This window comes from Adiantum capillus-veneris, chromosome 25, assembly GCF_014529385.1.
Source record: "Adiantum capillus-veneris isolate H3 chromosome 25, ASM1452938v2, whole genome shotgun sequence".
NCBI classification, from domain to species: domain Eukaryota; kingdom Viridiplantae; phylum Streptophyta; class Polypodiopsida; order Polypodiales; family Pteridaceae; genus Adiantum; species Adiantum capillus-veneris.
Genome location: NC_140955.1, coordinates 20,078,985 through 20,223,163, shown reverse-complemented (window position 1 = coordinate 20,223,163; position 144,179 = coordinate 20,078,985). Strand labels below are relative to the sequence as shown.

The 144,179-nt window shown below is 41.6% G+C and overlaps 1 protein-coding gene, 1 long non-coding RNA gene and 1 pseudogene across 2 annotated transcripts; 1 reads left to right on the top strand and 2 right to left on the bottom strand.

The window, feature by feature from the left end:
• Window positions 1-80,354: 80,354 nt before the first annotated feature.
• LOC147424540 (uncharacterized) lies at window positions 80,355-80,848 on the bottom strand (annotated as a pseudogene).
• Window positions 80,849-83,601: 2,753 nt separating this feature from the next.
• LOC147424539 (VAN3-binding protein-like) lies at window positions 83,602-88,216 on the top strand. The gene is made up of 7 exons (XM_086500253.1): window positions 83,602-84,294; window positions 84,412-84,513; window positions 85,455-85,824; window positions 86,370-86,570; window positions 86,651-86,700; window positions 86,830-86,887; window positions 87,560-88,216. Exons 1-7 carry the CDS (start codon window positions 83,923-83,925, stop codon window positions 87,796-87,798), a joined length of 1,392 nt encoding a protein of 463 aa, XP_086356379.1. The 5' UTR covers window positions 83,602-83,922; the 3' UTR covers window positions 87,799-88,216.
• Window positions 88,217-88,637: 421 nt separating this feature from the next.
• LOC147424538 (uncharacterized) lies at window positions 88,638-140,645 on the bottom strand. The gene is made up of 2 exons (XR_015186432.1): window positions 140,240-140,645; window positions 88,638-89,443 (listed from the first exon to the last, which is right to left on the bottom strand). It is a non-coding gene; the product is annotated as an uncharacterized LOC147424538 (long non-coding RNA).
• Between the last annotated feature and the right edge of the window lie 3,534 nt (window positions 140,646-144,179).

Below are 144,179 nucleotides of genomic sequence, written 5' to 3'. Positions count from 1 at the left end.
CTGTGGCGGTGGATTTACAAGAAATCCGACTCGAACTTACATATCCCTTGATCAAAATATAGAAGTCTCAAAATGAGTCAAAAAGATACATAATTTGCTTAGTCTTAATAAACCTAGCCTACACTTCTTATTCCACAACTTTAGGAATAGGATCACAAGCTTCAAAATCAAGCATAGGTACCTTAACCTAACCAAAATTAGCCACCATCGATATTGTAGGCTCAGTTAGCATTGTTTTAGCTACCTACACAATTGGCTCTAAATTCATCTTTGATCCCTCCTCCTACTCTTCCTTGTCTTGCACTGGTCTCTTTGAAGATTCCCCTTTTTCTAGAGCATGCTGCCCCTGATCTGCACTCTAATTTTTTTCCTCAAGTACTTTCTTCTCTATCTCCTTTGCTTTATATTATTGCACCTGTGTTATCCAATACTATCTTTTCTTCTTGATTTGCTCAACTTCCTACACCATACTAGCTTCATGACTACTGACAAAACCAGTTTTAACCAATTCATATGTATGCTTTAACAAACTTTCTCCATACATTTCTATGTCTCTTGCATACCATCCATCATCTATTGTTTAAGTACCCGCACATTTCCTTTAGACATCAGCATCCCATTGACATCTACCTCTTCTTGACCTAGCACTTGCTTCTCCAGATCCAACAATGGCTTCAATCTCTAATCATACATAAGATTTTGAACCTTCAATTCTACATTCTTGCTAGCCAACTACTCCATTTCATTTTTTACCTTCTACTCCAATGTTAAGGTCCACACTTTGAACATTCCCAAAGACATTTTAACTCTGTCTAGCTCACTCTGATGTTGCCCCAACAATTGTTGAACTTCTTCTTTGTGTTTTCTCTTCACTCCTTCCAACTCCAGTTTCAGACCCTGCACCACTTTCTTTTGTTCTTGTAATAACACTTATGCTACTCCTTCTTCTGCCATTGAATGCATCTGATTCTCAAACTGTATCTGCTGCTTATTGAGAAAATTTTGAACCTCTACTAACATCTTCACAGCCATGCCTATATCCTCAATGACCATACTCTCTTCAAACCCTTTAGTTGATGTACCTTCAAAATTCAACTGCTTTGCCACATTCAAGACTTCAGTGCTCATCTTTCTCTTTTTTGACAAAGTAGACACTTTACCCAATGTAGTTGGTGTTTGTTCCTTCACTTCTGGTTTAGGAACATAAATATCTAGTTTTTTTTCATGGAATGCACCATTTTTGGAGTCTGTACACACTTAAAAGCTTCTTCTTTTGTGTATCCTGCCTCCACCGTTTTTTACTGACAGTCCTCCAAAATAACTGCTAAACAAGGATCACAATTCTTTGCATTATTGCTGATTAATTAATAATTTTAGGAACAACCATCTTGGTTAATTTTAGTGAGTTGATCTACAAGCACCCAAACCGAGCCATGACCTATATTGGTGATTGGTAGACCCACACTAAATCTCATAGAGATATTACACATACAACATGAAATGCTTTAGAAGCTACTAATGTCATGAATGTACATGCCGCTCCAAATTAGACTTTGCTAAACACTAGGGGCCATAACACCTAGTGTGCATGCATTTAGCAAAAAACAAATGTGTACCTGCATATCGATTATCGTTCTTGCCAATGCTTATGGCTAATGTTATGCTCATGGCTCATCAGAAAGGGACTGAATGCTTTCCCCTACAACTACATGAAAACCATGGAAGCTTAGTTGGACCATACTAGAATGTGAAAATTAATCACATCTAGGTGCCAACAACACAACATGTTCATGAGCAAAACATAACTTAACCACATGTATAAGCAACCATCCGTTAAAATTGTTTAACAACACTTGTAAACTTAACAAGTCATACTAGGTATTTGACAATTTTTGGCCACTAAAATTGTTCTTGATATACGACATGCTTAGAATGGTCTAATAAACGGATTTGATCAGCACCAGGGGACTTTGTCACAACACATAATTGAAATAATAGGCGCCAATGTTAGTCCTAGAGAATTATATTCTCCACGTGTGGAATATGTCTCAGATGAAGCTGTCCTAAAAAAAGAACATCCTTCACAACAAGATATACTTGTGTGTGGAGGTAACTTTAAACACTCAATGCCATGAGTGAGAGAGACTCTCGTAAACATTGCTCCACACTGGCTAAACCAAACTCCATGAGTTCTTAGACCATGTTTCTCCTCTTATGAGAGCATGTGCCAAACAAAACTCTACCATGTAGGTTCTTAACTACATAATGCAAAAATGTATCTAGGACACTACAACCCAAAATTCTCTGCTCCTACATGACCTTGTCATATCTTTGAAGAGAAAAGAGGATGAAAGCATGAAAGCTTATACATCCTACTTGGAAAAATCAATCAAAGCATATTAAAAAATGCAATAAAATCAAATTAGATGTATATCTAGAGGTTAAACATAGCGTTCACTTACCCGTAGTCAAATGCACATGACCAAATCTCCTACTTGAAAAGGCCTAGTAACACTACTTAAATGATTAGTGACATCAAGCAGTATAAACTGGTAACATTGGGTGTTGCCTTTGCAATCCAAGCCCCTTGGTTAGAATCTACATTGTCAAACCCCGTGGTTAGACTCTGTATGGAAACTGCTCAAAATAGTAGGTGACGGTGACCATCACTGTCTACCATATCTAAAAGTGATTGGAATCAACTTGGAAAGTTGAACTTATCTACTATCCCTTGATGGATTACAAAATTCTTTCCTTGAAAGTACAACTATATTGATGAGATCAAACTGTGACCCTCAACAATGATGGAGTGATTGTATATTAGCTCAGTCATACCCTTGAAAATACCACTCCTAGAGACATAATCAGTGCTACAACTAAGCAGTAGCTCTACTTAAGTTGGAATCTTATTCACATTTAAAATCTCAAAATAGTCATATCACTTCATGAATAGAAGAGAATGATTCCTAACACCCCAAAGAAAGTAGTCATACTATACTTTCTTGGTTTTGCAACAAGAGATTGGAGGATCTGTTAATCTATTCATGTCATCCCATGAATTATTTTCTTGATAGCGAGGCCATGCCTACTTGTTATCCACAAAAAGCATCATTTATATTACCAGCACCTTGTGCACAAAAATTGCCCACCGCTATAGTCATATACAATGATGACAAGCAAATATACTAGCCTCAACTCTTTCTAAACAGAGTGGCTGATGTTATAACGGAATTGTAAACCATGCTTTAGTGGAATTCGTCCACAATACTAGCATTCTATACATGCATATCAGAAAAATAGTGTGATAAGCCCTTGGCTTCAATGATGGTCTCCACAATGTGAGTAGATGCCATACGTGCCTTGCATGATGTGTACTGCCATGGATACATCATAGGTGGTCATTGACAACCATAATTGTGCTCTTGTAACCTCTTATTGCCAAACCTGTATGACATTATCCCTTGATCCTAAATCAATGGATAGTATTGTGGCACGGAATAGAAGCCTTGCTTCACAGTAAGTCTATCAAAGAACTTTGCTTTGCACAACTTAGAATACCATTTTACCTTTTCTTTTCTACCCTTTATTTGACTAACATCACATGCAAAAGCCGCTAGTCTCCCAAGACAATCTATACATTATATCTATACAAAAAATAGAGATAAATTTTACTCTAGTTAATTTTAAGGCAATAAAGAGCTTATAAATCAAGGCTCTTTATTGATCTATTATGCCCAAGGATCTTAATGTATATAATTGAGAATTAAATATACTTAATATTTCACAAGGACCTATATAGTGTAGCTAAATCTCAACAAAATATTGCTAAAAAACATATCCTTATCAAGTTCAATACATAGGTTGTACGTGCTAGTCATGATGTGTTTTGAAAACATGAAGGTCATGATTGAGGGAAAGGATTTGAGTGAAAATATGGAGTACATGACAACACAATTACATTATACAATCTTTGATATGAAATGATAACAATAAAATATAGCTCACTCATTTTCTAATGCTCTCTTTTTCTTACTTGCTTGCTTTTCATCGCTCAATGTTTTGACTACCTCCTCTCTAGTCTAGTCATTAACCTACATGGTACTTTCCATGTGATCTTCATGTGATTTGTATGAGGTGTGCATACATAAAAATGAGTTGTACAAACTGCCAAAACACTTTCCCTAAGTTCATGAGGCAGACCCACCGTTGTAGGCGTTTATTTGGGGTGATTCTTAGAGCCTCTTGAAGCCATGTGCATTGTACTACACCGCACTACCTCTACTTAAGTAGGTTACTATTTTACACACTTCTATTGTAAGATTCATTATCAATAATTTAGCTCATTTCATCTTGGTTACGTCTTGTGTTTTGTGCCATTGGTTAGTACTCTAATAATCATGGATGCTTCACTAATTAGGCCTCCATAGGAATATTAGTCTATCCACAAAGATGATTGTCCCATAGTATGGTTGAACTTTACATGCTTGGGTCTTTTGGACATTTGTGATCAACATATAAAATCCTATGTTCTGATTCTTGATTGCATTGGCCGTGTAGAACTTTGTATGCAATCCAAGATGGCTTCTAGAAATAATATATAATCAATCACACCATCTCCATTGTGTTTCTTCTACATGTAAATTCCTTGTTCCCATTCCATTGTGTGGAGAGAGAGAGAGAGAGAGAGAGAGAGAGAGAGAGAGAGAGAGAGAGAGAGAACACACAAACAATATTGCTATAAATAGAGAACTACTTTTTATGTTTTTCTTTGTATGAAGGCTCACAAAATGGTCATATTTTGTTGAGTAATTATCATTATTTTTAAGCATAGGTGTTGCACATTTTCATGATAGCTCACTAGCCTCAAGATGTATGGATGTGAGTCTACAACTAGTGATATCTTTCAAGTTGAAGTAAAAGAGACATATGTGAGAATGACCTAATTAATTATGTTCTTTGTATTGAGCCATTACATACATACATACATACATATACAAATATCAATACACATTGACACACACACACACATGAGAACTCTTCAAATTATACAAATAAAATATTTTACTTCTTATACAATCCCATGCATGAAACTTGTTTATTGAACGCACATAGATTAATCTAATTGAGTACAACATCAAAACGTTTTTTGTTCAATAAAACATAGACAAACAAGTGAGGATTGTACATACAAGCTAAGCTAAGCTTGGGCTTTTTAAAAAAAAAGCTTATTGTACTTATCATTTATATTCATTGTCCATGAGGTGTACCTTGTAAGTATATAGTTGTATCATGTGCACCAAGAGGATATATTATAGGTCATATGAGTTATAGATTTACACTTAGAGGAGGGGCATTTTAATTCAATTAATACAAAAAAAACACAAGGAGTAGTTTTATTTCAATCCACACATTTTAGAGGAGGTTTCTAATTAGGCTTTAATCGCATGTGATAATATATTTTGTAAGATGCATCCCCCCCTTCATAAGATTCATGGCATGCATTATTATTTATAAAAGCCCTCAAAAGGAATGTTTGGCTTACTTTTATAGATAGAGATGGCATTTTATTTAAAACCTTTGAAGAAAAAACAATTAAGTGTTTTATTTTGGTACCAAACTAGTACTAGCTATAAGCTCCTTGTAACTTTTGAGTTTAGAGTGGTTTCAATGTTCAACCCTCCAACCATAGTCAATTTATCTCCAAAAAAATATTTACATGAAGGTCATTTAGTTCTCAGAAGAAAGTCAAATTTGAGCATTGTGGGAAATTGAAGGAAAAAAAAAAGGACACCAAAATGTTGCTTGTCGACACTTATCTATTTTTATGTGTGAGGCATTGTGTATCTCCCTTAGATTAAACTATCATTTTATTTTGGGTTTTCTTTTTCTATCTTTATTTGACTAATGCCACATGCAAAAGTCGTCAATATGCATTATCTCTATACAAAAAATAGAGATAAATTATTATGGCAAGAGAATATAAATAAGAGCTATCTACTGATCTATTATGACCAAGTCTTCTAATATATTTAATTGATAGTAGCTAATCCTATTTATTATATACATAAGGACCTACAATGTAATGTGTGGCTTCATGTATTTAATAATCTATTATGACCAAGGCTTCTAATATATTTAATTGACAACTAATCCTATTTATTGTATACATAAAAACCAATAACTATGTTGTGCATGCTTGTCATAATGTGTTTTGAAAATATAACGGTATTTAGGCTAAGATTTCTAGTAATAATCTAGAGAAAAATATGGAGTACTAGCTCATAGATTTTTCTTAAACAACAAAAATGACTATACTGTAGTATCTTGGATTTGAAATGATAACCATAATTAAATATCACTTATTTTTTGATGATAGCTTTTTCTTACTTGCTCAATTCTCATCACTCGATGTTTTGACTACCTTCTCTATAGTCTAGTCATTAGCCTGTGGCACTTTCCATGTGACCTTCATGTGAGTTGTATGAGGTGTGTATACAGCCCAACGAGTTGTACATACTTCCAAAACACTTTTCTAACTTTGAATGGATTGACCCACCATCGAAGGAACTTATTTGGGGTGGTTTGTGGAGCCTCTTAGAGCCATGTGCATTGTACTTCAAATTACTACTTCTACTGAAGTAGCCTACTATTATGAACACTTTTTGTGTGAGTTTCATTATCAATATTCTAGCTCCTTTCATCTTGTTTACCTCTTTTTTATTGTGCCATTTTTTATCACTCTAATCATCAAGAGACCTCCATAGGAATACTTAGTCGCACATGCTTGGTTGTCCCACACTATGGTTGGACTTTATATGCTTGGGTCTCTCTATACATTTGTGATCATTACATAAAATTCTATGATCCAATTCTAGATTCCATTCGCCATGTAGAACTTTGTATGGAATCCAAATGGCCTTTGAAACAACATACAGTCAATGACACTATCCCCATTGTGTTTTTTGTATGTAAAATCTGTAGGTGCCATTCCGTAGTGCAGAGAGAGAGAGAGAGAGAGAGAGAGAGAGAGAGAGAGAGAGAGAGAGAGAGAGAGAGAACAATTGAGGCACAAAAAATGGACACCAAAATGGGTTCTTGCCTGAGGTGAGGTGTGGGAAAACTAAAAATAGTCAAATTTTCAACTCTATGTGTTCCAAATAAAACCTTTTCTGTACTCACAACTATTGAAAAGATAATAATAATCTCTCCTGTCACTAACTACCCTCGAGTATTGGCTAAAGCTACCCTTCACGGTTGATAAACTTGTTTCAAGGTCGGTTAAGTGGAACTACTGATATTCTTTAATAATGTAACCATCAAATAAACTCAAGAAAAAATCAATCTCAATAAAATCCATTTTGTTTAATGTTTCAAAATCTATGTTGTCCAATTTTTTGATGTAGTAATCAATGGTCGTTCACTACGATGTAGAGGTGTTATAAGCCCAGGTTCTTGCAGATTATCAAAACAAATGAGTTGACACTTCTCCATGTTTGTGTGTGCAGTGGTGTTGTCTATCTCCCTTGAATTAAAATTTCATTTTGGCTTTTTTCTTCTATCTTTATATGACTAATACCACATGCAAAAGCCATCAATCTATGCATTATCTCTATACAAAAAAAGAGCTTTTTTTTTCTAAGCAATTGTATGGAGAGAGCATATAACTCAAAGCTATTAATTGATCTATAATGAACAAGGTTCTTAAGATATTTAATTCAAAATTCATTCTACTTATTACGTGCATAAGGACCTTTGAGGTGTGGGTAAATCTCACGGAAATATTGCTAAAAAAGATACCCTTATTATTGTGCAAACACATGCTCTAGCATCAGGGTCAAAGTGCAGCATTGAAAAGTCAAGGTTGATCTCTCTATTTGAAAATGACTCATTCCACCCTTCAATGTGGAGAGGGGAGATTGTAACAAAAGGGAACATATTTTGGCACCTGGGAGCCCCTTTGGGGGTTGATGTAACCCACAAGCAAAGATTCTTGTGGGTGATGGAGAAGGTGAAGACCAAGATGCGAAGGTGGGAGTATGTGCTCGTCCCCTTTTCGAGAAGAATTAAGGTTATCAATTCCTTCTTACTCCCTTATTTAGCCTTCAATGGGCCATTGCTTAAGCTGTCCAAGTGCAACTGGAAAGAAGGCTCAACACCCTAGCAGTTGACTAAATGGGAGATTGTTTCCAGAACAGTGGAGCAAGGCGGTCTTGGGATTCTTAAGCCTAGCATTCATGCAAAAGCCCTATGTGCCAAGCTGGTGGTTGTGCTCGCAAAACAGGACCATGTATAGGCTATTATGTCTAAGGAAATTATGGATAACTCTAAGATACGCTCAGAAGGTGGTATGTGGAAAGGGCTTGAAGTGCACGACAAGTTTCTTGCCCCTCGATGGGCCGTTCTTAAACTTGGGGGTATGACAAATGAACTGGTTCAAAAATGCAATAGGGCCACGGAGTCCTTCGAATGGGGAGAGTTGTTTAGGTACTTCCATAATTCTCAACTCATTTGTCCCCTTGGCTCTCCAAGGCCAGAAGCATCTTGCTAACCCCTTTCTAAAGAGAAGTTGCTAGGAAAATTAACAACAAACGTATTAAACATCTTGGGAAACTTTGGGATTATAGGGGGTGAAATTGGAAAGGAACAGACCAGTTGGCTTTCAATTTTAATATGAATGGAACATAAAGGATATTGATCAATAGAGCTCTAGAACGGATTAACAAGGTGTGTTTATCGAACGGTGAATCCAAGTTTGAGTGGAAAGCTTGGCAATGACCTAAGAATAGAAACTTCCTTAAAACTCAAACTAAGGAAGTCTATTGTACACTTATGTATTCAAAGGATTGGTTCTCACCGTTTAATAAGAAATGGGGCAAAGATTGGTCAAAGTCAAGATGGGAGACATTTGTGAACATTATTTGGCACCCGCCATGGCCACATAGAATGAAGGTTTTTGTGTGGAAGGTGATTTGGGGAGCCATGTAATTGGTCCAGACAGATGCTTACAATGCAGATTAGTTAGGGAAGACCTCACTCACCTATTCAAGGAGTGCCCACCAATTTGTGGCCTAGCAGGGAAAATTTGCAAATGTGTCTAGAAAACCTAGAAAATAGGATTCTTCAAGAATGACCTATGCTTGGGAGGAAAGGTATTCAAGATTCAAGTGCTACTCATAGTCATGCAAATTGTGAGATACTGATATTTTTGTCATGTTTGGAAGGCAAGGAATGGTCGAATATTCAAGAACACATTGGAAACAACTAAGTTCGTGAAGACAGTTTAAGAAAGTAGGGAGGCAGTCATTGCCTTCGAAAAACAGATTATCTCTAATGAATGGAGCAAGGTCGTTGGTGTTGTTATGACTGATTCTCTTGGGTGAAAGGGTGGGTTGTTCACTTGCCATGGGGTGGCTCCCCTTTTAGATGATGTAATTATGGCCCAGGGAAGTTGTCAAGGCTCAGCTTGAGCATGGCAAGAACTTGTAATGTTTTTGCTATATCAATATAATCTACTCACAATTGTGAGCTTTTCCACACAAAAAAAGTTCAATACCTAAGTTGTATATGCTCATCGTAGTGTCTTTTGAAAATAGAAGGGTGATATTTGATGATAAAATTTTATTTATGGCCAAGGTGCTTAAGGTATTCCATTCAAAATTCATTCTACTTATGTGCGTAAGGACTTTGAGGTGTGGCTAAATCTCAAGGAAAATTTTCTCAAAGATATGGCCTATATTGGTCTATTATGTCCAAGGCTCTTAAGATATTTAATTCAAAATTCATACCCTTATTGATCTATTATGTCCAAGGCTCTTAAGATATTTAATTCAAAATTCATACCCTTATTGATCTATTATGTCCAAAGCTCTTAGGTTTGTAATTCAAAATTCATTCTACTTATTATGTGCATAAGTATGTTCAAATCTCTTAAGATATGTAATTCAAAATTCATTCTACTTATTATGCTAAATCTCAGGGAAATATTTATAAAAAAGATACCCATATTAAGTTCAATACCTATGTTATATATGTTCATCATAATGTGTATTGAGAATATAAGGGTCATGTTTGAGGATAAAATTTTAATTATGGCCAAGGCTCTTAAGATATCTAACTCAAAGTTCATTCTATTTATTATTGTATAAGGACCTTTGAGGTGTGACTAAATCTTAAGGAAAATTTTCTCAACAAGATACCCTTATTGATCTACTATGGCCAAGGCTCTTAAGATATTTAATTCAAAATTTATTCTACTCATTATGTGTAAGGATCCTTGAGGTGTGGCTGAATCTCAAGGAAAGATTGCTTGAAGAGATCTTGAGGGATCTACCATGGAAAAATTATTGTACCAAGTAAGTGTAAGGGAAGGGGGTTCTTTGGGAGTTTAGATATGATTATAAGTTAGGAGTAGACCCCTCATTTATTCTTCATTACTAAAACATAAGGGAGGGGGGTTGTGATATATACATCAAGGGAGAAATAAAGGGTGTTTGTGGGTAGTGGAAGAGATTGATAACATACATGTAGATATACAAATCAAGGCTTCTTAATAATAAATAAGCCAACTATTGCTACTGAATTACACATGTAATTACCCCATTACATAACCCTATAAAAAGAATATAAGCCAATATGATTAAGGTATTGAACTTAAAAATGTAAATTATATGGCATCAAGTATCGTTTAAACTATACCAAACCTTATATATAAGTTAGGGACATAATAATTTTAGTAACTACATGTCGTATAAGTGTAGAAAAGGGGGTCATTTTTACTTCACATATCGTAAATGGGGGGTTTTTCTAAAACTCCATTCGCAAGTGGAAAGTCCTTTTCTATAGAGAGTGAATCCCCAGGGAAGAGATACCCGTATCAAGTTCAATGCCTATGTTGTATATGCTCATCAAAATGTGTTTTAAAAATATAAGGGTCAAGACTAAGGCTAAAATTTTGAGCAATAATTAAGAAAACAAATATAGACTACTAGTTTATAGATTTTTCTTACACAATAAGACAAATATATTATATGATTTTTGATATGAAATGATAACCATAACATATTTCTCTCATTTTTCAATGCTCGTTGTTCATACTTGCTCACTTTTCATCTCTTGATGTTTTGACTACCTCCTCTCTAGTTTAGTCATTAGCCTATGGGACACTTTCCATGTGACCTTCATGTGGGTTGTATGAGGTGTGTATACATCCAAACAAGTTGTACAAACTTTCAAAACACTTCTCTAACTTCATGGGCCAACCCACTATTTTAGGAGCTTATTTGGGGTGATTCGTGGAGCTTCTTGGAGCCATGTTCATTGTACTACACCTTGCTACTTCCACTTAAGTAGCCTACTCTTGTACACAATTTTAGTGTGAGTTTCTTGGATCCATGTACATTGTACTACACCTTTCTACTTCTACTTAAGTAGCATACTCTTGTACATAGTTGTAGTGTGAGTTTCATTATCACTAATCTAGCTCATTTCATTTTGGTTACCTCTTTTGTATTGTGCCATTGTTAGTACTCTACTCATCATGTATGCTTCACTAATTTGACTTGCATAGGAATATTAATTGATGCATGTTTGAATTCTATGCACAAAGAGGATTGTCCCACACTATGGTTGGACTTTACATGCTTGGGTCTCTCTATACATTTGTGATCAATACATAAAATCTTGTGATCGGATTTTGGATTTCATTAGCATTTGACCTAGCCATGAAAGACACTTCAAATGAAAAAAACTCCAGGTCATGAAAGATTAACTCTAGAAAAAATCCAAGATCAACTCAAAACTCGTGAGTGTGTGTAATGACAAAAATACAATGCTTGTTTTCCCTGGTAAACCATATCTTCCTCCTTCAATTCTTCGTCAAGGCCATTTCATGGAATCTTGTGCACTTCCATAGACAAGCCCAGACACATTTTTGAAGAGAGAAAACCCTAACTGGAACCTTCACACACTCTAATACTAGGTAGGAATAACACTAGACTGTAGCACACCATAGGAGAAACATGTGTATCCCTCTTCAAAGAGGCTTAAAGTATTGATATTATTATTCAAAAAAGCTTTTTCCTTGCTTAGAGTTATGGAACCATGAGTGATGTGGAGCTATGAGCCATATTTTTGTAAGGCCAAGGGCAAAACCAGGGGGGTCACGAACCTAGATCAAGGGCCAAAGGGCCGGCTACTAGATGTGGACAAGAGATTTTGGATATGGAAGGCCAATGGCTTATATAATGGGCCGTAGGGCGAAGAATCCTTAAAGGTAGTTCCTTGGGTTCTCACACTAGTATAGGGGCTCAGAGCCTTTTGAAAAAACAAGGGGCGTGGTCCCTCAATCTTGCAGGATTTGCATGCATGCAAACCATGGAGGGAAAGGGAACTAGGGCCGTGTGCGGGGTGGCTAAGAAAGGGAAAAATGAATCTCAGAAAGGAGTTCCCCGTGCAAGAGCCCTTGTTTGCTTAAGGGCAAGGTCGAAGATAAACCTTCATGAAATCAACCAAGCCCACCACCGTTGGGGTTACAGAGACCTACAGATGATTTTTTGTCATAGCAATGACAATTGGCTCGCAACAGATCTCTCTCTCTCTCTCTCTCTCTCTCTCTCTCTCTCTCTCTCTCTCTCTCTCTCTCTCTCTCTCTCTCTCTCCCCTTGCTTGCACACACTCTGTTCATGCCATGGCTCTTTATTGTTGACCTTTGTTTCTTACTTGGATTCCCACTTTAGGTTTATTTTCAAAGTCAATCTCCAAGGGAGGGTGCCCACGGTCCCCCCCCCCCCCCCCCCCCCCCCTCCCCCCCTCCTCTTGCTTGCAGTTCAACAAGGCTCTTGAGGTAATCCAAGCAATGATGCCATAGATGACACTTGTTTTTTTGTAGTTTCAAAAAATTATGGAGCAAAGTACAAGTGTTCAAGAGGTCTAGGTCTCAAATCTAAGTATTTATCAAAATTACCAAAGAACTACGAGAAATTGGAGGAATTCAAGCAACGGTATGTGGGACAACCAATGGCAAGCACAAGTTGAAGCATGACACAATCATGAAGGTGGAAAAATCTAGCAAAAACTTCACGATTTTTTGTAGTCAAATTAGACACAATATTCTCCAATGACCAATCAAGGATTGGCAAAGTTAGAGATTGGACGGTACTTTACAAAAAATTCACAGTCATGGTTGTTATTTAGGAAGGCTTTTTTTTTTTGCAAGGAGGCAAAGTGTAGACTGGAGTCCAACAATGGCAATGGTTTTGTTGAAATTGTCGGCAAGTATCGAACGGCAAGGTGTGGTAAGCAACTCTCTTTATTTTTAACAGGATCTTTGGTTTATTTTGCAGAGGTATAACATGACTTGCCAATAATAGCAAGGCATGTATAGTCAACAACAGGGCAAGGTATAACATGACTTGCCAATCATAGCAAGGCAATGTATAGTCAACAACAGGGCAAGGCTCTGTACGAGGCTACTCACAAGCAAGTTTATGTAGCTTGACCAGAACATTAAAGCTTTCACAAGTTTCACTTGGGTTGTGAATTCATTAAGGCCCTCGTGGAAGGAAGTAGAAAATCTATTGAAAAACAATAGATCTATTATATGAACTAAGCAAAGGTATCTAACAAATAATTTATGGGTTCTTCTTGATTGAACTTCATTCAAGTTTTACGACAACAAGGCCAGTCAACACAAATAACTCATCACGTACGCTGTTGATTTTTACTTTTATTGAGAATGTATTCGATAGATATGGCATGCAGCGAACGTGTGTGCTGCCACGGATGTTTTAACATCATTGTGCATTTTAGGCACTTAAATATATGGTTAGAAAAAACCAAAGATTGGTTTGACGAACACAATCAAGCAAGGCATGAATCAAAAACGGTCTCAATAAGAAGCACGGCTTCTCCCCATGCAAGGCATCGCAGATAGATTGTCACCTCGACTAAGTACAATTATCAGGTTTGAGATTTCCTATTTTCATGAGTTTTTTAGCTTTATGTATGATTTCATATTGTCAAATTTTTCAAAGAGGTTAACTTTTGCTACAAAATAAAGGTCAACTGGCAACGCTTCAGTATCTCAAGGAGATAGCTCTTGATCCAGGGAGGTCACAAAAACTTGACAAATATTAGTACATCAAGGCTTGTTACTAGACTTTCTACTAGGTACAAAGGTATTCGGCATGGCCATCTCTTTGCACTCCAAGAAAGCGGGTACAACAACCATTTTAAGGGGAAACGAACTCCAATGGTGCCAATGATAGAGATTATGGAAAATTGGTAAGTATGTAAAATTAAGGTTTTAAATTTTGGAGAATTACTTTACCATGCCAACTTGACAAGTAAATGTTGCTTTGGTCAAGTAGAGTTTGGCAGTAAGATGAAATTTGATAGCTAAGCTTCTTGAGCTATCTATCTCCAGATTGGGAAATCTAAGGATTCTCAATAAGATGTATACTTCGCCAACACCAATTCTCTATGAAAGCTCAGCAAGGTTGAGTCTCTTCTTCTTTGATATGTGGGTGCTAGCATAGCCACCTATTAGCTATGAGCACTCAGGCTCCATTCTGTCTTATCTTTATGATGGACTTTTGTGAAGAAAGGTTTCACTTTTTGGGCATCTTCCATAGAAGTTTCCAAAGTTTGGAATATGCAATTAGCATAAGAAATTGGAAACTTGGCAACATGTCTACATGATTTTTCTTATAGGTGAAACTGAACCAAGCCACAAGAGCATGCAAGGTACTTCTAACATCCCAAAATTTCTCACCATGTATGGCTACAAGCCAGCTCCAAATGAAGGCAACTACTAGTCTAAATCAGATAGACAACCGCACATAGACAAACATGGAGAAGTGTCAATAAGAAACCAATTTGGTGTCCATTTTTTGTGCTTCAATCCCCCAAAATATTCATATTGATCTTTCTCAAAACTAAAAGACCTTGACATAAAACAATTTAGAAGTACATTGATTACAATTGGAGGGTTGAACACCAAAACCCCTTTGACCTCAAAATTTATAGGGAACTTTTCTATAGCTAGTACTAGTTTGGTATGAACATAGGACAAGTGTCTTTTTTTCAAGATTTTGAATAAAATACCATGTCCATATATAACTAGTATGTGACCCGCACGTTGCTGCATTGAAGGAAACATGGCATGTATTCTTGGAGGGCTATCTTATGTCCCAATTAGAAAACTATCAATACTCTCTTTCTACATGCATAGTCTATTGTATTTCAAAAAATGATGCATGACAACCTCTTCATTGATTTTACCAACCATGAATAAATGTAAGATGTTGCAAAGCATTCTTAAAACCAATCTTGGGAGCTTCTCATAAACATTATCTTTCATGAGGTGCTAACCTTTGTTCAATAAACTTAGGAGTGCTCTTCTTCTATTGGGGTGGGTAGAGAGAGAGAGAGAGAGAGAGAGAGAGAGAGAGATAGAGAGAGAGAGTCCTCCTTTTGGTCTTTATGTAAGATGATTCAAAGCATACTTTAAAACCAAGCTTGGATATTCTCATAAACATTATCTTTCATGAGGTGCTAGCCTTTGTTCAACAAACTTAGGAGTGCTCTCCTTCTATTGGGGTGGATAGAGAGAGAGTGAGTCCTCCTTTTGGTCTATATGTAAGATGATTCAAAGCATACTTTAAAACCAAGCTTAGGAGCTTCTCATAAACATTATCTTTCATGAGTGCTAGCCTTTGTTCAGCAAACTTAGGAGTGATCTCCTTCTATTGGGTGGATATATATATATATATATATATATATATATATATAGAGAGAGAGAGAGAGAGAGAGAGAGAGAGAGAGGGGAAGAGTCCTCCTTTTGTTCTATCTTGATCTAGCATTGCTATTCAACTTGATGATAGAGATTAGACAAGCTAGCATGGTGTGAAGAGATGAATTCTAAGAGAAGTCAATGTGAATAAGACTTTTTTTGAAAACAGAGTGGGTTCTGGAATTGGTTTCAATGATAGAAAAACAATTGGATTCAATGTCTCTATTCCACTGCCTTACTTGCTTCTATCCTTGCATCTTTCTTATGAGCAAGACACGATAGTAGTGCACATCATAATAGCCTATATAATAAGAAGGATGTCTTTTCCTTGGTCTTCCTAGGGTTGACAAAAGTGCTACCAAGTCAAGAAGTACAAACTGGGTAAGCTAGCAAGTTGTTAAAGATGAAGTCCAGCAACTGCTACATTGTGTAAGAAAAGATTAGGGCTCATAGTTTCCAATGTACCAACTGCTACATTGTGTAAGAAAAGATTAGGGCTCGTAGTTTCCAATGTACCAAGAAAGTTTCAAGTTTCAAAGAGATGTTTTGTCTTTCTATTAATATTGAGAATGTGATTGACCCTTCCATCTATGTTTCTCTCTAGATGACTCGCTTGCATCTCTATCTATGTTTCCTGCACAAGCATAGTAATGTTTTAAATCATCACCTAATCACAATAATGCATAAGCAGCTTAATACAATAAGGTTCACACTATTTGTTCATTTACACTTTCACGTCATTTGCATTGTTAAATGTGAGAATTGAAAGTAGAATAAGATTGCTTAGTTGTTTATTTTTGTAAGAGTTTTGGCCATTATGTTAAACTGAAGGATGTGGTGCAAAATGAAGTCGATGACTTGAAATCATGCATGACATTGATCTTTCTCTCCCTCTCTCCCCGAATGACAAAAGCATGTTCCCTTTGTGAGAGCATATTGTATTCAACCATTTACATGCTTGAGACTATTCCTTATGCACAATATATATCATACCAACCATTTGGCTTAGCTCCTTAGCTCATGCCCCCTTATATATGAGACCGAACATTGAGACAATGTAGGAGAGCATCTTTTTGTATGCACATTATATCCTTTGAAAATTTGAGAGTACGAATATCATATCCTACTTTACTATTCAGCTTTTGATCACGTCAAATTTATTTCTTCAATTTTAGCCTAGATCACGACCTACATTTCTTTCTCTCCTAGAAACTTTATGGACTCAATTTGTTAGTTGCCACCATTATATCCATAGTAGGGGAGCATCTTCTTTATGGAAACTTTAAAGATGCCACCAATAAAGAAGATGCCACCATTGATATCAATAAAGAAGTTATAAAATATTCTAGAATCATAGAAAAAACCTCAAACTATTTCAAAGATTTGAAGCATCTAATAAAATTGGGATGATATAGAAATGATACACATTAGTCTCTCTCTCTCTCTCTCTCTCTCTCTCTCTCTCTCTCTCTCTCTCTCACACACACACACACACACACACACACACACACACACACACATATATACATATGCATGTGTCTATGTATAAAAATAAATAAATAAAATTGGAATGATATAAAAATGATACACATAAGTCTCTCTCTCTCTCTCTCTCTCTCTCTCTCTCATACACACACACACAATGTGTGCTTGAGTTCAAGACTCTATGAATAGATATTTCATTGAAATTATGGTTGGTTTTAAGATGTAAAGCTCTCTCTCTGTATATATATATATATATATATATATGTGTGTGTGTGTGTGTGTGTGTGTGTGTGTGTACACACACACACACACACATATATATATATATATATATATATATATATATATATATATATATATATATATATATATGTATATGTATATACATATATATATATATATATATATATATATATATATATATATATATATATATGTGTGTGTGTGTGTGTGTGTGTGTGTGTGTGTGTGTGTGTGTGTGTGTGTGTAATATATACATATATACATATATATATATATATATATATATATATATATATATATATATATATATATATAATATATATATATATATATATATATATATATATATATATATATGTATGTGTGTGTGTGTGTGTGTGTGTGTGTGTGTGTGTGTGTACATACATACATACATATGTATACATATACATATTATGTCTAAAATTAATAAAGCAATTTATCTCCAAAACCTACATAGCCAACTCAAATTCTAGTTTTAGCTTCTTGTATTCAAAGATAATCAGTCTTCTTCTACAAAAAAAATTATCGTTGGAGAACATTAATCTCTTAACCGAGGGTATTTTGGGAATTTTGAAAAATTTGAAGGAAATTTTGGAAATTTATGACAAAATATTTGGGATATTTTTGGGCTTTTTTAAAAATTGAGGGATATTTTGGAAATTTTCACAAATTAGAGGGGTATGTGGGTAGTTTTTCCTATATATATATACACATACATATATACATATGCATGTGTCTATGTGTGTATATATATATATGTATGTGTGTGTGTGTACATATGAATGTATGTATCTGTGTGTGTAAATAAATAAATAAATAAATATATGTATGTGTGTGTGTGTATTATGCTTGAATCAAAGTTTCCCACATAAGTCTTGCAGCCTCCTGCTATTGTTAGAGTACAGTAATTATGACATTCAAAATTTCTATGCTCCCCCCTTCCACGCAGCAAAACCTGTCTCTCTCTCTCTCTCTCCCCCATAGACACACACACACACACACATGTTGTTTGGATAGTAGTTTGCATAGAATATAATTGGTCGGTCTCTCTCTCTCTCTCTCTCTCTCTCTCTCTCTCTCTCTCTCTCTCTCTCTCTCTCTCCCCCATAGATATTCGCTTTTGTTGAAGATTTGTGCAACTTTTAGTGTCTTGTTGAATTGTTCCTACACCTTTGAACATTTTGCTATGTCTTTCTCTCTCCCTACTTCTCCTTAATGCATCATTCATTGGGCGCTCAAAAATTACTCTCTCTCTCTCTCTCTCTCTCTCTCTCTCTCTCTCTCTGGGGTTCATTTTTAATAGACACCCTTGCGTGTCAAAATTTGGAGAATTTATAGGTTTTTAAGCGTGGCCCACATTTTAACTCTTAAAACTAAAAAGGACAAAATATCCGAGAAATGGTAAAAGGTCAGCCAACTGGGCAATCTCTCTCCTCATTTACGGTGCCAATGTGAGGATTGGTTTTTATTAGGCATTTCATCCATTTTCTACCAATGAAAACCGTTACCTATACTTTTAAAATTACACTATAATGCAAAGAAAACCATAAAATCTTGAAAATTGGAAGGGCTTGAAGGATGCCCTTGGTGAGATATAGTGCATATAAGCTCAAAGATAAAATATATTTTCTTCTCTATCTCTCTCTCTCTCATGCATGTGAATGGGTGCATACACATGCAAACCCCTCTCTCTCTCTCTCTCTCTCTCTCTCTCTCTCTCTCTCTCACAGGACGATAATAAAATTTATCTATCTATCTATCTCTCATAGCCAATAACGTGGATTGACCTCTTTATTTGTATGCATGGCCTCAAAACAAGACATCACCAAGTCGGTGTGAGGCAAGTTTTTTTCTCTCAATCTCTTCAAAAAAGACAACTTTTAGAAATCTCTAAAAAATATCAATATTGGTCTTGAAAAGATAAAGGCAAATATATATATTCAAAAATTAAATTCTTATTAAATAATAAAATTTTCATTAAAATTATCCTTTTTTTGTTATGTACATTTATTCTATGCAAAGTAGAAAGTAGAAAGTCTATTGACTTTACATTCTGAAAATCCTGTCACTTCAAACAATGTTACCCTTTACTTTTGCATTTTAAATATAACCCTTTACTTTTGTTTTGCAAGGTTTTCTCTTAAGTGAAGAAGTGAGTGACACATGGAGGGTCTCTCTTTCCTTGCAAAATTTAAGCTGCTTCATATATAGTATAGAAAGTATCTCCAAATGTCCTTTTGAGGGCCTTCTATACTATAATCATGATGTTTTACAAAATTTTCTCCTTGTATATTTGAGTTTATCATTATAGACAATGGGGCCCATAAAGAGTGTTTCCACAAAATTTTATGCAATGAATATATAGGATAGGTACAATCAGCTTAGAGAAAAATAGCAAGGCGTAGGAAAGATTGCACGTAAGTTTGTCTACATTTTATTCAATAAAAAATAGTTTTAATGTTGTTTTAAATTATAGTATCTGGGTCCAATAAACAAGTTTCATGCATGGGAAGTAGATATTTTATTTGTATATTTGAAGAGTCTTCATGTTATGTAGACATGTACACTATCCAAGCAGTACTTTAGCCAAAAGTTTTAAATATTTATGTAAGCTATAAGCAGGATATATTCTTGTATGTCAAAACTATGCTCATTAAAATTTTTCATTTTTCACCTCATATAAATATACTATAAAATGAACATAGCTTTCAAACGTTTTTGTTAATTTGAATAAAGCATAGTTAATTTCTTAACTAAAACATAGGAAGAGCATATATACTCTCACAATAAGAGAACTGGTGAAGGTTGTTTGTCTCGCGATACAGAGTAGACATATACATCTATACTATATATGAAGCACCTTAAATTTTTTCAAGGAAGGAAAGACCCTCCATGTGTCACTCACTGCTTCACTTAACAGAAAACCTCTCTAAAATGAAAAATGGAGAGTAAGATTGTAAGAAATAACAAGCAGCTTTTCAACTTCTTTTGTCAGAATGATGTAAAATCAAAAGAAATTTCTTTTCTTTAGTAGTAGAAAGTGTTTTAGTAATAGAAAGTTAAATTTTTTCTACTCTATATAGAATAAATGCATTGGTTTAAATGCACATAACAAAATGAGATAAATTAGTGGAGATTTTATTATTTAATGAGAATTTAATTTTTGAAGATATATTTGGCTTTATCTTTTCAAGAGGTTTTTTCAAAACCAATATTGATATTTAAAAAAAAAATTAAAAGTTTTTGTTTCTTTAAAGAGATTGAAAAAAAAAAACCTTGTGTGATGTCGACTTGGGGTAGTTTCTCTTTGAGAAAATACATGCAAATGAAGTAGTTATCCATGTTATTAACACACACACACACACACACACACACACACACACGCACACAGATTTTCTTTTTGAGCTCATAGGGCTCCTTCTCACCAAGGATACCCTTTAAATTTCCTGGGGGGGAGGGGGTCACTTAATGTTTATGTAGCTAGCACGTGAGTACAACAGAAGGGGTTATTATTTTTTTTTCTCACATTTTCACATATATAAGGGTGCCATAAAATGTGATTGGAGAAAAAATTTAAAGATTAAATTATTTGTCAGAAATTCATATAAGGAGTTTAAAAATAGTCTTTAAATGCATGAACAAATTTTTTATATATAGTTACCCCCCAATCAAACTTTTGAGATAATATGGGTTTCTTTTACTAATAGTGTATTTTCAAAAGGGTAGCTAACTTTTCTTGCCCATAGAAAATAAATAGAATACCCAACAAAAATCAACCCTCACATTGACACCCCAAATAGGAAGAGAGATTGCCCAATTAACGTATCTTTTACTACTTCTTGGATATTTTTTCCTTTTTATTTTTAAGAGTTAAACTCTAGGCCATGCTTAAAACTCAATAACTTCTCTAAATTTTGATTGGCAAAGGTGCCTATCAAAAATCAATCCCACACACACACACACACACACACACACACACACACAAAAATGTTTTAGCATCCAATGAATGATACAACAAGCAGAAGGGAGAAGAGGAGAAAGAGAGAATAAAATGTTTAAGGGTGTAAGAACAATCTAAATAGACGTTAAAGCTACACAACAAGTTTATAACACTTGAATATCTATGGGACGGAAGGGGAGAGAGAGAGAGAGAGAGAGAGAGAGAGAAGAAGAAGAAGAAGAAGAAGAAGAAGAAATTTTTAAATCCCACAGGAAAAATCCCAGAAGATATATCTGGTAACTTGGGTGCGAATAAGTTATTTTTGTTTCATCTTCTCTCTCTCTCTCTCTCTCTCTCTCTCTCTCTCTCTCTCTCTCTCTCTCTCTCTCGTGTGCACACACACACACACACACACACACACACACACACACACACATCTTGAAAAAAGAAGAATTTAAAATGTTGTAGAAGCGATCCAATGAGAGCTCAAAGATCTATTCAATGGTCTCATGGTCAAGACCTTAGAGAGAGAGAGAGAGAGAGAGAGAGAGAGAGAGAGAGCAATCATAGCCATCTATACTTTTCTTTACAGAGATTGAGAAAAAGGAGTTTGCTCATCCTTTTCATGCATTGGCTTGAGGTCATCACTTCGACCACAGTGCCGATTTGTCAACTACTATACCACGATGACAATTCATATGTGTATGCACACATGAGCTCCATGCAAACTGCTTTCCATCTAATATGTTGTGTGTGTGTGTGTGTGTGTGTGTGTGCGTGTGTGTGTGTGTGTGTGTGTGTGTGAGAGAGAGAGAGAGAGAGAGAGAGACATAAGTTTTTTTTTTTTTTTTGGGAAGAGGGGGGGGGGGGGCACGAATGGAGCATTAAAGTTTTGAGTGTCATAGTTATTGTACTATAACAACAATCAGAGGCTTCAAGACCTATGATCTTTGATATAACACTATAAGAGGTCGCGCAAAAGTTGGCGCAGGTACCGACGAAATATTACTAAATTTTAAACTAAAAAGCGTTGAAATAAGGTTCGGAAGAGACGTCGGTATCGTAGCGTCAGTATAACTATCGGTGTGACAAGCATCGGAATAGGGCTATAAATAGTCGTCAGAATAATCAACGGAATAAGCAACGATATTAATATATTAAATTTCGATGCCTATTCCGTGACACCTACCGACGGTGATACCGTAACCTGTACCGACGACCAAAACATGCAATTTTTTTTTGGACAGAGAGGTTGGGAACTAATGTTGCATGTACTGCAGCAAAAGAAAATAGTCCTCTCTGCCCAAAGGAAGAGTGCACAAGCAACCGCACTCCACCTACAAGCTGACGCTAAAGAGCGAGTGTATGGCAATTAGCAAAATTGTAAGAATAACATAACTTGTTAACATGATTAAAACATGAGTCAAAAATTGTAAAACCGTAAACATAACCAGTGTGCCATACCATAACCATTACCATTACCATAACTTGCTTGTTATACCATAACCATAACCATAACCATCACACGATTGCTATACCATCATAGCAAAACCATAACCATAACCTTGCACAACCATAATCTTGCACAACCATAACCTTGCAAAACCATAACCATAACCATAACCATAGCAAAACCATAACCATAGCACGATTGCTATACCATCATAGCAAAACGATAACCATCACATGAACCAAAACCATAACCATAACCTTGCACAACCATAACCATAACCATAACCATAGCAAAACTTTAACCATAACCATAACCTTGCACAACCATAACCATAACCATAAACCATAAACATAAACATAAACCATAAATATAAGTTGATTGTCAAACCTTAACCATACCATAAACATAAGTATTACAAAACTGTACATATGCAAGAGAGGTCACTGAGTGAGAAGCCCTCATGGTAATGCCTCCCAATTGACGTCCTCTCCCTCCTCCTGTAGCTGGGTCAAAAGAGCCACAAGTCCATGCTTGTACCCATACTTCTCCTTTTGGCGTGTCGGAAGGCGCTTCACGGCAACTTCCTGCAAAATTATGGTTTATCATTAGATAAATCTTTAAATAACATGTATACTATCAGTAACTTAAAGCATACGTATAATACTTACAAACTCATGTCGAGCGTATGGTAGCCTCCACTCCCAAGATGTGACGCTCCAGCAGACTCCAAACGTGCTCTGGCTGCATCTCTCTGTTGCTAAAATCTATTGGGATTGTCTTGTGTCTCTTGTGCAATCCCAATCCACTCCTCTGCATCCAACCATGCCGGCATGGGATCGCCGTCATTGAAACTATCTTTGGCCTCTGACCAACGGTGTGACATTGTGGACCTTGCCACGCTCAAAATCCAGGCGTTCAAGACCTGGTCATACTCCTCTGCCAGCCTATACTCTCTCTAAATGGCGTCAACAATGTAATTCTTTCTCTCAAGATCGAGATTTTCCCAAATTTGCATCACAGTATGACCAAACTGAATCGTACATAGCTATTAAATCCTCCATTGCATTTCCTTTCCCACCCTATCTACCACAACAGCCCCATCCCTGCTCCTGTATACCTTGCTAGGATCATGCTCGTGTGATCCCCAAGGTGTACGTGGTGTACCCATCGATGAACTCTACTGAAGAGAGTGGTGGGCGCTCTTTCGATGGTGTGGACGCATTGGTAGAACCGCTATCATAGCAACCACCACCTCCAGAACGATGGCGACCTCGTCTCGAGGATGAACCACCCGTTGGTGTAGAGGGAAGACGAGTCCTAGGCGTAGGGGGCATACTAGACAGAGGTGTGGGGCCACTCGGTGTAGGGACCACACTAGTCCCGGATGTGGGTCGGTCGTAGTAGGTCTAGAGGTACGTGCACCTGCACCCCAAATGTGTTGTGTTATCGTGATCTGCTCAGGTGTGAACTGAGTCAAAAACGAGCCCATCTGCTCGGGTGACATGCCAACCGGAGTGACTGGAAAACTAAAACTAGGAGAGTAGGCTCATCGTCATCGGCCATGGCTAATCATACACAAACAACACCCACAAAATACATTAGTTTACGTAAGAAATGTTTAATCAATACAAACAACAAATCAATGAAATTGCTACACAAATGAAACAAATCAACAAAACTGCTACATAAATGACCAAAATCTAAAGTGTTTTGTAGACTAATAAAAAGATCCATGCAAAAGGTTTCCTAGAAAAATTCATTAGTTAATTTCTCATCCTCTATGAGATCTGATGCACCAAAGATGTCTATATCAATCTGTACTTTTGCATCTTCATCATCGAACTCTACTTCTTTGTCGCTCTCCGCATCACCTTCACTATTTGACACCTCATCTCTAGGTTCAGACAATTGCTCAATGCTGACATCCACCTCAAAATCTAAACTTAAAGTTGGAGTCGGTCCTGCGCTTTGTTCATGAATCGCCTCTTTGAGCTCAACATACAATCCTTCACACACTTTCTTGCTACGTGGAGCAACTTGAACGACATAGAGCCAGCAAGGTTTAGATAGATCATTCTCATCATTTTCTGTCCATAGTGGATCGTGTATGAACACAACTTGTTCACAATGCTACAAAAGTATGAATGTATCCCGCACATCTGTCCACACCCGCCTAGAGTTCACTTGAATCAATCCACTCTTGTCTTTGCGCACAATTGCATTAGGGCTGCTGGTAATAACTTTGAACCACTTGACATCAAAGATAAACATACCAAACTTTCTAAAGCTAATCTTCAAGATGGGCAGCCTCTGTATTCTCATCCCTAGTACTACTCCTACTTTCTTGGACGAAGCTTGCCCTAACACCACTGTTGAAACTCACCCTTTGTTCGTCCATCCGTTGCACACTGAAGTGCTTCCCATGCGACCATAAAGCTCCATATTTGTGATACTGTATCCACAAAATTGAAACAGACTAAAAGTTATTAAAGCAAACTAATTTTCATGTACAGCTCGAAAAGGAAGTTGTGAAATGTACATGCCAATCGCAACCCCTTGATATCTCCTCTCCTCTTTTAATCAACACTCCACTCCTCTTTGCCTCTAAGAGTGTCGCATCTAACCACTGCCTAGTTGGAAAGTCAGGCAATTTTTGAAGATGGTCTGGAAAAGAAAGGTTTCTAGTTGCATGGTTGCGCTTGAATTGAAGGCGATCTGTCAAATGTTGTTGCTTTTCCCCTTCATACCTCTCTAGCCAGTTTTGCATGATGTCTGAGTTGAGAAGGAAAAATCTCATAACCTTTTCTCGCATTGTGATGTCCATCTTCCTAATGATGCCTTGTCCCTGCAGCTCGTCCCCTGTCACCTTGATGTTGACCTCAGTAGTCCACATCCGGGGCATCTGTGGGTCAATTAAGACCAAAAATTCATTGATGAGGACAAGAGACTCTTATACAAGCCATCCTTCGGCCATGCTACCCTTAAGGCGAGCCCTTTGACGAACAAACCCCTTTAAAGTCCTCATAAATCTCTCCAAGAAGAACATCCACCTGCTCTGGACCACCCCAGCAACCGCAAATTCATCGACCACATACACAAGTACATGCATTTGGATGGTAAGAATGTTTGTTGGAAAGTACTTCTCCACCATGCACACTGCTTCAATAGCATTTAAGCGTTTTGCATCGATGATGTCTTCTCTTACCTCTTTTGAACTGATCCAACGTACCAACTCATTGATTTTGTAGATTGTTCTTCTAATGTCATCTGTCAAACAACCCTTTATGGCAATCGGTAAGATGAACTATAAAAATTTGTGCCAATCGTGGGACTTAAGACCACTGAGATTGTCATCTCTCATAAAGCCATTTTCAAACATCGCATGCACCCTGTGGGAGTCTTAAATGAAGATATAGTCTTCTTCACTTGTTGCTCTTCTGTGCGACTCAAAACCCATAGACCTTTTGGTATAGACCACTTTCCATTGGATTTAAGTCGAGGCCACATCTCTGGCATTTGACCCACAGCCTGCAGATCATCTCTTTGGGCCTTGCTCTCCCTTTTTCCAGTGATGGTCTTCCAGATGATCTCCCCCACATTCTTGAAGATGTGCATTGGGTCGAGCAAATGATTATTAGCAGGTCACTCCAGTACGGGAGATCATGGAAAATAGAAAGTCTTTTCATTCCAGGTGGCATCCAATCTCCCCTCTCCAGCCACATGTTTTTCCAATCACTCGCTTTCAGTGGATGCATATTATGTTTGCATATATTTGGTCCACGTAGCTCATGTCCTTCAGGAAAAAATCAACCATGCTCCTTGTAAACTATCTTGCTCAAATGCTCAGAGCGACGAAATCCAAGTCAAGGACCACATTTCGGACATGCATGATTGCCTGAGTAACTCAAGCCTGAAACATCACATATTAATATTTAAAAGCGTTGACATAGCCATGAATCACATGCGTGTGAGGGTTTTAAAGGCACTTACCTGAGCACTCACCGAACCCTAGTCAATCGTGCATGGTCCACATGAGAATGCCTTGCACATGTACATTCCGTCGTTCGATTGGTTGGGACATATCAACCACATCGATTCTTGTCCACAAGATTTAGAGCTCTTCTATAAGTGGTGCCAGATAGGCGTTCGTGTTCTTTGCTTTGTACTTTCCTGGGATGATCAATGACAACAACAGATGGCCCTTCTTGATAGTGAGCCGTGGTGGAAGATTATAATGAACCAGACAAATAGGCCACGTACTCCATGACAAACTCCGTAATCAGAATGGGTTTACTCCATCCATTGCTAGACCAAAGCGGATACATCGAGGCTCGTTCTTAAATGTTGGCCAACTTTCTTCCTTTTTAGCTTCCATGCATGAGAGTCAACAGGTACCCACATAACATCATCTGTCGATCTAGTATTTGAGTGCCATGTCATCAAAGAGGCTATGGACTTGCACTTGAACATGCTCTTTATTCTTGGAATGATAGGAAAGTGTCGAAGGACCTTTGCTGGGATAAATTTTCCTTGTGTGTCCTCCTCGTACCTATTTGATCCATAATTGGGACATTGTTCCAGGTTTGCATACTCATTGAAAAAAAGTATACAATCATTAGGACATGCATGTATTTTTTGATAATCCAAGCCCAATTTAGTAAGAAGCTTTTTAGCGATTAGACGGGTAGGGGGCATGTGATTCCCTTCTGGCAAGATTTGCTCATTTAGCAACCTGACCTTACATGAACAAGTCAGTCCTTTGATCACTTTATATGAACTGTAATTTTCACTCTACCATGCTTAGGATAAATATGTTTACCTGAAATCTCTGTGTGACTGAGGCATCAGACCAACCGTAGATAGACTGCAATTTAAGCATTGCCAATGCGGTACGGAGAAATGAGATTTTTGCACCAGTGTAGAGCGGCATGCGTGCAAGACTTTGCATCATCTCGCCCTCCTCATCGTTGCTATCATGCTCTCGATATGAACGGGATGGCTGAGGTTGGTCCACAGTACTGCGTTCAATGTTGTCACCTTCTATGTTGGAATCCGTGTCAAAGAACGCGTCCAACATCTTCTCCCTCTCTACTTCTTGAAATGCCACTTCAGGTATTGGTTTGGAGGACTCGGTTGATGGCTGCTCGTTTGAAAATCGTCTTCTCTTGGATGAAGTTGGAGAAATATCTACTTACGGACTTTGACCTTCAATCTCTAGACCATGAGATCGATAATGCAGGTCTTGTACTTGCTCTATCGGAAAGAGACAGTGATTGTGTATGTGTTGATTGCAGATTTTTCATTTTTGAAAGATCTGATTCTTGCAATGCGCACAAGGACACGCCATCCTATCGTCCATAATTTATCTATCAATGATGCAAAAAATAATTAAAACACTCTAGTTGTTATAACTACAAGCTTTAACAACCTCACATTCTCTAGCCAGGCCCGATCCACGCACACCTTGGTCTAGAGGTGCACTGAGATTAGGACCACAAGGTAATAATCTCGTCTTTATTGGTAAATGACTATATATTAAAGTTCTTGAAGTCTGTGTACACTTTTGAAGTCCGATTGCATTTTTCAACTATTTTCTACTAGCTCTAACAACCTCACATTCTCTAGCCAAGCTCGATCTCCGCACACCTCGGTCTAGAGGTGCACGAAGATTAGGACCACAGGGTAATAATCTCGTCTTTATTGGTCAATGACTATATAGTAAGGTTCTTTCAGTCTGTGTGCACTTTTGAAGTCCGATTGCTTTTTTTCTACTATTAATTTGACGCTAGCTCTAACCTAACCTATAACATAACCCTAACCTAACTTAATGTAACCTAAACCTAACCTAACCGAAGTCCGTTTGCGTTTTTAGAAGTACACGAGTCATCTTCAAAGTTCGATTGCGTTTTTTCTACTATTAATTTGATGATAGCTCTAACCTAACCTATAATCGTTATGCCTAACCTATAATCTAACCTAACGTAAAAGCTATACCTAACTTAACTTAATGTATATAACCTAACCTATAACATTTACCTAACCTATAACCTAACCTAACCGAAGTCCGTTTGCATCTTTAGAAGTACACGAGTCATCTTTGAAGTCTGATTGCGTTTTTACTACTATTAATTTGACACTAGCTCTAACCTAACCTATAATATAATCTAACCTAACGTAAAATATATACCTATCTTAACTTAATGTAACCTATCTTATAACATCTACCTAACCTATAGCTTAACCTAACCGAAGTCCGTTTGCGTTTTTTGAAGTACACGAGTCATCTTCGAAGTTTGATTGCATTTTTAGAAGTACACGAGTCATATTGGAAGTCGGTTTGTATTTTCTCGACTATTATGCCATCGATAGCTCTAACCTATCCTATAATCTCACCTAACGTATAACTTAAACCTAACATAACCTAACCTAACATAAAAACAACACAATGGTGAGGTGTTTAGCAAAAAAACAAGCCATAGATCTTGCCCACAATGCATATGCGATGTGGACAAGCTCTATGGCTTGCCAATTTGGCAAATGGCTCACCATTGTGTTGTTTTTAGAGTTGCGAAGCGATTTTATGGCCTGAAAACCGCTCGCGGACATATAGACAACACAATGGCAAGCCGTTGGCAATATGGCAAGCCATAGAGCTTTCTCACAATGCATACACCTTGTGGGCAAGCTTTATGGCTTGCCGTATTGCCAAATGGATCGCCATTGTGTTGTTTTTAGGGGCACGAGGTAATTTTAGTGCTTGAAAATCGTTCGCAAACATATAGACAACACTATGGCGAGCCGTTTGGCAATACGGCAAGCCATAAAGCTTGCCCACAATGCATGTGCATTGTAAGCAAGATCTATGGCTTGCCGTATTGACAAACGGCTCGCCAAGGTACTATTTTAGGACTTGAAATCCGCTCGTGGACATATAAACAGCACAATGGCGAGCCGTTGGCAATACAAAAAGCCATAGAGCTTGCCGTAATGCATATGTGTTGTGGGTAAGCTTTATGGCTTGCCGTATTGATGAACAGATCGCCATTGTGTTGTTTTTAATATGTGATGTGGGTAAGCTCTATAGCTTGGTGTATTGCCGAATGTAGCTTAACCTAACTTAACCTAATGTAGCTTTACCTAACCTAACTTAATGTAGCTTAACCTAACCTAACCTAATATAACTTAACCTAACGTAGGTTAACTTAATCTAACCTAACGTAACCTCACATAACAACGTAGCTTAACTGAACATAATCTAGCTTAACTTATAACTTAAACTTAACGTAAAACATAAACCCCATCAACTACATAATTTGAAAAATGACATAATTCAATAAAAATTTTATTCAAAACAAGATTTTTTCATAAACTTAAACAAATTTTTTCCATAATTTAAAATGAAATTTCACATAACAAATCCTAATTTCTTTTAAAGCATTCAAAGTTTAAAGCATGAAATTTTCTTTTTTAATATACAAAGTAATTTAAATAAACTTAATATGCATTTAAATGTTTGAGCACTCACATTACTCCTATTTGAGCAATGAAAGTTGTCCCCTAAGTCCTAGAACCTGCAAAAACACACACACAAACACAAAGTTAAACTCAAAACCCTAAATCTATAAGTAAACATGAAAACTATCTTACCTTAGTGTTATGCGCTAACCCACAAGCAAGATTAGCACCTCCGACGGCGTCTATCACAGCAGATCTATGAGAGAGGTGAAGAGGAGAGCTTGAGATGTGGCGCAAGAATTAGGAGAAATGCGCAGAGAAAGCCCGCGATTTTTGTTTTTGCAGGTACTGACGGTACAGCTATCGGTACAGGCGTCGGAATAGTCAACGTAAGGGGCGTTGGAATGCGCATTTGCGCTAGCGTCGGAAGACCTGTCGGAATAGGCATCGGAAATTTTTGAAAATGAATTTTTAAAAAAAACCTTAGCTCCCTCCATAAATACACACACATATACTGACGCCCGCCAGTGACACTGGTAATGTGGCGCTGGAATTCAAGTCACCTCTTGTAGTGTAATAATATTCTCAAATTTTCTAGGGACCTAATGTGTACACAAAAAGAGGTTGTCCTACATTGCCTCAATGTCCAATCTCACATTTAATAGAGCAATAATTAAGCAAAATGGTTGGTATATTATAGATTGTGCGCAAGGAAATAGGCGCAAGCTGGTTGAATACAATCTGCTCTCTCAAAGAGGAATATGCTTTTGTAATTAGAGGATAGAGATAGATAGAGATTAATCACATGCATGGTTTTAGTCACAACCTCAATTTTACACCACATCCTTCAATTTAACATAATGGCCAAAACTCCTACAAGAATAAACAATTGAGCAACCTAACTTTGCTTTCATTTCTACCTTATGTATTGTTGTGACTAGGTGATGATGTAAACCATTAACATGCTTGTAAACATAGATAGAGATCCAAGATAAGCATCTAGAGAGCAGCATAGATGTAATCGCATTCTTAATATTAAAAGAACGTCATCTCATCTCTTTGAAACTTGAAGCTTTTCTGGTACATTGGAAACTATGAGCCCTAATACTTTCACAACTCTACTCTTAGACGTAAAAGGTTTTATAATTATACACTAAAGAAATTATGGGCTCTCATCTTTAAAGACTTGTTTGGCTTACCCAATTTGCACTTCTTGACTTGGTAGCAATTTTGTCAACTCTAGGTAGACCAAGGGAAAGATGATCTTCTTGCCATATAAAAACTAATGATGTACACTTCTCCATGTCTTGCTCATAAGAAAGACCCAAGGATAGAAGTAAGTAAGATAGTGGAGTAGAGACATTGATTTCAATTATGTTCCTATTGTTGAAACCAATTCTAGAACCCACTCCATTTTAAAAAAAAGCTTTATTGTTACATTGATTTCAGGTGGCTTTCATCTCTTTACACCATGCTAACTTACCTAATCTATATAATCAACGTTGGTAGAATTGCTAAACCAAGATACACTAGAAGGAGGAGAGTCTCTCTCTCTCTCTCTCTCTCTCTCTCTCTCTCTCTCTCTCTCTCTCTCTCTCAATCAATAGAAGTAGAGCACTCTTAAGTTTTTTGAACAAGGGCTAGCACCTCATGAAAAAAAAATTATATGAGAAACTCCCAAGCTTGGTATCAAAGAATTCTTTGTAGAATGTTACATATATATATATATATATATATATATATGTTTGTTAGAATCTTCAAGAGGGTTTGTGTAATGCATTACTTTTGATAATGCAATCAATGCTGAAAAATCCATTTTGAATTGAGTTTCATGTGGACGTATCCTATCCGATCATCTTTGGATGCTCGATTTTGAGTAGGTTTGCTCTTTTTTGACAAATTCTGATTTTCTTTCTGCCGCTCCACGGCTTGACTTCATCTCGGCTTGATTCAACTATTTTCTCACTTTTTCTTTCTTTATGTTTTTTTTCTTCTTGACTCACTTGCGGTGTGTGACTTTCTTTGCGACTATTCTCTTTTGCCACCTTTTTTAAAAAAATTTGATATTTTTGTGATTTTTATAAACTTTTGGATAATTTTTTATTTGTAAAGTTTTTTTTAAGCAAATTTTCTTTTTATGACTTTTTTGAGTTTTTTTAATTTTTTTAAAATTTTCTATGACCTTTAATGAATTTTAAAACCTTTTTATTTTTATGATTTTTTTATTTTTAGCCTTTTATTTTTTTGTTCTTTAGATTTTTATAACATTTTGTAATTTTTCATTGAATTTTTTGGTGATTTTTTCTTAAATGTTTTGGGCTTTTTGTGTGATTTCTCTTTTCTTTTATTTATTTCTATCTATTTTTTATTTTATTTTATTATTTTTGTATTTTCTTTATATGTTTTTTTGAAAGAATAAAGACAAAACAAAAACAAACTAAATCAACTTAGTCTAAATTAATTAAATAAAAAAATCTTATTACCTTGCTTACATGGAGCCTACGATGGCGACGGCGCGCTGAGGATATGACAGTAGGTGGTGATGGCGCACGAGTAGTCGAGGGGGAGAGCATGTGGGCAGCGAGTAGAGAGTGTGCGCTCTGGCACGTAGAGAGAGAGAGAGAGAGAGAGAGAGAGAGAGAGAGAGAGAGAGAGAGAGAGAGAGAGAGAGAGAGAGATTCACGCTGAACATGTATGTGTGTGTGTGTGTGTGTGTGTGTGTGTGTGGAAATGTGTGTACGAGCCTGGGTCAGGGGAGACGAGAGAGATAGTACAACACTGTTAGTGGATCATGAGAGCAAGAGAGTTCACACTGCTTGTCGGCGCTCAGAGCCAATGAGGGGGTGTGATGGAGAAATATGCGCTGCCTGTGGGCGAGCGAAGAGAGAGAAAGAGAGACAGTTGACTTTTAATAACAAAAAAACCTTGTTTATTGCGTCATAAGGCCAAAATGAGAGAGAGAGAGAGAGAGAGAGAGATTAATCGCACTTTTGGATGGGGGAGGGTTTTTTTTAATAAATCATTCAAAAACCTTTGAAATGCGACAAGAGGAGATTCTCACCACATCTGTGAAACTCGATTTTGGTGATCAAGCTAGAATTTACCGCCGAACCCGCATCGGGCGTCCAAAGCATGCCAAAGCACACACCAAGACTGAGAGACACCCGCTGGCTCTCGTCGAAGCCCAAAAAAATTTGATTCATCCAAAAAAGCCAAAATTAGCCGAAAATGCTAAAAATCACCCAAAAATTCCAAAAGATTGCCAAAAAAAATCCATAAACCTCACGAAAACATCGGCAATCACATTGGAACACTTTCCACATGTATAAGCACACCGAAACTAGTAGTTTTTATCGAAAATACCAATTCGGAAAATAGTGAGACAAAGAAAACTCTATCTATGAGGGCACAAAAGCACTCAAAATCACACCATAATTACGCATTCAAAACAGCTTGTCAAGATCACAAATTATCAATTTTTTACAGAATTTACAAAAAGTTAATTAAAAGAATAGCCAAAATTTACAAAAATATCTAAAATTTATTTGAGAATTCACCATACATAGAGGAATGGTGTAGCCAAATTAAAACTGAATTAACACATCAATTCAATTGCCAATTAATTTTGCCAATAAAAACCAAAACTAGGCAATTGAATCCTTGTTTTGAGCTCAAAAATGTAGCAATTAACTATTACACACATCAAATTTTCAATAATACATTGATTTAATCAATGCACATTATTCAACTTTTATGTGCACACACACACACACATACTTGCCAATTTTTACCAATTTCTAGGTGCGCACACACAAGTGTTAATCATGTCAAAATTGCAAATTGAATACACAAACCTCTAATTGGGCATGACCATAACACAAATCAAACATCAAATTAGGCAATCATTATGCACACATTGATTTTTAGGTGCACACACAAGGGAAAAATATTGCACACACCTAAAGTTAGGCGTACACACACTCAATTAGAGTGCACACACACACACTTGATTTTAGTGCAACAATTGCAATTGACCATTCAAGAATGCAATTAACAAATCAACAATGCACATTAGCACATGAAACCATCAATTATGCACATTAGATTCTAGGAAAATTTATGCAAATGCACAAAATCAAAAGCTCAAAATCACCAATTTGACAACAATAATGCATACCGCATTGAATCCAATGGCACCACCTAGTTACCAATTATACAATGTGTAGACCAATTTCTTCGATGCTCCAAGCCCTAATCTTGCATTCCAAAATCAATAAATTGTTAAGTGATTAGCACAAATCAACATTGTTAGAATGCAATCCAAGCCTCTAATTAGGCAAATATCAAAGCATAAGCACAAACCGTTAGTACAATTAGTAAAAAATTATTGTGTAAGTTAGCAAAAATTAGTGAAATTAGCAAGGGGTTAGTGTGAAATTAGAGTGTGTAGGCACACAATTAACAAGATTTGGTATCAAATTAGGAAAAACTAAACACGTTGCAATATGCACACACATCCAAAATCCACAAAACAACAAAGACACAAGTGAAATTAGTGAGAAAACCTATTTGATTATGCCATAATTACACTAGTGTAGGCCATCGCTCCTGGGGAACGGTGCCAAACGTTTGGGGTACCATCATAGCATAGCTCCAATGACCAACAATAATTGTCAATCCGAAGTGATGAGCTACCCAACTAGGACATGGAAACACTCACACGATTAGTGAGCTAATCATGGAAACACGAGCGACGACTCTATGAGGTGAGCTTCTCGGCCTATGGAGGAGCTAAGCCATGATTTCTTGCAATCTCTACATCCACTTCTCTTCACCTCAAATCAGCCCAATCACACACACTAGTGATTGCAAAGATGCACACATCACTAATCCCATCATGCAGCACACTAATCACAAGTGCACACACATAGATCTATTGAGCATCCGCACTCCAATCAAACATACATGCACACACAAATAATAGAAACACAAGATTAGAGCAAGATTAACCACTAATTATTTATGATATAGCTAATCAAAGCATCATTAACAATCATAAGAGAGTATGAGAGAGGCATAGTGAAAGAGAATTAAGCATTGATTAGTGTTAATCAAGTCACATGAGCAAGGATAAGCTCAAGAACTCCATAGCCACACACCTCATGAGCTCTTACTAAAGAGTGGTCGCAACAAATGAGGCTGAGACACCAATTCCATTTACACACTGCCTTATATACCTAGGGTAAAAATATGCAATGTCCGCGCGTCCAATGCAAAGCTTTAGGGCTTCACAACTTACTGATATTTCCACCTAGGCACACTAACTAACCTATTATTTACAGCTTGGAACTCTCATTGAGCCTGTAACACATTACAAATATTACAATGGCTTGAAATAAATCCAAAAATTACAATACATGGCCATTTTGGAAAATGTAAAAAATATGTAACTCCAATCTTCACTACTTCTCCATATTTATCTTTGATGTGCCTTTGTAAGGCTTGGGCCTTTAGTAGCTTCTGTTAACTGACATCGGCTCAATTAACATTGTCATCCATTTATGTTCACATGGAGCTATACGCAAGTGTAAGTAATACATTAGTCAAAATTGATAATTGTTTATGTAAGATATAAGCAGGATATATTCTTGTATCTCAAAATTGCACACTAAAACTTTCCATTTTTCACCAAAGAGATAGACTTTAAAAATAAACATAACAAATTTTTGTCAATTTCAACAAAGCATAGCTACTTCCTCAACTAGAATACATAAACAGCATCTATAGTCTCATGTATATGTGATTTTTTGGTGACACCTTTATATTCTTGATTGAGTATGCATTATAGAGTATGATTTATGAGATTTATATAAGATTGGATGCCCAAAGGCAAGCTTTGAAACAATGTTGTCGAGCTTCTAGAAACAATGCGAATGAATAGGGTTAACTGGTGAAAGGGTTGATGAATCTAAACGATGGCATTTGTGCCTACATGGTGAGCCCATGGGTGTGTTGGTGAGACTACACACTAGTCCCAAGACATTTGATTGAGCTTGCATATTAGTGTGCTGCACATGCAAGGATAGTATCAGAGAGCCCCAACCATCGGTTGGTTAACAAACTATGCCCTATGGCACGTCACCCTTGCTTCTCCCCCCTTTAGATTTGCGTCACTAAGGTTTCCTGAGGCTTATTTAGCACATTGGTTTGCCCTTAGTATTCTTATTATGTGTATTGGTTTTGCAAGAAATTTCTCTACCTTATTTTTAAGGCATGTATCATTTCCATTCAAGAGTATCCTTTGGTTAGGTGGTAGCTAGAGGTCAAGATCTCCCTCGACACTAGCCCACATGTGTTCACAACTGCAAGGCCAAAGGCTTTTTTCCCCATGCTTAGGTTCTCCAAGGCTAGGGGTTCCAAAGGTACAATGTACTTTTAGGTTTACCCAAAGCCTTGGGAGCTTGCAACTCATATTCTTAGTGGTCATGGCTGCAAGAAAGACTTCATACACGGAGGTGGCCTCTAGGAAAAAAATAAGGGTATCATAGTGAATCAATATGCCACAACATTGAAACAGAGGCAAAGGGGTCAATCACCTCCTCTCTCCTTCAATGCGGAGGTGGCCTCTGTGAAAAAGATAAGGATATCGCAGTGAAGTCGATAGGCCACATCATTGAAAGAGAGAGAAAGGGGTTAAGCACCCCCTCTCTCCTTAGACCTGAGCAAAATGACATTGCAAACAAGAAGTTGGAGAAGCTAAGAGTGCATAAAGGACAACTAGAATAAGAGATATCATTTATACAGCATCATCCACTGGCATGGAGATAGCCAAAGAAGACAAATCTTACCAAGCATTAAAGAAGACCCTGACACAAAGAGTGGAGGTTGAAAATGCATACACAGTGGTGGTCCCACCGGAATTTTTAAAGAAACAATTGGCCAAGCTAACCGACTCAAGTGTGGTATTTGGCTTCAGGGACAAGGTATCAGCCAAAACAGAACTATGATCAACTAGTAGTATAGCCCAAGAGTTATGAATCATGGTGGATAAGTGGACTTTGTGCATAACCTAGTGAAAGGATTTTATACAACTTAGTTTAATGACCCTTCAGTATAGTAGCATGAAGAAGTAAGGAATGCAATACTATGATCTAGGGAGATCTATTTCAAACCCAAAGTTTCCAATCAAGTGCACTCCTTTGAAACCCTTAAAATTAAAAAAAGAAGGCAAGGTACCGTCACAACAATCACAAACAAGGCAAGGATTGAACAGCATGACCCATGCATAATGGAAAACCTTATGCTTGATTACTTAAGTTGTATTATAGAAAAATCATATTATCAATCTAAAGAGGTCAAAGAAGTGCAAGCCACACTACTCAATAGTGTTGACAAAGCTATAACACCCATAGCAGTAGACCTCTTGGAAGACAAGTGTTCATGTGCCCTACACTCCTTGGGCAAGGAGAAGTCACCCGGCTGGGATGGAATGAGAAGTTCTAGGATGACCTAAAAACGCCCATCACTATACTAACAAAGCCCTCTTAGAGAGTGTGTTAGATCCTATTGTGAAAAGAGGTATTATCAAACCTACCCCTATAAGTGGGTGTGATGCTCCTAGTTGAACCATTGGTGGCCTATCAGAATGATGACAATGGCATACAACATTACTGCTAAATTTATTTCTCTAAGGCTCCCTCCAATCTTGGAAAAGGTAGTCACTCCCCACCAACATGGATTTATTAAAGGAAGGTCAATATATGACAACATTCTTGCATCTCTGGCCAGCATCAAATATGCAACTTTACCAAGCAAAAGTGTATTCTTATACAACTTGACCTTGACAAAGCTTATGATCGGGTCTACTTGTTGTACATAGAAGAAGTCATGAAGTCTTTGGGTTTTGGATCCCGCGTGTGTCAAATGGTACACATTCTAGGAACAAGTAGCTCTTTAGAACTTGTCTTTAATGATAGAGTTGTGGAAGCCTTCAAAGCCAAAAGATCAATAACAAGGTTGCCCTTTGTCCCCTATTTTCTTTGCAATTGGCTCTCATCCCCTTGCTACCATGATTGATAAAGGAGACACTCAAGGCCTATCCCTCTTGGATAACAAACAACTCCTAGCCAAGATCTTTGTTGATGACTCCATGCTATTCTTGAAAGCCACCCCCATATATCCTCAGAAAATCACTAGAGATAGTGCAAATATTTGCCACCGCCTTAGGCTCCAAATGCAACATTAAGAAGTTGAGATTGATATCCCTTTCAAAGAACAATTCTCTAATCCCTTCTAATTGCTCAGGTGAAATTGTCTCTAAAGGAACGATTTTTTGCCATCTTGGGGCCCCACTTGGGGCATGAGTCTGGGATAAAGAAAAAATTTAAGTGGTTCATGGATAGAATTAGGAGCAAGATGAAGCAAAGGGAACATGTTCTTCTTCCCTTCCACAATAGGTAAACGGTTCATTAAATTTTTCATGATCCCTTACTTGTCCTTCTTCTCCCCTATCCAAAAGATGTTCCTAATGTTATGAGCATGTTTTGAGCTAGAAAAGAGAAAGAGAATGCGCTCACAGTATAAAAGAGCTTGTAACTTGATTGCTACACTTAATCTTGATTACAAGACTTAATACTTGATTAAGAGAACTTGATACAAGACTTTAATTACAAGATTGGAGTACAAGTCAAGAGTTGATTAAAGAACAAGATTTGAACACAAGACAAGGATTGGAAGAGGACTTACCTTGGAGGATCCTCACAATTGGTGTTGGCAAGAGTGAGGGGCTTGTAGCTCAAGACCTCTATTTATACTAGAGTCTAGAGAGGTTAAGAGCTCTCTAGGTTCTTCCTTCTAAAAACTTCTAGTTCTTCTAGAGTCTTCTTGTCCTTTGAGAACCTTCCACACTCTTCAAGATGCTTCTTGGGCCTTCTAGAGTCTTCTTCACAATTCTAGAACCTTCTAAAACTAGATCCTTCTAGGTGTTTCTAGAACCTTCTAGATCCTTCTAGATTCTTCTTGTAGTTTCTAGAACCTTCTAGATACATGTTTCTAGAATGTTTGAGACCCTTCTGATTTTCTCTTGATGTTTTTAGAACCTTAAGCAAGGACACCATAATAATGGGAAAAATGGGAGTGGACAGCTAGACGTAGGGAGTATGGCGGAACTAGAATGCTCTACCTGAAAATTCATGCATATGCCCAATGTGCCAAAATTGTGGTGGAAATAGCAAACTAGGACCATGCATGGGCCACTATGACATGGGATTTGATGGAAACGGTAGATCTCTTGGGGGTTGCACTAAAAACATTTAGTGTATAACACGCGTTCAAATGGAGAGATATCTGAATTCATCAATTTTAATTAATTTTAGATTATTTTACTTATAGGAGGGATTTGTAAATGAAAAGTAGGAAAAACATATAAGTTTAACACTAGGTTGGTAATGGGACACTTTTATGTCCTGTTAAGTGACCATTTTCCTTGAATTATGTCAAGAGTTTCAAAATGGATTTTCAGGTGCTATCTATCTAGAAAGTTGTCTCATGAGCTGAAAAAAACTCGACATTTTTTTGGAATATCAATTCCATCTTTAACATTGTCCTTGCACAACATTTCACAACCTAAACTGTGTGAAAAAACAGGTCCTGTTTTTGGCTTTTTTCAACTTTTTGCAACTATACCAATCTAGAATTCATGTTTGTGAGGTCTATAATGCTAGAGAACTATCTTTATTAGTCCTCAACATGTCCTGATGCTTCTAGGGATAAATAAATATTAAAGTTGTAAGTTATGACTAGATTACAAAAATTGTCAAATCCTGTTTTTTAGCCAATTTTAGCTCTTCTATGATTTTTTTGGTGGATTTCATGATATCCAAATTCATTTTTGATTTTCTATGTCACATATTGTAACATAAAGCTAACATTCCTTGAGTTTTGGGGCACCTAATACCCTATTTTTCATAGTACACAACGATGGTTGATTTTTTCAATTATAGAAGAAAACGAAACATTCTAGTATATCAAGTATAGCTTTTTCAATATTGTTAGTTTCTTGTGACAACTACATGCATTTTGTAGGTAGTAACCATATTTAGTCATAAGGATCAAATTTGGCTAGATATTGAATAGTTTCTATGGGATTCTACAACTCATAATGTTGAACCCAGTTTTTTCATGTTTGCTGTATTTAACACTTCATCTTTGTCCCCAAGATTCCCCTTGGTAAGAGATGTATTATTCTTTTGACATGCTCCATGGCTCCTTATGAACATAAAGGACAATAGGGAACTAAGAAAACATGCATATATTATTTGTATTGAGCGTGGCTATAGAAACGTTGATGATATGTTTGCAGAATGGTAAAAATTCAACTTTTTTGTACCTATTTATTTTGGCAAAAAAAAAAAAAGTGAGTGAGAAGAAATCATATGTTCTGATCACCAACGCATTGAAGTTAACTAGGGAATTTATCTCAAGTCCTACAAAAATCCCTAATCTTATTTTTATGCAACAAAACGTAAGAAATGACTGTTTTGATGAAAATGCACTGGTCCATCAACTTTGGAGGCTTGGTGTGACCAAAAGATGAGAAATTTTACAAGTTTCTTATTTTTTCCATGTGTAGTAGGCCTTGAACTATAACCTCATGAAAGGATTTTACAAAATGAGTGGATCTACTATGGTTTTGGAGGTTTTTTTCAATACCCTGAAAGGACACTTTTATGTCCTGTTAGGTTACCAACCTAGTGTTAATAGGAAAAGGGGTCATTTTATTGCCTTATGACATGTAAGTACATGGGTTTTTTAACACCATTTGAATGCACGTGATACATAATAGTCAGGAAAATAACCAATAAAGGATTAATGCAGTTTACTTAGTTATGGGATAGAAACTGCTCAAACAAAACCATCTAACTTCCCAATTCTACCTCAACAAAAATGAAAGCCTACTGGTCTTTAGAGTGGTAAAAGGTCTAAGCAATATTATGTTGCCTATCTTTGTGTAGATTCTGATAGGAAAGTTTGGCATTAGCCCATGAATAGGAAATTTTCTTTACAAAACAAAGGGATCTTACATCAAATTGTGCTACATTTCAGATTGGTTTATGCCACTTAACAAACAATGGAGACTGTAGTGGCCTAAGGAAAAGTGGGATGTTGTTAGAGGTCGTGTATGGGATCCTCCTTAAGCCTACACCTCCTATGAATTTTGTGTGTGTGTGTGTGTGTGTGTGTGTTTGTGTGTGTGTGTGTGTGTGTGTGTGTGTGTGTGTGTGTGTGTGTGTGTGTGTGTGTGTGTGTGTGTGTGTGTGTGTGTGTGTGTGTGTGTGTGTGTGTGTGTGTTGCTCTTTTTCAACTAATACTTATACACAAAAGAACATATCAGCTCAAAAAACAGTTGGCTTTAGACAAAGGACAAAGATTAGCACAAAAACAACTCAGTCTTTGATTCATTTTTGTACATCATATTGAGAATGAGGTATCACCCTAGTGATTTGTACATAAGATAGTCAAGAACAACTCATATTAAACTGATAGAGGCCAAGTTTGACAATGACGGATAGTAGCAAAGCCAAAAAGATCCTTAAGTAAAGATAGAGTCCTTTCCTGCATACATATAAACAAGACAATAGATTCATTAGCCTTGAATACGTATTATAGGCGTCAACAAACCTATCAGTGGTTATCCATGTCCTACTTAAAACCTTTTTAACTTATACCCACCATCCATGTAGTGTTAAATATCAGCAAGTATCCATTCTCAGAGATGTAAACCGCAGATAAAAGTGACATGAGTGTGTGTGTGTGTGTGTGTGTGTGTGTGTGTGTGTGTGTGTGTGTGTGTGTGTGTGTGTGTGTGTGTGTGTGTGTGTGTGTGTGTGTGTGTGTGTGTGTGTGTGTGTGTGTGTGTGTGTGTGTAGTTGGAGGGAGCCTAACCCTGGAGGTAGCATATACGAGAATTACCTCAAACAAGTTACCTTGCAGAATTACCATACCATGTATGACTGTGTAGTCAATCAAACCTCAGTACCAACACCTATAAATAGGATCCATTACTTCCATTTTGAGGGTCGTTTGGTCAATCAATAAATTGCAACTCTTGCATCTCTTGTAACTAATCACTAGATGTTTTATAGAGCTTCTGAGTATTAATTGCAATACCAATTTTGCTTTTGAACTTTGTGCTTCTGAACCAGTTTATGTATATGAATCTATATTTCCAGTTGTCTTAGTTCATGTCATTTAAAGTATTTCATTTCAATTCAATTTTCTTTTGACTTTTTCATCTAGTCTTCTTAATTTTGATTCTATTGGTCCAATGCATCTGACTCTAAAATTCTAATCCTAAAATATTTTTCACGTGACTATCTCATTCCATTTTGGTGATCATGGTGGTGAGATAAAGCTCTTGACAGTAACTAGCCTCCTATCCTACCTAGAACTCAAGGTCAACCAGCTATTTACAATGCCTCCACTTCGTCCAACGTGAAGAATGAGATCTACTATAGTGTTTGTTGAAGATCAAGACTATATCAGCACAGCACTTAAAAGCAAATCCGGGATCTGATGAACGACCATGCTCTCACAATAAAGAAGTTGATGTCAATTCAGGGAGAAGAGGGGGTTGAGGAGCATCAATCATCTCAACACACAGTACATTCAAGAAGATGACATTCAAAGAGAGCTGAGAGATGCTCTCATTCACATGGATCGCGGCATTCAAACGGGAAAGAAAAAGCAAAAGTTCATATTGATGTTAGTGATTCCAATAGGCATAGTAAATGAGCATGATCACACACAAAATCTGGTGAAGGGAAGGACCTCATACAGTTACAGAGACTGATGGTGACTACAGTGAGAGATGCGAAGCAAACACAAATCATCATAAGAAACATGGATATTGGGAGAGAAAACCAGATCACAATGATAATTCTAGAAGCTGGGAAAAGGAATCAGATCATCATAAATCTAGACACGATGAACGATCTAGTGATCTAAAAATAGTGTTTTCCACTTTCAAGGGAAAAAGAAGAGATGATCCACCAGTAGTCCATATACAAGCCTTTGAGTAATATGTTAATCTGAAGGATATCGATGAAGATGACTCGACAGAGTATTTTGAACAAACTTTGGTACTAGTATTACCCAACACGCAAGATCAAAACTTATAGTAAGTCTTTCTTGCTAGAGTATAGTGAAAATAGGAGCAATGAGGACATCCTCTACGAACTATATGCAAATAGGGTAGGCTATCTATTAGGAGTTATGTGGAGAAAATCAAGGAATTGTGACCAAGCAGTTGAATGAGCCACCACTAGAAAAAAACATGCATGCATAGTTTTTTAGTGGATTCAAAAGCAAGAAATTAAGAGAACAGGAGGTACCAACACCAACCCAAAAGTTTAATGATTTGGTGCAAAGAGCTCTGAAACTAGAGCAGCAAGCTAAGAAACAAAAGGCCCAAAAAAGTAAAGAGATTTCCAATTCCAGAATGATCCACTAAAGGATTGTGAGCCATCTCCATCTCTTCAAATAGTGATTCAAAAGACACAGCCAAAAGTAGAAAGAAGGGAGCTTAGACTAAAAAGATTGAGGCACTATCCAAGCAGATATCTAGGATCTCTAAAACTAGACCTACAGTAGGAAAGGTAGAGATGTGGTTTACAAAATGTAAATCAAAAGAAATGAATGTTTCCAGTGCACCTATTGCAAATCTTTTAGGCACCTATGGAATAATTGCAAAATTAGAATGCATCATTTCAAGGAAGGAAATGATGTTTCTATGATAGCTCTAATAAATATGAAACTAGCCAACAAGCAAGAGAGGCTACCTAATAATATCAGCAATGGAGTGACTACTAGCAATATGGCTACCTAATAATATCAGCAATGGAGTGACTACTAGCAATATGGCTAAAAGAGGACGCTATGAAAAAAAAATTGGTAGAGGTAGCAGTACAACTGATTTTGCAAGACGCAATTTGAACTACTACACATGTGGGGAATATGGACACCTTGTAGTGCAATGTCCAGATAATTTGAAAGTTGAAGTGATTGAGGGGAAGGTGGCAGAGCCAGTTCTAGTGTGCATGATCACTAGGAGCATTGGTGGTGTCGTCGAGGAATTTCCAAATGAGCCATCGAGTCAAACGAAGCAAAACCAAGAGGTTTAGAAGTGAGAGAAATAGACAGATGTTTGGGAGGCCAAGAGAAAGGCCTAAGAAGTGGATGTGTGGCAGGAGCAGAGGGTAGTGGCAGCTCACATCACTCAAGATTTATTGTGGAGGAAGCCAGAAAGGCCAGAATGCTTAGAGGCCAAAACCATTCAAAGGCTTTCACCGAAAGTTTTGAAAGCTCTAGAATTGGAAATCCCAACTTTTTATTTGAAACCAACAAAAGGCTCTGGGGATCATCCTAAGAAAGAGGTAGAAAAAGTGAAGGTGGACTTGGCCAAAGCTGATAAAAAGGATCTAGAGACAAAATATTGAGCAAAAAAAATATGAATCTCCACAAAAAAATCCATCAGCTAAGAAACGTAGGAGGCCAGTAGAGGCATGGCACTCTGAAGGAATTTTTCCAAAGGGGAGGTCATCTAGTTCAAATAGTAGTTCTAGGAATAAACAAGATGAAATATATGTCAAAGTATGCGAAAAATCCAAAAGTTGACTATTGAACTTGATGATATAAGAAGGAAGTTACTTGGAGGTTCCAATTTCATTAGAAGATAAAGAAAGAGAGAGTCAAACACATTGGCTAGATATCTATCTAAAATAAAAAACAATGAAGTACCAATCATTCAGATTGACTACAAGGTAAGAAAGCAGTGGGAACCACTGTTAGGCATCATTCCGGATGGTGGTGCAGGAGTAAATATTTTAGGGGAGCATATCGGGCAAAAATTAGGGATTCAAAAGATGAAGCATGCTCCTTTCAAAGCTAGGATGGGAGACCAAAGAATTGTCCAAACCAATGGTCTAATTGAGAACCTTTAGGTCAGAGTTGGATCAGAAAAGTTTAAAACCATCTTTCTGGTTTTGGATGTCCAATGTGCAAACTATATACTCTTAGGAAGGCCATGGCTAAGAAATGCAAGAGCCATATATGATTATGCATGCCAAAGATTCACCATACAATGGCCCAATAGAACAATCCATCGCATCTTGATCTCCCCCCATTCCTTTCCCATGGAGCCGCATTGTTGGGATGTTGAGAGAGAGAGAGAGAGAGAGAGAGAGAGAGAGAGAGAGAGAGAGAGAGAGAGAGAGAGAGAGAGAGAGAGAGAGAGAGAGTTTTACTATCTGTGCATGTTTTTGAGATGAGGTGCTTTTTAAGGTTAGGTCAATGGATGTTTGTGTTAGCAGGTAAGTAGTTAATGTTAGTAATCACTAAAAAGTTAATGATACACTTACAATGGTAGAATGATTTGAATGGTTGAAGGAAGATGGGTGAATGAAGTGAGGAAATCCTTGTGATGGTGAAGATTTGAGGAAGTTTTGGACTTACTTTTGTAGGTTCTCAAAAATGACTACCAAATGAAAACCAGTAACACTGTTGGAGAAGTGCAATGTGCCGAGAGGAGTTACGCAAGAAGTATGGGACCAAAAAGATAGAGTGGATATTATTATCAAATTAATATCTTTTACATAGCTAAAATAAACCTAAATTCAATTCTTCTAAATTAGCAGAGGACCAACTTAACAAAGGCAAGGATACCCAAACAACTTTACTAAGTTGAACCAGGGGTAAGACCAATCAATCTGGATAGAAGGCCTGGTGAAATACAAACAACTAGGAAAACCAAACTAGATGGGGTGGATACAAGAAATAGGCAGTAGAACACACAAGCAGTTGAATGTAATAGGGTACCAGCTGATCAAGATAAGGATTCAACCAGCACAGATAACCCTTATAATGAGTATGCAATAGGTTTACATAAAGGAAAAAAAGATGAATCCCTAACCAAATGAAAAGGGGGTGGAATGCCAAACTTGCTATAATTAGATCATCAAGAAATAGAATAATGGAATTTGGGTTTGAAGTTGGATCCTACAGAAATAAAGATCAATAAGCATTTGAAACTAGAGATCAAAGAAAAAGCCCAGTAGCTATTCCAAAAACATTGGAATACCCTTTCTTAGGCACATATAGACCTCGACCCAGGCGTATGCCAGCATCAGATACCACTGAAACTAGATGCACGATCAATATGACTCTAGAGGTACATGATGAATACAATTATGCAAAGCAGGTTAAGGAAGTGATTGACAACTTACTCAAGGCAGGGTTCATCATTGAAGTAGTAAGAAGTGACTAGCTATTTCCCAGTGTGGCAGTAGGGAAAGTTTGAAGTCTCTTTTTTGAAGTTTGAGAAAATACTTTTTATTTTTGAAAATATGAATAAGAAATCAAATAACCAAAATTTGAAGGGAGAAAGTCCACCTTTTTATTGAGTGCACGGGATATCACTTTTCGAGCCCCACATGTAGTGTCATTTTCAAATCTCTTGGGAATGTGTCTCTTTCTTAAAAATACTCCCTCCTAATGCACTGTTTTTCTCTTTTGTTGCAAATTTCAAATTTCCCCCTGCTCATTTTGTCCTTTCTCTACACCATATCCAACCCATCATATTCCCCATATCCAAACTTTCACCTTGAATCTTGCTAAGGGTATCTATCTCCATGTTGAGTTGGAAGATGAATTTTACCCTCTATGAAAAAGGAATAGGATTTTGAAAGTCCTTCCATTGAAGCATTAAGATCGGAGGGAAAGAACCACGTTGACATATGGATGGATGATAGATTGTATCCCATAGACCCCATCACCAAATCCACCCCACCATTTTTCAACAGCTCTTCATTGAATGAGATTTGTAGGAGATGGTATGAAAGGGCTATTAGACTATACACAAAACCTTGCAACAGAGAGGGATATTCTTAACTTGGAAAACCATTTTCTACTACAGTTCAAAGATTCTCTTAATCATCAGGTTCAAGAAAGCAAGGAGAAGGTAAAGAGCCTCTAATCATTGCTAAATAGAGTCGGAAGAAAGAGGATAGAGCTTGAGCTTAAACAAAGACAAAGGAATTTGAAGAATATTGAGAATCTCAAGCAAGGAGGTGGAGGTTGCAGTAGAAGAGTCAAAGTAGTGAGATAAAAATGATTTATTTTCAAATTGATATCTTTGTATTGCAGGTTGGTATCTTTGGATGCTATAGTCTTTGTTTGTATTTACCTCAAGTCCTTAGTTCAATCAAATTGTTCACAAGAAAACATGAGAGGTGCATCATAATCATTTTCGGAAGTGATTCCACCTATTGTTGATGGCAACCTATTGGATGAAAGAAGATTTAGGGTTTCTAGGAAGAAATGCATCAATGGATTTTTGTAGAGTTCTACCTTGGACAAGGATGAAGATTAAGACACTATGGGCAAATTTGGAATCGGTAGGGCAAGTTATTGAAGTTCAGATTATCAATAAAAAAACAAAGCAATCAAGAGTGAAGGGCTCCTTGTTACCAAAGCCATCAATTTTTCAATAGGCTAGGTTCAGAATTAATTCTAGGTTCATGGAGATGCTTGGAGATCCTTTCCACATCAATGACATATATCCTCGTAAGAAGAAAGACCTCAAGTTTAACTCTTTCAACGATTTGTTCTTTGACTTGAGAACTTTGCAGAGGGGAGGGCAAATGATACAATTCTATGACCTTCAACATACTGAGGTGAATGGGAAATCCATTTTTGTGATCAAATAGATGAAAGTAAAATTGTGAAAGGTAGAAAACTTAAGAGAGTATCAATAACCCTCATGAATAGATCTCTTGATATCACATAGGAAAAAAACCTTAAAAGTTTTGGTGTGCAATCAGAGAAGAACATTTGGTGGTTGGGTGCTTTTGAGGTTGATAGTGAGGATTTTAATGTGCTAAATTGGGTGTTTCACCACACTAGTACAAAGCTCAACACACTAGGGAGGAGCTATATGTTGAGGGTTTTGGTAGGTACAAGGTGGAATGGCACATGGGGGGAGACCTAAATAAAAGAGAAAGTTGTAGCTATGGAGGATCACCGAATGAACTATTCATGTTGGAAGTGAACATAGTGATTGCATTAGAGTGAGAGGTGATACAAGTTTAGCATGAGGCCTTATATATAGGCTCAAGATGGGAGGTGGAAATTAAGGTAAGAGAGTGATAATCACCACATGTAGACAAGATCAAGTAGCATGTGGGTTACACCAAATAGCATATGACTATAAATGTCTAGCATGTGTGCATTGTAAAGATGGAAGGTGAAAATTAAGACAAGAAAGTGATATGCACCACATGTAGAAAAGGTCAAGTAGCATGTGGGTTGCATCAAATAGCATATGACTATAATTTGTAGCATGTGTGCATAGTAAAGAAGCATGTGTTGCAAAACTTTTTATAGTAGAATGCATGCATACACATAAGGGTGCATGCTTAGTATGCTTGTCTTTAGGGGTTTTTCACATATTGATTGTAAGATAAATACTTACCCCAATCGACACCCCCTTAAGTTGAAACAGACACAAAATGTATGCATTCTAATTGAGGAGTCTAATGTGGGTTACATAGAGTAACAACATATGGCTCATAAGATTAATTGATTACAAAAGTGTAGGTCTTACCACCAAACTTTGGGCTTGGGGTAGTGCCTAAATCCATTACAATACATCCTTAGCAGAAAGTGGTGACATCCCCTACTTCTTCTTCTTCTTCTCTTCCACAACATGTACTTTGTATTTGGTATCTCTAGGTTATCTTTGTAGAAAAACTGGTTGGGTGCATGTCCCTTCTTGTTGCAATGAGGGCACACCTTGGTGGACATAGTGCTTGTATACATGCAAGCATGGATGCAATAGATTTGTACAAAATGCAGAATTAATTATGCAAATGCATGGCTTGGAGCTTCTTGAGTTTGAAAATCTTGGATTGGGTAATACATATATTTCTTGTCTTTGGGTCTCGTGGAGACTTGGTCATGGCAACATGTTTTGGTAGGCTGTCGAGGCCATTGGAGGAGAGCTCAGAGTTATTGAGAGCTTGGATGTGTGAAGCCAAGCGGTTTTGTGCCACAGAGAGAATAAATGAAAATCCAAAAGATATGGGTGATGTCAGAACTTGGGTTTGGCCTCCAAGTGGAGATTGTCTGAAGCTTGGTGAGTTGTGGGAATGAAGCCTCTCATATAGGGCGGACCCAAAAAGTTGATTCAATTGGAACTTGGGGCCAGGAGCTTGGCGTCTAACCTTGGGGAATCCTTGAGGATGCGTCGAAGTAGTCTCTATAGCAGAGTTGGGTAGCACGGATAGGTTCCCAAGAAGCAAGTTCAAGCGTGGGTAGGCGGCGCAAAAAGAGGGTCAAGCCAATGGGCAGGTGGGAGAAGTCGGGCAGCCAACGATGGATAATTTTTGGCCTTTTGTGAAGGCGCCTCCTAGAGGTGAGTTAGGGAGCACTAGTACCTTTTGGCAAGTGCACTAAATTTCTCACATTTTCACATACAGAAGGGTATTATGAAATGGAATTGAAAAAAAATTACAAATAGAATAGGAAAAGTGTGTATTTTATTTGTCAAAATTTCATAGATAAGGAGTTTAAAAAGTAGTCCTTTAGCGCACGTGATATACACAATTTATATATAGTGACCCCCTGCGTCCAATGTACCCAAAATTGCAAGCTCAACAAATGAGAGGGTTTGTGTTTGTAGATGCAAACAATCAAAAGATAAAATTTCTAAACATAATCACACCAAGCACTAGTGATTACACCAAGCAAGGATCATTGGAATTACCAAGAACATACCCAAACCTTGATTTGAATCAATGAGTGTAGGTACGCTTATTGCTAAAGAGTCTAAGGGAAAATTATGATTAGCGATTAAACATATAGTGATGCTCAATCCAGCATAGAGAATATATAGAGATTAGGGTTTATGCTCATGCCAACATGATGATGGCTTTGATACAAGTTGAAAGGGAGAGTTGTAGCTATGGAGGATCGCACGATGAACCATTCATGTTGCAAGTGAACATAGCGATTGCATTATACTAAGAAGTGATACAAGTTTAGCATGTGGCCTTATATATAGGCTCAAGATGGAAGGTGGAAATTAAGGCAAGACAGTGATATGCACCACAAGTGGAAAAGTACAAGTAGCATGTGGGTTACACCAAATAGAATGTGACTATAATTGAGTAGCATGTGTGCATAGTAAAGAAGCATCTGTTAGGGAAATCTATATAGTAGGATGCATGCATGCACATAAGGGTGCATGCTTAGTATGCTTGGCTTTAGGGGTTGGTCACATATTGAGTGTAAACTAAAGGCTTACCCCAACACTGAAGACACTAAAGTGTATGTACAATGCATCAAAGGGTGCCAATGAAAAAAGCCATGTATCTGCGTGGGTGCAACAAAAGAGCTAAATCTTGCTAATTGAAACGAAGCCCCAAATAGACACTCTAAAGATTTGAACTTTCAAGCTATTTTAGATATTTCCTTTTTAGATGTCCACATGTGCACATTGCATATACTATGTAGAATCATTGAGTGTGAAAAAGCTTGGAGCTCAACTTATGTAAGAGTAAATTAGCAAAATCAAAATTCATAATTATTACCATGTAGTGTGTGAAGTGCTAAAGAAATTATCTTTTTTGTGTAGCATTTTATATACAATCACACTCCTTGGCTTGAAAGAAATATGGAAAGTTGTCAATCTAGTCTACTCAAGGTATGGAGAAGTCCCACTATCATGCACAAACCAAGTGTTTCAAACATACTAGACATGGTGGAGGAGCTCAAAAATCTAATAGCTTGCTTGAAGTATTCCAGTGGTTTTACAGACAAGTGTGGCACAGAACCAAATCACAAGAAGTAAAAAATTATAAGAAAATTTTGATATTGCTACAGCTATACAGAGGAGTATACAAAAAAGGAAAGATGCATATAGTAGGTCATCTACAAGTGAAAGATTTTTACAATGGCTTTCCACTAGAGAGAGCCAAGGCAGCAAATGAGGAATAATACAAGGATCAGTTGTGGCTACTTGAGCCAACATCATGATTTTATTTTTTTCCCTCCACTTCAAGTACTCCTGCTTCTTGTAACCCTTGAACTACTTTCCTATGTCATCAAAAGTGGCAAGGATAACTAGTCATCGTGCCATAGTATGCAGTTCTTGAGCCCATAAATCTTAGAGTAAGTCCAAAAACTCTAATGGATTCTTGCTTCCCAAGAAGTATGATTTTTTCCACTCTAGGTTGTATTAGATGCGAACCTACCACCCTTGAGAGAGCCAGCACTACAAGTATGGAGAGTGGGAACTTCTTTTCCTTTGTTCTCAATGTACAATCTTTTCTCAATTTGTTGGAACTCCTCCTCTGTCAAAAGCCCTTGCTCTTCACTAGCATGAGACAAATAAATGAACTTTTTAGACTTTGTATCAAGCAATGAAAGTGGACAGGGTGTGTTGTAGTCCACAAAGCCTTTATCACGCTCTACCCACTCTGCCAAAATAGCAAGGCAATAATCCTCTCTTAGATCAAAGAGATTTTGTATATCATGTAGTAACAGATACTCCTTAGCGTTTATCTTATAGGTGGGCATGGTTGTTGTGCACAACAAGGGATCCAGCTCTTCCTGTGGAATATGAATGGAATCCTCAACCTTGGTGATGTTCCTTGACTTGAACTGTGTCACATCCAAAATATGTTTTCTTTGGAGCTTCTCCATTTCTTCTCTAAAATATTATGGTGTTTCTTCAACATCTTTGTCATTCACAGTGGTTGTGATTTGTAGGGGCTTGGACTCTCCTTTCTCTATTGGAATAAGACTTAAAAAAGAGCAAAAATACAATGTCTTCAATCACAAGCTTACAACCATACTTTCCATGCCACTCACAATGGTTATGAACCTTCTTCCAATCATCTTGGAGTAATACCAACTTTTTGGAACATGTGCTCTTTATTAAACTTTTTGCTTTAAAAATATCATTAAAGTGTAAAACGTTGTCAACCTTGTGCTCCTTTGTAAGGTCAATAGAATCCTTTTGACAGTCAAGAATTTCATTGTTGAAGCCTTCAAGAAAGCCCTTCAATTCAAAGGGAACATTAAATATTTCCCTGACATAGAACTCGGTTAGCAAAGACCGTAAGAAGTGCGGGAGGCCCCATAAGATTAACTTTGCGTAAGAAACACATCACAAACCCCAAACATAGGACATATTCATGTGGAAAGTGTGTAATGGAATGCAAGGTAAATGAAGCATTGTGGGCTATATGACGAGCACTGCAAGGTAACAAATTCATGTGCAGTGGCACGCCAAGAGGAGGGCGAAGTTGTGGGTAGAATATTGCAAGTTCAAGCCTTGGTGTACCGGCCCTTTCTTTTGAACGATACCAAAATCATCCCAAAGGTGTGGTGCGCCAGTGGTTTTGGTTTTGTCCGGATCATGTCTGCATTGCCACATAGTAGACCAAAACATAGAGCCACAGCCTCAACGTCCACCATACATTTGGCACGTGAATGTGTACACCAACCTAACTATTGATGAGGTGCAAATATTGTTTGACGGGGGGTATCAAGTGGAGTTCAGTAATGAAGGAAACTTTGTTGTAATGCAAATTGCTCCTATTGAAAACCAGAACAACACTCCTATCAGCTCAGATGATACAAAAACTCTTCAAGGTAGCGCACAAGCCACAGTGTGGGATGCTGTGTGCGTACGATATCGGTCTTCCATTTCTGGAGATGTTGCACACAAGATCAACCTAGTGCTAGTGCTGAGTTCAAAGGTGGTAGAGGAAATATGTGGGGTAGATGGTGTTCATGAGGTCTTCAAAGTAGAGACCCACGGTGAAAATGGTCATGTCGGGTTATACAATGTTTGTATTTGCAAGGTGCTGTCTTGGACATGCCCAGACTTCATGGATCGGGTGACAAAGCAAAAACCATATCTTGCATTCAAACACCTATATTTTATTTTATTTTGTGTGTTAGGGCTAAGCCAAAATGAGAACATGTTTATCCATCAGCGTGTTCTAGCTGATGTTGATATTTAAGGCACTTAGCCGGGGTAGAACCTGTCCAAGCATCGATGTGTAGCATTTGCCATTTCCAATTTTTTGAAGTAGGATTACAAAGTGGATCCGACTAACATTTTTTTTATATGATCTTATAATGAACACATTATGATGTATTGTTTTGTAATTATTTTGTTGATTGTGCGATAGGGTATGAGGTTGTTGAGGTGTCGCATCTGTAATAAAGTAATGAATAATAAATTAATAGTCTCCCAAGTGCTATAAAATTGGTATTGGCTCAAAAAAAAATTGTAGCCATTTAATAGCTATCATAGAGCACTTGGCTATCTCTCCACAACATAGGACGATCTTGAGAATAGCATCAAGTTTGCTTGGGATGCCATGGAGGCCATCCCCAATGGAGGGGCAACATATAAAGCCGAATGGTTTAGGGAGGCTCTCAAGGAAACAACATATGTGTATCACCTTTATCGATGCCACACAAACCTCAACTTGCGCTCATTGCTAAGATTGAACAAGAAGGGGAAATTTACTTTCTCCTGTTGGAAGAAAGTTGGAGTCATCATAGAGGACGATGAGGGGAGACTCAAGGAGCACCTAGGCCGTGTGGTGAATCATCTCTTGCCTATAGAGGGCAGCACTTCTACAAACCCCGAGGCTTCCAAAAAAATGAATGCGGTAGCACCATATAAAGTGCTCCCTTATGTACTGCAAGTAATATAAAATGTAATATTTTCTATTATTAATGGATGTTCATCTTTTAAGTAGCCTTGCTTCCACTTTCTTTGAAGCATTTTGAAAGTTGGCATATCATTGCCTATTTCTCACAATCTATCCCCTCTCGTGTGTGTGTGTGTGTGTGTGTGTGTGTGTGTGTGTGTGTGTGTGTGTGTGTGTGTGTGTGTGTGTGTGTGTGTGTGTGTGTGTGTGTGTGTGTGTGTGTGTGTGTGACCTTGAACAATTCTCTCTCAACTTCTCTCTCTCACTCTATGTTTCTATCTGGGTTGCCATGATGTTTGGTGCAATTGTGGGCCCACGTTGAATTGTGCATTGGTAGATGGGAAGAAGAGAGTAAGAGATTGAGAGAAATTGTGTGTGTGTGTGTGTGTGTGTGTGTGTGTGTGTGTGTGTGTGTGTGTGTGTGTGTGTGTGTGTGTGTGTGTGTGTGTGTGAGAGAGAGAGAGAGAGAGAGAGAGAAAGAGAGAGATTATGCCTCCATTATTGCAACTGATATTATTGATAAGACATGTTTCATATTGAACTCCCTTGAGGGCCAGCATAGAATGGCTAGGTTGTGAGTGTAATTGTCCAATAGTTTAGCCAGTGCTCCCACTTTAGTTATTTTGTCTTTGGTTAAGCCAATGCTTTGGATCTTTGTTAATTGATGGTTCACTATCTAAGCACTTAACCGACATCATTGTTCTAGACACTTTCACATCTACCTTTGCAAAAGAATCCACAAATACAATGATGCGCATGAAAATTGAAACTTTGCTCTAATTGCTTGCAATGTTGGCTTTTAAACATTTATGGATCTCATAAATGATTTTACACCTATAGATTTCACTTGTTGTTGAGCTTTGGTAGTGGCTATTCTCCACTTCTAAAATTAGGCACGGCAATCTTGGAGACACTGCCCCAATCCTTCATAAATTTTGGTGGAATATAATAATGATCATTAAAAAATATCCCTTTTTATGTCAAAGACCCATGAGTTTTCCCTTTGTAAAAATTTTCACTAATGGATCCATGCCAAACATCCAAAATATATATGACACACTTCATCAACCGCCATCCTCTATGCTTGAGGAATACAGGTCAGTAATGAGCATAGAACAAAACATGCACAAAAAATAAACAAGCTGAGAAACACAAACAAGCCAAAGAAAAGTGGAAATAATCTAGTGTGTACATATGACCCACTTATAATTAGCTCTGTGCAGAGGAAGATTTGAGCTTTCGGGACGGAGATGAAACTCCTTGTGCATGTAAACATGTTGCACTAAGACCTCCTTCATTGTCTTCTTGGATCCAACAAGTCGGAAGTCTTTCACTCTTCCTTTCCAACATGACAAGAATGGATTTTGGGATGATGCTTTTCTTCTCTTGCTTTGTTGCATTATAATCCAACTACCCTCGGTTATAGATATTGGGATCCATTGGTTATGCTCATCTAATGTGGCATAACTAGTGATGGTTTCAATGGATGTGCTAGGGCATTTAAACTGAGTGGAGTCCATTGATTGAGGAGAATATGATGCAAAACAGATGAAAGTAAAGAGAGGACAGCATGAAGAGGAGTGTGAGACGGGTGTCTAACCTCACTTCTGTCTTATTGCAAATTTAGCGAGAACCACGATTAAATTGTCAATGCATGGGACGAAACTGACTCGACTAGTGCATAGAAGCTACAAGAGGTTGTCAATCTTTCAGAAAATGAAAAAAAACTCGCATCTAACTCAAGCTACACTCAAGTGACTGAAATCACCAAAAGCCAATCAGTCATTGGCAAACAAATCACATCCGTTACAGCATCGAATGACATCCAAACGTAATGAAACTTATAGGGCATGTTTATAAGACCTAAGCACACATGCTTATGGTCTCAAATCCCACTTTAGGTCAAGTGCCAAAATCATGATTATTAACAGCAGTGGATTTTTTATCTAGTCGTTTTCAACCGAGAATGCACCTAAATGCTTAGCAATGATGCCCCAATACCCCGCATATGCTTAGTTTTTTATTTTGAAGTGTAAATTCCTACTTATGATGAAATTAGGCCGTGGATCGGGCGACGCCAAAAGCTACAAAATACTGTGATGTGTTTACATCAATGCATAGAGCTCTTACCTGCGATTGCAATGCAACAAACGCGACTGCAATGTGACAACCAGAGAGGGAGTAGGAAGCGCGAGAAGGAGAGAAGTGAACGTCGTTAGCTCACGCTGTGTATTTCATTATCCAAAACTTGATAATAACTTACAAAAATTGGCTTTTATACCTTAGCCAAGGTTTTTGGTGGTCAAAACTAATAATTTGGAAGCTCTAACTAAAGATAGGTAATGACAGGTTGATACAATCTGGAAGCTTGTGGGCCCCGGCTCATCAATTACAAGGTTTATCCAAAAAATAGGAGTTACAATTCCCAATTTATCAAAAATAATAAGTGTTTTTACAATAAGAGCTCCAAAAAATGGTATCGGTGTTAGCTTGCTGCTAACATTCCCCCCCTCCTCGCCTGAGCCGTCCCTTGATACAGCTTTATGGATTGAAGTAGTCTTTGGGTTGATGGCTCACGAGGAAGCCTTTAAGCGCATTTAGTGCCTTTTGGTACCTAATCTTCCTCTCTTTATCTGGCACTTGCAAGAACTGCATAGTGACTGTGTTTTTCAGCTCTACTGCGGAGTAGCCTACAAATCTTGATATCAGGTTGTTGATCACTGGCCCAAATACCCAAGCGTCAACATATTGTGAGAAGGTAAAAACATACATCTGGTGTAGAAGCCATAGAGGACTTCTTCAGAAGGTTGGCCACTGAGATCGTAGCATAAACCTTTATTACCCTCGAGGAATGACATCCACGGGGCGCCTGCTTGCTCTGGCTCATGGAATACTTTGATGCAGGTGAGAAGCATTCGGAAAATTTTATATAGCATCGCACATGATAGATCCGAAAGACTTTTGAAGAAGGACATGATGCCGATTTCACCATGTACTCTTCTGTCAGTGGTCCCTTTTCTAGAGCAGGCAATCTGGGGTAGTTCAACCAACTTGGCTGCTTCTTTGTTAGTGCCTCATGTGCTTGCCAGGTCCTTACTATGATCCTTTTGTAGGGCCGCAGGTGCTCTTGTGAACAGAATCAAATACCTTGGATTTTTGTTCAACTAACTCAGCCTCCACTTTTGGTGGTCTTGATCTACGCCTTCTACCTGCATGTCTTTGTAAAGTCTCTCTTTGACTTGGAGAAACTCCACCTTTATCAAAGGATAGGGTAGAGATTGTTGGTGCCATTGCGCATTGATTTGATTGGGAATGAGTTAAGTAATTTTGACGGAGTGTAGAACTCTCAACTCCTAATCCATCGCTGTCTTCCATTGCTCATCTACCTCTTGTGTAATCTTTTCCTTCATTGCATCTTCCTCAGCCTTTGACAGCTGGACCATTGGCACTGTATCCATTTCTGTTATTTGTACTTGAAATTCCTCCTCGCCACCTAGCTCTTCTGCTAGCTGTGTCTCCTCCATCTCAGCGAGACTGAAACTGAGGGGATCTCTATCTGTGGCTGCTCTGAAGTTCCTACCTCTTCTTGTGTTTCTGGCCGTCCCTCTCTCAATAGTTGGTTGACTCTTTTAGGCTCACTTATTTCTTTCAGCAGCTCGTCTCTTGTTTGCACCCGCATTAAAGCCAGGTCTCTGCGCTGAGACTGCTCTAGTTTTAGCTCCAGCGCAAGGTCTTTATTCTTTTTCTCTAATGCATTGTAAACCTTGTCTGTCCCTTTGATTGAGGCCACTATGGGATTTTCTCGTATTTACCGCAAGAAAATTCCTTGATCATTTATTCTCTGCTCTGAGTATTGCAGGAAGGCGTTCGCTACATCTAATTGTACTGCATCATTTGAACTGGCAGGGTTGTAGTTAGAAGTTCGTTGGTAGCTTCTGATAGCTGTTCATCTTTTGCTTTGCAAGCATCTGACAACTTTGTAAGCAGATCATTGAGCTCCTCCATCTCTTTTTGTTGTTTATCCCTTGCTAGCTGATGTTGTTCAGTTTTCAATTCCTACACTTGCCTTTGTAGATCGATGAGATGACATTTAATTTGTCGTCTAGCTCCCCTTGGAGTGCGTCAATCACCATCTCTAATTATTTGGCCTTTGTGCTACGGCTAAGTGTTGATGTTCGGAGTCTTTCAATCAGGTCGTGCATTTTCTTGGCATACTCGTTGACTTGCAGGATCACTTCATCGTTTGATTACCAATCTTCATTTCTAGCTAGCTGCCTAGATGTTTCTACGGTCTCTTGTGTATCTTTTGGCTACGTCATGGCGTCTGGTTGTTGTTGACCTTGAGGCTATGGTTGATCCTCTTCTATTGTGTCATCCAGAGGCTTCGTGGATGCCTCGGCGTTTTCTTGTTGTGTTGAGGTAGAAGGTATTTCCTCAGACTCCTTTCTCTTGTTTTCTCAAACTTTGTGTTGTCCTTTGGTCCAAGACTCGCTACCCTTTTTAGCTCTTTGTCTTGATCTTTTTCTGCTCTTGTGTAGATTCAGTTTCCTGTTGTGCAGATTCAGTTGCTTCTCTTTGTTCAGGCTTTGTCTCCTTGGTGGGCTCAAGTTCTATGGTGAAGGTGAAGGTGGTGGGTTCGGCATATGGGGTGATCATGTTGTGCTGAAGCAGATGAAGAAGGTCGGGGAGACACATCACTTTGATCATGCCGTGCATTTGCTTCCTCTGCTTGCTTTTGCTGCTCCACTGTCTCTTTAGCTTTCCATTCCGCTTCTTGGGCTTCTCTCAACTTCAAAGCTTCTGCTTCCTGATACATTTTTTCCAGTACTTATGTGGGTTCTTCGGCTTGTTTCCTGTCATGGTGCTTTGTTCTTGCCCCTTTGAGTTCAATGGGTACCCACTTTGCCGAGTCCTTGCCTTGTGCTTGGCGGCTGCGTTCCTAAAAGTGCTTTTCTCTTTCAAACCTAGCCTGTTTTTGTATCGGTTCCTCTTGGTGTGTTGCCACAGATTTTCTCTTCATTTCTTCTATCCGTGCTCTTCTTTCCTCATTATCAGAGCTTTCACTGCTATGCCGTTCTAGCGAGCTCTCAGCAGACTCTTCATTTGACTTGTATGTTCTCTTGGTAGATCTTGTAGCTCGAGGGGAAGGTTGTGCTGACACTATCCAAGTGTTTTGATCTAGGGCATGTGGAAAGTTGTCCACCATGCCAATAGCATGGTAGGAAATCCTGGTTAGAACCTCTGGTGCTCCCAGGTATGTTATTTTTTCCTCTTTCTTTGTCCCCTTCAATGTGGATAAAACATATTGTGCATGGTCAATTGGTTGCCTGGTTGTTGATCTGAGAACTTATGTAAAGGTTGTGGCAACCGCATGATTGGGTGTCGTATACCTTGGCGGTCTCTTGGCGAGGAAGTGGACGTGCTGGTGGTACAATCTTGCGGGCTCTTCCACCTGTTTTTGGATAAGGTCGGCAAATGTGGTAGCGGCGGTTTCCTTGGTAAAAGTTCCTACCGTTTTTCTATCTCGTGTCCTCATGGTCATTCCCTCTGTTGTTAGTTTGAGTGCTTCTGCCACGATGTCTTTTGTAATCACCACCTCAACTTTGTTCCCTTGCTGGTCTAAGATTTGAGCGGTTCTTGATCGTGGACAGGAGCTCATAAGCTTTTTGGAAGTCCACTCCACATGGCTCTTGTTCTAAAACTCTCCGAGTCCAAGCCTCTTGTTGGCTTCTTTGGTCTCGGGCTTTGCGGCGACATCATAAACTTCTTTTGGTAGAAGTTGCAGTTCTACCTGATGTCCTTCTTCACTCTTGAATCTTCCAATGAACAATGTTGTATTATGCTCTTCAAGCTGTTCCTTTGACAGGTAGGTCGCTTTGGCATTCTTGACTGAATAGGGGTCCAGTTGGTATAGTGGTAGCTCTTGCAGCTTCTCCTTTTGCGAGAGCTTCTTCTTGGCCCTCTCTGTGGTTTGCATGGCTCCTGTTGAGTGAATAGAGTGTCAAAGTTAGCAAATTTGGCAGATTTTCTCTGAAATGTCCTTTAGTCTGAAATGCTGACAAATTTGGTGTGATTTGCTTCAAACCAATTTTTGAACATGCATAGATGTATAAAACATGTAAAGAACAAAATTATGAAGCCCAAACAAAAAATTGCAACAAAAGTAAATAATTGCGATTATTTACAACTTAGTAATTTTTTCAATTTTTTGCAAATTTGACATTATAGACTTGAAGTATATACCAATTACATACTTTGAGTGAAATATGGGCTCATTTGGGTGCACAGGGTGAAAATGGTGCCAGATTTGGGCTTTAGGTGAAACAATAGATATAAAGAAATTTTGAGATTTTGAGCTCCAAATTTGTTCAAACTTGACTAGTGGGCTTAGGACATCATGTGCTTTGGATCTATCATGGCAAAGTTGCAAATTTCTTCCTTTTTGGCCAAAAAGTAAATAAATGCGATTATTAATTTTTCTACCAAAATAAACATTTTTTGGTACAACTTGGTTCTAGGCATGGTAGACCCTATGTATGTGATATGAGGTGATTTGGATCAAAAAATGTGGCTCATAACTCAGAAATTGGCTTGCAAGGACTTCTTTGCGTTTTTTAGCAATTTTTCAACTTATAGTTGATCATTTTGACTCTACTTGGAATTTGGCATGTATAGGTGTGTACAAGTGATAGGTGAGCTGATGATACAATTTTCAAGCCAAATCGTGCAAAAGTAAATAATCACGAGTATGTACTACAGTCAATATTTTCTTACAAAACTTGTAAATTTTGACTTAAACACATTCTATACACCTAAAACAAGTTGAATTCGGTAATTTTTTGTCTTATCGGCATCACTTTGTGCTTTGTTGACTCTGAAATCTTTGATTTTTGTGACTATACGGTCTGTAGAGGTGGTTAGTCACTTTTGAGGCTATGGACTTCTCCGCAAAATCGTCGTGAAGCGACTCATCCAATTTTGGCCCATTTGGAGTCAATTTGACCTCGTATGTCAAATTTGACGTTTTGTAGCTTTCGAGCCGTTTTTTGCTTTTCGAGGATTTTACTTGATTGATTTAGGAAACCAATCATATAATTGTGTATCGACCTCATTTGCAAGCTGTCTGTGGAGTCAGAATGCAATTCTGGCATCTGCCAAAAACCTAACTTTTCTACATAGTATCCCCTCGACCCTTGGCGAATGGTCAACAATTGATATAGAAGTGCTCCATTATGCTAGGACATGCTATAGTTCAAATCGCATCCGATTTGGTTGAGCTGACAGGGTGCTATGATCGATTTTTGGTCTTAGGTCTTTTTGCACTGCTCGGATTCTAGGGTTTCTTATAGGGGTTTAGACTAGCTACCGGCCATACAAAATGGATCATTGATGAGTAAATAACTTACCCCTCATCTCTTGTGTGAGACGGCGCTGAAAAGAGATGACTGTAGACTCTGGAAAATACGCGCGAGGAGGGTCGAAAGGCTCTCTCTCCAAAGGCAACAAGTGGAAATGAGGTGATTTTAGCCTACCTTGGGTATCTATACTCGGACTTCCCGAAGCATTTTTCCCTAGATTTCCCTGTTAGTCCTATTAGACTGTGAAATCTATGTTAAACTCAAAAATTTCCCCTATCGGATTCCTGTAGCTCATTCTGCAAGAATTCTGCAAAAGTAGGTCAGGTCGTCTAATTTAGGCTTTTCGCTTTCATCTACCGATTTGATTGAAATTTTTTGTGCTTGTCTTCCTTGTCTTTCTGATCACCATCGTGTCTTCAGTTTTTCCATCTGAGCTCCTTTGTTATTTATTATTAATTTTTGACCTATTTATTAAAAAATTCAAAGAAAATAACAAAATGCTCTAAAAAAAGCAAAGTGAAAATCCAATAATTTAAAAAAATCCATTGAAAAACACAGCTTTACTATTTTTTGTTGGATTTATCCATTTCTTAGTCTCAATATCAAGAAAAATGACAAAAAATAACCAAAAAAAGACTATTTTTTATGATTTTCTTATAGTATATACACTATTTACACTCATCGAGGAGATGTTATCAGTAAATCTTCAAACATTGCCCTTAATTACTTAGTACTCTTCCACCCCTCCTAGATGGCGTACTCCGGGATGACTGTGTGCATGGGTTGAACAATCGTGTCTATTCATAGCCTTGGTTGGATCTACCATGCTTTGAAGATCAATGCAATTCAGACCAATATGATGTGCAAGAGTTGGGTCATGAGTAATTAACTCAAGGGTTTCTGATGTCGAGGCTTTCTGATGCTGTCTTCCAAAGAGCAAATCTTGTAGCTTGTCTGCTCTCTGCTTTATTGTACCATTAGGATGCTTTAGCATGCTGATTTTCTGAGCTTTTGGTGTCACTTTTGACTGTTGTCGAGCTTTTACTCGCCATTGATACCTTTGTTTGTCTTGGTCAAAATGGTGTGGTTGAGGTTTCTGAGACTTAACTCTCCATTGCTTGATTGGTTTTTCAGTTTGCGGAGAAGACAAGTGCTCCTTTTTCTTCCAAATCCATTTTTTGTTAGGTTCCTTGCTCGGAGATGCTCGTCTCTGTGTTTTGACCTTTGGAACCGTCTTTGGTATTGTCGATGATGTTTTGGGCACCCAAATTTGATACGGCTTTTCCTTAAGCTGTGCTTTTGGTACCCAAATTTTCCTGACTCCTTGCATGCTACTTGTAGTATTCGCTTGTCGATAGGATGAAGAAGATTGTTACTTCGTGGTTTGCTCTGCTGGTAATTGCCTTTCCGTTCCTCCTTGCTTGGTGCAATTGGAACAATGAGTTGTCTGCCTTTAGGTAATAGCTTGAGATGATTTGTATCCCAATATGGTAATGCCTTGTATGTCCACATCCAGGGAATTCCCAGAATCATCGTCTCATTCATGTGTTCATCTGGTAAGCATACACACTGATGAGGACATGAACATCCATGTACTATCACATTCAAGTTGACTACTCCCAATGTTGGTGTTGGATTCTTGTTGCATCCTTTGATAGTCGCTATTCCTACTGCTGATTATTGACTTGTTGCTTTCTTGTACGTGGAATAACTGAGTGCATTTACTCTAGCTTCTGTATCGACCAATGCATTTGTGCTATGGTTGTTGAGTTGTACTTTGATGCGAAGATACATTCCATCTAACCATTCATCATCTATTGACACTGTATCTTTTTGCAATTCCCATTGTAGGTCATCTATTTCCAAAGTGTTCATGGGAATAGATATTTGTTGATTCCTGAGAGCAACTTTCCTTTTGAGTACCCGAAGTCGAGCTTCCTCTTGGGCTTCATCAATAACCTGCTATCGTTTTATCTTCCTTTGCTTGGCTACATGCATTCTTTCTAGCAATGCATTGGTTAGTGGCAAATTGTACTTCTTTAAACAACATCTACTAATCCAATTAGCCATTGGTTCACCATCTAGGATGGACAACCTAACTGCTCCACTTGGAGATACATCTTCAATGATAAACCGTCCATTTCCCTTTTTCTTAAACTTGGGAATGTGTTGCTTAAGGGAATAGACTAAAACTAAGTCCCCTTTTTAAAAGATTTTTGTAATTAGATGGGAATCAAAAAACTATTTTTGTTTTCCCTTTTGTACATAGATGTGAGCTACAGCAATTAGCCTTTGCTCACCTAGCTTCTCTAAATCTTCAAGTCTTTCTGAAAATTCATGTCGAGTCCACTCAAGATCCTTAGCTACCCTTAATGTCGGCAATAGAAACTCTATTGGCAATATGGCATCAAGACCATAAACAAGGTTAAAGGGTATAGCATTTAAAGCTCGAATGAAACTCGATAAGCCCATATAGCTGCACGGAGATTCATTTCCCGGTCTGTCCTTCCTGAACTAACCACTTTAGTCAATATTGAGCTAAGAATTTTATTCGTATGCTCAGCTTGTCCATTTGCTTGTGGGTGATAGGGAGCTGATTTGTTATGGATGACCATAAATTCATTAAGCACATACTCGATTACCTCATTAAGGAAATGACTTCCCCTATCACTGACAATTTCTATTGGCAATCTATATCTTGTGAACACATACTCATATAAGAATGCGGAAGTGGTTCTGGCATCATTCTTTTGAGTTGCTTTAGCCTCGACCCACTTAGTCAAATAATCCATAGCTACAATGATATATTGAGCTTGAGTTCTATAAGCAGGTGGTTGTATTGGCCCAACAAAGTCTATATCCCATTTTGCAAAGGCTCTAGCCCCCATCATTGGTATTAAGGGCATGCTATCTACTCGTGTTGGCATTTTTTCTCGTTGATAAGCATCACACCGTCGAACATACTCTTTGGCATCTGCAAAAAGTGTTGGCCACCATATGCCTTCCATTAAGATTGCTCTTGCGTTGGTCTCACTAGAAAAGTGACCTCCAGCTATTCCAGCATGTGCTTGTTCTATAATCGGAATATATTCGTCTTCATTTGCACAAAGATGCAATTGTTGATCCTTACCTCTCCAATACAATTGGTTTCCAATAAGAGCATAGTCTCTTGCCTCTGTTTCAATTGCTCTTTGACGGCGTTTACTCATATTCTCAAGAAATGTTCGGCTCGATAAGTAAGTGACTAGATAGTTACTCCACTTAGGAACATGTGATATTTGAAACAAGGTTACATGAGGTATGGGTATCTATTTTTACATTGAGGATAATCCTTTACAAAAGAGCGAATATCACTCCTCATAGTTGGCCAAAATAATCCGTCTCAAGATCCTTTGCATAGTTTGGTCTTCCGCAAAAGTGAACTCCTACTATGGTGATATGTGCTTGACTTAGGTATTGGGTTTTCTCTTTAGGATTAATGCATAAGAGAAATATTCCATCTCAATTTCTCTTGTATAGCCTACCAGCTAGTAGTTGATACATAGCCGATTACTCAATTAATCCGACTGTAATAGGAAGTGGTATTTGGGAATCCACTTGAGCTATGGTCATCAATGATACCATATTTTCCAAACATCGAGGTATCATTTCCACGGAGAACATATAGGCATCTGGTAGATCATCCTCTACTCCTTTAGGTGATTCTCCTGAAACAATCCTTGACAAATGATCTTCTCTTTGATGTGTAGTGCCCTTTTTTACAACCAAAGTGAAATCAAATTCTAGAAGAATGATGAACCATCTCATTATTCTTCATGTGCTACATGGCTTGTTGACCAAGTACAATAAGGCTTGGTGGTCCATAAAGAACACAAATTTGTTTGCTAATAGATAATGTCTATATTTTTTTACGGCATAGATCATTCCTAATCCTTCCCTTTTTGTGGTGGTATAATTCTTTTCTGCCATGTTCAATTGTCGGCTAGCATAAGAAATAGGAAAATCAATTTTTCCGTCTCCCGGTTGAGCTAGTATACACCCTATGGCAAAATTGAAAGCATCTACATGTATGTGGAATATCTTATGGTGCTTTCAATATTGGAGCTAAAATGAGAGCTTTCTTAAGCTTCATGAAGGATTCTTCACATGCCTCAGTCCACTCAAAGTGTGTAGTCAAGCTATACATGGGTTTTGCAATTATAGCGTACATGTACATGAACCGTCTGTAATATCCACAATGTCCCATGAAGGCTTGAACCCCCTTGACTGTTGTTGGTTTAGGCAAATCAGCAATAACAAGAATTTTATCTATATCAGTAGCTATGCCATTTTTAGACACTATATGTCCAAGAATTTTTCCTTGTCTACCCATGAACGTGCATTTTTCAAGATTTAAGCAAATCCTATAGAGTACATTTTTCGAATACCTTTTTGAGGTGTTCAAAATGATTAGCCCGGATTGATGAATGTACGCATAGATCATCCATATATACTTCCAAGAATTTCCTAAGATATTCTTTAAAGGCATGGCTCATCAATCTTTGAAAGGTGGCAGGAGCATTAGTTAACCCAAAAGGCATAACCCGATAGGCAAAAATACCCCATTCCATTGCAAAAGTAATTTTATGTTGATCTTTTGGGTCAACCAAAAGTTGATTGTATCCCGAAAAGCCATTTAAGAAGTTGTAAGCTTCTTTTCCTACAACTCGTTCTAAAACATGATGAGTGATTGGAAGAGGAAAGTTGTCTCTAATAGTAGCTGCATTCACTTTCTTGAGGTTGACACACACTCTTAAATTTTCATTCTTCTTGGGTACTACCACAATTGGAGACACCCAATCTGTGCGTTCAATTTCATAAATGAATTCGGCTTCCTTTAGTTTTTCTAACTCTTCTTTGATCTTTTTGGCAAATGTTTCATTGTATGTGTATGACCTTTCTCTACTTGGTTTCGCATCATCTCTCATGGGTACGGTATGTTGGCAGATTTCTGGATCAACGCCCTTGAGATCCTTGTAAGACCAAGAGAAGATATCTCGGTATTCTTTTAGTAAGCTTATCAAAAGCTCTTCTTCTTCTTCTTCTGTTAGGTCATCTACAATGTAGGCAGGCCTAGGCTCTTCTCTTGGTTCAGCCAAATCTATCTTTTTCACGTTTTCAGGCCCTTCGTAGGACTCGCCCTGTTTTCGTAGTTCTCTAACAGGTTGTTCAACTATGATTTTTTGGTCTTGGAGAGTATATTTCTTGTAATGGGATGGAACACTCGTTACATCTTTACCATCCTCTTCTGTGGTTTCCATTTCAGTCGTATATATCTCCTTTAGAGCTTTTTTCAATTCTTGATACTTCTTTTTCCGCTTGACTCATGTCATGGTTGACTCCTTGTCCTGTTTTTCAACTTTGCTTGAGTATACTTCCTCGTTTTTCTCGATGTTTTCGACATTTCTTTTTTGTTTGAAGGATATCTACCAGTAATTTTGTCCTTGACACAATCATGTGCATCTATCTGCATCAAGAACTGTGTTCTACTGGAGACTGATGGCATAGGTCTATCTTTCACGTTTTTGGTATCTCTCTTCCGTCTATACCATTTCTGTCTTCTCGGTTTCTGGTTAGGAAAGTCAAAAAACTTTTCCTCCCCTCCTTTCATGAGTAGCTTAGCTCTCACATGTTCTTTTTCTGACCCCGAATCTTCTGAGGTAGCTGAGTGTTCTTCTAACTCATCTGTTGCATCATAGTAGAGGTATGAAAATACTTATTGAGATTTCATAAAGTCCTTGGGTTCCTCATTTTCATCTTCAATGTAGAGGGTTGAAATCATTTGGATGGGAATTATGCCATAGCCATCCTCATTGCAGAATTGAGTAGGCATAGACGTATTTACACATGCATCCATTGTCGCTTAAATTTGAGTCCACTCAAATGGCTCAAATAAATGTTCTGGAAAGGGTTCAGGTACATAGGCTTCGTATGTGCAATCCCTTTCTAAGATACATTCTTCTCGTTTTAATCTCCCATTTTCTGAAGCTCCACACACCCAAATAGGAGTGTCTTTGTTTAACCACGATGGAAGCTTAGTTTCAGCTGAAGAGACTGAATCAAACTCTTGTATGGGCTTTTTCATGACATCTCTATGAGTATGATCTTTTAGGTTAACCCTTGTTATAGTTCCCACTTGCTTCAAGTACAGATAATTGTTCCCCCAATCTTGGATAAGCTGTACCTGTCGCATAAAAGGTCTTCCCAATATGATTTCGTAATTGAGTTTCTTCCCAAAGTCTACTATGGCAAAAGTGTATTGATATTCAATCCCACAGGAATTAACTATCACTTTTTCAAGCAGTCCTAAGGATCTTTCAATGTGTCCATCAATTAATTGCAATTTCATTCGAGTTTGTCTAATGGCTAGTTGTCCCCAGGATTCCCATACTGCTTTTGTGGCTATGGCTATGCCTGCCCCACTATCTAATATTTCCATGGTTTCAATGTCATTATATTTCAATGGAAGGGTGATGTTTCCTTCTTCCCCTTCGTAATATTCTCTGACTCTTTTCATTGGACCAGATCGAATCTCTTTGTTATCCATTTCGTGTTTCAATCTTCCCAAGTTTTTTGCGATGAGCCCCATTATCCCCACCTTCCCTACAGTTTTCTGTAAATCATTCCATAAATATGGCATGATTTTTAATAGTTCTCCGAAAGTAAGAGTGCATTGAATTGGTGTAGACATGATTGAATGAATGTTGTCTACTTCTAGGGTCTGTTTCGCCCTTTTTACCTGAGTGGTCTTACACACTATGGATTCAACTTCGTTATCTCCCAAGTAAGAAGGTAATGTTTTCAAGGTCAATGGTTTAGACAATCCTGAAGCTTCAGATCCGCAATCCCCATACAAGGATTGTACATCCATGTCCATATCAAGAGGCCGGTTGTCTAACCAAACTTCCTCTATGAGAGCTGACTTTAGAGTTAGGCTTCCATCATTGATCTCTCTAACTTTTTCCCATAAGTGTCCTGGCCAGTCTTCCTCCACGAATGGAATTCCGTCTAAGGCATCTTCACTATCTGGCACTATAAGTTCTAGCTCTTTTGGTTCAAAGTGGGATTCTACCACCACTTCGGATTTTTCTTTAGTGTCTCTTACCACAAGATCTTTAGGTTTTGTCATACTTTCAAGCTTGGGTTTTTGTTTTTCCATCATTTCTTACGTGATTCTTACCAGGTTTTGATAAGCTTCAAGCTTAGCTGCTTCCATGTCTGGAGAAGAATAGTTTTTTCATTTGTTTTGCATGTTTTGGCCTGCTTTAAGTCCCGCTTGGTAGGCTTCCGAGGCTGCTTTAATAGGCTCAAAAATTTTGTCAACCAAAATTGATCCTCTAAATTTCATAGTTGTTTCTTTGATTTCACTTCCAAATTCTTTCACATTTTCCTGGAATAGTTGTTTTTCTTTCTCCTCGATTTCAGCTCGTTGTTTCTGTTTTCTCAACTCATACATTTTGCTTCTGCTTCTTTTGGTCTTTTGAGAGGCAATTTTTGTATTCTCCGAATCATAAGAGGAGTTATGTTTCTTTTTCTTAGCGTGGACTCTAGTGATTACTTTGATTGGAACAATCGGTTCACTCTCAGATGAACTACTAGGTATCATTTGGACTACGTTGACTACTATTTTACCCTTGTTTAAAGGATTTTTAGGACAATCTTCCGGGAAGTGTTCTCCCTTTTTTCAACATTGTATGCAATAAGCTTCAACCGGCTTGAGGTTTTTGTTAGGTTATGGGCATTCATTTTTCCAATGATCATTTGCACCACAATTATGACAATTTCTCCTTCTTGGCTTAATCATGGGTCTTACCATAGGAGGTTTAACACCTTGATTAGCCACATATACATTGGTGCGAGATCTGATGGAGCATACGTCATAGGTTCTTCCATTGGTGGTGGATTATACCAATCTCCTTCTATCGTTACTGTAGACGGACTAGGCTCAGCATAGGGTGTAACAGGCACTAGTGCTTGTTCATCTATGACTCCTTCTAAATGCATGTACTTTACAGGCACTGCATTATGTCGTGAATACAGAGGTTGTTGACCCAACATGGGTTGAGGTCTTTCCATACCCATCGGTGGTCTTTGAGTTGGTGCCATGTTAGGCTGGTATGTACATGGGTTGTCCTTGTGGCCTCATGGGCACGTACTGAACTTTCCCATCATACTTTGGTCTGTAGTAGCACTCATTGGTCTCATGGTTGGTCCATTTACCCTCGATTGCACACCATTTTTGCGGTCTAATTGGTTGTCCATGTTGAGGTATCCCTTGTCCTGGTCCTCTCATAGGTGCTTTTTGCATGTTATTCATCATGTCATTCATCTTTTTGAGCATGTCTTCTATAGCTAAAAGTGGTGTTGTAGCAATCGTTCCCACTTGTGCTAGTTTAGTGGATGTTGTTTTCTCACTTTGGTTATCCTTAGAGACATCTTCTTCGTTGAAAATATCGCAATTGTCTAAAAACAATGATACTAGTCGTTCTTCTGCAGGTATCTCTAGCCCTGGGCATCTGGCAATGTATTGTTTCATTCGAGTTGCACAATCCCTAACAGACTCACCATGCTTCTGTTTAAAGTTGTGAATTTGAGCTACTGTATTGTGTTTGATCCCCGTTTTGGAACAAGCAGCTACAAATCCTTGATCTAATGTTTTCAAGTCCATGATTGACCTTGGTGGAATGTTTCGGAACCATGTCAATGCTTTCCCTTCTAATGTCATTCCAAACTCCTCGAATTAAGTATGGAAATCAAATATGCGTTCAGCTCTTAGAACTTGATTAAAGCTTGCTAAGTGGTCGTATGGATCTCCTGATCCACTGTATTTTCTGACCCATTTTTGAAAATCAGCTGGTCTAACGCATCTATTTGGTTCAACTCCCGGTCTCCTGGCAGTTGGTTCTGTTCCAAGTCCTTCAAACCAGTTTGTTGGAAATAGTGACTCATGTAGCCGTTGACTGGCCTTAGTGTCACATGGTTTTCTTCGTGATGAGGTGGTTTCTGGTTTCTTAATATTGCTCTCAAAAGATCTCTCACGGTGTTCATCTCTTAGAATAGTTTCTGGTCCTTGGCCCAATATCCAATCTCTTATTGAATATCTTTGATATTTACTTTGTTCTACCTCCTCAGGAGTCATCATAACGAATTTGTTATAACAATCCCTAAATAGGTAGGTTGGTAGATCTGCTGATCCTTTTTCCTTTATCTTGAAGATATAGATGATCTTCATGGGCGTTAGTTGTCCTGATTTAGCATGCGAAGTCCACAGAAGGTCTTTTACATGTCTATCCTCCCAACAATAGACTCCAATCCTAGGATTATCCGTACTAAGCCGTTTCAAAGGCTTCAAATCAACTTGATCGTATCCCTCAAATTCTAAAGTTGGTGGTCCTTCTTTGGCGGCCATATGTGGAATTATGGTATTTACTTCTAACCCCTATTTGCCTATCACGTCAGGGTTTTTGACTTGTAAATACTGAGTTCCATTTCTATCCATGTACGTTTTTCCTTGTTTGTTTGCCATGATCTCCTCTTCGAACTCAATACCATGGTCATCAATGCAAATAGCATACTCTTCGTTAGGATCCAGGTAAACCTGAGAGTATATGCTTATAGTGCATTGTCGCTCCGATTTTCGAGTGAGTTGAATAAGAAGACATTTCGGACGTTGAATCAGAAAAAGTGTCTGAGACTTCCTCAAGGATAGTGTGCAAAGAACTGTCTTGATTCACACTTTCTTTGGTGGATACTCTACTGGAGGTTTCTCCAAATATGCCATGATTTCCTAGTACACGACCAGATCTAAGGTTCATAAAGACTTATGAAGCCCTGGATAGAGTACTTACCTTTGGATTGACTTGTTGTCAATTTCCTCCACTTGACTGGATTGCAACTTCTGTCAAGCTACCAATTCCTTGTCTGCAACCTGATTCTTGTATCAATTTTGATCAAGTTAGCTATTCTTTCACAAAGACTGTGTGTTTTTACTAACTATTGTGATTGGTCTATGTGTATCACTTCAATTTGAGCTAATTTAGTCAGCAGTTGAGATTTTCATACTTGAATTTGGCAAAAATGAAAGGATTAATCTGCAACCTGGAAATTGAGTGAACATGTACCAATTTGAATCCGATTGAACCCAAAATTGCCCGGTGGCTTTGTATTATGCTGGTCTAATGTTGTACAAGTTCAAAAGTCAAAAATGGTATCTCTCTGTAGTAGTAGTAAATAATCGCGATTATTTACTTTTGTCAGCTTTTTACACTTTTTGGCTTGGTTTGCCAAGTATAGAACCTGTTAAGGTCCTTGGACAAGTTTCAACAAGTTTGGACAAAATCTGTTCAAGTTTATCAATTGTTTCATGTCCTCAGACTCTGATTTCAAGAATCTGGCTTAAGTCTCACTTTTGTGTTCCAAATTTCACCAAAATTGATTTGTGTGGTCTACTTGATATGCTGGACCTTGTGGTATGCTCAAATATGCAAGATTGTCAATTTTTGAAGCAGATGTAAATAATCGCAATTACTAATTTTTTGCAAGTTTTTGTCCCAATCTTGACACAAATCTGTTAAGCACCTCAACTTAAGGTCTCTAGCCAAGTTTCCTGAAGTTTGGACAATTTTTGGTCAAATGGTCATCAGTTTTCTGTCCGCATACTAACTTTGCAAATTTGGTCACAATTTTCAATCAATGATTCAAATCTTACCAAATTTGGTTTGTGGGCTTATTACAACATGGTAAAACTAGTGGTATGCTAACTTGGTCAAAAATTTTGAAAAATGGGACAGATGTAAATAATCGCAATTATTTACTTCTGGTAAATTTTACATCTTTTTGGTCAACTGAGCACGTACACATGTTTATCACATCAATATAAGCCTATAAATTAAATTCCATCAAGTTTGGACTAATTTTTTCCCAATTTACACTCAAGTTCTCGAAAGTCAGTACAAACTTTAGTTTTTACCTAGATTTTTGTCAATTTGGTGATCCAAATCCAATGTGCCTTTACAAAAGTTTTTTGTACACATGCAATGAGTCACTGGTATCAACCTTGGTCAAATTTGAGCTGAAAGTAAATAATCACGATTATTTACTTCAGGCTTGAAATGAACCATTTTTTGTACTTTTTTCATGGACAGTCTTTTCATGAGTTATTTTAAGCCTAGGAATCAAGTTAAATCTTAATTTAGCCTAAAATATCAAGAAAAAGTAAATGATCTGAGTTTTTATAAACTCTTGAAACTTTTACCGCAAAGTGTCCTTGAGCTTACCCACTGGTTCATACAACTTTTAAGCTTACTCTCCAGTCGGATTGAGTGGTATGGAGTCTTTTAGTGCTATTTTTAGCCGTAGACCTAAAATTCTACAACTTCAAATACAACTCACAATGATTCTTTCGGGGAGAGCAATCTTCTGAAATCCACCTCAGATCCTACTTACCCTACTCTTAGGTTCTCATGCAATGGGGTTGTCCACAAACACTCGTTTTCTTGTTTTTTATGGTTTTCTGAGCATTGATCTTAAGACTTGTCTCATCTATCAATCATTCTCAAAATCCTTATCTAGCTCTACAATCCTACAATCCTAAAGGCACTCGACAGTACGATTACTTCCAAGCTACCTCTACACAGCAAAAGACGGCAATCTTAAGCTATGCGATTTCTAAAAGAAAGTTTTTACTCTAGGAGATCCTAGAGGAAGTTAAAGGATAACTTCATCAAACGCTAGTGTTTTTCTTTAGTTTAGGTCTCTTCGATCCCCGGCAGCGCCGCCAAATGTGGGACGGGTGTCTAACCTCACTCCTATCTTACTGCAGATTTAGCGAGAACCACGAATAAATTGTCAATCTATGGGACGAAACTGACTCGACTAGTGCATAGAGGCTACAAGAGGTTGCCAATCTCTCGGAAAACAACAAACAACTCACATCTAACTCAAGCTACACTCAAGTGACTGAAATCACCAAAAGCCAATCGCTCATATGCAAACAAATCACATCCATTACATCATCAAATGACATCCAAACGTAATAAAACTTCTACGGCATGTTTATAAGACCTAAGCACACATGCTTATGGTCTCAAATCCCACTTTAGGTCAAGTGCCAAAATCGCGATTATTAACAACAGTGGATTTTTGACATAGTCGTTTTCGACCCAGAATGCACCTAAATGCTTAGCAATGATGCCCCAATACCCTGCCTATGCTTAGTTTTTGATTTTGAAGTGTAAATTCCTACTTATAATGAAATTAGGCCGCGGGTCGACGACGCCAAAAGCTACAAAATACTGTGGTGTATTTACGTCAATGCGTAGAGCTCTTACCTGTAGTTGCAATGCAACAAACGCGACTGCAATATGACAACCAGAGAGGAAGTAGGAAGCGCAAGAAGCAGAGAAGTGAGCGTCGTTAGCTCACGCTGTGTATTTCATTAACCAAAACTTGATAGTAACTTACAAAAATTGTCTTTTATACCTTAGCCAAGGTTTTTAGTGGTCAAAACTAATCATTTGGGAGCTCTAACTAAATATAGGTAATGACAGGTCGATACAATCTGGAAGCTTGTAGTCCCGGCTCATCAATTACAAGATTTATCTGAAAAATAGAAGTTACAATATTCTCGATTTATCAAAAATAATAAAGTGTTTTTACAATAAGAGCTCCAAAAAATAGTATCCGTACTAGCTTGCTGCTAACAAGGAGGGAGAGGGAGGTGGTGAGACGAGAGAGGGGTGGGAATAGGAGGAAAAAGAAGGTCGTGAGAAAAGTCAATAATCTTTGGGTCGGTTGAAGAGACCTTCTTGAGGTAAAAAAAACATGTACTTGAAAGCTACCTCAGATTGTGGCTCAAAGAAAATTAATTTTAGAAAATCAAAAGAAATTTCTAAAAAGAATATTCTGTAACGGAAGCCCTTCTCTCATTGGCCTAAAGCTCTCTCTCTCTCTCTCTCTCTCTCTCTCTCTCTCTCTCTCTCTCTAAATGTCAAAAGACAAAAAATAAATGTAGTTTCGAAGAGGAATGGAAAACTCATTGTATGTGTTAATTATAGGAAACTGAATTCTCAGACAATAAAAAACCCATTTTCACTTCCATTTATAGAAATGATGTTGGATAAAAATATGTACAATTTCTTGGATGGGTATAGTGGATATAATCAGTTCAAGATAGCGTCAGAAGATAGAGAAAAGACAATATTCATTACTGAATGGGGAGCTTTTATGTATCTGGTCATGTCATTTTGTATATGTAATGCTCTAGCAACCTTTCAGTGATGTATGATGGAGATCTTCAGTGAGTTCTTGCATAACTTTCTGGTAATTTTTTTGGATGATCTCACAATCTTCTCATCTGTTAAAGACATGTATCTCCTCTTCTTAGAGATGGTAGTTAAAAGATGTAGATATATTTTTTTATTCCCTTTTGAAATCAATATTCATGGTCAGAAGGGACAACTACTTTGACATGTCATGTCTAGAAATGACATTGAAGTGGCTCAGGACAAGATTCAAAGTGTACCATAGACCAGAGCACCAACGAATGTTGAGTTCGTTTTTTGGACAGATTAATTTCTATCAAAGGTTTATTCATATGTTCACAACAATGAAGGCCATTCCATTATATGAATTATGCCAAAAGGGAGTTCAATTTCTTTGGCCTTTTGATGTGAAACTAGTTTCCGATCTCTAAAGGAAAATAAAATATTTTATTTCATACACAATCCCATGCATGAAACTTTTTTATTGAACCCACATAACTTAATATAATTTAATATAATATTAAACTGTTTTTTATTGAGTTAAACATAGGTAAACAAGTGGGGATAGTATAGATAAGCTGCTTACAATCTTTTCCTAAGCTTTGGCATTTATTTCTAAGCTTATTGTACCTATCCTTTATATTCATTACAAAAAGTTTTGCGGGCGAGCACTCTTTATTGTTGAGATTTCAAGCTTAGTACTACCCTTGTGTGACTATCACCAATAGTGATTATCATTGGTGTGACTTGGTGGATACAAATATCTTTTCCAGTGATACTACAGCTAGACTACACTTTGTATCTCTCTTAGTCTGACCAATTTCATAAACAGTTACAGAAGTGTGATAACGCATTAATATTTGTTCTACTTTTTTCATAAGAAATCCCCCTTTTAGAGGCTCTTTCTGTAATCGTTGTAACCTGTCCAATCGAATGGGTGGACCTGTATGTACACTACTATAGCATTTTTGGCTTGAGATGTGCTTGCAGATACATTGTCCTTTTCAGCAGTCTGACCTATAGTTGTCTGATCGTGGGTTGTACTTACTAGTCCACTATCTTTGTTGGCATTATTTGTTGCCGATGTGTCCCCTGGTGGAGTAGTGACCAAGTCAATTACTTTCTCTACTTAAGGGCTTTTAGACTGGTCCTTATCCGTAGTTGGTGTCTGCACTCTTGCATGGAGCTGTTCCAACAAGGTTGTTGTTTTCCATTTCTTTTCAGAGGGGCCCAGCCACTGGTTTTTAGATCTAAATGTTGTCAGCTCTTTACCATTGCCTTCTGGAGTCTGGTCTGTCTCCTGGTCTTCTAAAGTTCTCAACTAACGGAGCTGCTTCTTCCAAGTATCTTCAACCAAATCTTTCTTCCATGTCTTCTTGGCATTGACATGTGTTGGTATGCAAGTGGCCCAGTAAAGAAACTGTCGTGCATATCGTGCTTTAAACAAATTTTGTGTCTTCATGTCCACAGTTTGTGTAAGAATTGATTAATATTAATGTTAGCCTCAAGATTCTTAATTCTTGTCAGTAGCATAATGAATAACTTTTCAAAAACATAGGTCAGGTTTTTCTTGAGGCTAATGGCTTAAGCAATGAATTTGTACTCTGATTTGCATTCGAGTGCGACGATTGGAATGCCATGTCCACCTATTTTGCGCTTCTTTTTGGCTGAGGCATCTTCGTTTAAAAACTTGCTAACCTCATCCAAATTGCATGTTTAGAAAAGGGCAAGTGTAACACATGGGACAACTCTCCTGTCGTCACCTCCATTGACCTGCCATCAATTTCATTGTTTGGGTTGAAGGTATCCTCTACCTCTTGGATGATCTCTGCATCAAAGGGCATCTTTGTGGCTTCCACCACCACTTCCAAATTCCAAAGTTTGAGGTGGTGTTGTTATTTGTGTTGGAAGACGTATTTACTAATCTTTGTTGGGGTAAAGGCGTTTGTGCCTTTTCTCGGGGCGGGACGTTTGATGTCCAGCTACCCAATGACCACACTAACCTTATTCTTTATATACCAAAGACTGAGGAGCTCCTCACATCTTGGAGGCTTGCTCCACCCACACGGCACGGTCTCTCATCTTCCCTCTCCTGCACCGCAACGCATACACATGCATTCCGTGCACCACGCACTCTTTCAACTGGTATGAAAGTTGAGGCTAAGCTTATGTGTGCATTGCAGGGTTGCAGCGGTTTTGCTCATTTACACTGGAGCTTCTAAGTCGGCATTGTGTGCACACAGATTGTAGTGCAAGAGAAGCCTAGATTGCAGATCTGAGTTTAGGCATGTGTACTCAGCTAGTATAGAGCTTGTGCAACAAGCCATTGCTAATTTTTGCAGAGAAGAGTTTTTGTTATTGTCGTCTCTCGAAATAGTGTTTTTTGCATATCTCCGTCATACAGAGTGAGATAGATATGATCCATGAGTCTATCCTAAGGTTTTAGCACGTTCTAGACACGCCAGTCATGTCAGAATTTTGAAATTTTGAGCTCTGAATTTTTTGCAGCAATATCAACATATAGAAACTTGGCAGTTTGGATTCTACATTGTAAAGCATTATGCGGTTCGCATCTTTGGCTATGTATGTCACATAGTGGTGCTATTTGAGAGAGAGTTTACCTTGCATTTGTGTGTGCAAGTGATGCTTTGGGATGTGAATTCCACATTGTTACACATACGGACGCGGTTTTGTACGCATTATGATTGTGTGGATTTTTCTTCAGAGAGATTTATGCACATGATTTTGCATATAATGCGGATACGGATTGAGTTTATTACAGCTCACAAGTGACAGGCTTACAGGTGTTTCAGACAAGTGGAGTTGTCCAAAGAGATACTCATGGGAATGAGCTTGGTTGGCGTTTATGTATGCCCATTGTGGATCTGTGATTGAGGTCTCGGACAAGTTTATACGCTTTTGATTAAGACCCACAGGTTTCGCCTTGCATCTCTCCATTGTGGTTGGAGAGCCTTTAGTCACTTTTGACTTGGTGTATGACATCTATGGATGAGAGACTATTTTTGTGCATTGCCAAATAGCTTCAATGCATTTTACGCATTGTTTGTGTTGCCGATTGTTTATGGCTGAGATTATTTAAGATTATACTCAGTTTTCAAGGGGAATTCTTTATTATACCCTAGAGACACAGGCAGAGATGACAGACATGGAGTTCTTTGATATGCTCATGCTAGAGGCTGATGAGTTGATGCCTATACACATGGTTTTGCCTATGGGTGAGAGGGACGTAGCCATCCCAGTGTCGGTGATGACAGATCCATATGCGATGAGTAGTCCTGATGATGCAGTGCATGCAAATAGCATAGGGGAGACAACTAGGTTTGTGCCAATTTCCTCAACGTTTGGGCGTCTCATGTACGACCTACCAATCTTGCGGCCCAACCTAGCAGCTCCAGTCAGAGCATTTGCCGCAGCGATTGTCAATTGTACGGTGAATGACACTAGCATGATGCATCATGGAGCTTTGCAAACCATACAGAGTTGTTTGTGGGATTTACATGCAAGCTCTAGAGTGGATATGCGCGCTCGCCTATCATTAGAGCCAATATGGCTGCATGTAGATCGATTGAGCAAGCCAGTGGACGTACCTTGAGAGAGTTTCTCACATGTTCTCTTGTACATACTACTAGGTCATATCGTAGTACCACTTATCTGCACATTCGCCTTTAAGTGGGAGATTGCTTTGCCCAGGGCCACACATCCGATGTCCAACCGCCCACTGACCACACTAACCTTAATCTTTATACCAAAGAATAAGGAGCTCCTCGTATCTTCAAGGCTTGCTCTACCCACACAGCACGGTCTCTCCCCTTCCCTCTCCCACACCGCACCACGCACACACGCAGTCTGTGTACCACGCACTCTTTCAACTACAAGATAGTTGTAGGGTATGCATGTTGATTCTAGAAGGGATATACGATTTTGCACACCGCTAGATCCTATACGGCAGCATGCATCGACTTCGGAAGAGCCAGTGGACATAGATTGAGACGAGATCCCTCTCTATACCTGTTGTACATACTGCTAGGTCATATAGTAGTACCACTTATTGGCACATTCGCATTTAAGTGGGAGATTGTTAGAGTAAAGACAGTGTGCCTCTTACCCCGATCAAACATGTTAGAGGCGTCTAATCATCCATCACTTGTAACACTTTACTAGATAGAAGAATAAGAGGCTCTCTCTCACATATTGTGGTAAGATGCTCCACCCACATCATTGTTCTCTCTCTCTCTCCTTCTCCCTCTCCGCACATGCACCTCATTCGCGCACTCATAATCTTGTGATGCGACCTTGAGCACGAAGTTTCTGTCACTTAGCTCAAAAGTTATTTTGTCTGCGCATTCATGTCATCTATAGTGTTCTGCATCTTTTTAGACACGTCCTATTGACGTCTGCCCATACACGAATCCTATGAACAGTTTTGGGTGGAGAGAGTACTCACTTGTTGATGTTTGCGAATCGAAGCAGGAGCACTTCGGGGTTTCTGGTAGAACAACAACCACAGTTGCGGGAGAAGGTGTGAGTGACGACGAAGGTTGTTGTGTCGAGGGTGATTCCACAGACGAAGGCTAAGGAAGCTCCGCACGCCAGGGAGCAAGTTACGCAAGTCGCTGAGGGTAGTGAAGGATCGCGCACTCTTTGCATAGTTACACGCACTCATGCCATGAATGCTCCACTCCTTTCCTACCTCCAGTTTATGCACATCGTCTATGACATGGCGTTCATGTAGTGGTTGGTCCTTATAATTATTACTTGCAAGATTCTCTTAGTGATTTGGTCATTTATGTCTTACCAATGACCGTTATGTGTTTCAGACCCAACTAATGTCTTTGAAGTTTGCGCCTGAACTTGAATCACATTCAGATAATCTGTTGGTTCTAGTTCTTGGAAATCTAGTACCCTCAAGTCCACTGGTCTATATAACAGATTCAAAGACTCACTTAAGTCTGAATCCGTATTGTGATACCAGTCCAGCTCATTGTCCAGGTTAGCCCAATCTAAAATTGGATTATGTCGGCTATTAGTGATCTGAAGGCTTATTTTCCAGTAATTTTCCTGTGGAGATTTCTGGTCCTTGGGTTCATTTGTCCCGATAACACTCAGATAAATCTCCTTACACACCTTGACTGCTCCTTTATCACTGCTTTTGAGCTGCTATTGGAATACACCTGAAGTTGGGAGCTCTCTTTGACCATAGTCTGACACTTATCTGCATACTGGACCCTGAGAATTCCCATATCAACACATCCAACCTTAGACAGTTGAGTCTCTTCCAGTAACCCCGGTGATCACAACCGTCTTCCCTCTAACATTGGTTGTGCACCCTTTCTCCTTCGTCCGTGATGAGTACATTCCCTTCCTCGTGGATTATCATCACCTCCTCTGTAATGAGTGTCTCCATTTGCTCGGGAATTACCCTTACCCATAGAACGGGTCCATCCTCCATCGTATAATACGAGAGATAGGATTCCATTGTTATGATCCCAATAATGCCTTCAAAAACATCATCCTTCCTTGGGAACGTAGAATTCCAAGTTGATGTCCCAGACTTGCTGGGCTGAAACTGAACTAGAACCCAATCCAATTCCATACTTGTAACGCATTCCTTCCCCAAGTAAGACCAATCATTATAACATATGACAAAGGTGATCAATCCTCATCTAGTTGTGGAACATTCATCTCTACCATTAGCAGCTCCGGATAAGAATTCTTTGGATCATTCTAATGTCCCTGCTTGGAATCAGAATCCGTCAATGAATCACAGATTTGGATGATTTGGACTTGGATATCTTCAACCCATTGGTTCTGGACTTGTGTCTGAATATCCAGTAAAATTTGAAGAACTAAATATGGACAATCCTCAGCACATTAGAAACCTTGTGACCTCTCTTCTGACAATGATCACACCTCTTCCATAGTTGAATATGCTAGATCAGAGATTGATGTCACCATTTCTTGATAGCATCCAATATTTCCAAGAGCTTTTCATATAAACAAGAATAATGTCTTTGGAAGGATCTTTAGGTAGTGTATTTTGTTGAACCATGGTATTTCAAGTGATATCTCGAATGAAAAAACTTGCATATCCTAAAAGATTTAGATAAAAATTCAATCTACTTCTGAAAAAATTCTTTATCAATATTCGTTCCCATCCTTTCTTCATTCTACACTATGCTTTGAGCTATTCTCCAAGAGGTATGATATCCATAATCTGTTTCAGTGTCAAAAATGCAATCCTGAACTTCAGTAAGTCTCCTGGAAATCCTCCTCCCATGTCGCACTCTGGTGCTTGACATGATTAAATCCAACTAACTCCAAAAGCCCAACTAGGAGAGTGATTCATTGTCAAGAGCAAGTCAACTCAAGCCACCGTGATCACCAAAATGGAATGAGATGATCTCTTCAAATAGCTATTGCAGGTTGGGTTAGTAGAGTTAGATAAACCACTTCAGGCAAACAGACTTTAGACAACAGATCAGATAGAGACACTGATACTGAAATGAAAATGGAAATGGCACTTCGAATGGAAATGGCACTTGGAATGGAAATGACACATAGACTAGAACTAGAACTAGATTACATTCAGATCTGTACAACTGGAATGGAGTACAACATTAGCCAAAGGGTTGCTCTGAGCTTAGCCAAACAAGTATGAGAGCGAGATGAGCTCCAGGAATGATATTAGACACAAGAGCATAGTACAATGGCGTACAATGATAGCACAAGCTAATCCCCCATCAAATGAAGTAATGGCCCCTATTTATAGCTGTCGAAATGGGCCTCTAACTGACTGTTCACTACGCAGTTATCGCACAGTAACTAGCTCGGTAATTACCAGTTCATCGGCCAATCTAAAATCTAGTCTGGGGGCTATTCCCACTGTTTACATGGTCCCTTGGAATGTATTGATTGTAAGACAAGCAAAGCCAAATAGCAATGTGTTGTTTCCAACAAATGCAAAGTGAGGATTTCTTTGTAGATGGCATCACCTGTATGAACGCATGTGGATTATCTAGAAGTTGACATGGGTGAAAATTTTCATGATGTGATGTTTGAAGTGCATGTTCATGCATATGTCACTCCCATATACAAACTATCAATGAGGACAGTAGAGTGAGCAAACCGGCCTACTGGCTTGTCAAGACCACCAATAGTGTAAATGCCGAAGATTCTCCAAAATAAGTAAATTGATAATAGTGACTGCTAGTAAGCAAACTTTCTCGTAACATATGAATGAACTCCACTTGTGAGCTTTGCAATGGGCAGTTCATCAAAATGGCAAGGAGCCATGGACCATGGTGAACTTAGAGGGCTCCCCCATACACACTTAAAGGGCGTTCAATTGCAAGGTCCTTTTTGACTTAAAGGGCCCTTCATCTGAGAAGTAGGTGCCCCATACCCTTGCAAAATGTTGGTCACTCAAGCAACGAACCGAGGAGCAACTCAGAAGATTCTGAATTTAACACAACAAGCTTGTGTAGTATCACTCCAAAATCACAACAATGCCTCCAGCTTCAGGCCATGAGCACAACTTATTTCTCATGCTTCGACTTTGTTCTTTCTCCCTACTTGTGATTGTCGATGCACAATTTTTCTCAATCTCTTCATGACGGCCCTTCTCTAGTTCTATGAAGTTCATGTAAGTGATGATACCGGCAACTTGCTATTGCACATGCAAAAGGCAAAAGTAAGGCCCCCCAACATAATTGTAACGCGATGAGTCCCCGTAGCTACATGTTATGGGGCGCCTCAAAGAGAATTCAAGGGCAGTTTAAAAGTGCCCTCTAAAGGCACTTTCAAAGGGCCTATGGGGGAGCCATCTTAGTCCATAAATAGTACTTTTGCAAGGGCTTTTGCAAATCTAGTAATTTTTGTAACATCAAAATTTCACGCAACCTCTACATTCCACAAGTGGCATGTGCAGGCTCTTTGACCCACACAGTCCAAAGAGAGAGAAAGTGGAGAGAGGAAAGCGGGAAAAGGAGGCTGTCAAAATAGGAGGCGTGTTACATTTAGCAAAGGGTGGGCCGTCTCCTCTGGACGTCTTGGGTTCGAAACCTGTAACCCTTTCATCGTCATCGTCACACACAGAGAGAGAGAGAGAGAGAGAGAGAGAGAGAAAAGAGCCCTTTTGCAAGCGTTGCCGAAAGGGCGCACTTTTTGCATTGCATTGAACCTTCGAGGTTCGAGCTACCCATTGATCTTCTGCACAGAGCGAAGCCTTGCCTCAAAGGTGGCCTACCTTCACCAAAGCAACGAAGAAAACAGCCTCCCCTTTTGTACTATATATATACTGGGCCTAGCCTACTATCCACTCAAGATCCTCTACAGAAGGACAACAGAGAGCCAGACCTACATCCACAAATGTCACAATAACCCTCAATTCTGCACACCCACCAAGGTCTTATTACTTGCAAATGATGTTAGCTTTCTGATTGCCCTTTGATGAAGTCTTTTGTTTATGATGTGTACTGTGGAGAGAATACAATACTCTGCATAAAGGCACCCACAAAATACATGAGTCTTCAAGATTCATGATAGGCAACAACAGCCTTTAAAACCTACAATTATACCCTGAAGTAGCTTAGCTGTAAATCCATAGAATACTCACAACAAAATAGCAAAGTGTAAAGAGCTCACAAGATGGCAAATTGGTTCATGGGATTCGGGGCGGTAAAAGTGATTGTGTGAGTGCGTGACAACACAAGCTTGATTCGCGGTGGCACTCGAGTTATTCTAAATTCCAAAACAAAAGAGAGGAGCAAAGTTAGTAGACCAATTTTGAGCTTATAGTATCAGAGAAGTAAGAAGAGGTGCATTCTATGTTCTAACATACATTTCTAAATTATGCACATAGTCTAGGCTATATATGTTCCAGAACATGAACTCATCTATATGCTGAAGTTCTGCCAAAAGAATCAGCACTCAAGTACTCCTGTGCACGGCCAGAATCAATACCACGTGCTCTTAACCCAGGCTTCTCCGAATGTAAGTTTTCTACATTAATATCTCTGCTGCCTCCCCTGTTCTTCTCCCTTGCAAGCTAAGCTGCCCACCCACATCATGAAACCAACAGATTTCTCCTCTCTTCCTACTAGCCTCTCCATTCCTAACAGAGATGAGTCCCACTTCATTGAGACTTCTCTGCACTTCCCCTTTTCACAACCTCTAGAGAACATTGAGGAGGATCTTCCCATGTGCAGGCCCTTGCGTAGCTTTGCATTTCAAGCCCCGGAAACTCCGCAGGAGCCCATGGAGTTTCTCTCTAGATCATGGAGTATTTCTGCAATGCAGGTAGCCAAGGCCCTTGATGCCAGGAGAAAAGCAGCATTGGAGGAACAAGCTAATAAGCAACAACAAAATGTGCTTGATTCCAAAGCGCCTGCGGCTACGGTCCCCCCCTTTATGTTCACATCGGGAAATCCGGAAGAAATGGTTATGGACCGAATTTTGGTTGCTCTTTGATTAAATGGTTCCTTATTACCAGCTTCTTATTGGCCTTGAAGACAATGTGCTGTACCTCACTTCATGTATGTGGCTTGCATGTGTTAGGACCTCACACCAACCTCCAGGAGAAAATCTCTTAGCAGTGGCTCTGTGAACTACATTGGCAGCAGCCCCGATAGTCCTCGCGTGCTGAGCGATGAACTCAGGGTATGATTCTCTGCTTCGTTTTCAATATGCAGAATTCGTTTTATATGATAGTGTTATCCAATGTAAACAGTTACTGGCCAAGTTCAGGCTGGTCATAAAGCTCTTACTTGCTTTTCAGAGGTGTTGTCGTAGCGCTCACTCTTTTAGAGTGTGAATAGGCAGCACTTTGAATTTGAGTGGTGAAAATCTTGTAATGGTGGAACAGGGTCATTAGGATAGCTTCACTAGCAATAATCAGCAATGGAGGAGAGAATTTCTGATAGGTCATCAATTAGCATACCCATTCGATTTTGCGAGTTGGACATATTGGGCTTTGTGCCAAGAAAGAAAGAAGAGTTTTACTAGTGTATCATGGGAAATGTCTCACACTGGTTTATCAGGATAATACTGGTGCTTGTTTAGATTTGTTGAAGGAAACCATGTTGTCTGCTCAGCAACATTCTGTAGCGTTGGACCTTTGAAGATTCTCTCAGAATTGCAGATTTCCTGGCACTCATGCCTAATATGTTGTGTGGAGGAGGATACTAGCGGGTAGCTTTGAAACACCAAATGAAGAATCACTTCGTTCACTTCCCTCTTCGGAGAGAGCAGACCCTTGTTGTTCTTTTCCTCTAGTCAGATTGCCCACTCTAGCCCGAAAAAGTAGAGAGCAGTCCCTTGTCGTTCTTCCTGCCTCTCATGAGTTTATCTCCCCTTCTCTTCTAAGTACCAGGAGCCATTAAGCCTGGTAGCGAACGCTCGGCATGCCATCAGCCAATTAAGGGCCATGTATGTAAAAAGTTGTGGAATGGCAGCACATTAGTCTAATGGTGGTGAAATGATGAAGCGTTTTGACTCTCTACTTTCCTGATGCCCACAAACTCCTGAATTTGAAAATTTTCAGTATCATGAATCTTGAAGCTTATTTGAGGAAACAGCTTAACAGCTCCATTGTGTTGCAGTTTTACCGCAGCTTCAGTGCAGCAAGGAATCCATTACGAGAACTCTCCATAAAACGGTGGCTGAAAGACACGAAAGAGAAGAGGAAGGAAGCCAGTCGAGCACATAATGCACGGGTACATGCAGCCATATCTGTTGCTGGTGTTGCAGTTGCTGTAGCTGCAATAGCAGCGGCCACCTCTGAAGCTGAAGATGAGCAAAGCAAGACCAGCATGGCAGTTGCCTCTGCTGCTGCACTTGTGGCAGCTCACACTGTAGAGGTAGCAGAGAGCATGGGGGCTGCACGGGATCAAATGTCTTCCATTGTCAGCTCGGCTGTGAGTGTCAAAACACCTGGTGATATAATTACCTTGACCGCTGCTGCTGCAACTGGTATGGATTTGCTTGTCGATTTCGAACTTGTTTACTGTTGGAGTCATTGATTGCTGTTCTCTTATTTTTTCTATGCTTGCCTGTGTGGATGATATCTTTGCTAATAAGGATAAAGTAGCTTATGGCATCTTAGTTTATTTGATGTTAACAAGTGCGCGTTTGTGGTCTACTTTTCTCGCATTATAATTGTGAGGACTCAGGAGGTTTCCTCACCGTATATTGTGATATAAATTTGCTCATTGTCATGTAAATTTTGTGAAGGTATGTAGAAAGGATGGGTGGGGGATGGGGTATGATGCAGGGTCGAGAGTTAATGACATGGCTAAATAACACTTACTTAAGTACTTAAGATACTAATGAAAGTTGATCAAGATAATGACAATAAAAACATGACTTGGTTAACTGTGAAACCAGTTTTACATTCACATAACAATATGGAAAATGGCATTTCTGTAGCCAAATATACATGTTGAACTTCAGACATCCTATCATAGTCTTCTTTGACTTCAATCTGATAATCAGTGTGCCCATTGACACTATTGCAGCTCTCAGACATACTGCAGCAATGAATGCAAGGGATTTTAAGGGCACTACGAGTCTTGTGGCTTCAATCACCGCTCGTCACAAACATACCAACACCTTCACAAACTTTGCCTCAGAATCAGTCACTGACGATAGTGAAACTGATTGTCGCAGCTCTGACTACTTGAGCAAGGGCTGTGAATTCCTTAAGCGGACGCGAAAGGGTGAGTGGTCTTGTTGACAGTTCCTCTTACTCATTTTTCAGCTCCAAAATGATCACTACCAATAGGTAGTCTCTGCACAGGAGAGTTGCATTGGAGATTAATTTTTGCCTATCTAAACAAAGATTCTCAGGTAACCTTTTGAAGTTCAGTATTTCTTGGTTATCAACTCTGGGCTTTTAGTTTTGGCTTTTGGATCGATTCTAATTTCTTATCTAGGATCATCGATCTGATTACAAACCCCTGTGATGTTATTTTCCAGGTGGTGGTCAAAACACAGGGAAAGTACATGGGTGGTGCAGTCACGAAGAACAAAAAGCGTAAGTCGTCTCTCAGTGCTCACCTAGTTATGCTATTCTGGTCGTAAAACGGAAACAACTAAATGTACTGGCTTCTGCTTGAAAGAAAACAGGCTAATATGAAATGTTATGTTGCTAATACTGAAGAATCTGATGGTGTTTTGGGTTATGCTATGCTACAACAAATCTTTGGAGGGAAGAATTTGAGTGTTGGCCTGTGCTTGAATGAAACTAAAAGCCATGGAAGCTATGCATGTGGCAAGTGCTTGAAGTTCCCCATGGTGTTGTTAGGCTCAAGTGATGAGTTCAACATCAGAAACTTCTTGTATCTTCCTTTCTTATGTCAGTGTGGGGCCCTTTGATATCTGTGTTGAGGTATACAATGAGGTTATAGGATTGCGGCATTACCAACAAGAACCATGAGCTGAGGCCATTCTTTCCTCCTCTGAGAAATTCCATCTCTTCCCTATTACAACTTAAGAGTTTTGGGCTTGTCTTTCCCGAACTCGCCATGGGTGATGCCTAATTGTGATCCTTGCCCATTTATGATGCATGACTACTATTTGAAAGGAAAATTGAGCAATGGGACGGTTGATTTTGATGTGTTTTCCTGTTGAACGTTTGCTATTTCAAACTAGGCAAAGCCGGCGGGTGCAAGCTTTGTTTCACATTTTGCAATTTTTTTGCCAACAGGTCTCGTCCTTGATGTGTATAACGACATCCCTTCTTGGCCAGAAAGAGGCTTTCTTGGTGATGGAGAGAAGAAATGGTATTTTGGTATAAAGACGGATAATGGAGTCATGGAGTTAGAGTGCAAAACTGAGGCAGATCATCGGCTTTGGACAGAGGGTGTATCGCACTTGCTTTCACTTTCTCAACATCTACAGCAACATAGTTACAAGTCTGAAAGGGGTATTTGTTTGGAAGAATGATGGTATATGAAGCAGGACGATGGATTGGTGTGGAGCTCATAGTAATCCTCTCCCAGTGGTCTTCATAAGCGTCTAGTGTACAGGCGTGGCTTTCATCTTTGTCTATATGCATCCTGAGAATAAAGCATTAAATGGGTCTGGACAGGAGCAGCTCGATTAGATGATGACGAGTTCTAACATAGCTGCAGTCACAGATTTGGCTGCAATGAAGCTGCCATTCTCATAACATTGACACTAAGGGCCATTGGAGCATAAAGCCTTTCGAGTGTCATCAGGATATATCCTCCCTACATGTATTTCCACAGCAAGCATTGCAATGCTGTTAAAGCAAGCAAAGCTGAAATATCCATATACTACAGATGTTCATATCATCATGGAATTGGGTAAACACACTGCAAATAAATTTTGATGTTTCTCTCGTCTGCCTTCCAGTGCAAATGTTCCTCAAGAAGGGAGAAGTAGCCTCCTTGTAGAATAGAGTAGCTTTAAAAAAAAACTCTTCTAAATTTAAGAACGGATAGGTTTAACAGTGACGTTCTTGAGTGTGCATGTGCTTCTTTGTGCATTCCATGCTTGATTGATGAGAACTTATGCATGCTTTGTTGTCCACCAAACTGTGCCTATTGGCTTCACCAAACATCACAAAAGGCATTGATGACATTGTATGACAAGAGAATTTGCATCTAAACAGCCGAGGAGTGAATGTATTAGAGGCATCTATCAATATTCCTACCCCTTTTTCCATCTTTTGTATCTACTCGTTCAAATTCTCACAAGAATGCATAGTGAATCATTATGCACATGAGCAAATTCATTCAAAATTTGCAAACACAGAGGTAAGGTCCATAATCAATAGTAGGCGCTAATTCTTGCTTGGCGAGTTTCATCAGTAACAAGCCATTTGAGTAGTCTACGGTGACATTTTATAAGAAACGTGGCTCAGTCAACCCATCTCTGAGGTGACAGTGCACCACAATGGCATTATCTTCCAAGTGAACAAGGTAGTCGTAAGGAATCCAAGGCAGCCCATTGTACTCTCCTCTCGGCCTTACAAGGCCTTTCCACCAGCAAAGCTCATGGCAAATAGTGCAATGCCTGCAGACTGTCAAATCACATACTTTCATATATCTTTTGGGATCACCTCATCAACTCATCTGAAACTGTTGGCAATGTCCATTCTTGTGTTCTTAAGTGTTTGCAGTTGGCTTATAGTCACGTGCATAATCAGAACATGCAATCCAACATAAGCTCTCACTAATATTATGAAGTGATAAGTGCCTCAAAAGCAAGACTCGGCTTGTCTGCCAACGGAAAGACCTGGTCCCCACACATCAAGCTCCACAAGTTGTGATCAGCCATACAAATTGATATACAGATCAACCAGACTTCACAGCGAGGTTACTGGACTATCTCACCAACGTCTGAGTATAATAAACTGTCTAGATTGTCCACCACAGTACTTGTAAGAATCCTTGAGAGGAATTCCGTCAACGCTATAATACACCCTGAATACATCTGTAGAGCATCCATTGCATCATCAAAAATTTCAGGTAGCTATGCAGGCGAATCATTGGACCTATTTCAAAGCTCCCAGTCCAAGAGATGTTTCAGCATGGCTCCCTTCAGAACCCTCTTTGCTGCCAATCTGTAAAATCTTTATGCACAGATAACAATCATGTTTCCATGTTTCAACAAGGTGAAAAACCATAATGGCCTACAGAAGAGGATGGGAAAGAGAGTGTGTGACCCAGTGACCCACTACTCAATCTCGCTCTTTACAGAAATAGGGAAGCAAATGTCCCCCCGCCCCCCCCCGAAAAAATCCTTCCATTAGTTAAAAACCTGCCCAATGCGCTACAAACTGCCCCTGCTAGAGAGGGCTACATCAAAATGTGGGGAGACTCTCCCAATGAGAAAACAGGATATGTACAATGATGGCTAAATCAAGATATGGGAGGAAAAAACCACCACATTGGTGGGTGGTACCATCATCTAGTCGGAGTTGCCCTGAAGCCTCTCAAACTGTTCCCTGGGTGTATGGATGAGCTCCAGCCAGGTGTCACGCACAGTCTCCGCCGCTGGGACGGGTCGAGCCTCAAAAATGCCGAAACATCGGGCTCTCCAGATGAACCAAAGTGTCACGTTGTAGATGAGCTCCCAACAACTCTCTCTACTCTTGAGGTATAAGCTCTGTGGTGGGTTGGAGTGTCTAGGCTAGCCCTCCTGAATCACAATAATCCTGCTGACCGAAGCCATCTCGAAACAAAGCGCTGGGCCTGTGAGGGTGGACCCAGTTGCAGCACCCCAAGAGTACTAGCTAGTTGTTGAAAGTGCCGGCATCAAGCGAAGAATTTGAAGCCAAACCTGTTGTGCCATGGAGCAGTCCCACAAACGGTGGCGCTGTCTCAAGTGTACGGCCACAGGCAGTACATACCACAGAGTGACCACTATGCACCAACCAACTCCCAATTGCAGTAGCTCAATGGGCAACTAGCCACCACTGGAACATAGTGACTCTCCTCGGTTTGCTATTAGGCACCCTCCCAGAAATCCACCAAGAACTCAGTCGTGAGACCCTCCTCCTGCCAATGGTCTGTTGCAGCAGGACGAGTGTCTCTCCACGCTCAGTGTATGTGACGTCCTAACCGTGCTGCATACTGAAAAAAGGGAGTCCCCAGGTCATTAGCTGAGTAAAAGGATCCTCCCAAAACCACTCCCCCAAGTCCCACTGCACTCGCACCAAGGGGCGGCTCTCTCAAGTCAATAACTTCCAATGTCCTGACTTGAGCTGATGGGTTTGTCCATATACATGGGGTACTAGATGTCTTCAACAAGAAGATCACCCTTCAGCACAGGGGTAAAACTCACATCCTTGATGTAAAGCTTGACTTGATTTTTGCACGTGATGTTTCCGATAATTATCAATCAAATTTATATGTGTTAGATAAAGAAAGGTCAGTATTGTTGCGAGAGTTTAGTGACTGTTTTTCTGATTCATTATCATCTCAGTTGCCGCCAGAGAAGCTTGAGAATCATGCGATACATTTGGTGCCAGGTTGTAGCCCACCAAAAAGGCCCCCCTATAGGGTTAGTGCGGCTCAGCAGAAAGAGATTATGGGCCAAGTAGAGGAGCTGTTAGAGAACCGGCTGATTCAACCTAGTTCTTCACCCTTCTGCACCCCAATGCTTCTAGTGCAGAAGAAGGATGGCTCTTGGCGCATGTGTATTAATTACCGTGCGTTGAATAAGAATACCATCAAGAACAAGTTTCCTGTCCCAAGGATTGATGATATTCTTGACCGACTAGAGAGTGCTACAATTTTCAGCAGGATAGACCTTAAGAGTAGGTACCATCAGATTCGTATCAGGTCAAAGGATGTGCACAAGACTGCGTTTAGGACAACATTTGGTCTGTACGAGTTCTTAGTGATTCCATTCGGTCTTACAAATGCTCCTGCTACATTCAATAGGATGATGGATCAGATTTTCCGCCCACATCAAAAGTTTGTTGGCACATTCTTTGATGACATGATCGTCTACTCAAAGAATGAAGAGGAGCATAGGCGTCACTTGATCATTGTCTTCGAAGAGTTACGCAGTCATCACAAGTTGCTTGTTAATCCTAAGAAAAGTGAGTTCTTCATGGAAGAGATTCACTTTCTTGGCCACATAGTATCAAAGGATGGTGTCCGAATGGACATTGCCATGGTTGGAGCAATTAGGACATGACCAGATTTGAAGACTGTGCATGATGTCTGTAGCTTCTTGGGCTTATGCTCTTACTACACAAGGTTTATCAGGAACTTTGCCGAGATTGCTTCACCCCTTCATGCTTTGCAAAAGAAAGAGGTCACGTTCAAGTGGACACAAAAAGAGATTTCAGCTTTTAATCTCTTAAAGGAAAAGATGACTTCAGATCTAGTAACTGTCTTCCCAAGATTCTAAGGTGTCCCCCCATAGCACACATATGTATGCACCATCCTCATTTGTGTTTGCGGCAATTTTGAGCCTCGTGTGCATCAATTTCTTGTTCTTAATAACGAGCGCTCGCTAATGCTGAACACACACACCCCCCCCCCAACTCACTGCCCCCCGCCCCCGCCTGCCCTTGCGCGGGGCAGCCGGGCCCGCCCACCCCCCGGCTGCGCGTACCCACCGCTGCCCCCAGCTCGCGCTGCCCGCTAGCTGCCCCCCTCTCGCGCCGCCATTCAACCCCCCCCCCCCGAAACGAACTTGGAGAAGGATCTCCCGGCTACACAGACCGCCTACAGATACGCGTCGAACGAACCACCCAACCATAGCCACCATCCGACAGCTCCCTCGTGCTAGGGCCAGTGCTGGGGCCAGCGTCCGAGGACGTAGGCGTGCACCTGTAAGACCGAGCGTCCCATACCACCCGGCCTCACCTCCTCGAGGTGACCTCGCGCACTCCTAGCCTCGCGGGCTAACCACTGGCACTCTGCCAGTGGGGGTCGATAACTGAAAATGAGGCCTTGGCCTCCCTTTTATAATAATGGCCGGCCACACTACCTCCGCCCGGACACTGGACGCCCATTCGGACGGCATTTGGGCTAGATCCCCTCTCCTATGAGTGGAACATAACATACTTCCCCCCTTAAGAACCATTGATGTCCTCATCAATGAAGTGGGGATACTGAGCCTTCAAAGCTCTAGCAGGTTCCCAAGTAGCAAACCTTTCAAACCCTTCCATTTAATTAAGTACTCTTCAAAAGCCTTTTGACGTGAATGACGGGTACGATGATCTAAAACTGCTTCTGGTTCCCGAGGAATATACTCAGTTTGCATATCTTGCCATACATTTTCCTCGATAGGCACAGCAACGTCGGCTTCGCCCAATTTCACTTTAAGGCGGCTGACATGAAACACTGGATGTACACTAACATCCGAAGGAAGAGCCAGTTTGTAGGCAACTTGGCCAATTTTCTTTGTGATCAAGAACGGACCACAATATCTAGCTGAAAGCTTATAATGCTTTCCTGTTCGCATAGTCTTGGAATCCTTGGGTATCTTCAGATAGACCCATTGTCCCACATCTAGAATCCTTGGAGACCTCTTTTGATTAGCATAAGTAGTGACTCGGTCACGAGCCGTTCTTATACTATCCTTAGCCAATTCGAGCATTTCCTGCATGTCATACAGGAAATCACAAGCTTGGCGTTCCTTGACTTTCTCTAAGCCAATAGCAATCGGGGATTTAGGCTCGATCCCAGACATCAACATGAACGGGCTAAATCCAATATAGCAGAATGCTTGCTACTATTATAGGCAAACTCTAATTGTGGAAGATACCTTTCCCAATCAGATTGCCTATGAGACATAGGCTCTCAACATGTCCTCTAACGTCTGATTCATCCTCTCAGTTTGTCCGTCGGACTCAAGATGGTCAGAAGACGACATACTCAACTTCATTTGAAGATGAGGAAACACATCTCGCCAAAATCGGCCAATGAACTTAGTGTCTCGATCAGTGACGATATCCTTTGACAGATTATACAACTTATAAAGCTGATCGACAAATAAAACCGCCAACTCATGGCTTTTTACTATCGACTTCGTTGGTATAAATTTCGCCATTTTTGTGAGTCTATCGACCACAACCCAAATAGCGTCATTGCCCCGACTAGTATTTGGCAAACCAACGATGAAATCCATGGAAATACTCTGCCACTTGGCATCGGGGATTTCCAATGGATGTAGCAGGCCAGCTTTCCTAAGGCGCTCTGCCTTATTGACCTAACACTGAGCGCATCTCTTCACATACCTCTCTATGTAAGAGCGCATTCTTGGCCAATAGAAATATCGCTTGACCAAAGCCAAAGTTCTTTGGATGCCTGGGTGCCCAGCGCTAGGAACATCGTTGCATTCGCACAAAATCCTTTGTCGAATCTCATCGATTTCCGGAACACAGACTTTACCATTTCTGAACAATAGTCCACCTCTAATGGAATACTGTCGCTGTCTCGTCTCTCCAGCACGACTCACTTGGGTCTCCGGACCACCCAAGCCTATATGCGAGTCATGCCCTGCTTCGACCTCGTTCCATATCTTGCCAAAATGGTCATCGGACCGACATAGCCCTCGGAGAGAGAGATAGAAATCCGTCGAGATTTTAGCCATAGACAAGGCATTAACCTCAGGAATCCTGTTGAGCGCATTGGCAACTCAATTGCTGGATCCTTTTCTATAACGGATCTCAAAGTCAAACTCTTGCATAAGCTCAACCCATCTAGCCTTCCGGCCTCTGAGATCACCCTGATCACAGATATAGCGCAAGGAGTGATGATCTGTCCATGCAACAAACGTAGAGCCATACAAGTAGTGCCGCCATTTCCTCAGGGCGTGGACTACAGCATAAAGCTCCTTTTTGTACGTTGGATAACGCATTTCAGCATCAAAAAGCTTCTTACTTTCAAACACAACACGACGTCCATCCTGGTATAACGCCGCACCAATAGAATAATCACTAGCATCCATTTCAACTACAAACGGTTTGCTAGGATCCACAATGTGCAATATTGACGCAGTAGTCACCAAGTGCTTTAGTGTCTGAAAGCTCTTGTCGAGACGCTCATTCCAGACAACAAGGGGATTACCTTTACGATGAGGACCCGAAGTCTTTGGCCCTTTTACCCCTCCTTTTAAAAGTTACCTAAGCGGAGCAGCAACTTTAGAGTAATCCGTGATAAACTTGCGAAAGAATCCAGTAAAGCCTAAAAAGGGCTTTACTTGGCGTACATTCTTCAGAATGGGCCAATTTCGCACTTTATCCAATTTTTTAGGGTCAACGCGAATTCCATTGCGAGTAATGATGTGACCCAAGTACATAAGCTCTTTCTTAAAGAATTCACACTTAGAAACCTTAGCGTAGAGCTTCTCAGTTCTCGGTACTTCGAGAACAGTGCGTATATACGCTAGGTGCTCAGGCAAACTTCGGCTGTAGATCAAGATATTATCGAGAAATACAACAACGAAGTTGCCTAAAAATGGTCTTAGCAGATCATTTATCATCTGTTGGAACGTAGCTGGAGCATTGGTCAAACCAAAAGGCAAGACCAAAAACTCGTAGTGACCATAACGCCTATGGAAGCCTGTCTTAGGAATATCTTCCAGTTTAATCCGTATCTGATGATAGCCTCATCGTAGGTCTATCTTCGTAAAATACAACGCTCCATGGAGCCGATCTATCAGATCGTCCATGCGCGGGAGCGGATACTTGTTCTTGACAATGAGCTTATTCAACCCTTTGTAATCCACGCAAAAGCGCATAGTGTTATCCTTATTTCGAGAAAGTAACACTGGCGTTCCCCACGGGGACTTACTTGGTCGAACAAAACCCCTGTCGAGATAATCTTTCAGCTGCCGCTGAATCTCGTCCTCTTCGGTTTTACTAAACCGATAGGGTTGCTTTGAGAAGGGTTGGCTACCAACCACCAACTCAATGCCATGATCTACTCCTCTCGAAGACGGCAAGCCAAGAGGTAGATCATCAAGAAAAACATCCTCGAAATCAGTCATGATTTCTCGGATAACGTTAGATTCGTCGGAATTCCCAAGTTCAACAGAAGAACATGAAACATTTTTACGGAATTCAGTGACAGAAGTACCCAGCACTAATGAATCAAACCAAGCAAATGGTACACATTGATAAAAGTCAACATCAGAAGACTTTATTTCTTTATACATTTCCAAAGCAGTAACAACTGATATTGCAAAACCATTATTTACAAACTTCTGATAACAAAGCGACACAGATACATGAGGCATGTTCTACTTAACAAAAACAAGAGAGTAATGTACATAGTCTATATACAATGAGTCTTGTTTATCATAAAACCATGGAATTCCTAAAATAACATCTGCTCTGTCCAGGCGCATGATGTGGAAATCCACGTTCTCTTTGTAATCAGCCAACTCGAGCGACAAGTCTGGAACCATCCGATTCCATACATCCTTATCCACGCCACGAGCCATCTTCACGCGATACTCATGGTCACTGTCCCGCGTCTGCAGGCTCAGTTTCTGCACCAATTTTGCATTCACAAAATTGTGTGAGCTTCCATTATCAAGGAGTACGGTCACATCGTGACCATTGATCTTCCCGGGAAAACAGAGAAGATCGTGCTTACCAAACACTTTGGTGCTAAAAGTACAATTAGTGCATGAACTGTGCGCTAAATGATGGATTTCAACTTGAATGACATTAGAGTTACCTGAGATCTCGTGAATCTGAACCGAAGGACGACCTTGCGGTTTCTGTGTCTTCTTCTTCTTGGGGCAATCCTTGATTTGGTGACCCGTCTGACCACATTCGAAGCAAGCCCCCTTCTTCACTGCATTAGCAACTGAAGCATTTCTGGCTTTCTTCTTCTCCTGAGAAGATCTCGGCGGTGATTTAGACTTATGCTGGAATCGGGGTCGCTTCCTCGAAGCACCCTCACCGGATTGATGGTCTGCAGTTCTTTTCTTCTCATAATTTGCTCCATTTATCAAATGGAACGTCCTAGCCTTTGCCACTGCATCCTCGACATCAGTCGAGGCTTTGTCCTTAATTAAGGCCCAACGGTAGTCCTCATGCAATCCCAGCAGATACATGTGCACAGCGTGCGTAGAATCCACCTTGCAGAAGGTGAGCGCCTCTTTGAAAGCTGCCGTATATTTATCAAAAGACAGAGTTTTCATCGAAAGACTCTGCAGTTTGGCATAAGCTTTCAAAGGTCCACTTTAGCGAAATCCCTCTTGAATTTCAAACAAAAATCAGCCTACGTCGTAGGCTTCTCTGTTATGTCGCGCCACCAGGTAAGCACCTTACTGCGCGGATAGAGAGGAATCGTCTGAATCCTCCGTTCATCATGCTCCCCATGGAGATCAAAGTATGTGGTCCACTGGTGCAGCCAGTTATTTACGGCCAGTTCCGTATACTTCTTCTCTTCCCCTGAGAAATTTGTAGTTTTGTACGGAATCGTGGCAATCGGACCACCCTGTGAACGCCCAAAAGTAGCAATCTGCATCCGCAATTGCTCGAGATGGGTTTTGCCCTCGGAAATACGCGCAGTCGTCGATTGAGCCATATTTTCGAGAGTAGAGAGTCGGGAACTGAGCCCTTGTACGACCCCTTAGAGAGAGGCCAAGCGAAGGTTCGTCTGAACATTCGCGTTTTCCAGAGCGGTAACACGCTGGTCGAAACTTTGGAAAGTACTTGTAATCCATGTGTAGAGAGCATGCGTGAATGGAATTTGGGCGCGTCGTCACGCTGCACATCTGAGCTGGAGGAATCCATGGCGAAGTGCGTGAAAAACTGGAAGTTTCACGCGAAACCGGGCCTTTTCTGCACTTTTCGGTCGCGAAAAGTTGAAGTGCGAGAAGCTCCACGCGTCGACATGAGCGTCTGAAGGCGAGCAGGTGATGGCGGGAGCGCGAGCAGATGAGAGAGAGCAGGCTCGGGAGAGAAGCAGGAGAGTCTAAAAACTCAATTGTCTGCAACTTACAAGTCTCTGCAAGTGAGTTTTTTAATAAAGCACAGGTTTCAAACTGTAACTTAAAAAAGTCCTCGCCATTTATAAAAGAAAAATACAAGGCCACTTGATTTAAATAAACCAAGTTTTAGTGACATCAAAAAAAAACCTCCAGCGCTGAACTAAAAAAAAAAAACGTTTGCTGCTCTGCCAACGGGTGCTGCGTGGAATGTGGGAGAGAGCACACGCGCGTGAGTTTGGGGAGCTTGCGCTCGCATGTGTTTGGCACACGATAGCTGCCAATTGAGCACCACGTTGGACAAAAAAAAGCTACGCAAGTTCCACTTCATCCTCTACAGACTCAAGGCCCGCTCACAGAGAGAGGTAGTTCTCTCTCTCTCTCTCTCTCTCTCTCTCTCTCTCTCTCTCTCTCTCTCTCTCTCTCTCTATGCTTCGCACAGAGGGACTTACAGAGAGAGGGATTTACAGAGAGATTTCAAAGTATACCATATGCTGAATTTTAATCTAAAGCAGCAAATTAATGATAAAAAACATTGATTTTCATTGAAAACCAGTAAATTCGGTAAGAATCCTCTGATTTTCAGCACTCCCACCTGTTAAATTGCTGAATTTTGTCAAAAATCAGCAAAAAACACATTAAGTTTCACCTGCAAACATACTCATGAGAAGAAAAACGCACAATTTCAGCGGATTACGCGAACTCGAGGTTCCCCGACTCGAACCGATCCGTAGGTATGCACAGTCCCTCGTGCAGCCAAGCCGGCTCTGATACCATGAAACGAACTTGGAGAAGGATCTCCCAGCTACAAAGACCGCCTACAGATACTCGTCAGACGAACCACCCGGCCATAGCCACCATCCGGCAACTCCCCCGTGCTAGGGCCAGCGTCCGAGCACATAGGCGTGCACCTGTAAGACCGGGCGTCCCATACCACCCGGCCTCACCTCCTCGAGGTGACCTCGCGCACTCCTAGCCTCGCGAGCTAGCCACTGGCACTCTGCCAATGGGGGTTGATAACTAAAAATGAGGCCTTGGCCTCCCTTTTATAATAATGGCCGGCCACACTGGCCGTGTTCACACTACGTCCGCTCGGACACTGGACGCCCATCCCGACGGCATCTGGGCTAGATCCCCTCTCCTGTGAGCGGGACATAACACCCCCCCCCCCCGCCCGCTGCCTCTTGAGGTCCCGCACACTGCCCGCCTTATCTGATCTTCCTCCCCCCCCCCCCCCCCCCCCTGCCTTCTTCTCCCCGAAGCCTCCTGCACTTGGCTTTGGCAGCACTGTTTCTTTGGACAATGCTCGGCGCGCTCGGCTGCAGAGTCGCTTCACTGCCCGCTTCTTCGACACAGCAGTAGACACAGAGGCTCCAGCTCCGCCACAGAGGGACTCGTCCGAAGCCCCCACGCCCGACCCCGCTGAGCCCACCATTCGACTTGCTCTTTCGCCGACAGAGCAAGCGAGCCTAGCAGCAAAGGTAGAGCGCTTGCAGGCGACTTCTGTCATTTGCAAGATTCTCGGCACCCAACACCTAGCAGAGGAGAGCTACGTGACCTTCTCCGAGCCCGCCTTCTCGCAGAAGTGGGCAAGATCTTGGACGTACAGATACTCGGACGAGGTTACTATCAGATTGAGTTTGAGACCTCCGAGATGGCGTCCAAGGTCATCGCCATGAGTCCATTGACCATCCGAGCAGCACGAGCCCACTTTCAACAGTGGAGACATGGTTTCGACCCTGCTTTGGATGTTCTAGTAGAGGAGGCAAACATCCCCATCTCCGTCTGCTTTTCGGGTTTGCGGAGGGAGTACTTACCACTTTTGTCTAGGATCGGCTCAACCATTGGGACTGTCCTAGAGACACCTCGCACGACAGCCTCAGTAGATGCCAAGGCGGCTGGCATTCCCTCAGTTCGCGTTTTGGTCAGAGACACTCGCACGCTCCCGAAGGTTATTCTTCTGCCTCGGGTGAGTGGAGGTTGGTTTAGATAGAGTGTGGAGTATTCGGGCCTCCCGAACCAGTGCTTCATTTATCGATAGATGGGCCATCTAGCGAAGGCCTATCCACGGAGGAGGCCTCGACCTACACCATAGCCTCAGCCCCAGCCTGCAAGGGCTGGCCAGCAGACACAGACAGAGACACAGCGCACACATGCAGAGCCACCCTCTGAGCCTGGGGCTCCAGCAGAGGAGGGATGGCAGCAGGTCCATGGTCGACGACGACAGGGGCCACAGCGACAGCCTGGCACTCAGAGTGGTCCTCAAGCGCCTACTCAGCAGCAATGGGTTCCCACGGGGAACCGGTTTGGTCCTCTTGAGCAAGATGAGGTCCCTGCTCCAACCCCCACCCCAGCTTCACCCTCGACAGGCCCTCCCCCTCCAGAGTTCCCCCCCTCTTCCTCATCCTCCCCCCCGCCTCCTGCTCCCGCCACCTCTTCCTCCCGCCCCTCTACCTCTACCGCTCCCCCGCCCCTCTTCTCCACCGCTCCCCCCTGCTCCTCCCCCCCCCCCCCCCCCCCCCCCCCGCTTCAGTTCCACAGTCTGTCCCAGGGGGCAGGGCCTTCTCCGGCTGCTAGGAGATCTCTTGGCATCGCCTTTGCCAGCTTGGCGAGAGAGGGACAGCCTTTCTTGCGGCCCCCTCTACAGGTGCAGATGTCCCCCCTTGCAAATATCCCTCGAGGTCTGACGAGCATTGACATCCGGCGCCGATGGGATTTCTTCGACTATGACTTCACTCGTTTTCTCGGCGACCCCTTAGCAGACAATGAGGCAGCTTGCTTCAGGGTCCATGTTCTGCTGCTCGCAGCTAGGGGGACAGAGGACTTGGACTCAGCAGTTGGCTTCTCCTTTCCCCTCTGCGGCAGGGACCAGACAGAGTGGACTCTCGACTCAGTGTTGGGATGGTTGCACACAAAGGTCCTAGAGTTCTCTCACCACATGGGAGAACTAAGAGTTACAGACATGCTTCAGACCATGTGGCCATTGGCCAAGTTTGCGGTGACACCTCCAGATTCAGTAGTATGTAGACACATTGTGGTTTACTTCTTTGCCGATACACAGTGCTTGCCATACTATGTATACATTCATGAGGACTCCTGGACAGAGGAGGTTGCTTTACGTATGGCTCGCTCTGCTTGGGCTTGGGCCAGGCACTCGTTGCAATCACGCCTATCTAGAGGACGTTCGGATGCGGATTACTCCCCATCCAAGCCAGCCTCGAAGATAGCCCGTCTAGCTGCGGCGGCGGCATCTGTTCTCTCTCGCTCCCCATCAGGATAGTCTCATGGAACGTGCAGGGACTAGGTGGGCCCCAATTTCAACGTCAACGGGGCCGACTGTGTTAGGAGCTTCAGCGTTGCCTTGTGGGAGGAGAGATTGATCTCCTTATGCTTCAGGAGCACCATCTGTGTTAGAGCCGCATTAGACGTTGTGGTCAGCTCTTGCGTGGACGATATGACACTTTTTGGTCAGCTGCTTTTGGACCTGGAGGCATCCAGGGTGAGGTATGTATGACTATTGCGGACTCTTTGCAGCAGGCCATTGTGGGCAAAGGGATTATTGTGCCAGGCAGGGCTCAGTGGATCACTATGCAGGTTCAGGGTTGCCTAGTGGGCTTCTTGAACATCTATGCGCCCAATGTGGCGAGTGCTCGTGTTAGGTGCAGCGGAATGAATGTTGTATTTTCTCAGAATTAGTGATCTTTATTACTCAAGGTTCCTTTTAGTCCTTTAGCGAAAGAGAGAGCTTTCCGTCTGTAGAGTGTTGTGGTCACGAACAAAGTGAGTGGATTGTGCGTGCAAGTGAATGAGACTGAGAGAAGGAGAGAGAAGAGATACGACACCGAGAGGTTGTAAAACCCTCCTCCGAAGGCCCCCGAGAGTGGTCTATTTTGATTGCACAAAGGTGTACAATGCGAATGCAATGGACTGATGCAATGGGACTATGCAGATGACGACGACGGCGATGACGACGACGACTTGATGGCTGAAATCTGTGGTCTTCTAACTGCTGGTTTTCGGGACTGTTTCGGTGGCTGAAAATGACTGTTTTGGCTGCATTTTTTTGGCTGAAAATGGGGGAACATCTACAACCGTCTAGGGGGAGTTCTGCTTACTGTGTCTTAGGGCTGAAACCGTGGGCATTTGTGGCGGTTAAGTGCTGAAACCAAAAACGCTGGCTGAATTTGTGCTACCTGTTGAAGACAAAAACGCTAATGGCTGAAGTAGCAAAAACGCTGATGTTGATGAATCTGTTGGCGATCTCACAGGGATCTGCAATCACTAGGGTGCTGGGAGGCTGGCGATCAAGTACTGCTAGAAATGCCAGGTCTTGGAGGGTAGGAGAGGATAGGGAAATCCAGAACGCCAGAGGTTCTGGGGGTTACTGCTGAGAAGCTGCCTGTTGAGCGGGAAGCTCCTGCTGCCTCTTCTGCCAGAAAGTGTGAACTTTGGTTTGCTTATATATTAACTTAGCAAAATTGCCCTACCTACTTTTGTAGGAAAGTCACTTAAAAATAATAAGTGAAAATCCCAATAAATAGGAAAATAGGCTAAATGCACTGGAAAATTCCCCTAACTGATGCTAATGGATTCTGATGGGAATTCCGATGATCATGTTGTGTGCAACCGGAGAATATGCATCTATGCTAAGTGACTAGGCATGCACGGTCTACGAATAGACTCACAAAAGTGCCAGATCACTGCTAATCTAACTTGATCGGACTGACTGAACCCTGTTGTGGTGTAGCTTGTCCACAGACACATAGAGTTGGGATGTGTCACGTGACATCCCCTCCTTTTCAAAGTGAGGTACTGGTACCGAACTGTATGGCATCGAGGGAGATCGCCAACAGAATCCGGAATCCTGGAAGGGACTCTTCGCCGGCCCACTCTGATGTGTGGGTCGAGCCGTACTTGAACTTCATAAAGGTCTGCAGCGCTTGCTTCTTTGGGCTGCGCCGAAAGCGACAAAGTCGTTTGAATCTCCTTTCTTGCTTCAACTTCGTCTAGAGTCCTGCTTCTTTCGTCTTCAAGAAGCTCCATGGCTGAAAATTCCTGAAACCGTCTCCAACACAAAACCATGAACATACCCATTCCATGTAAAGTGAAGGAAAAAAATCTTGTCTTCTCTAAAGACTATGTATGCAATGTAGACGAACATAGAGACAGCGTGACAAACCGTTCATCCAACACATGCAAAGAATGCGATCGAATCTTTTCTGTTTGATCGAAATCAATCAACTATGGCAAATCACACTGGAAATGCCCATGCTTGGTGCTCATACTATCATGTGCTGTTTCGGAAACTGTGTCATGCCAAGGAAGAGACATGGAATGTGACTTCCTGACGTACAAACTTTTTAGCTTTTCATGAACAATCCGCATCCATTCGTACTCATCCATGAGAAAAACGTGCTCAACATACAATATGTCATGCCTAGGAAAAGGGATCACATAACTATGCTGACTAAAATATAGGAAACCGTCACGAATGAAACACTCGAACAATGTGTGCGTATCAATCATGCGAACACACAATACTTCCTGTGAGGGTTCTTTGGACCAAGGCTCGGAGCCAAGATCACTTCTTCTTGAATGATCGAATCGTCCTGTGGGGGTTCTTTAGACCTCGACTCGAAAGCCAAGATCAGATCTTCGTGATTGATCGAATCTACAACGAGGTTAGTTTCGCTAGGAAAAGCATCAACTAACACATCATCCTTGTGAACAATCACATCTTCTTCATGCAACTCATCATGCTTGTGAGAAATCACATCTTGATCATGCAAATCATCAGGCTTGTGAGAAATCACATCTTGATCATGAAAATCATCATGCTTGTCTTTGGCATCCAAATCATCATGCTTAGCAATATCATTCAAATCATCATGCTTCTCATTGTCAATCAAATCATCATCATGCTTCACACAATCATGCAAATCCTGTGGATCATGCTTTGGAGAAGAAGAGACTGAGAGAGTCTCCTTTTCCCGAATCTCTTGCATCGTTGCCGGCACTGGAGACAAGAGTCGCAAGAACTCTTGCATGTGTCGGTCGCGCTGTTCTTGTCTTGCCTTTCTTGCTGCTTCTCTTTCTACTTCTCTTGTCTTTCTTTCTACTTCTCTTTCTGCTTTTTCTTCTGCGTTTCTTTTCTACCATTCTTTCCTTAAACATCTGCTTTAACTCCTCCATAGGAGTTAGTGCAATCTTTGTCGTAGATGGGGAAGGGTCGGAAAAACCTCCTGGTGGGGAAAATTCTTCTTCGCCTCTCTCATGCTCATCACCTGTATGCGAAGTATCCATTCCGCTTCGGGTGACTACCATTCTACAATCGTGGGTTCTTGGGTTCTTGGGTTCTTAAGTCCACGAGGAACTTGGGTTCTTGGGGGTCTTGAGTCTTGAGGGTCTTGGGTTCTTGAGATTCTTGAGGTTTTCTTTCGCTTGCAAATCGCGTTGGAGAAGGATCTTCTCTTCACCCGAGTTCTACCCTTTTCTGCGGGCGCACCCCTTGGCGGCCTTGCGTTCACACCAAGGTTGCTTTTTCCCACCTCACGTCGATTGGCCGGCCGCTAAGTGCACAGTCCGCTCTCAATGAGTGAAAAGAGACACAAGGGAAGGCTGGACAAGCCCTTCTTTCTTGGGATTCCTGTCACTCTTCAACAAAACACGATTAGGAATCGCCACGCCCAAGTAAACTTGGGTTCGTGCGATCGCAACAAGCAAAAAAATTTCTTGTGGTTCTTTCCTTGAGTAATGCAGAACACTTCCAAAGCTCTGATACCAATGTTAGGTGCAACGGAATGAATGTTGTATTTTCTCAGAATTAGTGATCTTTATTGCTCAAGGTTCCTTTTAGTCCTTTAGGGAAAGAGAGCTTTCCGTCTGTTGAGTGCTGTGGTCACAAACAAAGTGAGTGGATTGTGCGTGCAAGTGAATGAGACTGAGAGAAGGAGAGAGAAGAGATACGACACCGAGAGGTTGTAAAACCCTCCTCCGAAGGCCCCACTCTCGTCGGCGAGTGGTCTACTTTGATTGCACAAAGGTGTACAATGCGAATGCAATGGACTGATGCAATGGGACTATGCCGATGACGACGACGACTTGATGGCTGAAATCTGTGGCCTTCTAACTGTTGGTTTTCGGGACTATTTCGGTGGCTGAAAATGACTGTTTTGGCTGCGTTTTTATGGCTGAAAATGGGGGAACATCTGCAACTGTCTAGGGGGAGTTCTGCTACTGTGTCTTAGGGCTGAAACCGTGGGCATCTGTGGCAGTTAAGTGCTGAAACCAAAAACGCTGGCTGAATTTGTACCTTGCCAAAAACACTAGCCTGTTGAAGACAAAAACGCTAATGGCTGAAGTAGCAAAAACGCTGATGCTGATGAATCTGCTGGCGATCACAGGGATCTGCAATCGCTAGGGTGCTGGGAGGCTGGCGATCAAGTACTGCTAGAAATGCCAGGTCTTGGAGGGTAGGCGAGGATGGGGAAATCCAAAACGCCAAAGGTTCTGGGGGTTACTGCTGAGAAGTTGCCTGTTGAGCGGGAAGCTCCTGCTGCCTCTTCTGCCAGAAAGTGTGAACTTTGGTTTGCTTATATATTAACTTAGCAAAATTGCCCTACCTACTTTTGTAGGAAAGTCACTTAATAATAATAAGTGAAAATCCCAATAAATAGGAAAATAGGCTGAATGCACTGGAAAATTCCCCTAACTGATGCTAATGGATTCTGATGGGAATTCCGATGCTCATGCTGTGTGCAACCGGAGGATATGCATCTATGCTAAGTGACTGGGCATGCACGGTCTACGAATAGACGCACAAAAGTGCCAGATCACTGCTAATCTAACTTGATCGGACTGACTGAACCCTGTTGTGGTGTAGCTTGTCCACGGACACATAGGGTTGGGATGTGTCACGTGACAGCTCGAGCAGAGTTTTGGTCACAGATAGTTGAGTCTCTGCCGCAGGCAGAACACCGGTGCATAGGAGGGGACTTCAACATGTTGGAGGACCCTTCTGACAGGATTGGTGGTAGCCATGCTACTGTGCATGGAGTTGAGCTGGCAGCTTGGGAGAGGTTTTGTATGACTCTGAGGGTAACTTCAACTTTGGCAGCACTCTGGTTTTGTGAGGCCCCCAGACAGCCTTGCCTTCTCTCGTTCAGACCGTAGAGTGGGAGGAGTGAATCTATCGCGGATAGATCGCTTCTACACTAGTGACCATTTCAGTGACTTGGGAGGGACAGTGGGCATTCTGGCAGGGACTTCCTTCTCGGACCATGCACCAGTGATCCTCACAATGGCAGACAGGTAGAGGAGTGGGAGCACGATGCTTCGCATCCCAGAGAGGGTCTTGTTGGACTCAGCACTCAGAGAGCGGATAGAGGCTCTCTGGACAGAGAGCTTAGACAGACAGGATTCTCCTGCTGACAGAGTGGCCTCAGGCCTAGCTCAGATTAGCCGTTTTTTTCTCCAGGAGTCTCTGGCTCGCCAAGCTGCAGTGAGAGAGGAGGAGCAGCGTCTCAGACGGGGCATTGCTTCGCTACAGAGGATGCAGGAGCAGCATCCACACAGTCCTTGGTTGGAGGAGCAGCTACAACAGGCTCGTCAAGAGCTTGTTAGCACAGAGGAGAGGCGACATGAGTTTGCTTTCCACCGACAAGCAGCTCAGTGAACCAAGGTGGGCGACAGAGTGACGGGTGCTTTCTTTGAGGCAGTGGGGCCTCGGCATTCGCATGCCAAGGTCAGTCAGTTAAGGAGGCCCGACGGGTCAATTGCTTCTGAGCCCGAGGATATGCGTGCAGTTGCTACTGACTTACCGCGAGTTACTGTCTGCTGCAGAGCCCCAGTCAGAGCGTCAGGATGCATGCAGGGAGCAGGTTTGGGCACAGATGCCTTGTCTTGTGACTGAGGAGATGCGTCAGAGGCTTGAGCTACCACTTCAGCTTGAGGAGCTGCACACGGCTCTTAGGGCCCTCCCTCGTGGTAGCTGTCTAGGTGAGGATGGGCTGACTCCCAGTTTTTTCTTGGAGTACTGGGACCTGCTTGGCCCAGATCTCTGTAGTGCTTTTCAATACATTTTGCACACAGGAGTGATGCCTGACAGCATGAGTGAGGGCCTGACTACCTCATTTCCAAGAAGGGTAGCTCCTTGGATAAGATTCGACAGTGGCACCCCATCACCATCCTCAACTCAGCCTACAAAATTCTTGCCAAGGCTCTGAGTTTGAGGATTCAGCCACTTCTAGAGAGCCTTATACCCGGGACTCAGACAGGTTTTGTCAAGGAACGCAGTATCCTTGACAACATCTTTACTTTTTGGGAGGCTTCTGCCCTGGCACGGCTCCGTGGTGAGGACCTAGTGATTCTTCTTCTCGATTTTGAGAAGGCATACGACAGAGTTGACTGGGACTTTTTAGAGGGCACTCTACGCAGGATGGGCTTCTCAGATGCTTGGATCAGAGGGGTGTCAGCTTTGTACAGACAGGCTCACAGTCAGGTACTTTTGGTGGGAGGTAGAGGTGATCGCTTCATGCTCACACATTCGGTCAGACAGGGCTGTCCTCTTGCCCCCTTCCTCTTTCTGTTCTATGCAGAGGCGATGAGCAGGTTTTTGGTGTCGCAGCAGGTTGGTCTACGGGGCTTAGCACTCCCTATTCGGGGAGATGAGCTTCTAGACGCTGATTTTGCCGACGACTCAGCCTTGTACTTAGATGGCCAGGAGGCCAACCTTCACAGGTGTGAGCAGGCTCTGGAGACCTTCTGTTGTGCATCGGGCGCACTGATCAACTGGAGAAAGACAGTGGCTTTCTCGATTGGTAGTGCTCATGTACCCGATTGGATGTCAAGAGAGGGTTTTAGGTGGATTCCCCCAGGGACTGTAGTTCGGTACTTGGGTTGTCAGGTTGGTTTGGACTTGTCTCCCGAGCAGCAGATTGCTCCCCTTCTCCTGTCTATCAGGAGAAAGTTGTTACATTGGAGCTCAGCACGACTTTCTTTGGCTGGCAGAGTAGTAGTGGCCAACCAGGTGTTGTTGGCGACTATGTGGTACATCACTTCTTGCTGGATCTTCTCGAGTTCTTGTATCAGCCAAGTAGAGAGACTGGTCAGGAACTTCCTTTGGTCAGGATGTGACACTCAGATAGCCCGAGCCAGAGTGGCTTGGCAGGTCATCACTCTTCCTTGTTCATAGGGAGGGCTTGGGATCATTGACCCAGCACAGCAGAGCAGAGCCCTTCTTGGGAAGTTCATCGTCAGAGGACTTCTTCCAGGTGAGGAGCCCTGGAAGGAGTTCTTGCTGCAGCGGCTTCGTGCTAGGGTGTCTCAGGCAGGAGGCCCCTGGCAACCTTCGACCAAATGGATCTTCACAGAGATGCGCAAAGTTGGTTTGAGCAGGAGACTGGAGGACCGCTTTGCTGTGAGTGCTTCGATCTTGGGAGCTCTTGCGGCGAGGCCTAGAGCAGAGACAGCCTACTTGCACGGAGGAGCGCCTACGGCAGCCCCTTGTCTGGAACCCCATGGTTAGCACTCAAAGAGGCCACTTGGTTGGTAGTCGGCCTCATGTTTCCTGGGGTCCCATGGCAACGGGTCCAGCGCGCTCTTTAGGTGACTGGTTAGAGTTCACAGGCTTGTCAGAGGAGGTGCAGGGTTTCCAGCTACAGGGCATGAGAGGGGTGCAGAGCATGTGCCAAGACATCTCAGAGGCAGTTCCAGCTAAGTGGCTCACGCCTCTCGAGCCAGTAGCACCCAGGTGGATGGGAGCCTTCACACGACTGGAGGTTCTCATCTCCGTCAGGGCCTGCTCAGAGACTGTTCCATCCCTTTTCTTCGAGCTTCAAAGTGGGGGACGCCTACAGCGAGTTGCAGGAGAGGCCCCGTAGGTGGCAGAGTGCTGTTTTCAGAGGATCCGAGTAGTGGGCATCTGTGGGAGGACTTGTGTCATAGATCCTGACCCAGTAGCTCTTGAGACTGGACACTAGAGGCTGTGGGCTTGGGAGTGTTGTCCACTGGCACGAGTACAGTGGGATCCTGGTGAGTAGTCCCTTTCTTTCAGTACACTGTTCGACTGGGACGTCATATACTAGCAACACAGAGAGGCCCGCCCCGCTGCAACACCTCATTGGCAGGAGGAGGGTCTCACAGCTGAGTTCTTGGCAGCCTTCTGGGAGAGGTTCTGGGACTCCAGACAGCTGAGGCGAGTCACCTTGTTTCAGTGGCTGGTCGCACACAGAGCTACAGCAGTTGGGAGTTGGCTAGTGCATAGTGGTCTCTCGGCCGCATATGCAGCTTGTGACCATCTTGTGGAGAGTCAGCGTCACTGTCTTTGGGACTGTCCCTCGGCCCAACACGTGTGGCTACGAGTTCTTCGGCTGATGCCTGCTCTCTCCACGGCTCGACAGTACACTTGGGGAGCAGTGGCTTGGTCCACCCTCACGGGCCTGGCACTTCAGTTTGAGCTATCTTCCACCAGCATGATGATAGTGATGCAGGAGGGGGCCTACACTCCAGCCTGCTACAGAGCTTACTCTACACGAGTGGTGCAATGAGAGAGGAGTGTTGGGAGCTCATCAGTGGCCTGACACTCTGGTTCATCTGGCGGGCCCGTTGCTTTTGCATCTTTGAGGCTCGCCTTGTGCCACCAGCAGAGACTGTTCGCGATTTTTGGCTAGAGCTGATCCATACTCTCAGAGGACAGCTTGAGGGACTACAGGGCAGCTCCGACCGCATGCGGGAGCGCAAAGAGGCTTTCCTTCGACTTGGCGTCCTGGCCTTTTTACACCATGGTCCAAGGAGTACTCCGATGGCATTACCGACCACCTGTGTGGCTTTTCCCTCCCCCCATTTCTTGATTTAGCCCCATTGTACATATGCTGGTTTTTTCATTGGGAGAGTCCCATCATGGTTGTTGTAGCCCTCTCTTTAAGAGGTGGTAGTAGCCCTATGGGCACTTTCAGTAACTAATAGAAGGATCTTTTTCTCGAAAAAAAAAAAACTGCCTTCCCAGACCTCAAGAAGTCATTTGTGGTACAGTATGATGCGTGTGGCAGTAGTATTGGGGCAGTGCTAATGCAAGATGGTCAGGTAGTAGCTTATGAGAGCAGAATCTTGCAAAGGGCCAGAATAGACTATGCAAATCTATGAGAAAGAGTTATTGGCCATGATTCGTGCGCTTTCTAGTTGGAAGCACTACCTATTAGGTGCTGATTTTGTTGTCCATACAGATCATCAGACCTTGCGATACTTCTTGACGCAGTCAAAGTTATCTGAAAAGCACATGCGATGGGCAAACATTCTCTATGTTCCACTTTCAGATTCTGCATGTGGAAGGCAAGAAGAATATTGTGGTTGATGCGTTATCAAGAAAGCCACAAATTTCACTTGTGTCAATTCCTTATCATCATGAGCTTGATGACATGAAGGAACAGTATGCTATTGATGAAGATTTTGCAAGGATCTTTGAACAGTTGCAAGATGGGCAATGCCATGAGCACTACCTCCTCAAGGACGTTTTTATGATGATGCATGGCAGACTATGTGTCACTAGGCCATTGCAACATGAAGTTATGGTAGAAAGCCATGTCCCACCGTATGCAGGGCATCATGGTATAGATGCGACAGTGAAAACGGTCAAGACATTCTTTTATTGGCCTACTTTGAGGAGAGATGTGGATGCCTTTGTGCGAGCATGAGTGAATTGCCAAAATGTCATATTTGACAAGCAAAAGGCACCAAGTTTGTTACAGCCACTGTCTATTCCAGATAAGCCATGGAAAAGCATTGCTATGGATTTCATCTTTGATCTTTGTCAACAGGGAATGATGGTATATGGATCATTATTTGCAAGTTCAGCAAGCAGGCCCATTTTATTCCTGTCATGAAGAATATAAAATCTGACCAGATGGCACGGTTGTTTATGTACAATGTTTTCAAGTACCATGGTATGCCACAATCTATTGTAAATGATCGTGATCCTTGTAAGACGAGCCTGTTTTGGAGAGGCTTATTTGAAAACATGGACACTACGCTCAAGTTTTCCTCCTCATTTCATCCACAAACTGATGGACAGTCAGAAGATGCTAATTATACTGTCTTGGGTTTGCTGAAGTGTTATGTGTCAGATAAGGGCAAGTGGGAACAGAATCTACCCATGCTTGAGTATGCGTACAACAATACGATGCATTCGTCAACAGGCAAGGCACCTTTTGAGATCGTTGAGGGTGGCAAAAAGGTTCCTCCCATTTTGCACACAAAAGACAAAGTTTTTCGAAGCAGATTGATATGTTGAGAATATGGATGAAATGTATAAGAAGATCGAGCTTGCCTTGGAGAAGACTCAGGCAAAGCAGAAAAGGATTGCTAATAGTCACCGTCGTGAATTGTTGTTTTAACCAGGTAATTGGGTACTTTAACGGTTTGAAAAAGGCAAGGTTAAAGAAGATGAAGGGCAAGGAAAGATTGTTTCCAAAGCTCAGCATGCGTTACTATGGGCCTTTTCAAGTACTTGATAAGATCAGCGATGTTGCTTATAGCCTGAAATTGCCTGATACTTGGAAGATCCATAATGCCTTTCACGTGAGTCTTCTAAGACCCTTCGTGAAACCGGCCTGTTCAATCCAAAAAGGGCGGTAGACTTTACTTCAAACCTTGATTTAGCTTTCACCCATTATTAGTCGTCTATTTTACCTGTACTTTCAAGACACAACAAAGGGGAGAGGGATACAGGCTGCTAGATTGCACCTGTATGAGTAGACAAACACCAGATTGGCCCCTAACTTAGGCGCCCCTTTCGGTATTTCTTTATTGTTCAAAAGAGGGAATAAACGCTGTGGTTCCCTACAAGCTGCCCCGCACAAACTCGGCTGAATTTCCACTGTTCCAGCCCGATTTCGGCAACATAACTGTACTAGAACCCTTCACAGTCAGTATTCCCACGCATTGGCCGACTTTCCCGACGCATACGGGCACTTTGTAAAACCTGGCGAGAATCTGCAGCACGCTGAATTCTCTGTTTTCAGCCCTGAAATTGCGCCAGATCACCTGTACAGCGGTCCCCTTGCGTCCCCGAACCTCCTGGGGGTATTAGGGTCCGTTTAGGGTCAAAACCCTAAACCTGCAAAAATACACAGCAGGCTGTAATTTACTGTTTCGGGCTCCGTTTCGCGTGCCGATCGCATCCGTAGCAAGTCCTCGAGCTCCCGCACCTGTAGGGCTACTTGCCCTTTGAATCGGACGAGATTTCTGGCGTGAAACCTCTCCGAATTCACCTGTACCTGCGGGGGGATTAGCCGCTAGCTAATCCAGTACCTGTGCAAGAGGCTCTTGCCTCGGCAATCGCGCATGAACCCACACAATTGTACATTGGTCAAATGAAGAGCCCACTAACATACTGCCAAAGGGGAGAGAGAGGGCAGTGCGTAGCGTGCAGGGCATCACTCCTGGCACCGCACTGTGCATAAGAGGGAAAGCAAGCACTCCATAGCTCTTAACCTGTGACAAAATCTGAAAATGAGGCTCTCCCCCTCCTAAATTCAGCGCCACTTCTTGTTGCATGAGGCAAGTACCAGAAGGTGCCACTTGGCACATTTACAAGCATTTTCCCGTTTCGGGGTTGCCGTCTAAAAATATCCCAACCGGTTGCCCAGTTGACTTCACGGCAGAGTAAGAAAATGTTCCCCTTGTCATTCCGGAGGTAATGACGTCAACACCTTTTCAGGTCCCAAAATAGCAGTTCCCTAAATTTTAGGGGATGCTGCCATTGTATCTTTCTAGGTCATCCGACCCTCTTTGTACACTACGGCCACATCCAGAACTGAAATGTAGCCTCTGTAGCAAAGGATTCCACTTTGGCTAGTCAATGACCCCACTTGGCTAACCATAGTCCTTGTCCAACCTTAGTGCTCTCTGGCCCTCAGGCCTGGACTCCCTCTGGACAGTTCCACACTAGCTATGCAATGCAGGGCAGTTAGATTTCCCGAGGGGTGTTTCCAAAACGTGAAAGTAAATAGATAATAAGAAAGAAATCAACAAAAAGGATAGATAGTAGTCACACGCTGGTGACATACCCCCCTCTTGAAATCTCAAACGTCCTCGTTTGCATCTATGTCGTACATGCTCACTGTCAACACTAATGTATTCAACACCTGTCGACACATATACGACACATACATGCTCATTGTCAACCCTGGTGTATTCAACACCTCGTCGACTCATGTATTGCCTGCGTGTGAACCCTGTCCCAATGACATAGTGGTAGCTTCGCACTATGCCATTGCTTTGAGTCACTAACTTTCCAATGACAAAATGGTAGCTGCACATTTTGCCACTGTCTTTTAGTACACGTTGGATCCCGTAACACTTTCGAGCATACCCAAACCGACAGTTTAAGCATGCAGTTACACATGTACTCTTCAATAGAAGCAATCACTGTATCCTTGACAAACTGACAAGAAATACTCACTTCTATAGCACTAACCAACTTTTGGACATTCCATAAGAGCAATTGCCAAACTGACAATCTGTACAGCTCTAACATTCATGTAACAAGTATTTGATTTGAGCTCACTTTAAATACCATGTACATCATTTGTTTCAGAAGCCATTGTCACACTGACAATCCATGTAGCTTTGAAACTCAAGGGGTCAAGGTAGGTTGCAAATCGAAGGCTTCAAGGTAAAGTGATAACACAGTTGGTGACTCTGCAAGTTCACCTTCTTCCATCCACTTAGCATCCATTGGTGGATAGTTTCTGAACTTTACCAAGTAACGCCTAGCAACCTTGCCTTTCACTTTCCTTTCTTTGTGTGCCAAAATCTGTTCAGGGACCAAGATCTCGTCAAGTTCCTCAACTTCCGGCTGATCTTCAGCTGGCATATCTTCTGGCACATCACCCACATAGGGTCTGAGAAGACTCACATGAAACGCATTGTGAATCTTCCAACTGTCAGGCAATTTCAGCCTATATGCAACATCACTGATTATGTCGCACACTTGAAAAGGCCCATAGTAACGCATGCTGAGCTTTGGAAACAGTCTTTCCTTGCCCTTCATCTTCTTTAACCTTGCCTTTTCAAAGCGTAAAAGCACCCAATCACCAAGTGAATATACCACTTCACGACGGTGACGATCAGCTGCTTTCTTTTGCTTTGCCTGAGTCCTTTCTAAGGCCACTTTGACCTTCTTGTACATTTCATCCATGTCCTGAACATACTTATCTGCTTCAAATATCTTGTCCTTTGTATGCAGTATGGGAGGAACTTTCTTGCCACCTTCAACTATCTCAAAGGGTGCCTTGCCAGTTGATGAATGCACTGTATTATTGTATGCATACTCCACCAATGGCAAATACTGCTCCCACTTTCCTTTATGCTTTGACACATAGCACTTCAGCAGATCTAGGACAGTAGAATTTGCCTCTTCTGACTGCCCATCTGTTTGAGGATGAAATGACGAAGAGAATTTGAGCGTGGTGCCCATATTCTCAAACAAGCCTCTCCAGAACAAACTTGTCATGCGTGGATCACGGTCGCTAACAATCGACTGTGGCATGCCATGATACTTGAAAATATTGCTCATAAACAAGCGTGCCATCTGATCTGGCTTTATCTTCTTCTTGACAGGAATAAAATGAGCCTGTTTGTTGAATCTGCAAATAATGGTCCAAATACCATCGTTTCCTGTCTGCGTTCTCGGAAGATCAAAGATAAAATCCATAGCAATACTTTCCCATGGTTTATCTGGAATAGGTAGTGGTTGCAATAACCCTGGTGCCTTTTGCCTGTCAAACTTGACCTTTTAGCATATTAGGCATTCTCGCACAAAGGCATCCACATCCCTTCTCAATGTAGGCCAATAGAAGAATGTCTCAACCGCTTTAACTGTAGCATCGATACCACGATGCCCTGCATACGGTGGGACATGACTCTCTTCCATAACTTTGCGTCGCAATGGCTTTGTGACACACAATCTGCCATGCATCATCATGAACCCGTCTTTAAGAAGATAGTGTTCATGACATTGTCCATCCATTAGTTGCTCGAAGACCCTTGCAAAATCTTCATCATTTGCATATTGTTCTCTCATATCATCAAGTTCATGATGATAAGGAATCGACACAGCTGAAATTTGTGGCTTCCTTGACAAGGCATCAGCCACAATGTTCTTCTTTCCTTCCACATGCACAATCTGAAAATGGAACATGGACAAGATATTTGCCCATCGCATATGCTTCTCAGATAACTTTGTTTGTGTCAAGAAGTATCGCAAGGTCTGATGGTCCGTTTAGACAACGAAATCTGCACCTAGCAGGTAGTGTTTCCAACTTAAGAGCGCCTGAATCACAGCCAGTAACTCTTTCTCATAGACCTGCATGGTCATCTCTGGCCCTTGCAAAATTCTGCTCTCATAGGCTACTACCCTGCCATCTTGCATTAGCACTCCACCAATGCTACTACCGCAGGCGTCACACTGGACCACAAATGACTTCCTAAGATCTGGCAACACAATGACTGGATCTGAAGTCATCTTTTCCTTTAAGAGATTAAAAGCTGAAATCTCTTTTTGTGTCCATCTAAAGGTGACTGCCTTCTTTTGAAGAGCATGTAAAGGTGAAGCAATCTCAGCGAAATTTCGGATAAACCTTCTGTAATAGGAGCATAGTCCCAAAAAGCTTTGCACATCATGCACCGTCTTCAAATTTGGCCATGACTTGATCGCTTCAACTTTTGCAGGATCCATTCTGACACCATCCTTTGAGACAATGTGTCCCAGAAAGTGAATCTCTTCCAGAAAAAACTCACTTTTCTTTGCATTGATGAGCAACCTATGACTGCGTAGCTCTTTGAACACAATGGCCAAGTGATGCCTATGCTCCTCTTCATTCTTTGAGTAGACTATCATGTCATCAAAGAATGTACCAACAAACTGCTGGTGTGGACGGAAAATTCTGTCCATCATCCTATTGAACGTAGCAGGAGCATTTGTGAGACCAAAGGGCATCACTAAAAATTCGTAAAGGCCAAACGTTGTTCTAAAAGCAGTCTTGTGCCCATCCTCTGATCTAATGCGGATCTGATGGTACCCACTCTTTAGATCTATCCTGCTAAACATAGCTGCCCTTCTAATTTGTCCATAATATCATCAATTCTAGGTATAGGGAACCTATTCTTGATGGTATTCTTGTTCAGTGCACGGTAGTCGATGCACATACGCCATGAGCCATCCTTTTTCTGCACCAACAACACTGGAGAACAGAATGGAGATGAACTGGGCTGAATCAGCCCCTTTTCTAACAACTCCTGTACTTGGCCCATTATCTCTTTCTGCTGAGCCGCACTAACCCTATACGGAGGCTTATTTGGTGGGCTACTGCCTGGCACCAAATCTATCGCATGGTCCTCGGGTCTCTCTGGCAGTAATTGAGACGGTAATGAATCGGAAAAACAGTCACTGTACTGTTGTAAAAACATTGACCTTTCTTTATCTAGCACAGATAAATTTGATTCATCACAATCTGACACTTCACGTGCAAAAACCAAGTACGCAGAAAGATGCTTTTTCATTACAGAAGTAATAGCAGAAGCTGATACAGTAGGAATAGACTCCCCTTTAAGCTTTACATCCAGAATGTGAGTCTTTCCCCTGCTCTGTACAGTGATCTTTTTGTTGTAGGCATCCATGATTCCCTGTACACGAAACAACCAAGGAATACCTAACAACACATCACATCCGTCCAGTGGCATGATGTAAAATTCTTCAGCATCTACATAGGACTGGATATGTAGACGCAACTTTCCAATGATGGGTGTCACAGCCTCTGTATGGCCAGGACATGCCAAACCTGCCTCTGCTGTATACCCCATCTCTTCAGGTCTGATTTACAACTTTGAAGCCAATTCTGGGGAAATAAAGTTGGCTTTGGCACCTGGATCAAAGAAGATAAGCATTGTTTGATCCCTGACTTTTCCCCATGCTCTGCAAAGCTCACTTGCATCTGAATTTGGCTTGTCGCCCACCATATCTGGCACTAGACCAGCCATGGGCTTCTTTCCTTTCCTGTCTTCCTTGTCATCAGAATCAGCTGGCCTTTTCTTTGTAGGACAGTTGTAAGCAATGTGGCCAGGCTGCTCACATATAAAGCATTTGTTTTCTGTCCTCAGGACCTTCTTTTGCTCTTCTGACTTGCGAGGAAAACGTCTTTTCCATTTCTTTGCTGGTCCTTTTTCTGATTCAGCCGTAGCTTTGTCTTTCCCTGCGTTGGCCGACTCCTGAGTCCCTTTAGGAGTCTCATTGGGAACGTGCTTCTTGGCTGAATTTTTCTTGCCTGATCCTGCCTTGACGCCAGTGTTAAATTCACAATCTTCTCCCTTGAGCAAACCATTGCCAGTGTTTGCTACCTCGATGAGCTGCGTCAAAGTAGTGACTTTTGTCTTCGTACAGTACTTTCTCAATCCTTTAGGTAGGCCACAACAGTATTTTTCAATCTGTTCTGTCAATGGCACAAACCTATAGGAAGTTACTGGAAGTAGAGCTTTCCAAAACTTCCGATTGTAATCATCCAGATTTCTGCAAGTGGCAGCATTTAGCTGGTGCCATTCTGTCATGACATCTGCTTCAAAGTTATCAGATAACCATGCTGCTGCAAAAATCTGCTTGAAGTAAATCCATGTGGACGGAGCTTGCCCTTGAAGCAATAAAGTTGTCCACCATTGTCCCGCATTCCCTGTCAAGAAAGTGGCTGCCTTGCGGACCTTTGAAGCCTCTGTAAAATTTCCCCCTGCATAGGCCTTGTCAAACTGCTGGAGGAATGAAAGAGCCTTCTTCCTGTCATCAAACCCTGTAAAGGTCGTGAATGACACACCTTTGCCACCTTCTTTGTACGGAGTTGGCCTCTCCAGCGGCGTTAAATTGTCATATGGAAGTGACTGAAACATGGGAACACTATTAGGGTTCATTTGTGTTCCTTGGCCGCTATTAACTTGACTTGGAACTACCATATTTGGCTGCTGATTTGTAATTCCAGCCATACCAAAATTTGCCTGTGGCATCCCAAATTGGCCCTGAGTGCTCTGAAACCCTGGTTGCATACCCATGACACTGTACATGGGGTTAGGCATCATCGTTTGAGCACCCCCAAACACTGTTCCTGGCGTGTAAAACTGATTTCCAGGTGCATGACCAGCCATGCTCTGGAATACGGATCCACCTCCAAAATAGCCAGGGTGTACTGAAGGTGGTGGGAAGACCTGTTGCATAGCCTGTAGGTTGCTTCCCTGCCCATTAGAACCAGCTATAGGCTGCTGAAAGGTGGCGGGCTGAACTGGTACAGCTTGAAAGACTGGCATCTCAGCCACCTGTTCTTGCACCTTAGGCACAGGTTGTGGAGACTGCATGTTCTCCGTCAAGTGTACAGGTGTTTCCATTGACTGTGCGGTATGAATCACCTGTGCTCGAGCCTTAACAGGCTTTTGAATATGATCCAGTGACCCAACTTGCTGAGACAGAACAGGAGGTTGCAGAAAAGCTAAAAACCTCGGATTCTGCATTACTTGTGTGAACATAGCCACAACAGTAACCAACTGGGTCCTGAATATATCGTCATCTGTCTGTGGTGGTCTTGACGACTCACCCACTTCATGTGTCTGTTGACCCTGTGAAGAGGAAACCTCTTCAGTCACATCATCTGGTCTGTCAGCCATAATTGCAATTCCCTGTGTTTGGTCTATGATCCCCTGTGTCTTCAAGCCCAAAACTGACCAAGGCTCACTTCTATGGGAAAAAGTGATTTAATCCCGTCGATGGAACCATGAAACCGGCCTGTTCAATCCAAAAAGGGCGGTAGACTTTACTTCAAACCTTGATTTAGCTTTCACCCATTATTAGTCGTCTATTTTACCTGTACTTTCAAGACACAACAAAGGGGAGAGGGATACAGGCTGCTAGATTGCACCTGTATGAGTAGACAGACACCAGATTGGCCCCTAACTTAGGCGCCCCTTTCGGTATTTCTTTATTGTTCAAAAGAGGGAATAAACGTTGTGGTTCCCTACAAGCTGCCCCGCACAAACTCGGCTGAATTTCCACTGTTCCAGCCCGATTTTAGCAGCATAACTGTCACAAAGTGATGACGTGGCGGACAGCAGAAACCCTAATTTCTGCCAGAAACCCTAAAATTCCTGCAAACCCTAATTTTTGCCAAAAACCCTAAATTCCGGAAATCGCGGAGGCGGATTATTAAAAAAAAAGAATTTTTTTTTTTATTTTTTTATTTTTTTTGGAAAATGATGAGCGACGCGAATTTTGCTTTTGCTTTTTTTTATAAAAAAAAAAGAGAAAAGACTCTCTAATAGAGAGAGAGAACTGATGCTTTTGATTTTAAAAGCTTTTGGGGCTCTGCTTTTGGGCATCCCTTGTAACCTTTAAATTAGTGGTGAGGGCCTCACTTCTCAGGGCATCTGGACGCAGAGTCTGAGAGTGAAACCCTAACCGCTCTCTTGTACTTTGATGATTGATTAATACAAAAAGAAATACCGAAAGGGGCGCCAGTCTTTGGGGCCAATATCTCTAGGCACGGAACTCCGCCGGGCCAGTGCAAATCTATTGTGATTTGTGAATTGTTTTGAAGTGGTTATTTGGTGCTGTCGCGGTTGATTCTTGACTTGGAGTGTCCAAGTTTGTTACAGTGGTATCAGAGCACAGCCGATTTCTCTTCTACGGGAAATCCGATCCCCGAATTTTTTATTTTTTTTCCGCGGCACCTATGGCTTCAGGCAATGATCAGTCGACTCCCTCTGCATCTGGAGATGCGGGCTGGGATCACAACGGAGATTCAGACAGAGAGTATGGCCCGCCTCGGCCTACTCAGGCGGAGCAAACAGAGATGGAGCGTCGTCAATTGATTGGCGATGCAACAAAGATGATGCTCAATTTTGCCAAGGACCCGAAGATGGTAAAATATATGAACCAGACCTCTTTGAAAGAGGTACAGATGGAGTGGCAGAGAACCACAACACTACTCCCGAAACCCGCTCTCAAGAAACCTTCTACCTCCAAGAAATATACGGAGAAGGAACTGGAGAACGTGGTTGATGCACGGATTGCTCAGCTTTTCGACGTGCAAAAGAAAGGCAAAAAGCACGGCAAAAAGCAGAACAAAGGTACTGACTTCCCGGGATATTTGGGTCGTCAGTCGACATTCGACAAAGCAAAGAAACGGAAGAAGCGTGTTCGATTTGAAGGAGTACCCAGTTCTTCTTCTTCTTCTTCTGACAGTTCTTCTAGCTCCTCGGATTAGAGCGAAGAAGACAGAAAAAAAAGCAAAAAGCGAAGCAAGACACAAAGCTTCGGAACGGGCAAGAAAAAGGCAAAGAAGGCTACATCTCGCCCAGAGACTGACAGTTCTACTGAGGACTCGTCTACAGACAGCTCAGATTCCGATGACGGAAAGTTTTATGCGAACAAGAAGAATTTTTACAAAGCCAACCAGTATGACTTTCTCGAAGATAACAGCAAGAAAGTCCGAGAGTTTAAGGAAGGTGGCCACTCGATCAAGTTTGATACTTTTCAGGATACTCAGATGCTTCGAAGGCTTTGTCTCTTATACAGCAGTTTGACATCGCTTTCGCGGGAGGACGCTATTCAGAGCACTCCAAGATTCGGAGAGCTGCCTCTTACTCTGAGGGGAATGCTCGTACTTGGTGGTCCACGCTTCTATTAAGCAAGACTGTGCCAGTTACATGGCTGAAATTCAAGAGGCTTTTTATTTCTTCTTGGTTGACTCAAGAGTTTGAGCGAGATATACGAGCTGCTTGGAACCATCTCCGGATGACCAAGAGCGATACAGTGAATTCTTATTGTGAAAGATTCTGGAGCTCTTTTCTACCCGCCTCTTCATTCAAGAAGATCTCGTTCAGAGAACAAATTGAGCGGTTTACCTTGGGTCTACCTACAGAGATCCGAGATCACTGCTTGGAACAGAAGTCAGCTTCTATTCAAGAGTTGATGAGTCATGCGAAGCGGGGCTTTGCCATTCACTCTGGCAGTCTGACCTACCCCACAGATGAGGCCATGACACAACGAGCCAAACAGACTTCTGGGAATGAAAGTAGAATGAAAAAGAGCAACCCAGAGAAAAAAAAAGGATGCACGACCCAAGCTTACTCCTGAGGAGAGAGCTCGCTTCATCAGAGAGGGGAAGTGCTTTGGATGCGGGAAACATGGACATATTTCCGCAAAGTGCCCTGATAAGGCACAGAAAGAACAGAATGATAAAGACGACGACAGGTCTGAGAGTTCGAGAGCAGCTGAGGAATGTGGCAGAAAAGAATGTGGCAGAAAAGGCAGATAGAAAAGCAGAACTGGTACCACATGGCGTGGGACTTGCACCGAATCAAATGAATGAAAGTACAAACTTTGCCGTTTTTTTTTGGGGCAAAGTGAAGGATCAAGAAGCTCTTTTGAAGGAGCCAAGGCCAACTTCTTTTCACTTGGAATTGGCGGCTCGATTTGGAACTGCGCCCGACAGACTGACGCCACTGGCGGAGGTAGTTCGACTGGCACCCGGATGGGATGTTGCCATTACACCGAGCATTGGCAAACTTCGTTTGCAATGACAGGGGTGTTCAGGGCACGTGAGTGACGTTCTACTCGGGATCCCTTGGTACCACAAGAACTACGCCGTGGTTGACTACCGGGCCGAGAAAGCGACTTTGATAAATGAAGGGCTTAGAGATTGTACTTGATGAACTTCAGTTTTCTTACTCATTCTTTTGGGAGAACTGAACCATGGATAAAAGTTGAATATGTTTTGACCTGAAGAAAAGAACGCCAAGATTTTTTTCTCCACGCTCATGCCGATTGCTTTTGAGAGGGCCTAAAGATCATACCATTGATCTGATATCTGGAAGCACACCACCGAATCGGCCACCTTATTGTGTGAGCCGAGTACAGAATGAAAAGATTATGAACTCAGTGAAAGACCTCTTGGAAAAGGGTCTTGTCCAGCTTAGTACTTCACCGTATTGCTCTCCAGTGTTGTTGATTTTGAAGAAAGACAGATCTTGGAGAATGTGCATCGATTATAGCACTCTCAACGAAATCACCATCAAGAACAGATTTCCGATTCCTAGGATCGATGATATACTCGACAGGTTACAGGGATCCTCGTGCTTTAGCAGGATTGACTTGAAGAGTGGATATCATCAGATCAGGATAGCGCCAGGAGATGTCTACAAGACAGCTTTTCGGACGACTTTTGGGTTATTTGAGTTTTTGGTGATGCCTTTTGGCTTAACCAATGCTCCTGCGACATTTAACCGGATGATGGACAGGATTTTTCGAGAGTACAGGCTATTTGTTGGCACTTTCTTTGACGACATCATTGTTTTCTAGAAGAATGAGGCAGAACACAGAGATCATCTGCTTCAAGTCTTTTAGGCATTACGAGATCACACGCTAGTGATTAATGCAAAGAAAAGTGAATTTTTTCCTACCATGGATACACTTTTTGGGACACATTGTGTCAGCAACACAACAGAAGTGCAAATGGACCCGGCCAAGATAGAGACTATCCGTGATTGGCCCGATTTGAGGAATGTCCATGAAGTTAGAAGCTTCTTGGGACTATGTTCATACTACAGGCGGTTCATACGAAAGTTTGCAGAGGTTGCTTCCCCTTTGCATATCTTGACACAGAAAGGAGTACCTTTTTCGTGGGGACCCACAGAGGTGACTGCCTTTCAGACATTGAAAGAGAAATTGACTACGGGACCTATTTTGACTTTGCCGGACTTGCAGAAGTCATTCGAAGTATATTGTGATGCTTGTGGTCGTAGTCAGGGTGCGGTCTTGATGCAAGAAGGCCATGTCATAGCTTACGAGAGCCGTTTGTTCTCTAGGCCGGAGATGACAGCACAGATTTATGAGAAAGAGCTTTTGGCGGTTATCCATGCTCTTACTCAGTGGCGCCATTACCTACTCGGAGCGGATTTTATTGTCTTTACAGACCATCAGAGTTTGCGCTACTTCTTGTCACAGAAGCAGCTTTCGGAAAAGCAGATGCGGTGGGCGAACATCTTGTCACAGTTTCACTTCCAGATTGTCCATGTGCAGGGACAGAAGAATGTGGTGGCAAATGCTTTGTCTCGGAAACCGTTGGTTCTGGCTATTTCCGCGATACATCATAGGAGCTTCGAGGATATGGTCGATCAGTGTGCCACAGATACAGATTTTGCAGAACTGTAACAAACTTGGACACTCCAAGTCAAGAATCAACCGCGACAGCACCAAATAACCACTTCAAAACAATTCACAGATCACAATAGATTTGCACTGGCCCGGCGGAGTTCCGTGCCTAGAGATATTGGCCCCAAAGACTGGCGCCCCTTTCGGTATTTCTTTTTGTATTAATCAATCATCAAAGTACAAGAGAGCGGTTAGGGTTTCACTCTCAGACTCTGCGTCCAGATGCTCTGAGAAGTGAGGCCCTCACCACTAATTTAAAGGTTACAAGGGATGCCCAAAAGCAGAGCCCCAAAAGCTTTTAAAATCAAAAGCATCAGTTCTCTCTCTCTCTTAGAGAGTCTTTTCTCTTTTTTTTTTATAAAAAAAAGCAAAAGCAAAATTCGCGTCGCTCATCATTTTCCAAAAAAAAACCAAAAAAAAACCAAAAAAAAAATTTAATAATCCGCCTCCGCGATTTCCGGAATTTAGGGTTTTTGGCAAAAATTAGGGTTTGCAGGAATTTTAGGGTTTCTGGCAGAAATTAGGGTTTCTGCTGTCCGCCACGTCATCACTTTGTGACATACCCCCCTCTTGAAAGCATTGTAATCGACCGCGATTACGCCTGCAAAACCGACAAAAGCCATAAACCGTCTTAGCAGACACTGACTGTTAGTACCTACGTACTAGGAACACACATCTAGCACATGTACAAAATCGACAGTCACATCACACGACATCACAGGACATCACCAGACATCACAGGACATCACATGACATTCAACATTCATTCGGATCTTAGACCATGATTTATCGGCAATGTAGCTAGCAATCACATCTAGGTCCAATCGGGACCTCATCGATGTCCGATTGACTAACCCCTATTGCAACCATGTCTATTCGAGATCAATCAGACCAAAATGCTGCAGTCATTTCGGCTATCAGTTCCTGCACTCACAAGAAGTCAAGAACAAATCAGTATCATAATCAAGAATTCCATTTCATAAAGTCATCCAGCAGAATACTGTCAGCTCTCAGTATCCCTGAAGCTCAAAGAGACATCAGTGACTTTAGTATCAAAATCGAGGCATCTGTTGACAAAGGAGTGGAGCGACTCCCCTCTTGTGCATCCCACTGCACCAGATCTTCGGCCAAGCTGAGTTTCTGGGTTCCGTTTGGAGTAGACTATGCTAAACCAAAACATCGAGGTAAAGTTTCACAATCCGAGGAGTATCTGCTAGGTCCTCCTCCTCCATCCACTTCGCATCAAATGCAGGAAAGTTCTTGAACTTAACCAAGAACCGCCTTCGAACTTTACCCTTATTCTTCGTATCCTTATGTGCCAAAATCTGTTCAGGAACAAGGATCTCCTCGTTTTCTTCCACTTCGGGTTGCTCATCAGGCTCCCCATCATCAGGCACATCACCTTTAAAAGGTTTCAAGAGATTCACATGAAATGCATTGTGAATCCTCCAAGTATCTGGCAGTTTCAATCGGAAGGAGACTTCATTTATCTTTTCAGTAATCTGGAAAGGGCCGTAGTATCGCATACTAAGCTTTGGAAAAAGCCTCTCCTTTCCCTTGTTCTTTCGTAGGCGTGCCTTCTCAAAACGTAAGAGCACCCAATCATCCTCCTTCAATTTCATGTCGCGACGACGGCGATCCGCTGCCTTTTTCTGTCGTTCTTGAGACTTCTGCAAAGTCTCGCGAACCTTGGCAAAAGCCGTATCCAGATCTCGCGTATATTTATCCGCTTCAAAGATCTTATCTTTCGTGCTCAGGAAGGGTGGAACCTTCGCAGCACCTTCAACAATCTCAAATGGCGCCTTACCCGTCGACGAGTGTATCGTGTTATTGTAGGCAAATTCCACCAGAGGTAAATATCTTTCCCATTGAGTCTTCTGATCTGAGATATAAGACTTCAATAAATCTAGAACCACTGAATTGGCAATCTCGGATTGCCCATCAGTCTGCGGGTGGAACGATGACGAGAACTGTAAGCCGTATCCAGATCTCGCGTATATTTATCCGCAGCGGAAGCGTGGTGGGCCCATAACCCACAGGTCCCAGGATCGAAACCTGGCTCTGATACCACTGTAACGAACTTGGACACTCCAAGTCAAGAATCAACCGCGACAGCACCAAATAACCACTTCAAAACAATTCACAGATCACAATAGATTTGCACTGGCCCGGCGGAGTTCCGTGCCTAGAGATATTGGCCCCAAAGACTGGCGCCCCTTTCGGTATTTCTTTTTGTATTAATCAATCATCAAAGTACAAGAGAGCGGTTAGGGTTTCACTCTCAGACTCTGCGTCCAGATGCTCTGAGAAGTGAGGCCCTCACCACTAATTTAAAGGTTACAAGGGATGCCCAAAAGCAGAGCCCCAAAAGCTTTTAAAATCAAAAGCATCAGTTCTCTCTCTCTCTTAGAGAGTCTTTTCTCTTTTTTTTTTATAAAAAAAAAGCAAAAGCAAAATTCGCGTCGCTCATCATTTTCCAAAAAAATATATATATATATTTTTATTTTTATTTTTAATAATCCGCCTCCGCGATTTCCGGAATTTAGGGTTTTTGGCAAAAATTAGGGTTTTTGCTGTCCGCCACGTCATCACTTTGTGACATACCCCCCTCTTGAAAGCATTGTAATCGACCGCGATTACGCCTGCAAAACCGACAAAAGCCATAAACCGTCTTAGCAGACACTGACTGTTAGTACCTACGTACTAGGAACACACATCTAGCACATGTACAAAATCGACAGTTCTACTGAGGACTCGTCTACAGACACCTCAGATTCCGATGACGGAAAGTTTTATGCGAACAAGAAGAATTTTTACAAAGCCAACCAGTATGACTTTCTCGAAGATAAAAGCAAGAAAGTCCGAGAGTTTAAGGAAGGTGGCCACTCGATCAAGTTTGATACTTTTCAGGATACTCAGATGCTTCGAAGGCTTTGTCTCTTATACAGCAGTTTGACATCGCTTTCGCGGGAGGACGCTATTCAGAGCACTCCAAGATTCGAAGAGCTGCCTCTTATTTTAAGGGGAATGCTCGCACTTGGTGGTCCACGCTTCTATTAAGCAAGACTGTGCCAGTTACATGGCTGAAATTCAAGAGGCTTTTTATTTCTTCTTGGTTGACTCAAGAGTTTGAGCGAGATATACGAGCTGCTTGGAACCATCTCCGGATGACCAAGAGCGATACAGTGAATTCTTATTGTGAAAGATTCTGGAGCTCTTTTCTACCCGCCTCTTCATTCAAGAAGATCTCGTTCAGAGAACAAATTGAGCGGTTTACCTTGGGTCTACCTACAGAGATCCGAGATCACTGCTTGGAACAGAAGTCAGCTTCTATTCAGGAGTTGATGAGTCATGCGAAGCGGGGCTTTGCCATTCACTCTGGCAGTCTGACTTACCCCACAGATGAGGCCATGACACAACGAGCCAAACAGACTTCTGGGAATGAAAGTAGCATGAAAAAGAGCAACCCAGAGAAAAAAAAAAGGATGCACGACCCAAGCTTACTCCTGAGGAGAGAGCTCGCTTCATCAGAGAGGGGAAGTGCTTTGAATGCGGGAAACATGGACATATTTCCGCAAAGTGCCCTCATAAGGCACAGAAAGAACAGAATGATAAAGACGACGACAGGTCTGAGAGTTCGAGAGCATCTGGACGCAGAGTCTGAGAGTGAAACCCTAACCGCTCTCTTGTACTTTGATGATTGATTAATACAAAAAGAAATACCGAAAGGGGCGCCAGTCTTTGGGGCCAATATCTCTAGGCACGGAACTCCGCCGGGCCAGTGCAAATCTATTGTGATCTGTGAATTGTTTTGAAGTGGTTATTTGGTGCTGTCGCGGTTGATTCTTAACTTGGAGTGTCCAAGTTTGTTACAGTGGTATCAGAGCACGGCCGATTTCTCTTCTACGGGAAATCCGATCCCCGAATTTTTTTTTCCGCGGCACCTATGGCTTCAGGCAATGATCAGTCGACTCCCTCTGCATCTGGAGATGCGGGCTGGGATCACAACGAAGATTCAGACAAGAGAGTATGGCCCGCCTCGGCCTACTCAGGCGGAGCAAACAGAGATGGAGCGTCGTCAATTGATTGGCGATGCAACAAAGATGATGCTCAATTTTGCCAAGGACCCGAAGACGGTAAAATATATGAACCAGACCTCTTTGAAAGAGGTACAGATGGAGTGGCAGAGAACCACAACACCACTCCCAAAACCCGCTCTCAAGAAACCTTCTACCTCCAAGAAATATACGGAGAAGGAACTGGAGAACATGGTTGATGCACGGATTGCTCAGCTTTTCGACGTGCAAAAGAAAGGCAAAAAGCACGGCAAAAAGCAGAACAAAGGTACTGACTTCCCGGGATATTTGGGTCGTCAGTCGACATTCGACAAAGCAAAGAAACGGAAGAAGCGTGTTCGATTTGAAGGAGTACCCAGTTCTTCTTCTTCTTCTTCTGACAGTTCTTCTAGCTCCTCGGATTAGAGCGAAGAAGACAGAAAAAAAGCAAAAAAGCGAAGCAAGACACAAAGCTTCGGAACGGGCAAGAAAAAGGCAAAGAAGGCTACATCTCGCCCAGAGACTGATGCCTCGATTTTGATACTAAAGTCACTGATGTCTCTTTGAGCTTCAGGGATACTGAGAGCTGACAGTATTCTGCTGGATGACTTTATGAAATGGAATTCCTGATTATGATACTGATTTGTTCTTGACTTCTTGTGAGTGCAGGAACTGATAGCCGAAATGACTGCAGCATTTTGGTCTGATTGATCTCGAATAGACATGGTTGCAATAGGGGTTAGTCAATCGGACATCGATGAGGTCCCGATTGGACCTAGATGTGATTGCTAGCTACATTGCCGATAAATCATGGTCTAAGATCCGAATGAATGTTGAATGTCATGTGATGTCCTCTGATGTCTGGTGATGTCCTGTGATGTCGTGTGATGTGACTGTCGATTTTGTACATGTGCTAGATGTGTGTTCCTAGTACGTAGGTACTAACAGTCAGTGTCTGCTAAGACGGTTTATGGCTTTTGTCGGTTTTGCAGGCGTAATCGCGGTCGATTACAATGCTTTCAAGAGGGGGGTATGTCACAAAGTGATGACGTGGCGGACAGCAGAAACCCTAATTTCTGCCAGAAACCCTAAAATTCCTGCAAACCCTAATTTTTGCCAAAAACCCTAAATTCCGGAAATCGCGGAGGCGGATTATTAAAAAAAAAGAAATTTTTTTTTTTTTTTTTTTTTTTTTTTTTTTGGAAAATGATGAGCGACGCGAATTTTGCTTTTGCTTTTTTTTATAAAAAAAAAAAGAGAAAAGACTCTCTAAGAGAGAGAGAGAACTGATGCTTTTGATTTTAAAAGCTTTTGGGGCTCTGCTTTTGGGCATCCCTTGTAACCTTTAAATTAGTGGTGAGGGCCTCACTTCTCAGGGCATCTGGACGCAGAGTCTGAGAGTGAAACCCTAACCGCTCTCTTGTACTTTGATGATTGATTAATACAAAAAGAAATACCGAAAGGGGCGCCAGTCTTTGGGGCCAATATCTCTAGGCACGGAACTCCGCCGGGCCAGTGCAAATCTATTGTGATCTGTGAATTGTTTTGAAGTGGTTATTTGGTGCTGTCGCGGTTGATTCTTGACTTGGAGTGTCCAAGTTTGTTACAATAACTGTACTAGAACCCTTCACAGTCAGTATTCCCACGCATTGGCCGACTTTCCCGACGCATACAGACACTTTGTAAAACCTGGCAAGAATCTGCAGCACGCTGAATTCTCTGTTTTCAGCCCTGAAATTGCGCCAGATCACCTGTACAGCGGTCCCCTTGCGTCCCCGAACCTCCTGGGGGTATTAGGGTCCGTTTAGGGTCAAAACCCTAAACCTGCAAAAATACACAGCAGGCTGTAATTTACTGTTTCGGGCTCCGTTTCACGTGCCGATCGCATCCGTAGCAAGTCCTCGAGCTCCCGCACCTGTAGGGCTACTTGCCCTTTGAATCGGACGAGATTTCTAGCGTGAAACCTCTCCGAATTCACCTATACCTGCGGGGGGATTAGCCGCTAGCTAATCCAGTACCTGTGCAAGAGGCTCTTGCCTCGGCAATCGCGCATGAACCCACACAACTGTACATTGGTCAAATGAAGAGCCCACTAGTGGGGCATAACATACTGCCAAAGGGGGGAGAGAGGGCAGTGCGTAGCGTGCAGGGCATCACTCCTGGCACCGCACTGTGCATAAGAGGGAAAGCAAGCACTCCATAGCTCTTAACCTGTGACAAAATCTGAAAATGAGGCTCTCCCCCTCCTAAATTCAGCGCCACTTCTTGTTGCATGAGGCAAGTACCAGAAGGTGCCACTTGGCACATTTACAAGCATTTTCCCGTTTCGGGGTTGCCGTCTAAAAATATCCCAACCGGTTGCCCAGTTGACTTCACGGCAGAGTAAGAAAATGTTCCCCTTGTCATTCCGGAGGTAATGACGTCAACACCTTTTCAGGTCCCAAAATAGCAGTTCCCTAAATTTTAGGAGATGCTGCCATTGTATCTTTCTAGGTCATCCGACCCTCTTTGTACACTACGGCCACATCCAGAACTGAAATGTAGCCTCTGTAGCAAAGGATTCCACTTTGGCTAGTCAATGACCCCACTTGGCTAACCATAGTCCTTGTCCAACCTTAGTGCTCTCTGGCCCTCAGGCCTGGACTCCCTCTGGACAGTTCCACACTAGCTATGCAATGTAGGGCAGTTAGATTTCCCGAGGGGTGTTTCCAAAAAGTGAAAGTAAATAGATAATAAGAAAGAAATCAACAAAAAGGATAGATAGTAGTCACACGCTGGTGACACTTCGTGGGAGATGTGACAAAAGATATGCAAGATGAAGATCAACGAGAAGTTGAGGAACTTGATGAAATCTTGATGCCTGAGCAGATTTTGGCACGTAAGGAAATAAAAGTTCAGGGAAAAGTTGTCACAAAGTGATGACGTGGCTTCCGCAGAGCAAAAACCCTAACCCTAATTTCTGCCAAAAACCCTAACTGCTGAAACCCTAATTTCTGGAAACCCTAACCCAAAAACCTGCAAACCCTAAAATCTGCCAAAAACCCTAAAACTGCAGAAACCCTAACCCTAATGGCAGCAAGGCAAGTCCCGGAAAAAGCGTTGACATGACACGTGGCACCGTACGGCAGAATCCCGCTTTTTGCGGCGTGATTTACGGAAGGCCAGCTCGTGCTTTTTCTCAACACAATATATCTGAGAGAGAGAGAGAGAATCCCTTTTGCTTTATTTTTAAAAGCTCAAGAGAGATTGTGGGTTAAAGAGCCTTTGCTTTTATTTTTAGGCTTTTGATTTGAAGCTTTTGGGGCTCTGCTTTTGGCATCCCTTGTAAACTTTAAATAAGTGGTTTGGGCTCCCACTCTAGAGAGCATCTGGAGCAGAGTCTGAGAGTGAGACCCAAACCACTCTTGTACTTTAAACACTGATTAATACATAAAGAAATACCGAAAGGGGCGCCAGTCTTTAAGGCCAATATCTCTAGGCACGGAACTCCGCCGGGCCAGTGCAAATCTATTGTGATCTGTGAATTGTTTTGAAGTGGTTATTTGGTGCTGTCGTGATTGATTCTTGACTTGGAGTGTCCAAGTCTGTTACAGTGGTATCAGAGCACGGCCGATTTCTCTTCTACAAGAAATCCAATCCTAATTTTTTTTTCCGCGGCACCTATGGCTTCACGCAAGGATCAGTCGACTCCCTCTGCATCCGGAGATGCGGGCAGGGATCACAACGAAAATTCCGGTAGAGAGTATGGCCCGCCTTTGCCTACTCAGGCGGAGCAACGAGAGATGAAGCGTCGTCAATTGATCGGCCACTGCTCGTGCAAAATATATGAGCGAGACTTCTTTACAGGAAGTGCACGAGCAGTGGCAGAAAACCACACCACCACCCCCGAAACCCGCTCTCAAGAAACCTTCTGCTCACAAGAAATATTCAGAGTAGGAATTAGAAGAGGTGGTTGATGCACGGATTGCTCAGCTTTTTGGCGCGCAGAACAAAGCTAAAAAGCAGAAGAAAGGCACTGACTTCCCGGGTTATTTGGGTCGTCAGTCGACATTTGATAAGGCAAAGAAACAGAAGAAGCGTGTTCAATTTGAAGGAGTACCCAGTTCCCTTCTTCTTCTTCTTCTGACAGTTCTTCTAGCTCTTCGGATTCGAGCGAAGAAGACAGAAAAGGCAAAAAGAGAAGCAAGAAACAACACTTCGGAAAGGGCAAGAAAAAGGCAAAGAAGTCTTCTAAATCTTGCCCCGTGAGTGACAGTTCTACAGAGGACTCATCTACAGACAGTTTAGACTCTAATGACGGCAACTTTTATGCGAACAAGAAGAATTTTTATAAAGCCAACCAGTATGACTTTCTGGAAGATAAAAGCAAGAAAGTCCGAGAGTTTAAGGAAGGTGGACAGTCGATCAAATTTGACACTTTTTCCAGATATAAAAATGCTTCGAAGGCTGTCTTTTATACAGCAGTTTGACATCGCTTTCGCGGAAGGACGCTATTCAGAGCACTCCAAGATTCGGAGAGCTGCCTCTTATTTTAAGGGGAATGCTCGAACTTGGTGGTCCACGCTTCTTTTAAACAAGACTGCGCCAGTTAAATGGCTGAAATTTAAGAAGCTTTTTATTTCTTCTTGGTTGACTCGAGAGTATGAACGCGATATACGAGCTGCTTGGAACCATCTTCGGATGACGAAGAGAGATACAGTGGATGCTTATTGCGAGAGATTCTGGAGCTCTTTTCTACCCGCCTCTTCATTCAAGAAGATCTCGTTCAGAGAACAGATTGAGCGGTTTACCTTGGGTCTACCTACAGAGATCCGAGATCACTGCTTGGAACAGAAATCAGCTTCTATTCAGGAGTTGATAAGTCATGCAAAACGGGGCTTTGCCATTCACTCTGGCAGTATGACCTACCCCACCGATGAGGTCATGACACAACAAGCCGAACAGACTTCAGCAGCGAATGAAAGTAGAAAGAGAAAGAGCAACCCAGAAAAGAAGGATGCACGACACAAGCTTACTCCTGAGGAGAGAACTCGCTTCATCAAGGAGGGGAAGTGCTTTGGATGCGGGGAACATGGACATATCTCCGCGAAGTGCCCTAACAAGGCACCGAATGAACAAGATGAAGAAAGGCCAGAAAGTTCTAAAGCAGCTGAGAGACGTGGCAGAAAAGGCAGATAAAAAGCAGAACTGGTATCACATGGCGTGGGACCTAAACCGAATCAAATGAATGAAAGTACAAACTTTGCCGCTTTCGGGGCAAAGTGAAGGATCAGGAAGCTCTTTTGAAGGAGCCAAGGCCAACCTCTTTTCCCTTAGAATTGGCGGCTCGATTTGGAACTACGCCCGATAGGCTGAGGCCACAGGCGGAAGTAGTTTGAGTGGCACCCGGACGGGATGTAGCCATTACATCGAGCATTGGTACACGCTGTTTGCAATGACAGGGGTGTTCACGGCACGCGAGTGACGTTCTACTCAAAATCCCTTGGTTCCACAAAGAACTACGCCGTGGTTGACTACTGGGCGGAGAAAGCGACTTTGACAAATGAAGGGCTTAGAGATTGTACTTGATGAACTTCAGTTTCTTTACTCATTCTTTTGGGAGAGAACTGAACGATGGATAAAGGTCGAATATGTTTTGACCTGAACAAAAGAACGCCAAGATTTTTCTCCACACTCATGCCGATTGCTTTTTAGAGGGCCTGAAGATCATATCATTGATCTGATACCTGGAAGCACACCACCGAACCGGCCACCTTACTGTGTGAGCCAAGCACAGAATGAAGAGATTATGGACCAAGTGAAAGACCTCTTGAAAAAGGGTCTTGTCCAGCCTAGTACTTCACCGTATTGCTCTCCAGTGTTGTTGGTTTTGAAGAAAGACGGATCTTGGGATTTTCACTTATTATTTTTAAGTGACTTTCCAACAAAAGTAGGTAGGGCAATTTTGCTAAGTTAATATATAAGCAAACCCAAGTTCACACTTTCTGGCAGAAGAGGCAACAGGAGCTTCCCGCTCAACAGGCAACTCCTCAGCAGTACCCCCCTCAGCATCAAGATCCCTCGCCATCCACCTCCCATGCCTGGCGTTTTCTCCCACAGTTCACAGATCAGCCATTGCTTGAAGTCCTCCCCCTTCTGGCGGTAGTCCCACCTGCAGATCAGCCCCAAAGGCGTAGCGGTTTGGACTCAGGCCATTCAGCCCCATCCTCAGCGTTTGAAGATCGTTAGCACATCAGATCTGCAGCACTTGGTAGCGTTTTCAACAGCATGAACCTCAGCCATTGCTAGCGTTTTTGCAACAAGTCTGCAGCTCATCAATCGCAGCCATAGACCGCAGTTTCCAGCGTTTTTTACATCAGCTCACCAGCGTTTTTGACTTGCACAACCAACGTTTTCAGCACACCGTGGTGGCCTTAAAAACGCAGCCAAAGGCCTGGGTTTTGCCAGCGTTTTTATTCAGCCCTAAGCCCCGACAAGGACAAACATTTTCAGCCATAAGCACAGTACGAAAACAGTCATTTTCAGCCCTAAAACAGTCCAAGAATTTCAGCCTAAAGAAGATCACAGATTCAGCCATCGAGTCGTCGTCGTCATCGCCGTCGTCGTCATCGGCATAGACCAACTTGCATCAGTCCATTGCATAAGCATTGTACACCTTTGTGCAATCAAAGTAGACCACTCTCGCCGACGAGAGTGGGGCCTTCGGAGGAGGGTTTTACAACCTCTCGGTGTCGTATCTCTTCTCTCTCCTCTCAGTCTCATTCACTTGCACGCACAATATCCACTCACTTTGTTCGTGATCACAAGCACTCTCCATAAGACGGAAAGCTCTCTTTCCCTAAAGAACTAAAAGGAACCTTGAGCAAAAAGATCACTAATCTTGAGAAAATACAACATTCATTCCGCTGCACCTTACAGGATGATTGGGTGCTCTTACGTTTTGAGAAGGCACGCCTCAAAAAGAAAAAGGGAAAGAAGAGGCTTTTTCCAAAGCTTAGTATGCGATACTACGGACCTTTCCAGATCACTGAAAAGATAAATAATGTCTCCTTCCGACTGAAACTGCCTGATTACTTGGAGGATTCACAATGCATTTCATGTGAGTCTCTTGAAACCTTTTAAAGGTGGTGTGCTTGATGATGGGGAGCCTCATGAGCAACCCGAAGTGGAAGAAAACGAGGAGATTCTTGTTCTTGAACAGATTTTGGCACATAAGGATACGAAGAAAGGTAAAGTCCGAAGGCGGTTCTTGGTTAAGTTCAAGAACTATCCTGCATTGAATGCGAAGTGGATGGAGGAGGAGGACCTGGCAGATACTCCTCATATTGTGAAACTTTACCTCGATGCTTTTGGTTTAGCATAGTCTACTCCAAAAGGAACCCAGAATTCAGCTTGGCCGGAGATCTGGTGTAGTGCGATGCATAAGAGGGGAGTCACTTCGCTCCTTTGTCAACAGATGCCTCGATTTTGATACTAAAGTCACTGATGTCTCTTTGAGCTTCAGGGATACTGAGAACTGACAGTATTCTGCTGGGTGACTTTATGAATGAAATTCCTGATTATGATACTGATTTTTCTTGACTTCTTTTAAGTGCAGGAACTGATAGACGAATGACTGCAGCATTTTGGTCTGATTGATCTCGAATAGACATGGTTGCAATAGGGGTTAGTCAATCCGACATCGATGAGGTCCCGATTGGATCTAGATGCGATTGCTAGCTACATTGCCGATAAATCATGGTCTAAGATCCGAATGAATGTTGAATGTCATGTGATGTCCTATGATGTCCTCTGATGTCATGTGAAGTGACTGTCGATTGCTACATGTGCTTGTGTGTTCCTAGTGCGTAGGTACTAACAGTCAGTGTATGCTAAGACGGTTTATGGCCTCTGTCTATTTTGCACGCGTAATCGAGGGCGATTACAATGCTTTCAAGAGGGGGGTATGTCACAAAGTGATGACATGGCTGCCTGAGAGCAGAAACCCTAAGCCTAATTTCTGCCAGAAACCCTAACTGCTGAAACCCTAATTTCTGGAAACCCTAACCCTAAAACCTGCAAACCCTAAAATCTGCCAAAAACCCTAAAACTGCAAAAACCCTAACCCTAACCCTAACCCTAATGGCAGCAGGGCAAGTCCCGGAAAAAGCGTTGACATGACACGTGGCACCGTACGACAGAATCCCGCTTTTTGCGGCGTGATTTATGGAAGGCCAGCTCATGCTTTTTCTTCACGCAATTATCAGAGAGAGAGAGAGAGAGAGAGAGAGAGAATCCCTTTTGCTTTATTTTTAAAAGCTCAAGAGAGATTGTGAGTTAAAGAGCCTTTGCTTTTATTTTTAGGCTTTTGATTTGAAGCTTTTGGGGCTCTGCTTTTGGCATCCCTTGTAAACTTTAAATAAGTGGTTTGAGCTCCCACTCTAGAGAGCATCTGGACGCAAAGTCTGAGAGTGAGACCCGAACCACTCTTGTACTTTGAACACTGATTAATACATAAAGAAATACCGGAAGGGGCGCCAGTCTTTGGGGCCAATATCTCTAGGCACGGAACTCCGTCAGGCCAGTGCAAATCTATTGTGAACTACAAATTGTTTTGAAGTGGTTATTTGGTGCTGTCGTGATTGATTCTTGACTTGGAGTGTCCCAAGTCTGTTACAAAAAATGCATGACAGTATTTGGTGAAGTTCAAGAACTTGATGCTTTTGGTGAAGTTCAGAAAAGTTAAGGGAAAAGTTGCACAACGATATTTGGTGAAGTTCGGGAACTTGATGCTTTTGGTGAAGTTCAGAAAAGTTAAGGGAAAAGTTGCATGACGGTATTTGGTGAAGCTCAAAAAAGTTAATGTTGCACGACGGTATTTGGCTTTTGGACATCATATGCTTTTAGAACTTGATGCTTTTCAGGTACTTCTTTTGGATAGGCCAAAGGCCTTTAAATATGTGGCAAGGGCTCATTATCTGGCATGCTTCCGCGAGAAGGTGTAGATACGTGACGTCGCCGTCAGGGTAGTTTTCGTTCGACGTACGGAAAGTCTAGTACCGTTCGGTCTAACCCGTTCCGTTCAGTATGTTTCGTACGTTTCGTTCGGTCGAAAATTGTAGCCGTTTATGACCGTTGGCGGCAGTTTTTGAACGTTGACAGTGAACGTTAGTGAACGTTTAGGGAGCCGTTTTGGAGCATGTTTGCAACCATGTGGCATGTACCAATGCCCATTGCCATGCTCTCCCTCTCACATGCATAATGCCCCATGCTCTCCCTCTCCCATGCTCTTCCTCTTCCTATAATCTATTTAAGCAACTCCTTCACCTTGTTCTCAACACAACTTACAAGCTACAAGCTCTAGCCTCTCAATGCTCTCATCATCCATGTGCTCCCAATGAAGCTCTTAAGTGACAAGGCTCAAGCTCTCCGTCTTCTCTCCCTTGGGTCCCTCCCCCTCAAGCTCCCATTGAAGCTCTCGAGTCTCAAGTGACAAGCTCTCCATCTTCTCTCCCTTGGGTCTCTCCCTCTCGAGCTCTCATAATTCACGTCTCCCTCCCTCTTTCTCCCACCCCCACCCCATCCTTCCAAGTGCTCTCTCTCTCTCTCTCTCTCTCTCTCTCTCTCTCTCTCTCTCTCTCTCTCTCTAATCTATTGATACATCATACTAGTAGCTACTAGCTACATACTACATAATGCCTACTCCTCTTCATGGAGCCTTTGAGAAGCATTGCCGCTATTTTGAGCGGGTGGGGGGCAAGCAAAACTCTTGCAAGTGGTGGTGCAAATATTGCCCAAAAGGTATGACCTCTTACGTCACCCGTCTCATCATCCACTTGACAAAGATGGGAGGACAAGCGGGCCCATGTCCTAATATCCCCGAAGATATCCTTGCAGAATGCAAGAGTAGGTATCTTCCACTGAAGACACGCAAGAGTAGAGTCACCTCGGAAGAGATCGTGTCGCCGGATGTTGATAGCTCCGATTCGGAGGAAGAGGCCTCTCTAACTATGTCCATGGCGACCGGTGCCACCACCGCCTCATGTGATGGTGGTTCCATCTCCAAGAAGTCCAAGAAGTCCAAAGCGTCGTCAAGTGATGGTGGCCAGCCTCCGAAGCTGGCAAAGCAAGATTCTCTAGCTAAATCGGTGGGTGGATGCTCCGGCCCCTTGTCTTTCCTCAAGGAGAGAAAGAATCGCGGAAATAGAGATTGCCCGCACGGTGGTTGAATGCAATCTCTCTTTCAACATTCTTCGTTTGGAGGGATGGAAGAGGATGATCATAGCGATTGCCATGGTTGGTCCATGCGAAGGGTGGACGGGTGTGTCATACCACGACATGAGAACAAGGAAGCTAGATGAAGAGAGGACAAGAATTGACAAGTCACTTGAGCCCGTACGTGCGGGTTGGGCAAAGTATGGATGCTCTATTCTCTCCGACGGATGGAGCGACCGCAAGAAGAGGGGCATCATCAACATTCTTGTGTCTTGCCCTCTTGGCACGTACTTCTTGCGGGCGGTGAATACGGGTTGGAGAGGGAAGAAAGTGACCGGGACATTCATTTGGAAGCACATCCGTAAAGCCATTCTTGAGGTAATACCACCTTTATGTCTTGAGCAATTGTTAATGAGTCCTATGTTTTAACTTTTGAGTTTTAAGTTTTAACTCTCTTTGTCACAAATGCTTCTTGTGTAGGTTGGTGCAAAGCATGTCATGCAAGTGATTACCAACAATGCTTCAAATTGCAAGGCAATGAGTAAGAGGCTAGAGAAGGAATTTCTATCCATAGTATGGACTCCATGTGCCTCTCATTGCCTTGACCTTCTCTTTGAAGACATAGGGGAGCTAGGTTGGGTGAAAGATATCCTCAACCAAGCACTCTCCATCATCAATTTCATCAATGGCAAAGTGAGGGTGCTCGCAATTTACAGCACCTACTCCGACCTTGAGTTGAAGAAGCCATCGGCCACTTGCTTTGCCATTGTGGCTACTTCTCGAGCGGCTCTATGATGTGCAAAACGAAATACAAAAGACCATGGTCTCCGATGAATTCAAGGAATGGATGAATGGAGAGTCTGCCGCTTCACAACAAGATGCAAAAGCCATCCAACGCCTTTGCTTGCAAGAGGAGTTTTGGCAAGAAGTTAAGGGTCTCATCATTGCCATCTTGCCCTTGTACAAGGCTCTCCGCATGACCGACATGGAGGGGGCAACTATTGGGCTTCTATGGCACTTCATGGAGGAAGCTTACAAGGAGATTGAGAAGTCTACAATCCTAGATGGGGCTCCCGATGGAAAATGGTATAACTACATATTTATTATTACATAATACATTCTCTATATATCTACATGCTTGTTTCTCTACTTAGTACATTTCCTCTCTTCTTGTAGTGATTACCTCGAGGACTCTCCCAAGAGAGACAACATTCTCATACTAATAAAAAAGCCGTGGGATTAGATGAAGAGACCTATCCATTACTTTGCGGCTCTCTTGCATCCGGCTTACAAGAAGCCGGAACTCTTTGCAAATCAAGAGCTTATTGAAGAGCGCAACAATTACCTCTTTAAGGTGCTAAAAGAAGAGGACATTGGAGCATTTCTGCAAGAGGTAATCAACTATAGTGACCAACGAGGCACCGCATTTACTTCCAACTTGTGTTGGAAGTGGCAATCCTTGGTGAATCCTCTATTTTGGTGAGAGAGCTTTGGCTATCAATTGCCCACTCTCAAAAGACTTGCTTTGAGGATTCTTGGCCAAGTAAGCGGCAAGCCTTGAACTTTTACATTTTGTGCTTAATCTCTTCAACTATAGTCTCTTATAGCTTACGCGTCTCTTGATGTGTTTTAGGATTGCTCATCGGGAGCATGTGAGCAGAATTGGTCCGCATACTCTCTCATCCACACCAAAATCCGAAACAAGCTCTCAACGAAGCAATTAGAGCGACTTATCTATTGTCGCTCCAATTTACGTATGTTGCGGTCTATGCATGAGATGCCTATGGCTCGATAGGTATAAATTATAAATTATAATTACGAGTCACCACTTGAGACTCCATACTACATAGTCTACTCTAGTCTTTAATTAGTTTGAATATACTAATTATGTTTCTATTGTCCAATGTTGTAAATGTCAAATAGGTCAACGTGGATGAGCTCACTCACGATTGACACTCTAAAGAGTGTCAACAAAGAGCAAGACCCTGAGGAGCAAATGATATTTCGTGAGCTCTACTTGGAGCTTGAGGAGATTGATCGTCGGGTTTCTCGCACACGATCACGTAAGAAGGTCTTCATCCATGGAGTTACATCGGCTACAAGAGGTAGAGGTGCAAGGGCTTCCACTCCATGTGGTGGTGGTAGAGGCAGAGCATCAACAACAACCACGGAGGCTCCTAGGACCTATGTGTGGCGAGGCTCCGGAAGTGGCTCTTGTGTGGCGGCCATCACTATGGAGGATAGAGAGCCTAGAGAGCCAAAGTATGATGATGAAGGCAATCTCATTAGTGATGGAGATTATGAGCCGTCATCCTTCGACTCTTGTGAGGAAGAGGATGATGTTGATGAGCAAGCTTGGAAGAGGAAGATCTCGGCAAAGAGGGGCATCATCGTTGTCATCAAGAGACCACCAGTAAGAGACGGCCAAGGCTCATATGAACAGTGGTTGTCGTCAGCCAATGCGATGCGGCGACACAATGCACCACACAAATGCAGAACCAGCTTGTGTTGATTAGTTATGGGCCAGAATTGGATGTGTTACCAATGGATACCCACAGTACAGAGAGAGTGCAGATCAGCAAGCAAAGCCTACAAGCGGAGATAGAAAGGCTCTAAAGAGAGAAGAATGTACTAATGATGGAGGTGATGCGCTTGTGACTACAACTTCAAACCACGGAGCAAGATTTGCAGGCGGTAACATCATATGCTTGCGTTTGTGAGACGGGCTGCAAATACGAATAATCAAGCTATTTTGGCAAACATGATAGGTTAACAGCCACGTCAGATTATATGCTGTCACTCACAGTAGTAAATACCATGGCAACAATTGAATGTGTCCTCAGCCAGCTCTTGTCAGCAGACAAATGCCATTGGCAGTTTGGAAATCGAACAATCATCACACCTGACATCACCTATAGTCGGGAGTCATAGAAGCACAGGCTTTCTAGCACCTGGTGAAGCTTCATGTGCAAAAGCTATCTTCTCAAGAAGAGGCTATTACACCTGCACCACCATGACAAGAAGATCGCGACCTGGATGTTAAAGGTGGCGGTGGGCCAAGCAATCCAGGATTGCGATGAGGCAAAACTCTCTCATTTCCACAGACTGAGCTTCGATTTCCACCCTCCTCAATCCATTCCGAGTCTCTGTCAATGTCTGGTTCATTGGCCCAGGCCGACAACCGCCCACAACCTCAATCCATTTCGAATCTCAATCAACATCTGGTTCATGGGCCCAGACCAACAACCACCTTCACTCCAAATTTGATTCATTAATCAAATCACAAGAACAAAAAACACACAGTGCATCAAAGCTCTATGATTTAAGGTACAACATCCATAATAGATTGAAGCAGTAAACATATCATAACACTGTTTAGTATGCACAGTTGCAAACAGCTTCAAAGAAATAAACGAAATCACGGAGTGCAGATCAATCTGCAAAGAAGTACTTAGTCGAGAACCTTTGTTTGAAGAACAAACATCAGTTGCATCATCAATGATTTCCTCCTTTAAAATGAGTAGAGAGAGTTCGCCGACATTCCATGGCCGTTCCTGATGAGGATGAGGATTGTCTTCTTGTGAGCTGGGTACTGCCGCCGCAATATCACTCAGCCGCGTCCGTTGAAAGCTAGCGCTGTGACTAGTCATGACTGGGGGTGCAGTGCTGCCACCGCATGTCTCATGATTGCCTCCTGGCAGTTGTAAATTTTGAGCACTGTTCGAAAGGAGGAAGCTGAATCATTTTCAAATGCATTGATATCAGACACAGCACTCGATCTAATTGCTGCAGGGATTAACCGTAGATCGGAGTGGCTGATCATCAAGTCTATCTACGTATGCTCTTTTTAGGTCATTTCGCTAGCTCAATTATGGGGACTATCGCCAATAACATGTTAAATTTTACCAAAGTTCCACCTTCAAACAATCGAGGCTCCTATAGCTGCTAATTGCTATCTAGAGAGGAATTCCAGCATTGTCATCAAAAATTCCTTAGCGAGTTGCAAGAACAACGAGGTTCGGCATGGGCTGAGGCAACCGCTCAACCTCGATAAACAGCCGGTAAGAAAGGTAAATTTGGAATTATTTTTAACGTCTATACAATCAATTTTGCAGAGCTCTCCCAACATGACAAGCATGCACGGCTTCACTGATGCAAAGTAGTATTCATAAGTTTCTTATGCTTTTTTGGAGCCTCTAAACAAATAAACGGCTATCTTAGTATTGATGCTAATGGTCTATGAAGGCATTTGTTAAGTTCTTTTGTAGGCCACTCAAAATGGCACAAAGTTGATGTGTTTGGGAAAATCGACAGAAGCACTTCCAAGTAGTAGGATTCATTTAAGAATCTCTATTCTTTTTGCGATGATTATCGATCACAATTGTTAACCCTCACGGACACCCTATCACCTACGACGGACGCCGTATTATTTATTTGGTAGAGTCAGGGACCAGGCTTGTCAGTCCAATAGTTGTGTAGGTGATCACCGATGAGAGGCGCACCACTTACCTTATTTTTACAGCAGTTGTGTGATGATCGACCACTGTGGACGCCCATGTGTGAACGGACCAAACTCTTATAAAAGGTCCATTTGACCTAAAAATCCTCATTCTCTGAGGTGCTCTTGCTCCATCTCTATCTCCTTCTCCTTCTATGTATGTGTGTATGCTAAAGAGAGAGAGAGAGAGAGAGAGAGAGAGAGAGAGAGAGAGAGAGAGAGAGAGAGAGAGAGTGTGTGTGTGTGATCGAGCATTGCGACAACATCGATGACGGCGGCGAGGCAGTAGAGTGCGGCATCGGCGGCGGCAGCTCCTTCTTCTTCGCAGCATAGGATCCTTCACGACGGCAGCATTGAGAGGTGAGTGACATACCATTGTTCTTTGAGCTTGCTAGGATTCTCTAGCTGTGTGTTTGCAACCTTTTGAGGCTCACACACAGTGCACATGCAAGTTTTCAGCTTCAAGACGTACGATAAAGCGTACATTTTTTGCGCCGCTGCCGGGGACAGCTTTGCATTAAGCTTGAGGAGGGAGCACTCAGTGCTACCTGTGGAAGCTTTTCTTCCATTTGTTTTCTAAATTTTGATGAGTTTTGTGAGAACTCGTAAGTGACTATAAAGGACAGATTAGCAGATTTTTGGCAGATTCTCTTAGTAACTCTAAGTTCTGTTAGTGCTGCATTGTATTGGTTTTTGTTAGTTTTGCAAGATCTGTATTGTGCAGGTGTTAGGAGAGTTGTTAGTGAGTGTAGACAGTGAGAAGTAGAGTAGACAGTGAGCAGCAGAGTTCACTGTGTGTGAGTGTGTAATTCTATGTTAGACTGTTAATTAGCCGTTAATTAGCGGCAAGGAGGTTAGACATAGCTCCTAGGAGGTGTTGTTCTCGTGTGGGAGCTCGACATCCACGCGGTCACATTATCCTCAGAAAAAGTTTTGTTTGAAAAAAAAAAGTTCAAAATTTTTTTTTAAAGAAAATTCTAAAAAAACAATCGGGATGTTTGGGACTAAAAAGAAATTTCGAAATTAAAAATATTATTCTAAAAGAGAGGGATCGGGATTTTAAAAAATTTAAAAAAACACTCGAGATATTTGGGACTAAAAAGAAATTCAGAAATTAAAATCTAAAAAATATTATTGTAAAAGAGAGGGACTCGGGATCTTTCCCCAAGCCCAGGCCCATGCCCAAGCCTCAACCCTATGATATACTACTCACACTACCTTATATATAAAGACTAGGATCTCAAGTGAAGGGAATCCCCTTCACACTCACCCTTTGGACTTACTAATTCTAGCCCTCTCCCCATCTAGGAAAAGACTAGTTTTAGGATTTCAAGGGTTGTACGTAAGCGAATCGAGGGTTGTAAAGCACGGCACGTCCCCTAGCCAAGATGCTCATTTTGAACTATCGCACGCCATATTCCGTGGCTCGGTTAAAAAAAGGGACCAAAAATACAAAAAATTGGGTTATAAACACCTGAAAAACTAGGTGAGCGGCCTTCATGGGCACTCACCAACAGCTCTAGAGTGTTGAGGTCACATGCACCTACGCTTTGGTCGTGTGCTAGAGGACGAGCACATCAAGAGTGTCTCCGTTTACGCGGGCACTCATTATTCCTCTACCTTAGGCTCTTGGCCCTCAGCGGAAACCCAAGGTAGTATCACTCAGGACCCACATATGCGTCTAGTGACTCTTCCTCTGACTACGACGTCATGGAGGGTCACCCGATGTCTAATCCTGATAGCTCAAGCCAAATCATGCATGCCATGGGCCCACGGTCCAGGCTTAGCCGCTTGAAGTAAACCTTTAGTAGAGCCACTCGCTCCGAACATGGAGCTAACGATGTACATGAGGGGGGTGGGGAAGCAAAATTCTCCATCATGACCAACGTAGACCCCATGCTCCTGGAGAGTGTGCACGTGAATACTCAATTCACTGCACCCCTTGACTCTTCAGAGCTATTCCCATCCGAAGTTATATTACATGATGGTAGAAGCCTTGCCAAAGTGCAAGAGGTTGAGCGGTATATCATTGCAGCTAGGGAAAAGGAAATCGAGAGCTTACGCAAGGTGGAACAACGAAGAGAGTTAAAAGTGAAAGCCCCTATGTCAATATCCTTGCTAGGAGAGCAATCGAGTGCTCCTGAATTAGCCACCACTAAGGGTCAACCCATAGAGAGCCACATTGCATCTAATTCAAAGGATACCCCTAGCACCTCAATCGTAGATGGAGCGTTCCTAAATGAGAACGAGGAGTACGAACTACAAACGGAAACTCTAACCGACCTATACACAGGTCACACCTATCATGTGGGTTGGTTAGATGTCCTACAATCCACAACGGGTGCTATTAGTGTAGAGGATCAACAACAAAGAGTTTGTGAGGTCATCATCCATAGGGTTATTGAGCTAGAGAGACAGAACAAGGGGATCCACATGCCTTCAACGGGTCTCATGAGATTTTTGGATACAGGGAAGGCTAAACAACCAACCTTATCGTAAATGGACACTCCCTTGGTAAGTCCGATGGATCCTCCATATGTTGTTTCGCGAGGGGTCTCAGTGCAATTTGAGCCCACAAGTGATAGCTTTACCTTTCCAAGTCTAGCTTGTCTTTCCCTTGATGACACCACGGCTACCATGCCTACCCCAATGATGGGCATGCCAAGAAACACATCATGGACCTCATTTGTTAGTAAAGCACCTCTACATGGTAGCTCAATGCCTGCAACAGAAGTGTGCACCAATAGTATACACCTATGGGTCCTCGTACTCATGTACTTCCTACCCCTCCCATTATTTCAACAACCTATGCTCCACAACCACAACACCCAAGCTCTTATTTCAATGGGACCATACCGGCTAGCATTAGCATGTCACATCCGACGTTGCTATGCCTAGGGCCACA

Excerpts from the sequence above, each read along its gene's own strand:
- LOC147424539 (XM_086500253.1), top strand. The coding sequence starts at position 83,923 with ATGAAACCAACAGATTTCTCCTCTCTTCCTACTAGCCTCTCCATTCCT. Across the intron at positions 85,825-86,369 it reads GACCGCTGCTGCTGCAACTG|CTCTCAGACATACTGCAGCA; the intron begins GTATGGATTTGC and ends ACACTATTGCAG. Across the intron at positions 86,701-86,829 it reads ATCTAAACAAAGATTCTCAG|GTGGTGGTCAAAACACAGGG; the intron begins GTAACCTTTTGA and ends GTTATTTTCCAG.